The following is a 115,755-nucleotide window of genomic DNA, read 5'->3' on the forward strand; positions in this document are numbered from 1 at the left end:
CATGGTTGCATAACTGATCTTCCCTCTTGCCTACACACTTCTGTTTTCCTCAAGCCACTGTCCCTCTACAGCTGCAGATTGTTTTCTCTCTCACCCTCCCTCCTGGCTTTTCAGCTGACAGAAACATTCTCCCTCTGTTGTTCAGAGCAGGGCAAAGATATTTTATGACCCATAAGACTGGTTTCTTCCTTTTGCCCCCTTCTTCTATCTCCCAGTTCCTCTGAGTTCCTCATGGAATGGAATGAGCATTGCCTGCTCTCCCCAGCACCCATATTTTGCTGGAAGAAATGCAGGAAAGGTATCCAACCCAAATAGTATTTTCCCCTCAGGCAGGCAAGAACAGAGCGTGACGACTGATGTGTTTCATCTTAACGCAAATCCAGCCCCAGCAGATTTATGATGAAACTGTAAAAGCTGGCAATACTGGAAGGAATTACTATCATAGAAGATCTTGCAGTCAGAGGAGTTTTGGACTTGGAGAGATAAGGACGAAGAACCTCATGGGAAGACAAATTCATCCCAGTTGCACTTTTGCTTTTGCTGCTGTGAATCAAGAGTAATTTTCAGTGCAGTACCTGAAACATGAAGTACATCTGGTTTACCATCATGTAACATGAGACCGAACTTTGAATTTTTATGAACACGGAGAAACAGCTGCAGAAGTTAAAATTCACATTAATCCCCTCAGTAAAGTATTTGGCCCAAAAAGGAGTATATAAACTCACAAGCTTTGTGCATCGTTTCTCATATATGCTATTCAGGTCTGTTGCTTTTCAAGACACACGGTGCAATAGCCCATTCAGCCACGTATGTAACGTTAGACTTAACAAAAGGATACAATTTGCAAGTTACTTCAGATATTTACATCAATCACACCTGAAAGAGCAGGTGGCCCTTCAAGGCACCTGCAGTTTATTTGTCATCAAGATAACCTAGGAGGTCCAAAATGACAAATCAGGGTAGCATCGAATCACATTGGAAAGAAAAATAGGCCTTATCTGTGAAAGAGTCCTGCGTTTTCAGTTGTAACTTTCATGGTCATACTTTTCAGGCTGTCAGGGAGCCCTGAAAACAGGCTGCAAGCTGTCAGAGGCCCGAAGACAGCCTTCAGAGCAAGAGCTACTAGGATAACCTTCGCTGAAGCTATGGATGGGCTGAGGGGATGATGCAAACTGCTGAAAGTACCCTCCTTAGTGTTAGGACACTAAACACTGCCAGAAAAGCAGTTGCTGCTTGGCTCAACAAAAAAGTATTTTGTAAATGGGAGACTGGGCCCAGAAGTACAGAAACACGTCTGATTTCATTTTGAAAGAAGAGGGTGCAGAGAATTTGATTTGTAGCCTGCATCAGGCTTTAAGTTACTACATGATAAAGGCTGTTATTATATTTTCAGGGTCCAGTGGCAGCAATCTTTAACTACACTGTGCAACACTTCATTATTTAAATAAGACCATGGGGTTCAGCAGGTCTGTTTGTGTGAAGTACTATTCAGATAGAGAGCTGCAGTTTGGCTTCAGTGCTAATTGCTTCTCCTATTTCTTCATATAACGAGAGCTCCTAAACAGTTTTCCAAAGAAGCCAGTGAGAACATTGTGTGTCTGTTCCTTTTTCATCTATGAGAAAGATGAAAGATTTCATCACTGCCCTTTATGATCATTATCAAAGTCTGTACTTTAGCCCTGACACTGGCATAGTCAGATTTACTGTTTAATGTATTTTGGGCTACTTTCAGCTTTGTCTGAGTTGATAATTTGCATAGCTGCTTTGTTCTGGCCTCTCCTTCCCAGATACATACTGTGAGAACTGGTCACTGAGTGTTTTCCTGAATGCTTGGTTCAAAGAATTGGATGTTTTAGTGTTGGAAAAAAATCAAAATAGCAGCTCCAGAGGGCAAATTTATTAGGTCAGAGCTTTGAGAAGTGTTAGGTAGACCTCATGACACAAATATAGTTTTAGGCAATTGTGAACAAGCTTAATCTGGGCAATTGAGTTTGACATGAATGTGAATGAACATGACTGAAAATCACTTAGAGGCCTTAGAACAAGAAGATGAGTCAAATCTACCTCTTGAAATAGTTTTTTCATATATTTTATTGGCAATACTATAAACTTCTAGTTAATGGAGTACCAGCTGCAAAATGTCCAGATCATAGCTACAATTAGGTGAAACACACAGAAGTTTAAGTTGTTACCCAAACAACCTGTGACTCTGATATGTTTGCCAACATATTCAGGCCCACAGGCATTCCTGTAAAGCACGCAGTACTGTCACTTCTGGAGCTGGTTACCAATGTAAGGCTGGCTGTGCTACATGATTCTTCAGGGTTTGAAATGAGACCAATGAGACTAGCACAGGACGTTTCAGCAAGACTGAATCAAGATCAACGTAAAAGGACATTTTTCAAGGCACATGAAAGGAGGTGGGTACCACACTCCTATTGAAAGGCCAAGAGTGTTTAAGTAATGAACTCTTCCTTTGCACTTTGGAGGAGTAGAAAATTACACTAAACTCCCCTAGTAATGCATTACCTGAAAATAATAAAGTTACTTTAAATGAATACCAGTGTACTTTCAAAATCGTTGATAAGAGCTTTCCATCCTGGACATTCATTTGAAAATATTCACAGCTGCATACAAAAGCCTTTTAAGTCTCATCTTTATAGTCAGAGAGAAAAAGCGCACGCCGCTAGCTCTACTCAAAGGGCATTTCTGATGGACAGTTATCCGAACACGTTCCAGCTCTTTGTGAAGTTGTCTTCTGCAAAACTTGCTAAAATGTTTCTGCAGTCATGAGACCAGGCTGCAGGAAGCTAATCCTTGTCATCACCTTTGTGACTCACCTTGCAGTTTCAATTGGACGAGTTACTCCTCACATCTCCTCTTCAGAAAAATAAACCGCTGCGTTGAGTTGTTAGCGCGGAATGGCTGCCACGTTCCAGTCTGGGCAGATGTATTACAGCGGTGAGTCATCAAATTGAATGTACAGGCATGATGGCTAACATTTGCAAAGAAGCCTACGCCTTACTTAGTTTGCTGGAGTTAAATATCTAAACCATTAACATTCTGCTAAAAGCCCTCAGCAATGTACCTACTACCTGTGATGAGCTTTAGGAAATATCTGTAACTATGTTATGTGCTGCAGAAACTTCAGTTACTGAGCAATAATGCTAACTGCCACACAATTTGCAATGCAAATGTGTTTAGGAACAGGGGAAGAATCATCGTCAATATAAAATTTTGGATTGATTTCATACCAAACAATGACAATGTTCAGACTAAATGTGAAGAAATAGAAGTTTTATTCTTCTCATGTTCCGGTCCTTAAAAACTGCTTTCTCAAGTACTCTGATCCATAAAGCCATCTGGAACAGAACTGACAACTTCTGTTAGTAGTGGCTTTGTTTGTTTGGTTGTTTTCTTACAAACCAAAAACTCCAGGGAAAAAAGTTATTACTTTGAACCATACCCACACAAGCTGTCTCATTGATTTCCAGGCAGATATTTATACAAATATGTGTGTAACCAAAGTACGTAACCTAAGCAGTGGTAGAGCTGAGATGCAAATTGTCTTCCAATTGCAGACCAAATTATCCAAATGAAAACCAAATTATCTCCTATTGTATTTTCCATATTTTGTCTTCCCTCTTCAGCATTCTTATCAATTATTTCTCAATCATGGTCCCTAAATAACCTAGTGAGCAAGAAAATGAACATATTACATCAAAAGATACTGATGTAATGACCAAACGAGATAAGCATATTAAAAAAAAAAAAAAAAAAAAAAAAAGAGAGAGAGAGAGCAGGTGACAAAATAAAAAAATGAACTCTCAGTGTAAAATAAATTATTTTGGCATCAGAATTGAAAATCGCATCAGAGACAAAGAGAAATTCTTATAATAGAGGTTATTTTTCAGTTAAATTACTTACTTGTTGAACAACCGCAGTTAGATGGCTTCATATTGCTGTGTCTGTTCAGATTTCTGAAAATGTAATTCATCTTGTCCAGCCCCTCCTGTATCCCTTTAAGAACATATTTCTCCAGTGATTTCAGATCTGCAAAGCTATTTCAAATATTTCCTGCAAATAAATAAATATTTCCTGTAAGTAAACAGTTAACCTATTGCACCCAAAGTCAGACATCATGAATTTTCTTCACATTGCCCAGTACATAGGGCTCTATCTGTAACGTGCTTCACAACAAGAGCATCACATGCTCATAGTGCTTGTTTGTTGAAAAAGGTGTTTTCTGAGAGGTACTCTGAAGTACAGACTTTAGGCCTTCATATTAGGCATCAAGCATTCATAAGCTACTGCTCCATCAGACATACCAAATGGCATCTTACTACAAAATACACCTTTTGTCCATGTAAAACATGAAAAATATCAAGTAAATATAAAATAATTTAGCATTGGTAAATATGAGCAGCATATGCCTTGTTCTGCTACAACCCTAATGACTAGGTAAGGTAACATAAATGCAAGTCAGAATTTTTGTTTGTTTTTAACCCTAGAGAGCAAGATCCCAAACCCACAGAGACTACTTTTAATTGGTGAGAAGGGGGTGGTTGTTATTACAGCCACATTTGAGATTATAACACACTTTGACTTTAAAACTGAATAAGATTTCTGTTTATCTAATCCCAAAAGACTCTCTGTGGAAGATGCCAAGTCTTTTCTTTCTTTTTTTTTTCTATTTATTTTTGGCAGGGAAACTAAGAATTTAATTATATTTCATCGGAGTAAGATCTATCCTTATACTCTGAAGTTGCATGATTTCATTAAGTCACAGATTTCCTAAATCCATGTAAGCCACAAACAGCTCCATCAGCTCTCTAGTTACAAATTATCTTCACTGACACCAAAATCTATCCTGAACTGGATGAAGACTGTTTCCTGGAACTGTTTTGCTATTTTCTGTGCCATCTTTTCAAGTAGCAATGATATCCACGCTTCAGCTCTCCCAGACCCCTGAGTGAAACAAAATGTTTGAATTACTGTCTCCAGCCCCTGCTCAGTGTTTTACTAGCAGAACAGCCAACTGCTTTGGTGACTTTGGAAAAGACTGTACCATAGGATCCCTGCAGCTGTGCTGCCTCACCAGGAGAACAGAAGTAGAAAAAAGGGCACAATCAGCTTCAACGCTGATCTCACCACACGCAAACCTGGATATACACCCTGGGGTACATGTTTTGTGAGAAAGATCACAAAATAATAAAAGCATTAGGGTTGAAAAAAAAAAAAAAATCCTCTAAGATCATCTGGTCCAACTATCCCCCTACCACCAATATCACCCACTAAACCGTGTCCCTAACATGAAGTGACACTGTATCTACTGCTGCATAGATCAAGATGGACAGGAAGATTTATGAAAGAACAAATGACAGATCATTTGGCTACGAAGGTTTCCATTACCCTGCAGGCCCTCATAACTGTGATCAGAAAAGCAGTCAATATCCTTCACATAATTGATGGACATACAATAGACATAAAGAAGATAAAGATAATTGGCCTATTTTGTCATCACGGTGCCAAAAGCTTTTTACTTGTTTGTTGCTATATGAATAATTAACTGGTTTAATTTACTTTGCATTCTAGGTAAGGAAATGTAATTGAAAGATGGTGAGATAGAGGACTTAAAGCCACCAAGTGCCTTCTGGTGAAAGTGAACTTTGGCAGAAGGACACACTAAGGAAACTATTCACAGGAAGAAGCTGTACCCATCCTGTAATGCTTTGTCAGTGGTGTCAGTTCCCTTTACCCCATAAAGCAAAGCTACCCACTGTAGTGGAAGATGGTAGAGAGCATCTGCAGCAGCAACTGGCAGGAAGCATTGTAGCCTTGTGAGCAGATAAGCAGCTAATTACACCATTAACCTCCTCCCAGACCTTCTCTGTATCCATGTCAGGGACTACTAACAAGGTACACTCCCATGCTGCTTATTGAATACTAAAGAGTTTTGATTTCCTGTGTTACAGTTATACCTGCCCAAACATAAGTTTCCAGATTTAAAAATTTAAAACAGGGATTGGGGGCAGCAAATTAACACCAAGATGGGATAAGAAGCAAATTCAGAACAACCAAAAGGACAAGCTAGATGCTAATTTAAATGGACAAGATTCTGGGCTAAGTTTATATGACTTGTTTCTGTTTCCAGTTGACCATATCTCTCCTAGGCAGTCTTTCCAGATCTGTATCTGGAAGGGGAGTCTTGAAGAAAATATGAACAAAAGTAAAAAAAAAAAAAAAAAAAAAAAAAAAAAAGGATAAAAAAAATGACTAATACCAAAATCTGGATGAAATTCCCAAACAGTTGACTGAGGTAGAAATGAGAACAAAGGAATGAAGATGTTGTAAGAACACCAAGAAAAAGGTGGGTTGTGAGGGCATGAAGGAGGTTTATGGGGAAATGGGATGGATTGGCTGTATTTGAGTGGGATTGGGAAGGAGCAGGCACAATGGGCTATATTCTCAGCCTGTTTAAATTGCCACTGTTGCTGTGACTCAACAAAGCAGTACAATTTACATCAGCTGACCATCCGTCCTGATAGATACAAATTTTGGGACAGAACATATTCACCTCAAGGTCATAAACCTTCCCCACCCTGAGAAAGCAAGCAGCGTAATCAGGTTCCTGATCCTGCTGTAGCCAAGAGGAGAAGGTGCCAAACACCTGAATATCCCATATGTGAAGCACTTAATTTGGGGAGGGGGGGATAACAACAAAAACAATTTTACTGCCAAATAAAAGTGTCTCTGATGCTTTCCTATAGAGAAACAATGACATCCAGTGGTGAGTTACATTAATCACAGGGGGCTTCGTGTTAGCCCAATCTCAGGAAGGCACATCTCATACCTGTTACAGGAAAACGATCCATTGCTGTACCCCTCTTACCCATGAGCAGTGCTATTCCAGACATTGGAGGCTTTTTAAAACTTTTATTAGTGCTTTCTTTTCAGATAAGTAAAGCACCTCTGCATTTTTCTGCCAGTTGCAGTTCTGAAGCTCTGCTCTAGGTCCTCAAAGTATAATGTGTGTAAACAGTTCGAAAGAGAAACCTCTCCAGGCATTGGCAATATTATTTTCATGACCAACTGAAGGCTCACAGCAGCTTAGGCAAAACAGACGTTTGCAGTGGCAGCAGAGCAGACTACTGCCTGGCACCATCCCTCCCGTGCCCGTAGTGAGTGCCCACGTCCTGCCTCACCTAGATCACAGGCTGCCAAGCAGCTCCAGCCTGGGAAGGCAGAGGGGAAAAAGTACTTAAGGATACAACTTCTCTGTCCTGGTTTTGGCTGGGCAAAAATTTAAGTGCATCATGAGCTTTCTGAAGAGAACAAGAAGAGGGACTTAGGTAAAGTAAAAGAAGACAAACTTAGCAGCAAGATATTTTACCCAGAAATGTTCTTGGAATAAACTGTCTCGCTGCTGGTCTGAAAGGTCTGGATAAAGAGCCACTCTCCAGAACTGAGAGCATTTCTTTCCTAACTTTGTCCAGAATCCAATCCTTTTAAGCTTTATTTCTTTTTTTACTATCTAGGCATCTCAAGGGCTGACATATCTTCTGCCACAAAGCATCATTAAGAGGAGGAGGCACCAATAAACCTGTTGTATTACTCAGAGGCACACTGAAAGACCACCAGAACTTTTTGTGCATAAGGTCTCGGGATGGAAATAATTAATCTGGCAGAAGTTTCAAAAGGAGCTGGAGACTGGATTCCTAACAGGATTTTGTCAAGTAGGTACTTTCAAAAATCCCATCGGACACCCAATTTCATCGTTAAGTGCCTGAACGCAGTCCAAAGTCTGCCCCTCCTGTTTCTAAGAAAGCAGTACAAAAACCTGTGGTAGATCAGGTACCAACGAAAAGCTTAACATGCACCACCAGGACTGAAGCCTTGTTGAGTGAACAGCTTTACAAGCATATGATTAGGACTGATTCTCCACTCTAATTTACTTATAACTTTCATAAACAAGTCACACAGAGGAGACAAGGAGCCAGACAGAGGAGAGAAAACTTTGCTTAGGGTACACAAGTCTCAAAATCAGCCCTATTTCTGATAAATTGTGCTGTTTGTATCCATTGCTTGCCTACAGCCTTTAGAGATCAGGACTAAGTTAAATGGTTCACATTGCAATATTTTCCCTGTTTCATTTTCACTAACTAACCCCTTGCTCTCATATTAGGGAGCAATGTTAATTTGAGGAGTGGATTAGTTTTCACGGTATCTTTCTTAAACACCTCACTCACATACTCTCTAGCCCTTTCTCCTTCCAAGCTAAACAATTCTCACTTTTGCACTCTATCCTCAGACGTAAACCCCACCCAGCCTTCTAACCATCTCATGACATGCTTTTGGTGGACTTCCAAACCAAAGAGGTTTCCAAACTGAACCTCCAAAATGTTTGAGGTTTCCCCATCTCTGTATAGTACTTTCCAAGAGCACACTCCCATTGATTCTGGAGGCAGCCTTGAATCAAAACTAACCATAATGCAGTCAGGAACAAGTCTGGCTACTTTTTAATGAGGAAATGTGCTCTTGGGAAGTATCGTGCAGTGATGGGCAAACCTCAAACACATTGGAGGTTCTGCTCATAAACCTCTTTGATCTAGAAGTCTCACCCAATGGCAAAAAAATGATGATCATGCACGCACAGAAGCATGCCAGCCATGACACGAGAGAGCTATTATCATGGTGGGCAGGCAGCGTAGCGTAGTCCCCACTACACACCCAGGCTGCTGACTGGAGAGCAGTCCTAAGTTTCAGCAAGAAAAAGAATTTCATTACCGACAATAAAAGAAAAAATAACCCAGAAGTATGCAATTCAAGTTAACAATCGCCCCTCCCCATCCTATAAACTCCCACTGCAGTCATATCTAATAGAGCCAGTTCTAATGTTGCTCTCAAGTCTGCAGCTGCAGAGAACCCTGGCCAAGCCAGGTTCAGATAATAACATAGCCTTAATTGCTCATTGTTCCACAGTGACAGACAAATCAAGCTCTGCTGTGATGCACCACCCTTTTTTCATTAATCTAAACTAAAAGAATTGAACTCTGGAAGAGCAAAGTTTGCTTTTTGTGCATGTCATAGTTCTCCCGTTGGGACAAGCTCATCTACAACACAGTCATTATAGCCTCAGCTTCAAGGCCAGCTTTTTAGTTCAAGCTGCAGATCCTCATGCCTTCTACATCAAAGATCTCTAGTATTAGGTATGTAACCAATGCTGGAGAAACAAAGACCTGAAACTAAGAGATAGAAAACAAAACAAAGAAACAAGTGCTCTATGGGTATGTCCTGTCCTTCTGTCTGCCCCTTCTCAAAGTCCTGCATGTTAGCACAAATGATTTTCACTCATGAAGAGTGCTTTTTATCACGCTACTAACAGAACAGAGTCCTTCTGTGCTACAAATGTGAAACTTTAGGATATTACCCATCTCTAAGTCATCTGTTTGTTATACTAGACAACCGCATAGTATACCAAGCTCTGCTGACCTGTTTTCCCCTGTCTGCTTGTCCCCTTTCTTTACATCCCTGTCCCCAGACAAATGTAAGTGAAACAGATGCATCTACCTGACAGTTACAAAGCACTGTCAAAACAGGCTTTTAACAGGCAATTAAAAATTGACCCTTGTTTCTTAAGAAGTTTAAGGAAACAAAGCATCACTGTTTCATTGTTACAGACTCCGCACTACCACATTAGAAGAGAATGGTGAGAGTTCAAGATAGGGTCAAGTCCTGCACCCTCTGGAAAGGAGGGGATGGAGTCAGCCCTAAACCTGTTAGAACAATTGTAAGTGTGAGCAACCGCTGCTTTTGTGATATCCAACTGAGTAATATCTTATTTCTAATTTTAACATTCAAGAGGAACTTTTTGTTTGGCCTGGCTTGGCCGGAGAGCCATTGGCAGTAGCCTGCGGCTCGAATGCTAACATGTCAGGAATTCAGGCTGGCATCCCGCACCTCGGCGCACCGACGCGGATGTGTTGTTTCTCAGTGAACTCTCACTTCCCGTCTGCCTCCGTGTCGGCCCATACGAAGTCCACTGACCGGGAGACTTGCAGGTCAGGTCATGTGGCTCAGTTCCTGTGCTATGGAGGCTCCTGAAAACGTTTGGTTGTATTTCTTCGTGGCTCCTACTCAGGTGAAACAGAGGTCACAAGCAAGCAGAAAACTTCTCAAGCATTAGCATTTTTGTCTGATACCCTGCGTAATAAGGAAAGCTGTGCAAATAGGCTGGACAAAATAAGAAGTGAACCAAAATGAACCTTTCACTGTAAGGTCTGAAAAGATCCCATTAACGCTTTACTATCAATAATACGTAACTTCATATTTTTTCATCTCTGATATTGAGCCAGAGTGGGCACAGTGACAAAACAGAAGGAAGCTTGTGCTTCCTTTTGTCACTGTATGTTACAGATTTACCTTGGTTAACTAAATAGGGTAGCCTTAACTCAGCATCCACAGTAGCCTTGAGTGTATAGCTCTTAGTTGCTTAAGACTGAAAGGGCTGATGACAAGAGGAAGTTCTATCCTCTGTTTCAAACCTTTGAGTAACTAGGAAGCTTTCCAAAGGCAGCAACCCCTTATCTGCCCCAGTTTAAAGTTCACAGCACTTCTATGAGAGAACTCAGATAAACTTCTCTAAACTTGACCCAACCTTTCAATCCACTGACATTCAGACAAGATAACCCCAAGCACATTAGTGAGATGAGCCTGAATCAGCCCTGAAATTAGAGATGTATAAGACTGACCTAATTTCTCCATTCTTATCCCTTCTTCCTGCCTCCTGCCCAACTGTTAATCAAGTTGTTTAGTCTAATGTTTCCCAGCACTTTAATGTGTTTGGTTTAAATAAAATGCAGGGGTTTTTTCTTTTTTTTTTTTTTTTCTTTTTTTTTCTTTTTTTTTTCTTTTTTTCTTTTTTTCTTTTTTTTTCTTTTTTTATTTTTTATTTTTTAAATTATTTATATGTTCCAGTCCTCTTTTTCTAGTTGACCCAAAACTTTGTTTTCTCTCACTTTCAGATTCTCATGTTGCATTGTACGGTTCCTCTTCCCTTTTAAGCTTTTTGTATATTTGAGCTCCTTCACGCTTCTTTGTGCCATCACTTAGCCAAATTCTCAATACTTGCTTTCTTATTAATTATTCCCTCTCCCCCACCTTTTTTTTTTTTTTTTAATCTTCCTCATCTCATTATTTTTAAGGCTATTTAATCTTCACCAACTCATTCACATCTTCCACCCAACTGGAATACACACAACTGAATATGATACCTCAAATCTCACGATGGCAGTGCCATCTCAGCAGAAAGCATAATTATCTATTTAATATTTGATTTTCTGTCTGCCCATTAATCATAGGTCATGTCCAATAATACTGCTTCCCAAATTTCTCTCTGTCTGATTAAGTACTTGCATTTTCCTTTAGACATATTAGCTACATTTTTCTAAACTGAATCATGTTTGTTTTCTTCTTATTATGGTACTAATCTCTTGAGGCTTCTTTTGTACAAGTGGATGGAAAGAGCTTTTTTTTTTTTTCCTTTATTATTGCACAAGAGAGTTTTATGTCTTTGGATGTGTCATAATAAAATGGTTTTGGTAGCAGCAAACCTAATTCCTGTTGTTATTAAACCATAACACACTTCAGGACAACTTAGTCATTGTGGAATAACACTGTCTTGTGAACACCACATATACCTAGCAGGAAGTGCTGAAGTAAGATGAAGTGGGCTAGAGATAGACAGAGAGGAAAGATTTACAGTCTGAGTAAGAAATTAAATTCAGCCACACTTAATGAGTTAGTTTTTAAAAAATCACTAACAGCTAAATTTTTATGTTACCCAAAAACGTTTGTAGTCCCTTCCATTCATATAACCGAAGGACAGCAAAAGCATTGTAGGAAAATCTTGCTTCTTAATTGTCTATGTATTTTTTCTCAACAGGAAATCAGCAGATGTCCTAAAAAAAGCTTATTAGGGTACTTTATAAAGACTCTTTACTCACTGCTTGGCTTATATGTAATCAGTATACTTTCTGTATAAAGATTGGTTTTGAAGGATTCACAGCCAGTCATGGACCATTTTGGAAAAGCATTTTCTTCACATTCAAAGCTGTCCTGTCTTCCCAGCCACTCTGTCCTTGTGCCATTTAAAATAACTGCTTTCCACATCAGAGCTGGTAGGAATGGGAATGGTACGTTTCTCTTTGGGACAGTAGGGCAGCTCTCATGCACATAGCCAGTCTTGGGTATTTCCAGTCTCCCCAGTTGTTTGGGAGTTAAAATTTTGTCCATTTGAAGATACATACATATATATATACACACATACGCATATTAACATCAAGTTAGCTTTGACTACCTTCTTGAAATACTTCTAGGTCTCTGTAGCGGCTGGTCTACTGTACATTCCCAACTAGACTTGCCAAAAAACCTTCTCTGACATAGACAGTTTGAATTTCATGTGTGATTAGAGTGTAAACTGGTCAGCAAGGAGCCTAAATTGGCAGGCTCACAGCACAGAAGAGCGAGCTCCCTACAGCTTATTCACAGGACTGAAAGGTTATACTGCTCAAGTCTGTTGCAAGTCCCATATCATCTGACAAAGCTGAAAGATAAGACATGGCTGAATGACAATTCACGTGTGAAAAAGTGTTGTGGTGGTGAGTTAGCCCAGAAACATTCTCTCTCTTTCATTCAAGAGCCCTGGACAGATGCTTGACTCACATAAAAACAGCACAATTCAGCTCAGAAGCTGACATCATTTTATACCTCTTAGCATGTTGATACCCATGAATTTACATGATCTTGAGGGAGCCGCATGTATTTATGCGCCAACGAGATGTAGCTATACACAGAACCTGCTTTAAAGAGCCTTATTTTGGGAGGTACCCTTGAGAAAAATACTGCACTTTGGGAATGCTCTGCTGTTCTTCCTGCTTTGGGCAAATAATAACTTGGGAGATAGTCGGAGAAGAAACAAGCTGTCACAGTGAGAGTGGGGAGCTCAGTGCCACCAGTGTCTGCCTGGCAAAATCTGGTCAAATCCTCCCAACACAGACAGCTGAGAGGTATGGTAGTAGCAGGGGAGAGAAGCAAGTAGCAGTAGGAGTGGGAAGAATTAACTTGTCCCAGAGAAGTGCAGTCGATCAGGAGCAAACACATAAGTCAACAAATGGAGGGAGGGAACAAAGAAGAGACAAAAATACTTGCTTAACAGTTTATAGCAACAAGTCCTAGGAGAACTCTGAGTTTGCATCCCTTAGAAACAAAGCCATCAATAATGCAATCCTGGAAAAGCATCCCCACTCCAAGTCTTAAACAGTATGGATCCAGGAAATATTAAATCCATCTGCTGTGGAGAAAATGTTTTATCAACAACAAAAAACACATTTGATTTATTCTCTAGACGCTGGGCCCAGACTCAGTCACTAAGCTGTGCTATCTAATGTGGTTAGACAACTTCTAGGGAACTAACCTCTTGTTGCCATTACTCACAGTATTTGCTTTTCCCCTATTGCCTTACTCATCTGATTCCTCCCTTCTTATTATGACTCTGGTTGAGTTGATAGGTCATAATTTATACTACAGGCTGAGGCTTTCATGCTTTTGTTGGTAACTTGAGCCTGGGAAGTGAGTTATTCTTGCCTTTGCCTTGTTTCTGTCTCATTCCTTCTCCATCTGGGAGTTTACCTAGACCTAGAACATACAAACTCTATAGTACTAGTCACGAGGAGAAAGGCCGATTGGCATTCCCTCCAGTTTTACTTACACTGTACATCTTTGGGTGTCTTTGGATGATTCTTTGTCTGAATACCAGGTATTTAATAGAAGCCTACAGTGATACAGCACCTACAGCCCCATAGTGCTTTCCAAACCATAGATTTATCCTCTTAAGTCATTCTAACTAATGTTAAAACAGCATCATTATAGAAGAACACACAGTAGGCAATAACACATAGAATAACACTGGTTACTGAACTGCATGAAGACGTTCATATCACTTACTGGTAGACAAAAGGTGGTAGTTTCACCTGGTGGTGGCAATTCTTCCCCACCACCCCCACCCCATCTCATTTCAATAAGCCTCACATTCTTCGTGTTCAAAAAAAAAGTTTCCACAGAGAGAGACACTAGGGAAGCCCTACCTCAGCTGAGGATTTTCTTACTATTTCAGTTTTCCCGCACAGGCATAATTTAGTACATTCTCTGCATCTTCCACCTTTGGGATTTCAGTGTGTTCCATTACCTGTGGCAGTGTCAGAGCTGGTGGTTTCTTGCTTAGGTAACATCAAAAGAAAAGTATAAGGATTCAGTAAGGTAACAGTATGGGCTAATCGGATGGTCACTTGAGGCCCATTAAATTTCTTCTCAGGAACAGTTAAAATGTTTGGCTCACCTGCCAACTTTTCAATAACCAAAGTCTTAAAACAAACAAACAAACAAACAAACAAAAAAAAAAAAAAAAAAAAAAAAAACACCCTCTCCCTCCAGAGGAGGGAAACACATGAGAGAACGTGACATAGCCCCAGCAATATGGACAAATACAAAGCTCACCCATTAAAATACACTTTACCTGTTTCAAAAATGCCCTCGTGATCTTTCGAATTGTAGCAGTAATTCTTAATGTGCTGTTTGACAGCTGCCATGGCCTTGCCAAGGGTGGTTCCATGTCGGTGGTGAGTGAAGTGATTATTGTATCTGCAGTCAGCTAGACACTGCAGCGTGGAAATCTGGGAGATGAAAGGCACCATATAAATATACAATATTATTACTGCTGTTACTATTATTTCACTGGCCTTTTGCCTCACTTTCTGGTTGAGCAAGAGAATATGAGTATTCCTGAATGTCCCCAACCCTACATTTAGTCAAGCCTCGTCTTTAGCACTGTAGACCTGCAGATATAATTTTTTCCCATCATTTCAGTTCTCAGAGCCACAGACCATGTTTCTTTACTTGGTATTAACTTCAAAGTATTTTTCCTTTTAAAATACAAGTCAATGTTATTTGTTAAATGACTGTTTTGAACTTGAATCCAATATTTTTAGTTAAAAAAAAAAAAAAAAGTTTTGTTTTGTTTTTTAACTGGAAGGAATCCAAACTATCCACGGCTTTTATAACCCAACTTCCTTATGAGTCAGGACATTTATTGCCAGAAAAATATTATTTTAACTTTATTAGTGCTATATAGTAGTGACATCTAGTGGCTTTCATTAGTGTCATGATGAGCAAGGGAGAGACAACTGGCAAGACTTCGGGAACAGATTCAGTGCAGGTTATTATGTCATTGTTGAGAGTCAATGGAATTTGGATGAGCTCTTCTAAGATATCAACAGAGTTTGCTAAATTAGAAAAATCTAATCATGTAATGAAATTAAACTCTAAGGTCCAAGCTGAAATATTGCATTGTTTGCACCAGAGCTGCTTCCTTCACCATGAACTAAAGAAACAATGTTCTCTAAATTCTAAACCTAAGTTCGGTACAAAGCAATTTACTGGCCATGGAACCTAAATATCATGGGCAAAGCCCAGCTCCTTCTGAAAGAAGCAGGAGCTGTGCCACAATTTTCCATAAAGCAAGATCATGTCTTAAACATTATTTTTTCACAGCTGAAACTCCTTCCCAGGCCTTCAGCCAGGACACACTTGCATGCAGACTTAATTTTATGCTCAGAAATACCAAAATATACCAAAAAAAGGTTAAGATTTGGCCTTTTAGTCACAGAATTGAGTCAGTGCAGTGGCAGAGGCTGCTCACAAGGCTCATGAAGTAACATTGGCATGAGAGTTTGGTAGAAATGTAACACTTCCATTGCTGGCATGAAAGTTTATCATTAGCTTGATAGCTTCAGATTATGTTTTGTTAATTGTGGAATATCATTAATATTACAACCAGCTCCCTTTCTTCCTCAGAGGAAGCTTGCCCACAAAATTCAGTTGGACACAAAAATTGCTAGATTTTCTTTGAAGAGAAAGTGTATTATACTTGTAAAGTTTGAAGAACAATGTTCAACTGGTTTTATGGCTTTAGGTTATTAAACTTTAGTCTGATTTCAAACTCTACCGTGGATCTTCTATTTCTTCCTGTCCCTTCAGCTCAGAAAGTTTTTATCATTTAGTCAAACTTTCCATGTAGAAGGCCCGTTCAATGATGACAACAACAACAAAAAAATATATAACTGAGGAAAAGCTATTAATAATTGCTTTGTTTAGTTGTGGACTTTATCTATGTACAGGAAAGCAGATGAAATATTGAAAACCTTATTTTTTATAAGCATAATACCCTGTGCTGGCTGCAGCTTAGATAAACCATGGGATCATCGTTCCATAAGGGACAGAACTCTTGTGCTAGCTTTGCTGAGAAAGCCTGTGTTATGCAACGGTTGCGTTAAGGCTCTGCAGGTGTGTGCCTGGGTGTGTATGTGTATGCATGTGTTTTATTATGAAAGGATTTACTTTTCCATGTGCAGCAGAGACAGCACCCCAGAGGAAGTCATAGCTGGGAAGTATCTAATATAATATTTGCATTGAGTCTGCAGTTTGCATCAGTGCCAGCGTTGTTGCTCTGCTCTCCCTCCTCAGGATTATTAGGGGGGTTGTAACATTAAATATAATGACCGCCTTTGAAGTTTAGACTTAAGAACTGAGACGGTTTTTCCATGTTGGCAGTTAAGTTGCAGCCTTCTTCCACGGATGCCAGGCCAAGGAAACAAACGGTCAGCTCCACATCTGCCTGAAGCACCTCCATGGAATCAACCCACTGCTTTCACCGTGGATGAAGTCTCCATCCCAGATTTCACTTGCTGCTTGGCCACACTTCCATCGTGCTCGTAGAGTCAAGGTCAGACTGAGGAGCATCCTACGGTGCTCCTCAGCAACCCCCCATCAGGACAACCCCAGGGCCACGGCTGCAGGAACCGGACTGCCGCTGCCCACAAGGCAGCATTCCCCACATGCTGGAAAGTGGTGAGTCAGAGCAGCGGCTTGAGGGAGACTTCAAATACTTCATCAGGTCTGGCAGAAATATTTATACACCTGCATTTTCAAATATGCTCTACTTTCTCACTTTATAAATACAGGGGATCCAGTTGAACACTTGGCCTAACAGAGCCAACATGCCCTTTTTATTTGATGAGCCAGCTGTTTTTCTGGCCTGTTCGTATAAACATATTTGTGTGTTGATTTTGCAGTTCATTGGGAAAAAGAAACAGATGACAGGTCATATGTGCATTTTTGTTATGTATATAACTACCACCTAGAAAATTCCCTTCAGTCCATTTACTTGTTTACTCTGCATGAAGGGAAGCAGCACATAAAACACTTCAGAGAAGGCATGGAAGGTGGACCATTAATGCTTTTTCTATGAACAGCCAAAGTCAGTCAGTTCATACAGGTGAGATGTTGGAGGAGGTCCATTTACAGATCAGCATAGGCTGCAATATCATGGGGTACCAGTCCACACCTAGGACAACTGCTTTAGCCTGGACAGTAAGCTCATGTTCACAGATTCATTCCTTTGGTTTTGGCTTCCACATCTGCATTTCCATGTGTGGACTGGTGCTGGCATTGAAGGTTCACATTGGGATTTTCAAGGATCTGAGATAGTCCCTTGTGGCAGTAGGACACAACAGCTGGCTGCTTTCTAGGTTGCTTCAACTGTCTCCTTCTACATGGGTAAATGAGACAAAAACCTACCCACCCATCTCTGGCAATGCACATGGGTAGACAAAATACATGGGCTTGTGTGCCTCCCTGCATGGAGGCTCATCGGGAGCTAATGCAATATGACAATCTCAACCAGCTCATGAAATTATAACAGGATGTCAAGGAATTTATTGCCAAGTCTGAAAAAGAAAAAACATTTCAATATCCTATTATGGTCTCTCCCCAGTCCTACAACCTGCTGAGAACTAGGCTTTAAAATGCTGTACTAGTCAATCCCTGTGAACTTTGACTTCTATTTGGAGGCATTGTTGCTTTTTATTATTATTTTTTTTATTCAGCTATAAATAAGTTGAATTATGGGCCTTTTTGAGGGGGATGTGCATCTGGAACATTACATGGAAAACCTCAGGTTAATGCTCTGACAGTTTGTCTAGGCAGTAAAAGGTAATTGCATGTAACACCACAAAAGTTGTGCAATCCCCCACATAAGGAACTTCGCTTCACACAAATCATTGGAATTAGACAAGGGATAGGATATGCTCCCTGGAAGTGCCAGATTTCATCTTGCCAGTTTTATTCTCTAACCTTACCTTAAGAATGCATTTATAATTTAATGTTTTGCTCTATTTCTGCGTGTCTTTGGAGCCAAACTGGAGAAGCTAAAGCACTATAAAATGGTTTGTCCAGGTAAACATTCACATTTCACCAGCCGCTTAAAATAGTCACAACATATTTTCACATCTATCTTCCCCCTCCATTTCATGAGGAACTCCATGCTTTGTGCAGCAGATTAAATTTTAAAGATCTTATTTTCTGTGCATGATTTTATTATCTGATTTCACAGCCAAGCCAAAAGGGAGAAGACAAGTTAACAAAGAAAGCCCATTTCCCCAAAAGAAAGGCTTCTAATCTTGATAACATCAGATGTAACAACAGCAATGGATGTGTGTAAACAAACATGATAAAGCACTGGAGAAGACTAGCCAAAACAATATTGGTAAGTTATCATATTTCATTTTAAGTAAAAATAATGCTTTCTGCTTCCTTTGGAATTTTACAAAACATTTTGTTTCCATGCAAGATTTTGAAACAAACATTTCAAAGCTCCCAAGGGGACATGCTGCAAGGACAGGACACCTATCTAACATACCTGAAGTCATGTGCTCATTACAAGTAAGTAAAGGGTTTCTCACTAGGGATGAGGGAGACATGCCCTGTCTATGTAAATGCTAGGAATTCCTTACAAGCATGATAAGCAAATAGGGACTTTTTCGTTCTCTTTGTCAGAAAGACAACCCCAGTTGGACTGGCACCAAAAATACGCGAGGAGAACAACCTACTTAATCAACAGTTGAGCCAGGTGGCTGAATATATGTGAGAGAAATGATTTCCAAATTGTGTGCCAAGCTCATGTTCTCTGCAGTGGGGCCCCATTTTATGCTGGGAAAGAGTTAGGACTCTGAACCGCAGTGTCATGGGATGCTTTGGGCAGAGAATCGACTGCTGTTGGCTGGAGGTGCTGAGAGACAGTGCTGATCTTGCTGTAGCTCTGAAAATAGATCTGCACCTGTTATTAGCGTCAGCATTGCCATCAAAATCCCATCCAAGGGTGTAAATAACTTACAAATAAGAGAGATTTTGAAAATAGACTCCACTCTTCTTCCCTATCAAGGAAACAACCCAGACAAGCAGTCCAAATCTTTCTGACTACTTAAAAGTCAAGACAGAGCCTTACAAGCGCTAGAAAGAAGGAAGCCTAAAACAAACCCCCGCACAATTAAGAACTGTGCAATGAAAGTGTGCAACAAAATACCCCAGATTTGATTTAAAATGTGATCAAAAGTCAAAGTATTGACTTGAACATACCTGAAGAAATACCAGGCCAACTAAATGAACTTGCATGTGCCGGCTTCTCTGCTCCTCTATTTCCTCGCTCTACCTTGCACGTTGGTTCCAGGCTTGCCAAAGCAAAGTGTCTCTTACTGTCTTCCTATTGTACCTGCTGCCGAGGACCACTGTTGCAGTTGCATGGGGCTTTTATTCTGTGAATGACCACGTAAGATGGTAATAGAAAATACCATAACTAAAAATTTCAACACTAACTAATCATTTTTAAGATATGTATTCCGGGGTATGACTTGAATGCTTGAAACTCGGTAGCTGGATTGCAAAGTGGTTCTGCAACACCTCCAAATTCATCTTCACACAGTTTCAAAACCTCATACCACGTTTTTCCAAAATCTTTTCCTATTAGTTTAAAATGGGGACAAAAAAATGTCTACTACAGGAGGCAGAGGATCTTTACCCTCAGAGAAAGTTGGAGGATATACATTTGGAAGAGGTTCTTTTTGGAGGTGCTCACAAACTAGTTATAAGCAATAGATTCAGTGATGCAGGTTAGAGAGCTGTGTAATGAACAGGTATGCACATAAGCAATAAAAATTGATTATACAGGGAATATAAACCCAAAGAGAGCAATAGCAACTTCAGTTGTCAATGTCTTTCCTAGTTTTACTTAGCCATAGGCTTGAGGTCACTGCACCACATGCTTTAAATCTTTTTTCATATTGTATGTACAAGAACCACTTCAGTTCACACTAATCTCCACCTTGTACCCAAATTTTCCTGCTTGACAAGCCAGTTTGCTTTCTCCAAGCTCATCCAAAGTAGAGCATGCACCAGCCTGCAAGTGACCTGGACAAGCAGAGGGTCTCAGCTGAGAAGAGTTCTCATGCTGTCACCCCAGGTAACAACACACATTTCCAAATGGTAGGGGTTTATTTTTGGGAATCTGGCTGAATTTGTGCTGACCTCTCCTCAAATTGGAAAATTAAGGCCGCTGATTTGGCACAGGTGACAGTGATGGAGATTACCTCAGAATAAGCTAAAATAAGGCTGAGGGCCGTGTCCCCAGTTACCTTCAACTGATGGCCTTGCTGGTCATATGAATGCTGACGCTCTTCTCATACCACACCGCAGTGCTGGCTGAGCAAAAAGGACACACGTCCAGTCCACTAAGTTCTTCCACACACAAAAAAATTGATTTTCCTTAAAAAGGAATATCATCTGGAAGACTGCTCTATCACTGCAGTAACTGAGAAGGAGCATGGCCCAGCATATTTGGATTGTGTCACATGGGACAAGTTTAAAAACTCAGCAATGGGCTCTGGAATTGCCAAAATGTCACAGAGGTAGTGGAAGAAGTAAAAGTCTCGCCAGCTCTTGCATGAATGTGTGTTGGCTCTAGCATTCATGCTGGACGTCTTTATGTGGCAACTTGAATTTCCTTATTTCATTGCTCTTGTTTCAGTTATCCGGTCATGGAGTGAAAAAGCAAAACAAAACAAAAGCACCCAATGCACATGATTAATCACTCACTCTGCATAACTCACAGTAAATAGCCAAAGGCTAGTCACGGCAAATAATTCACCAGCACTCTGCAAGCTGAAATACATTTGTATGGAGCGTTCAGCCAGTTCTGACTAGCAGCCTCTTAGAAATGGGCGCTTGCAGGAAACTCACCAACAGAAAATATATATATATATATTATTTATTACTGGCATCTTTGTCTGTTCTCTTATTTGCCTAATACAGCAGAAGGTGGTGAGGGTGAAGCAGAATGTACAAATAAATCATGATATGCTCACCAGAAAACCAGTTGGGTACAAGGGACACATTCAACCTGCAAAGATGCTCAAGTTTATTGACTTGTGGGGTTCAGACCTCTGAGCAACTACAAGTGGGGCACAATTTTCAAAAGCTTTCCTTAAAGCCAGCCCTTGTACACTGCTCAGATTTTGAAAAGCATGTGAGAGCAAACACAGAACCGTTTTGAAAATCCAGCTATCCAACTTGGTCCCTAAATGAGGGCTGAACTGTTGGAAATCACCATTCAAAGCTAAAATCCTGGCTTCGGCCTTGCTATTGTCTCATAGTGGTCATCAGACGCAGGAGAAAAATGAAACCTTGAGGGTGAAAGATCTTATCCAAGATCATCAGTAGAAAGGTCCTGTTTTCTAAATGGGCTTCCCTCCCAGTATACCCCAAGTGGCACATGGCCTGAAACACAGATGGATCAGCACCAGCACATATACAGCTGTAAATAGATCATACATAATGGTGTTTCATTTTGTATTCCCAGCTTGCCAACAGATATTAGGCCATGTGTCTGGTCGTGAGAGAGAGAACTTAAGCCCTGCAATAATAGCTACAAAATTTTCCTTTGTATACACGGCTGTGGAAGAAGGGCCCCTAAGCAAGATCAAGGACCTGTTGTGGCTGAATGAAATGATTCATGTAAAGTCGTGAACAAGCAGATGAGTATCTGAGCTGAACCAGAACCAACATCTCCAAGAGAGGGGAGGCTACCCACAGCCCATACTCACTCTTGCTGCTCAGAAACTCTGCCCCTGCTCCAGCTCTTCCTCATGATTGGCAAGCTTACCTCACCCTCCAATTGCCATCTGAATTTCTGTTATGACAGAGTTTACAGCTAACAAAGCCAGGCTTTCTCCTGTGAAAAGTTACCAGTGAACACACAGAACCCCAAAACACTATTGCTGACACAAGTCAGATTTCAGGTTAACAGCAGAGAATAAACAAAAAGACGCAGAAAAGATAAAAGGATAAGGACACTCTGCTCCAAGTCTGCTCTGCTGCCTCAAGCACTCTTCAAGAAAATGAGCTGTTTTAAGGTTTATTACCAAATACAACCTCTGTATTTTCTTTGCCTCTTGCATCCATGCAAAGAAACTACGCACCCCAAAAGAACCACAACAAACAAGCAAACCAAACAGTTCAGGCAAGTTTTTGTTGTACTTGCTCGATGGTGTTTGCCATGGTGACAAAACGTCACTGAGCAGCCCAGTGCACTTCATTCACATGTTTACGTCCTGAGGTTGTGTTGAATGGGACCCCATCACATCTAAAGCACAACACCTCTAGTGCAAAATGCTTGGAGGCTTTCTATTTTTCCCAGGAATTACACACAGTATGAATAAGCAGGAGAAGCAGTATAGAAGAGGCAAGCCCAGTACAAGAAAGAAGTTCATATTTAAGGACTCAAAACTGCAAATAGCCATATTTTGGGACTGCATCCATCCTAGCAAATACACTGAGAGCAACATTCAAATGGGCATCTAGTCTATTTTTTTGCCCAGTAATGGGACCCAGAGATTTTCTGCTACAGAAATAATTCCCCTGCTCCCTCTGTCCTGGAACACCTGTCTGCTCACCAACATCTTCCAAAGTAAGCTCATGCAAAAACATGGAAAAACTGATCAAGCACATTATGAGGAGGGAATGTGAGCAAGCACATGCTCACACATAACATAACATTAGCTCAGGTACCTGGTAACCCCGTGCCTATGACAGTCCATTGCAGCAAACCAGACCCTGCAAATATGGCTTTGAAGGAAAGGTGAATTCATTCTCCAGTGCCGCTATTTGCCTTGCTGGTCATGCAGGGCTAATTTTGGTATTCTTTCATTGCTGCTCTTGCCCTGAATATATGATTTTTTTCTCAACTCTGTTCCAATTTTCTTTCCTAACCCTGTCAAGACAACCAGCGCAGGCATTTATGGCCTTTCCGTTCTCTGAAATGTGATCTTTAGCAAAGCAAAGTTTGACCTCTCTTGCCTTTCAGGCCAGTGTAGCTCTCTCTTAAGACATCACTAGCAGTGGGCACACAGTAGCTTTTTCACAGAGCAGTAAGGATGCTGCTGAATGAAAAGAAAACATTTTTGCAAGGCGAACAATGCAGCCCTCACCCCCCAAACCTGAGCCTTTACCACTTTTCCAGATGGATTGCTAGGTGTGACCCAAAATGAGAGCTGGGAGGAAGTGAGGACCAGCGCATCTCCAGCAAGCAAGGGACTCAAACTGCAGCTCAGGGTCTCTCACACAGCCTTCTTTTTTTTTTCTCCTCCCCCAAAAGAAATAAATACACGGGTACCTCAGTACCAGCATTTGCCCTGGCACTCTGCTTAACCACATGCTTGCCTAGAAAATCCCACAGGAACACAACTACTTCCATACTGATCCTTTTCCAAGCCCTGCTCATAATTGAACTCTCTAGCATAAGATCATCATCTCCTAAGGTCCTTTCCCAGTCTTTCCTACTCCAGCAACAATCCCCACAGCTTTGGTAAATATGAAATAGCACAGCTAAACTAGCTACTTGGCAGCTGCATGCTGCTGTCCCTTGCTCCTTGAGCTGGTTCGTATTTCCACCAAGTCTTTCCCATACTTGGGAAGATGCTGAGCAGCACACTGCCCTGTCTTCTCCAGTTCTCTCCCAGACCCAGACAATTTGTTCTTCCTCAGCTTTACTAGAAAATTTAAAAGATTTTGTTGTGTGTTGAGGATGGGATCAGGAAGCACATCTGTGTGTCAGCATCTCCTTCCTCACAGTGCCTGCCTAGACTCTCCTGACCACTTCTAATTTGTGCTTGGGCATTTCATTGGTGAATTTGTGAAGTTTTGTTGGGTTTTGACACCAGCAGTATGAAGAAACAAACCTAAATGAATACAACATGGGGGTATACAGAGAGTGCATCAGCTTTGTTGTAAATGCAGAACTGAAATAGCCAATAACTCCAATAACTCTAAGATGGCCGTGTCCAAAGGAAAGCCTTGCTGTACACAAGGCTCGCACAGAGGTAAAAGCAGTGCACTGATCTGGCCATGGACTTCCAACAAGATGTAAACTGCCTTTTCTCCTCCGGGCTACAGCTCCTTAGCAATGGACAGGTACAGTACCTCCTCTCTTGCATCCTTTTTTGGCCTCACCTGTTTAGAAAAATGTGGTCTTTCAGGTGAGCATATACAACATTTGTTCCATTTTTCTAGATACCACAAATCAATTCTTCCTCGGGTAAAAGATTTGAGTCCACAGCTTTGCTCAGACAGATCAGAAAACTCAAGCTAAAAGGCTGGAATGAACTCACCGACTGAAGCTGTGTAAACCAGCATGTCAAGACAGCAGGAAGTCTTGGGAGGGTGGTAAAATTATTTTTTCCCCAAGCAAAACATTTTTATTAATTTGATAACCACCAGCATTTCATTTTGACATCAACTAGGATTCCAATCTAGATAATGGGAAATGGCAGCTTTCTGTTAAAAGCCGAGGGATCTTTTTTTATTATTATTTTTTACATATAACAACGTTCAAATAGTTTGGAAGTATTTGCTCCATCTCTGATGGAGAGTTTCACCTATAAGCAGCATACACTGGTATGTGTTTTTAAAAATATTTCCATATGCTAAAGGAATGCAAATGGTTGCCAAAGAAAGTGGCTGTTACAGCAGCAGGCTAGAGCTGTTTTTAAAGGAAAAACTGCTGCAGAAACGAGGTATCCACAGAGGTGCACTAAAGCAACACTAACTGCAGTGACCTTGAGATGACCTAGACCTCCTCATATTACAAAAATGAAAAGGGAGTTAGAAAATCTGAGGCCAATTAGACGCTTTTTTTTCCTGGAGACATGATGAAATTTCCTGAAACAAAAACTTTAGCAAATTCTATAAAATACTTCTAGCTTTGGTGGAAAAATAAATTATTGCCTTTTTATCTCCTCATTCCTGAGGCACAGAACTGGCCCACTTCTGTTTGTGCAGATGGATTGGAGGGAAAACACCCAGAGAAGGGCCAAGTGGTGAGATTCTTGGCACGAGCAACTAAGTGTGAAGTTATTCTCAGGGCTGCCTATTTGTTATTGCAGCAGGAATCATTAAGATTATATGGAAAGATATTGTCTGGGAAAAAGTGTGAAGTAAGGATTATGTGTCCTGAAACGCAATTAGTGAGCAAAGCATTGTCTGTCCTGGACAGGACCTCTCTGGAGCAGCAACGGGGAGGCAGCAGCACGCAGGTGGCTCCCAGGACACGCAGATTTACTCCTCAAGCACATCCACGGAGCAGGCCTAGAAGCAGGAGCCATTGCTGCTCTGAAGAAGGTTGTCTCTTCACTGCCCTCCAGTGCTTCATATTCGTTTGTACCCATCTCAGTGGATGCTCACTGATAAAATGCTGTTTCCAGGGAGTTCAAGGCCCGGTGTTTTGTGGGAAGAAACTACTGTTAGATGTTCTCAGGGAAAGGCACAACTCTGCCTGGCCTGCGCAGGCTGCTGCCTGCAGTGCCTGGACACCAAGGCAATGGCCACATGGCTGGGAAGAGACCTCCCTTCGAGCAGAGGCATGCTTTGGGCTCACAGCTGAAGTCAGTTCAACTGCTCAGAGGGCATCTCCTCCCCAGGGAGGCGGATTGGCAGGGCCAGGAGTGCTGGTTCAACTCCACGCAGCCCAGAGCACAAGCTCTGATGCAGAGTTCAAGGACAACACTGTCAGATCTGTCACCACGCCCCAGCACCAGCATCCCTGCTAACACCACCAAGGCTGGAGCAGCTTTCTCCACCCTTCCCTTTCTAAGCACAACAGCTCATTCGCTGAGGAAAAAATAGCCCTCAACAGCACAGTGTGGGTCTTGCACCTTGCTGACCAGAGGGGCCACAAAAAGGGACAGGAACACTCCTTGCATGGTTTTCATGCCAAGAAGCACCAGTTTGGGAATTAGTGAGTACAAATGGGCCTTGGCAGATCTCATCTAGACCACACAGCAAGGCCATGCCCATCTACACCTGCACCACACTGCACAACTGAGGGTCCACATGCAAAAACAGTCATTTTGTGTCCCACCCAAATGGGAAGTAGAGGTTTGGAGTAACAGCACCCTGGCCACTTCCCGACATCTCTCTTCCTCAGTCAGTGCGATCTCGTTCAAGAGGGAAATGTTTGTGTTTCAGTCCAAATGCTGGTGGTTTGGACTTTTCCTTTCACAGCTTGAGTCTCGTGGCATTTGCTGTAAACTGTGACAGGGGGTTGCATGCTAGCCAGGAGCATGTGTGGAAATAAACGGATGCCTACAAGCACTGGGACAGGACCAGCAGAATGTCTTTGCGTATCACTTGCCAAACCAGTTTGGGGGATTTGGAGTCAATGGTGCGTAGGGCTAATACTCCAAATGTCTTTTCTCAATCAACTCCCCCATGCCACCTCTAAGGAGCCACTGAACCACAAGCATACTGCAGAGGGAATGGTGCAGACATGCAAAACTAATTAGAGACATCATGTTTGGACCTGCAAGATCATTGGGTTCATCTGCTGGTGAGAAGCTTCATCGTGCTGATACCAGAAACCCCACAAACAGGAACATGCATTCCTCTGACGCGAGAGGACTTCCTTGCCAGAAGGGCTGCTTCAGGGTCAGAGCAGCAACTATTGGTAGGAAAAATGATGCAGGTATAGAGGGTGGTCAAACTCCAAACCTTTCCAGATGCAGCTGCAACTAAATACTATTCCCACAGTGATGGAGGTGCTCAGATGAAGCAGTATTAGCTAATTATTAAAGACGACAAAAAGCAGCCCTTTTTAATGCCTAATCAGGTCCATCCAAATACGTTCTGCAGAGATGCATAAAATCCATCGAAAGTTCTGTGGGATCTCTCTTTGGCTCAATTGTAATTTTGACTTGTTAAATTACTATTTAGAATATTTTTTTTTTTTTAAATGGAAACGTTCTACGGACTAAATAGCAGTAGGACTTCCATAGCAGTGCTCTTTCCTGGTTTGTATGCCATTAACAACTAACTTGCATCCAGTTTCAGTAACAAAGAGCATAGCACAAACAGTTGTAAAGGATCCAGGGAAAAGCTGGAGCTAGGAAAAATCAATGAATGCTCCAAGGCCACTCCACTGCAAAGCAGTGGCTGTAGGAACACGAGGTCCAATGCTACCCAGGGCCGCAATAAAACCTGCCACTGACACAAAGCACAGCAGTTCCCTCAGCAGCCCGGGCCTGGATCACAAGAAAACCCCATCAGGCTGCAACAGAGTAACCAAAATGCACCTTTAGCCTTCCCAAGGGATGAGTCAGTGGGGTTTTAAACTTCACTGATGATTGAAGCCTGTTTCAACAGCGCTCGGAGCCACACAGCTTGCGTCTGGCACGTGGAGGGCTGAGCTCCTGCAGGCTAGGCCTAGCCCAGCCCTTTTAGAGGAAGCACTGTTGGAGGTGGGGAGAAGAGGATCCTCACCAGACATTCTTTGCGTTACACCTGGAGTAGTGACCGCAACACCCCCCTGCTCCTGGTGCTGGGCATCCCGCGGCTCTTGGGGCAGTGCAGGGGAGACCCGCGGCCTGCACGGCCGTGCCCTACCCACCCCGCCACCAGTGACGCCGTGTGGCTTCACTCAGGCTGGAAGCTTTCGGCTGTCAGAAATCCATAGTCCAGACCGCTACAGACCTTAAAAATAAGGACGAGCGCCTTGATCTTGATCCAATGGGATGTTGTGGTTGGTGCTGTAAAAATACAGATGCTGAGGGCATGAATCTGGACTCACTCTCCTGGAGAAGTGCTGAGAACTCAATCCCGTAACGTGCTTTCCGCATCAAACAGAGCTCCCATGGGAAACGCAGCCTCTCTCAGGACTAGGCTGGAAGGTGCACGAAGGCACTGGCTCCACTGATTCCAGGATTTCCTTCCAGATAAAGGATTTAAATTCCAAAACCTCTTTTCAGCTTTTTTTTTTTTTTTTTAAATACACGATGATTTCACCAACTGTATTAGAGAAACATTTCCCAGAAGTGCCTGCATAACCTTAGCAACTGATTAATTACAAAGATATTAAAAAACAATTAGAGGGAAAAAAAAAAAAAAAAAAAAAAAAAAAAAAGACTATTTTGAATTCTTATTATTTTGTGACCTTTTTCCCCCTATTACTCTTCACCTGCAGGAAACAAGTGAGCATGGCTGGTGGTACAGGAAAGCCCAGGCAGTGACCACTGGAGCATCTTCCAGTGGATGCAGGTAAAATGAGACCCAGACCAACATCATGTGGCACACACGAAGCCTTACCTGAAGAAGGCAAAAAAACATCCCAGAAAATCACAGGGGCAGCTTGATAGGGAGTAACTGCTGCAAGGTTTCACTCTGCTAAGAGCTAAAGACAGAGAACAAGCCGTGTGGCTGCTTGCCACAGCACTCCCCAAAGAAATTGCGTAACAACACTAACAGCCATGTGGGACTTCTAAAACAGTCTGTTCTGTCATTTAAAAAAGCACAAGTGTTCACAGCAGCTTCTTTCCCACTTCTTTTGAGCATCAGCTTGCTTATTTGAAAGACAAATAAGTACACATGCCCGTGAAACCCTAAGGAAACTCAATTACTCTAGCCCCCCTTTTTTTTTTTCCTTCTTTTTTAAGTCATGAACACATCCTTCAAAAACATTCCCGTTTGCAAGTTGTAATACACTGGCACAAAGGACTGTTCAGATTCCCAAACTGCAGCAGCCACATCTTCTTACCACTGCAAGCCCAGGGAAGGCAGCTGTCAGTCACGGCTGGGACCTGCAAATCTCCTGCTACTGTTCAAAATAGAACTGCTCAGAGCCCACCAAAACCTTCAGGCTGAGTAGTCCCCACTGGAGACCTCGGTCTTGGACTGACCACCATATTACAACCATAACTGAAAAAAATCCAGGGCACTTGGTTGAGAGCATTATTATAGCAGCACCTCAAGTGCCACAGCTAAATGCTTGCTTTCCAGAGACGCCCTAGAGAAGTTTATCAAATTAAAACAAAGAATCTAAGGCAAAAGAGCACAAATAACTGAACAGAAAGAAGGTAAATCTCATGTCAGGAGGAGAGAGAACCCTGAAAAACAAGTGACGTAGAATGTCAGAGTGGTAAACAAACCAATGCAGCCCTGCAAAGACAAAGACAATACTTCACGGGCTTGAACTTCTTCTAGTCTCTCTCCTCCAAAGCACTTGTGTTACTGCCCCCAGCACAGGTTAAAACACCAGGAGCCACGTCTGTTCCTGCTGACAGCTCCCACAGGGACGCTGCCCACCACACCGTGTGCTCGGGGCAGCCCCAGCAGCTGGCCTGGCTGCCCAGGGCTTTGTCCACAGTAGATCAGCAGCACACAGCACAGGGCTGGGACACGCTGCAGCCAGGCACAATGCTCCTCCTCCTTGTTCAGCAAATTTGGTTCTAAGCAAGACTTCAGCATTATCCCCAGCTCAGGGATAATCCTGTATCCCCAGCACTGAATTCCCACCCTACTGCACCCCCAGCTGTGCAAAGCAGAGGTATGGGATAACCGTGCTGCTGCTCAGCCTCTCTTGCTGGGATGTGCCACTGGCTCCATCTGATGCTCTGCATCAGGTCAGAGGATTTGCTGGAGGGATGCATCAGCTCCCGAGCAGCCTTTGCTACCAGCACGGCTCTGTGGGCACCCTGTGATCTCCTCCAACCAAAACTGCAAGCACCACCTCTACACCCATTGCCCTCCCAACCCATCTGGCAAAGCTAAAGCCCCAGGTCTCCAGCCCGGCTGCTCCCCAATGTGGAAGTCTGTCTCAGTGGAAGACATACAGGAAAAAAAAGTGAACTTCTTTTTTGAGTATGTGTTTGGAAACTAAAAAATAAAACCTTCAAAGGATTGCTTCAAAGGAAAAAAGGAGGAAAAGAAAATAGAAGATTTTAGACTGTGGAAAAAAAGTAGTCAAGAGATACAAACGCATCTCACTTTATTTGCATTGGGCCGTGCCAAGGAAAAGATGAAAATGCAATTCTTTAAATTGTTCAGACGAGGAAAGCTGTTTCTACTTCAGACTGAGACCTGTCTGCAGAATTAAAAAAAAAAAAAAAAAAAAAAAAGGGCCACCCAGTCAGGGCTGATTTACCACACTGGCTAGCAGGAGGCTTGGGTGCAGCTTTTGGCACTTGGCAGCAGGGCGGCCTCGTGTGCGCTCCCAGAGGAAGGGGAGCCGCTCACTTCAGTCATCCCTGCACCGACACGTTTTGCACGAGCGTGCTGGAGCTGAGCAGCGTCCGCCTGTGCGGCAGATCCATAAACACATGGTGGGAACATTTCGCAGCTTGTTCTCCGCGTCCAGAGGTGAAACATCTCCCAGGAGCAGGAGCTCGCTCCCATCCATCTTCTTCCTCCTGCTGGCACACGCACTCACTGCTATTTGTGGAGCCTTTCCAGCAAGTACCTAGAATAAACCTCCAAAAATATACATCCCTCGCGCTTCTCCAGAAGGGAAGATTGCTGTTTCCTATCCTCCTGGAGGCTTTTGCCTTGTGGAAGTAGCTGTTGGCATTGCAGCTGCTTCCTGTGGACAGGGTAAAGGCAGAGCCACCAGCACCCACCTCTTCTGCCCAGGTGAGGTGGTGGGTGCCACGCACGGGGATCCACCACTCCGTACTGTGGCCACTATAGCGGCAGAGCCACGCTGCTGTCCCCAGCAGGCCATGGAAGAGTTTGGCCAGGTAATTTTGCTGTTTGAAGGGGTGAGAGGGATGTGGTAAGGAGGTAGCACTTGGCTGGTAGCAAAGGCATGGCGTAGGCACAGGCAGCGACAAAAGGGACAGGCGCTTGGAAAAGAGGCAGGAAACATCCCACTTGCTGTGCAGACAGGAAAAAGGGCAGGGTAAGGGGCTCCTGGATGCAATTAACAGCCCCGTGCAGCTGCTGGAAGCACCCACATTTGGGAACCAGCTAAAATCATCACCAGACACAGATCTGGATTGCAGGTCCCAGTCCACTGTAGCCTCCCAAGCCCTCAGTGCACATCATTTCACACAGACACAGAATTTCTAGGTTGGAAGAGACCTCAAGATCATCGAGTCCAACCTCTGACCTAACGCTAGCAGTCCCCACTAAACCATATCCCTAAGCTCTACATCTAAACGTCTTTTAAAGACTTCCAGGGATGGTGACTCCACTGGCTTCCCTGGGCAGCCTGTTCCAATGCCTCACAACCCTTTCAGTAAAGAAGTTCTTCCTAACATCTAACCTAAAACTCCCCTGGCGCAACTTAAACCCATTCCCCCTCGTCCTGTCACCAGGCACGTGGGAGAACAGGCCAACCCCCACCTCGCTACAGCCTCCTTGAGGTACCTAAAAAGAGCGATAAGGTCACCCCTGAGCCTCCTCTTCCCCAGGCTGAACAAGCCCAGCTCCCTCAGCCGCTCCTCGTAGGACTTGTTCTCCAGGCCCCTCACCAGCTTCGTCGCCCTTCTCTACACCCGCTCAAGCACCTCCATGTCCTTCTTGTAGCGAGGGGCCCAAAACTGGACACAGTACTCGAGGTGCGGCCTCACCAGAGCTGAGTACAGGGGGACGATCACCTCCCTAGCCCTGCTGGCCACACTGCTTCTGATACAAGCCAGGATGCCGTTGGCCTTCTTGGCCACCTGAGCACACTGCTGGCTCATATTCAGCCGACTATCCACCATCACTCCCAGGTCCTTCTCTGCCTGGCAGCTCTCCAACCACTCATCTCCCAGCCTGTAGCTCTGCTTGGGGTTATTGCGCCCCAGGTGCAGGACCCGGCACTTGGCCTTGTTGAACTTCATGCAGTTGACCTCAGCCCATCGGTGCAGCCTATCCAGATCCTCCTGCAGAGCTTTCCTACCCTCAAGCAGATTGACACACGCACCTAATTTGTGCCAGTGCTCAGCTCCAGCCTTCCCCTTGCCACCCCAAAGCTGCTTCAGGTCCACCTTAGCGGTCACATCCACGTCCTGCCTGTTGTGAAGGGGTTGGGGTGAAACAAAGCCTCACCCCCAGCAGCTCCGGGCTGTGGGCCTCTCCCTCCCCAGCACCACCCCTTGCCATAGCACCTCAGCAATGGTTTCCGTCTGATGCCCAGAACAATTCTGAAAGCTTCCCTCAAATAACACACAAGGAACAGATCTAAGATTCCCCTCTAGGAGCTGGGCCACGTTGAACCGCAGTTTTTGGAGGTCAAACACCGCCAGCCCTCGCTGCGCTCCCTGCTGGGATTTCAGCACCTCAGCCTCCTGCTCTTTGCAAGGTTTGGCATTACTCATTTTAATCTCTCATCTGCCGCTTGCTGTTCTCTGCGAAGAAGAATGGCACGTCCAACCCTTCTCACGGGGGTGTAAGCTCATTTCCGAGCTTGCAGCCAGAAGAGCCTCCTGCACGAACCCAGCAGCTCCCCAGGAGGGAGTTTCCCAGCCCCTTCCCTCAGACAAACTTACCTGTGTCCCTCCCGGGCCCCGAGCTGCCGGTGGACATTTGCACAGGAGACCAAGAGGTGCTGTGAAACCTGAAAAGCCTTCAGGTCAGCCTCCAGCTTGGAACCTGCCTCACCCGAGCAGCAAGGAGGACGCGAGCACCCAATGCTCAGCTCCTGCTCTCCCTTCCCTAAATCCAGAGCCAGTCGGGGTGACCCCCTGCATCCCCCTGCCACCTCTCCTGGGCTCTGCCTGTGCACCCGAGCGACTGCCTGGACACAAGCAAACCCCTGGGCTCTGAAAGCTGCAGCTCCTCAACCCAGAGGGCTTAAAGCAGTGAAACTCTGAATGTGAGAACTCAAAAATAGGAACAAGTGAGAAAAGTTCCCCTCTGCACACTAAAGGAAATCTGCTCTAAGCTGACCAGGATCATTTTGCTCTTACTTCCAGTCCAGGGAGCAAGCAGTCTCATCCCTGCTGTCATCCCTGCTCCCCAAAACTGCAGAGGGATAAGATCTGGTAATTCTTTTGACCTAGGAAGGTTTTGTAATGCTTCCCGCACACGTCTGCATGCTTAGCTGTACAACTTTGGGAAGAAATGCAAAAAAAAAAAAAAAAAAAAAAAAAAAAAAACATTCCAGGTGCTTCCTTAATTCAGTCCATGAAATGATAGATCCTTCCAAAAGGGTTATTTGTAAGAGGGCAAGCACTTCCAGGGTCACCTTGCTGCTGATAATTGGCACTGAGACGATGTGAAATATCTTGAGAAGGGAGAAAAGAGACCCCCCAGAGACGGTGGGCCACGCTGAACACCACCTGGTCCCATCGCTCAGCCAGGCTGTGAGCAGGGCTCCAGGCAGCTTGTGGGACAGCAAGGTGCAGAGCTTGGCAGTTAACCTGAAGGCAATCCTTAGCTTTAACAGGATTTTTAAGAAAACCTTTGGTTAGCAGAACTTCCTTACGACAGCTGAGGACAAGGTCATACCTGTGGTAAGCAGGCAGCGTAAGGAGCTATTCATCCATGCACATCCCATAGGATCCTTTCCGGAGGCACGTGCTGTTTACCCTCCAGCTTACACGCCAGGAACTGGAGAGGCTTCAGGACAGGCTTGTTACAGCCACCCCCAGCCCCTTTTCCTTCCCTGAGCCTGGCCAAAAACTCCCAGCTCCAGGCTAGCAGAGGTTTGGTGCCTGCCCAGTATTTTCTGCGGGACGGTGCAGGGCAGCCTCCACCCCTGAGCCAGCAAAGAGCAAGCACCTGAAACTTGTTAGCTGTAATTGCTGCCATCCCGCATAGGGGATGACCCACGGCAGGAGAGCTGGCACAATCAGGCTGTGCAGAAATACGACCACAGTCATGCAGGACAGGAAAGCAAGGTGTTCCTTTGCATCCAAGTGCTCTCCGCACACGCTGTTCCCTTCCAGTTATTCTATCTGTGCAAGTTTTCCCCCTGGGTAACCACCACCCTCCTTCCCCAAGTCCAGGCAGCGCTGCTCACGCTCCCCACTTGGATCTTCTGCATCTCACAGCTGCTCAGAAAAAAAAAAAGAAAAAAAAAAAAAAAAAAAAAAAGCGCTTCTGGAAATGGTGAGAAGCAGAGGTAAATGAAGAGCAGACATCTGTGAAGGAAAAAAAAAAAAAAAAAAAACACACTGCAGCAGTTTTTTGAGTCAGCAAAGTCAAGCAGAAAACTCAGGCCTGGAGTGCTCAGCTCTGTACCTGCCAAGGAGAAAGCTCTGGGCTGGCCAGTTTATAGTATCAGGCCCAAACATCTCCTGCTCAGCCCCAAAACACATCTCGCTGCTCGCTCTCCCACCACGTTCTTGAAGCAGGCTTTCCACTGATTAATTTGACTGAAGTGCATTTGTACCCAATGGAGCACATCAACATGGTTCTGACCTTGAAAGCCAGCCCAGGCTGAGCTGGATCTCTAATAGGAGCCTTTTCTGCAGGCAGTGAGTTTGTTGTGGAGCTGCTATCTCACAGTGACAACGAAGGAAAAGCCCAGGGCGACCTTCCTGCAGGCACCGACGTGCAACAGCAGCCACAAGCAGCCACCTCATGGCAGCGGGGGGTTACCAGAACAGGGGATCCGCTGACAACTCTTGCCATAAAGCCACAACAGCACAGCCTGCTGAAGCCTTTCTTCAGATGGCACTTTTAAAAGACTCACACAAGTTATTTGTCGTTACCTGTCAGGCACTTGCCTCTCCAATCCTCTTCACAAAAGCTCACGGTTTGCTGAATCAAGCAAACCCACTGCTGCTCAGAAGAAACTAAGCACAAATTAGGACACAGCTGGCTCACTTACAGGGTAAGCACACAGCTGCCCCCACAAACACAGGGCACTGACGGACGTTACACACACACCCCCATTGCCTCACTTCTGAGCACAAACCTCTCCATCACCTGGTTGCAGCCAGCAGCAGCCCAGGGTCCCTCATCCCCTGGGAGCATCGGGTCACAGCAGCGAAACCATCTGCTGGTGTAACGCGATCAGACAACGAGCAGGGTAAAACCCAATTCTCCTGCATATTTAACAGCCACGGCTCCCTCAGACCTTGAAATCTGAGAGCACTCAACAGCCTCTTCTTAACCGTGCCCAGATGGTCCCCAGTTCGCCCCACTCACCTGGTGCTCGCGGGCTGGTTGGCAGCAGCACAGCTGCATCATGCCCAGCAGCGCACCACACCCAGCTTTGGGCAAGAGGGAAAAGTCAAAAGGGGGCCCCAAAAACTCTGGGAGGATGTGTGAGCACCCAGCAGAGGAGCCTCAACTTCTCTACAAAGCTCTCCAGTGGGAATTAATGGAGACTGTTAAGAATATTAAGAATACAACTTGAAGGAAAAATAAAAATCTGAAGCCCACCCAGGTGAGATGGATTTTAAGTTTGATCTCAAAGTTTCTACTCCAGATTTTCACATGGCTCTTATGGATAACGATATTCAGAAAGACATTCACAAGGGCTTTAAATAGTTCAATGAGGCTTCACTTTTTACAATGCCCTTCTAGCAGAAAAATACATGAAGATTTCTCTTGCTTTCCTCTCAATGAAGTGCAGCTAATCTGAACAAAAGTGAAGTTTCTTTGAAATTATCCAGTGTCAGATTAGGCCAAGGAGAATAAAAGTAATCTACAGAGAGGAATTTTGAGTACTGAATTTGCTAATGCTTAGCCAGAACTTGCTTCATATTCTTAGCAGTGTTTATAATACCTTTAAAAACATTTCAGGTGAGCACATCCAACCTACACCTTAACAAAAACACTTCCCACAGCAGATCACTGGTGAGCCCCATGGGAGGCACACGAAGTCAACCCAGTTGCCAAAGATGCCCAAAGGAAGATCCCGGCCAGAGCCCTCACGCTAACGGGACGAGGCAGCGCCACAAGATCTGCACAAATCATTCTGGTCGGCCTGCTCGGAACTGAACTGTCAGCACTCATTAACCAAGCAGCAGCAGCAGCGATGATTTCTCAAATTCTTTAAAAGCAAAGCTTGCTCACAAATAAAACTGACAGAACATCAGGGGACAGAAGTAATACCAAAAACGTGTCGCCTTTTTGTTACTGATGTGATGCCACAGAACATATCCAACGATTTTTGTATTGTGGTTGTCTAACAGAAGACCTTTGAAGGACTTATGCACCCTCACTACACATTAGCAAAACAAAACCCAAGAAAAGCAGTTTTTCTTAAGACACAGCTATCATCAGAAGACCCTTTATGTGCACAGGGCTCAGGGCACGAATTGCTTTAGTAGCCCAGGAAATGGGTAATACTTTAAAAAAGTCTATCTGCATCCTTGATAAAATAATTCTTGTGATGTCTCTGCTGATGCACGGACCAGAAGTGCTGCAGAGCAAAGCAGAGAAGTTTCTCCAAGATGGGTGAACTAGCTCAGTGCAGTTTTTCACCGCGTCCATGTTAACTAATGCATGATACCAACATTTAGTTAGATGACGTTATTGATCCATTTATTTGACAAATTAAGTTCAAACTTTTTTTTATTAAGCACATTCCACGGTACAAAGCTTTAGATCATGAACGATATCTGTACAATTTAACAGTTTCAATAAGCTGTTCATACACCAACTTTCCAAACAGATAATTGGCAAACATAATTACAAGTTAGAATTAGACTATCCCAGTGCTTTGAAACATTAATATAGCAGTAATGTACAGTTGCTCATTTATGTTAGCAAAACAAAGTCCAGAGTGCAGCCAGGATCACTACCATTAATCCCAGGAGTCAAGTTCCTTGGGTGCCAATCACAAAAGTCCACTGCTATGTTACACAAAGCACAAAGAAGTTTAGACCGCATGTTCAAATACCATTATCTCCCAAGGAAAAACAGGAATTTAAGTCTTACACATGCATTTAAAAAAGGACTCCATTTTTCAGAAACAAATAACTTTTTCTTCAGGGCTGCGACAGATTTTTCTCTTTAAACAGTTTAATATTAAAGCTATTAGATGAGAAGGGTAAAGTAAGACACTTTCACAAACTACTGTCAAGCTTACCAAAAAGTGATCTTATGGACGCTTAGGAGCGCGTTTTTAACCTTCTGTACTTCATCACATTCGGTCATCTTGATGAAATAAATATCGTTGTAGTAACACGTAAATGGGAGTTAAGTTTAACTTAAACACTGATCCCAACACCTCTCTCAATGTGAAGGGTGAAGAGGAAAAAACCTTGAGTTGCACTTCTGTAACGTTTCAGTAATGTCTTGATGGATGCTTTCTCTGAACTTGTCTGACACAGAAATGCTGCACCTAACCATAGCTGTTCTGCTGGTAAGCTCAGGATCGATCCCTCGGCAATCTGACATCCCTCAGCCTTTCTGATTGTAAAAGGGAAAAATTCAAACCCAAGAAAGTGCTGCCAGAGGACAAAAATACACGACATACAATGATCAAAGGAATGACAATACATTTCTGTGCCAACACACATCTTCCCCAGGAAAACAGGTGTATTTCACACTGAGTTTGACTGAAGCATTAAAGAAAAGCCACCAACAGGCGTAGTCACACATGGCTAATGGAGATAAAATACTCAAATTCGCATTTGTCCATGTCTTACTCTGACATAAGAAAAATGCAGTAGCGTTTATACGACCACATAAATTAGAGGGGAGACTATGACAATGTGAGAAACTACCGAGGTTTCCAAATTAAAGCATGCTAACAAAGAGAAACCATGACCAGGACATTGCAATATGGTTACAGCTGATAGCCACAGGTAAGAGAACTAGCATGGTAATCAGAACATTGACCTGAAGGGACCTCCACTCCACCGTAAGGAAGCGTCACAAATCAAACATAAATAAATTTAACTTTGGCCCATGGCACCTTCTCCATTGAGCAGACCAACTAATGCTAAAGAAGGACATCAGCAGGCCGTCGTGAGACCCTACTGGTGTTAAAAGAAAGACATCCGTAAATACTGCGGCACAAAATTAAGATACAGAACATAAATTAAACATTTTTTAATTTTTAAAAAGTTTAGAAATTACATTTTAAAATATGTAGTTCCCATTAAAAAAAAAATCCTAATGAATACTGAAAACCTCCTTTTGCAGAGAAAATTTCTAGGTAACTCATATTAACCCCTACAGTGCCAGTAGTTAGAACATCCTGCTGCCAAGTGCTACCACATTTTGTATTAGTGTGTAGTGTCAGGAAATCCTGACTCCTAGCACCTGGAGGTTACACGGTTATGTACATTATATCTACATGCTTATACAGTATTTGAAATGAGGCAAGCACACATGGAAAGGTTTTACTATACCAAACATTAGGAAGCATAGGACGGCTGTAGTACAGAGCACAGTTAAAAGGAAACGACAGTGCTATACAACTAGTTTAGATAACCTAGCCTGAATTACAGGTAATTTTTAATTTAAAAGAAATTATTGGTGCAGAAACAAGTAAACTGTAATCCAAAAATATTACTGAGCAATTCAGAAATATTTCTAAGAGTCCAACGTACACTCCTATCAAACAAAACAGGCTCTGAATCTGTCATGAGATTAAAGTCTAAAGGACAATGGTGACTTTGAAAGCAAAGCTCTGTACATTCTGGGTATGTGTTTGGCACCCAAATTTCATTGGAGAATGTTTTTTTCTTTAAAGTCAGACAAAAGTGCAAAGCAATATAAATTAGGCCAAGTCCTTTCTTGACTTCTGATTTATTTCTGAAAAACAAGCCATCTGAGTTCAGGTTCTACGGACAATTTACACGTGAAGCTTTGGATTTCTCATTGCAGGGAAGGATAGGCTTCTGAAATTCATCTACTCCAAGTCAGTGAATTTGTAGTAAATTCAAAGACGACCACTGAGCAGGAAAGATTAAGAAATTTAGATATAGATTTGTGCTGCTTTGCATCTACACAGCATCTAGAACCAATTCTGACTTTAGATGTCGATCAACATCTTCAGGCATGTAGTAGCCAAAATCCAGTAGTTCAAGACTGTGAAACCCTGAAAAAGACAAAAGACAAGCTGAAGTGGCAGAACACAAGTGTCCAAAAGCAACATTTGGAGACATCTGGAGAAGGTTAGGCACATACCACCACTCGTACACCAGGCTGAAACTACAGGAACAAAACACCTGCAGGGAGCACACCACTTACCGTGACACGTTCAGGGGGCCTTTACATAGCTCATTGTGCTACAAATACTTCCCTCAACGACAGACCCCTCCCCGGGACACTGCCCTCCTAACTGAATTTAGAGCACATTCTGCAAAGAGCAGGATTCTCAACAGCCCACGTCCTTGAGTGGGAGGTCCCTTCAGGTTGGCACTGTTCTCACGGGTGGGCCAGCCGCTAACCGTGCTCAGTGCCCCCACCTCACTGAAACTGCAGCCTCCAGCAGCTGGACTGCCTTCTCCTCCATGCTGCAGGGGAGCACGGTTTGCACTGATACAAATTTCAGCTCTTCCCGTGTACAGGATTTTAAAACAACAAAGTCAAGTAGTTTTACGTTTTGCTTACGTTGTCGAGTCATGTGATTCTTACAAGCCTGGAGACCGAATTCGTAGCTAATTAAATCCGAACTTAATTCTACTTGCTACTTTCCCAAAATCACTTTTGTGGACTACGGCAAGTAACCCTGCTCTGGTACAGAAATTCTCATGAAAAGTTAAAACATCTTTAGGCACTTCCCCCTTGACTTCCCTTCCCCCTAGCCTACAGCCTAGTGCTTAATATAAGAATATTAGACTATCATATGGTAACAATTTTTATCATGTTACAATAAACAACAGGAATTCAACAGAAAGCAATAAAACTCTTGCAGCCAACTGCCAGGACTGTCAAAAATGATCCGCTTTGAAGAGGCATAACATTGCAAGCCTTGTAAAAAAAAAAAAAAAAAAAAAAAAAAAGCAAGGGCACAGGGCTGTTTCAAAATTCAGAAGACTATAATGTTTGAAAGAGTATAAAACTGTTTCATTAAATGTCATAATGAAATATTAGCTGTTTGACCATAATTGTATGTAGATTTATGTTTTGTGGATTCTGAATTCAGACAAACCTGTCATAAAGTGACATCAGAGCATCTCTCCTGTATAGGAAACAATTATTAAGGGACCATCGTTACCAACACCGACAGTTCCCAGGATATGGAGGCCTGCATGTTTCCAGTTCTGCATCATGGGACAAGTCAGACATAAGCCGTTCAAAACTGTCAAGTGTGCAGAATTTGAAGGGAAGAGCACACTGCCAAGGGTTCTTCATATTTCATCGACAAATCTCCATGACAGTGGATCTTATGGGCCACATATGGCAAGAAAGAAAGAACACCAGCATATTGCTGTTCAAACAAATTGAAATGCATTTTATTCAGCTCCTCATTTCTTTTGAGCTTAAGACACACCATGTATAGCTTTTCCATGAATCAAAGCTAATAAGAGAAACCTGCCAAATGCACTGTGCTTCCTGTACAAAAGAATTCGCCAATCTCCACCTTACAAGCAAACAGAAGAAGGCACTAGAGAATGGACTGGAAGACGGATCAAGTTTGTGCCCAAAACTATTGTCACCTTCTCACACGGACTATTCTGTATGCATGAGAATGCGTGCAAAAATATTCTGAAAGAAAAGGCTTTCCACAGAGAGGGAAAACCAACTTCAACAAGCCCTGGAGTTCGCACACAGAAGTTCATCTAGGTAGTGACCCAGGTGGCACAGAAGGCAATGGCAGCATCCCTGTCTTAGACTAGGACAAAGTCCCTCTGGACATGACCATCAGTGACAGCATCAAGCTTTCCACAAGTGTGCCACCCTGGACTGAACGCAGTTCTGAAGTGGAAGTGACAGATAAGCAGCGCTGGAGGACCTGCCTGTTTGGGTGGTTTCAGGATTTATCTCCCAGGAAAATGCATCTTTTAGCCACTTCCCCACCTGACACAAAAGGTAAGTTTAGCACAGTACCTTATGCAGATTTCAGTTGGCCTTCCACTGCACGCAGAATAAAGAAATTTTTATTCTTTTTATAAAGAATAGTGAGTTTTTATTAGACTACCCTTGCAGCAGTGCTCTTGATGTCAAAATTTCTTTGGAGCTCTTAAATGAACTGTTCGGTATGTTTTATTCAATACTGTAATAACTTCGGACACTAAAAACTATGCTCAGATTTTGAGTGTTTCACTTAGAAAGGGAGCATAAGGACATACGCATGAAACAGTGTAGGGAATACAACTGATTCCCTAACACTCGAACAGGGCAGAATTCAAGTTTGTATGAGCAACAAGAGCTGATTTAACTGTTCTTCACTCAAGATCTAAGAGAGCTGGATATACACATTTCCTTTGATTTTAAGGAAAATGAAGCAGTCAACACTTTCCTGAGGAATCCTTACAGGTGAAAGGAAAGTAACTTTTAAGAACCTGCATCCCGAAGAAGACTGAAGTCTTCACAAGGCAAGGTACTTCCTAGCCCAAAGATCCTACAGAAGGAATGGAAAAATCTGAGGAACTCATTGCCACAGCAGGAATAAACACAGATAGATAATGAAAATCCACGCTAACACGAAGACAGGGAAAGCTTTTCCCACAATGTTTAAGCCAACTACTAATTACATACTTCAAATAAAATAAATCCTTCCTGTTGAGGCAACATTACTCCTAATTCCTGTCTCTGCGGTGTATCCACTTCCTTGGAAGCATCCAGGATCAGCACAGGCAAAGACGGGGCACTGGAGAAAGGGGCAACTGCTCTGCTTTAGTAAGGCAATTTGTGTGCTTCCAAGCCCCAGCATTCACAGCTATTTATAGCACAAAGTGCAGTTGTTGGCAGCAATGTAGATGACATAAGGAAAAGAATCCACTGTTCTAACAAACAGATCTACAGCAGAGCTTTTACCCACCGTGCTTGGAGAACTAAAGCATGCTGAATTGCAGAAAAACGGAAACAAAATAGGTTAAGTCCACGGGCATCGTTTTTGACAGCTTTGAGTTGCCACGTTGCCTAGCGCATCCTTTTTAGTTCCGAAAGCTTTCCCTGTCACGTGTGCATATCACAGAACTGCTTGTATCTGATGAGCACTTGTCCAAAGATCATACACATTTTCAGTTTGCTAGAGACACGTTACAGTGCTTGTTACAAAGATTTCAGCAGGGAAGAGGATGCTTCGAAAACACTAAATGACCCTGATTTCAGTGGGTACTCGGAATGCCTGTGCAGTATACCAAGTTTCCCCTCTATCTCCAAGAACACTGTGAATGCATAATAGCTTTCCATGTTTTACCTTAAGCGCACAGCTATCAACAGGAGAGATTATAGAAGGCATGGAGCTAAGATACCATGACGTGACAAGTTCTATAAGCTGAAGCAAGACCACAGGCTAGATAACACAAGTGGCATAAGGGCATAATAAAGGCATAATTTATTTTCTTAAGGAAAACAGCAGCTTGTTGTTTTGAGTAGGCCAACATGCAGATGGTGTGATAATTTTATGAATATGTTACATGTGAAAAGACAAAGACTTACCTTCTGAGGGTAGTAAAGTGCAGACTGTTATCTGGAGATGTAAGTGTATGTTCTAGATGGAGAGCGAGTCTCATTCTGGGCACTGGGTGGCACATTTAAGAAATCCCAAATCAGAATCGTATCGTCATGAGAACTACTAATGATCTGAAATTCATCAAACTGGAGTCTAAAGACACGTCCTGAATGTTCCTGTGAGTAACATGAAATCAGTTAGCAGGCCAAGAAGAGGATAACATTTCATTACACTTGTACTCACACATGTATCTGGACACAGAATGGGGTATTAAAATTCTTGTGCACTGGTTAAGAAGCCCTTCATTTATAATTGCACTTGAGTTTAGGAAAAGCAGATTTCATACTTAAGCTTTTTTTCAGCAAAACACACAGCTTTCAAATCAAATGCTTGTAAAAACCCTGCATCTCCCCTAGAGGGGCCAGCTGTAGATGCTGAGGTTATTAAAGACAAAAGCAGCCTATCAATCAAGAAGCAGCAATTTACAAGGTTGGCTGGCACTGACACTCTACCAGGGCTCCTTCTCTTACATCAGACCTTGCATTCAACACTGCTGCTAACCCAATTTCTGCATAGCCCTACCACACCACATCACAGCTTCATCTAGGACACGTCGCTGAAAGGATCATTATGGCTCACTTACTAGTAAAGACAGACCGTGTCCAACTGCTGCCATATAAAAATGAGGTGGAGGGGTACATGCTCCATCAGCTCTTTCAAAAAAGCTCAAAATGACACTAAGAGGCCCAGAAAAGGTTCTCCTCTTTGACCTGTGTACCCATTTTTAAATCAATTTAAAAGGATTACACGACCTTTAATAGAGAACTAAGCGGAGCTGTCAAATTCATCTCCAAACTATAATCTGAGCTACAGTATGCTCACTGAAGGGAAAGAACCAACTTGTTACTGAAAAACTAAACGTACTGCATTCACAGGGAATACAAGAATGGTTAAATCTCCTCTCCATGCAAAGACTACTGAAAGGAGGAAAAATTAGAAGCATTTCTAGCAATGTAAGCTCTTCTGCAGGTGTTGGAAAGGCCAAGCACAAGCTAAATATTCCAGTTACCATCACATACTTTGGGTCGCTACTAGCTTGGACAATGTCAAACTGACTCCTGAAGTAAAATTTCATGCACATTTCAGTGAAAAGAACAATGAAGTCACTACCCCAATATCTATATTTAAGTCTATCATAAATCAAAACCTTTATTAAAAGGAAAAATACAGCTTAAGCAACAGCCTTAACTCTGGTAGTCCCCTGATACGATTACAGTTCCTGTGGCAAGCCTTTCAACTCATCCCCCTTTCTCTTAATACATCTCTTCCTTCCAAGCTGTTTGGGAAAGGCTCACAGAATTCCTCCCCCCACCCTCTCCCTTAATAAGGGGAAATTCAAAGCCACCATTACAATGACATTAGGGAACCATACCAATAACTAGAATGATCCGACACACTGTCAGGATGATTTATTTTTGGAGTATTTGAGAAAGTAAAACTAGAAAACCTTAACTTTTTCATTTAAGCTTTGATCCAAGTAATTCAGAATATCGTGATAAATACATTTTTCTTTATTCTTAGCATAAGAAACAGACTAGGCTTTACAGAGTACATCCTGAGTTTCTCACCTATCCCACTACAAGGGAATAACACACCTCTCACTCTCAAATAAGAGATTTCAGATAACTCCAAATTAATTAATTTTACATACCACTAATGTACGCAAGCATAATGTACTTGCTGGGGCACGAGGGTCAAGAGCAGCTTGCAAGTCCCAAACTTTAATTTTGCTATAAAGTAAAATAAGAAGGTTATAATCATGTTTTCAAGTATAAACATAGAAAAAACATCTAAAAGCAATGATAAGAACTCCAGATTTTCCCTTCAGCTAATTTATCAACATCAAGCAAAATGTTCTCATTTATTAAATACTACTGCTGAATCTCACAAAACACAAATAAGGTTTGTACTTTTTAGCAGCAAATACAACGATGCCTTTGTGATGGACCAAGTGGGTTGTTTACATTAAAGACAAATTAACTATTTTTATATACACAACCCATTTCAGAACTGCAGAGCAAGTCAAAAGCCCACAGCACTACTGATGAATTGCAAAGATCCAACAGGAATTAGGCTGAGACTGCCAACCCCAGTGGCACAACAAACACAAATAAAAGGCTAGAGACAAACAGTTCAAGAATTGTTTTTAACAGATGTACTGTTCACTTGAAGTACAAATTGGACAGAGAAAGAACTGGAGAATTTGGACACAGATGTAAGTTGGCCTGAATCTAATCAGCAGTGAAAACACTTCTGTCTTGCAAGAAGTGCTCATGGTGGGGACTCCTACCTTCAACTTACCAGAAAGAGCAACTGAAGAGTTCTGAGAGCCCTACAAGGTATGTTTACTCCTTCAATAAAGATTTTGTCTTAAAATAAACTAACAGAAAGAAGAAAAAAAAGAACACCTAAAGTACTCTGAGTGCATGGACCGGGCAAGGAGCAATTCCTGAGAGAAGAGACAAAAGAATGCATACTTTTTTAGACTAGTGGTCACTTCGGCCAAATAAAAGTTTGTTTTCTGTGAAAAGTCAAACTTGAGTGATAAAACAATTTTGGTGTGCACAGAAGAGTGCCAGAAAAGCAGTTTGTCTACTTAAAACTGCAGCCTGCTGTGCTGAAATGCTTGAGGTGAAGCCACTCAGTTAAATATTGATCCATCACTCAAGTCAGAAGAGAACCCTTATTTTGCACACAAGACCCGGAGGCTTTCAGAAGATGCTTTGTTAAAGCAAAACCTTTTGAAATTGCTTTCAAAAACGTACCCATCATAGGCTCCACTAACAATTCTCTTGTTGTCGAACCTGATGCATCGAACCAGTTCTTCGTGGCCTTCTAACACTCTTAAACAGGCACCACATTCAATGTCCCATAGCCTTAAGAAAACAGAAGAAAAAGTGAGTGCTTCGGGTTCAGTATCGCTCCTTAGGACTTACATGCAGCAATTTAAGCATGCTATCAAATGGTTTTCTGGGGAAAATATCATAATTTGCTAAAAAAAGAAAAAAAAAAAGGCAGCTGGTAGAACTAGATGTCCCTTTCATGCAATTCAGAGAGAAATTTGTGTTGCAGCTGGAGTGTATCAAAAATAACCTACTCATTCAAAATTACATGCAATTAATTTTTATATTGACATGATTTAGTGGGTGATATTGGCAGGGGAGGGGACAACATGACAGTTGGACCAGATGATCTTGGAGGTCTTCTCCAACCTTAATGGTTCTATTATTCTAAGTGTTGCATACTTGCTAAATAATTTTAGGAAATCATAATACTTTTTTTCTATTCTGCATAAATCACTGGTTACTAGAGGTTCCGAAAGTAACTAAGAGAACCAGTGACCAATATCTTGCTCATCTCTCCAATCAGGAAACAAGATGACGAACTACAGGAATAGACAGTTTTGCTTACCTTTGTCTGAACCTCACAGTCTCACTTTTTCATGAGGATGTGATATGTTTACTCTCTCACTGAATTAAGTATCAGTTACACATCATCTGCCCTAACGGCCAGCCCTACCAAAGATGCTTTTGCACAGGTAGGGCAGCAGCAAAGGTGGTGGTGGTGAGGAATCCTGTTATCACGTACAAACATGCTCTGTTACACATGGAGAACAGCTTGTTGGCACCTACCTAATGGTATTGTCAGAAGATCCACTGACAACTAGTCGATCCCTGTACTGCAGGCATGCAATGCCACGCTTGTGCCCATTTAGAGTACGAACAAACTCACACGTACTTGTGCTCCAGACCTGTGAAATGTGAGACAAACATTCCTCTGAGAATTATGCTCAAAGAAAGGCTTTTTGCTTTCAACAGAAGCCGTTACGAACTCAGAAGTTTGAGGCTGACCTTTGCTGGACAGCAGAATGAAAACTTGCTTATGGGGTGTTAAAGGAAGACTGGCACTATGGGGCCTAGCAATGACAAGAGCCAGCAGCACTGCTGTCCTACTGCACATCGAGTCAATGAGAAAGATTGGGGGGTGTTAGGGGAAACAGAGGGAGGGTGATAAACAAAACATTCTGAAATGGTAGATATTGCTCCAACAATTTCGAGAACTTGACACTTGAATCACTTGGTAAGTTAGCAATCATTTCTACAAGTGGAAGTTACCCCATCCATACACAAAAATAACCCCTATTTTTTACCTAAGAAATTTCTAGCAATCTACTTCTAAGAGAAGACCAAAGCTGTAGCCTGTAAAAGTTTGGTGGCTGCTGCTTCTTTAAGATTAAATTATTTGACCAACTTTGCCCGTTGCTGGTGAAATGTAATTGAAGTTCTAATCTAAAGTATCCATGTAAATAAAGTGGCTCATTTTCCAACAGAGTGCAGCAGGATCTTTGGCAGATATTTGGGCATGAAACTGCCAAGAGCTTTTTGGCACAATCTAGGGTAGCTCTGGTTCTAGAGAGGGAATGGGGAAACGCCTTGATTATATTAATACACTTCGGGTAACTCAAATCTTCTGGTATGTAAGAGTCTTCAAATACAGCACTTTAATTCTTCAAACATGGCAAAATTTGGTTTAGCTGCTGGGAAGGTGTGGTGTGGAAAGGCAACTGCTGATAAATTTCACGTCTGGAACAGGACTGCCAATTGAAATAAAAAATACTGTTTGGAAAAAGGCACAAAATGTGCCACATTTAACAAACAAACCGATCTAAAGACTGGAGTTCAAACAGTGAGCAGGCTTTACTTTCTTGCAATTGTACAACAGAAGCCACAAAAATGTTACGAGCCTAGTTATGTGCATACAGACATTAGCAGCTAGTACAAGGAAGCAGCTAGCTGAACGGTAAAGAAAAAGGCACAGAACTTTATGAAAACCTCAGCTATTCGAGTTTAGATTGCAACACTCAAGCTTTTCTGGCTTGGTAGACATTCAGACCTAGATGAGAGCTCTGCCAACTTACTTTAATGGTCCTGTCACCTGACGCTGACACAATGTACTTGTCGTCAAAGTCTACCACGTTAACAGCAGCACGATGGCCAACTAAGACACGGCGCAGGGTGATGTCAGTAGGCGATGCCATATCCCAGACAGCAATGGATCTGTCCTTCGAGCACGTCACCATTAAGCCGTTACTGAACCTCAAATGAAGCACTGCTTCATTGTGATGAATCAGCGTGTTCAGAACTTCACCTGTATTTACATCCCAAACTCTGTAAAACAAAAGAATTTTATGCCAAATGGAGGAAGGTGACTACGTGCAGTATGTAGTGCAAACACAAAGCTCTGCAACCATCTCTAACATGGAGCTCTCCGGCTACTTAACTCCTCTTTGGAAGGGCAGGAAGACAGGAACTGGGGAAGTATCTGAGTTCACTTCTTAAGAGTCACAAGCGATAATTAACAGCAGTGAGCAGTTAAGCCAGGAAAAGCCTAAGCTGGGACCACTGGTAAGAGGAAGGGCTGCATAACAATAAGGACAACTCTACACCTCCTTCTAGTATGATTAGAACATATATGATCTATAAATTATTAAAAAAAAAAAAAAAAAAAAAAAAAAAAAAAACAGAAGAAATACTACCCAATGTGTTTTTTTCAGTTTTATGCCATTCATCCAGTTAGCACTTACCAGTAGCAACTGGAAGGTAGCACCCTCCAGGGCTACCTACTAGCTTACATCAAGCAAAAATCACTACTGATTTTACAGTAACTGAAGGCTGCTACCATCAGTTCTTAAGTTTTATAGATTGCCACTGGTAACACTGATACAAGACACCAAGAAAGACACAATGTTCTTCCAATGAACTGTACCTGAGCATATGTGTATTGGACATCATCTGACCAGTGAATTCATTGCAAGAATTTAAACCCATCAAAATCACTGTCAGATGAGCACTCCATATACACCAAGTTTCCTTCCATGAAGTCATAACTAAGCTATGTCAGGTGACATGAGAAACCCTAAAGGAGGAATCACCACATAGTTGGCCCATCAGCCATTCCACTTCACATTGAGTCCTACAGGTCACAGTCTTTCAAAATGCATAACACTAAAAAGCACGAGACAAATTTGGAAAAAAAAAGTGCTGAATGTGATGCTTTGCAAAGTGCAAATTACTTATTTTGGGGATAATTGTATCGTATTTATATTAGGGATTCTGACATTTGGAGATTATTTCAAGTGTTTCCAGTCCTAATACTCAATTTTTATTTTTATTTTTTTTTTTCAAAAACTTAACACTCACCTGACTGTAGAATCTGAAGATCCAGTTACAATGACTCTTTCATCATACTGCAGACAAAGAACTGAGCCAGTATGTCCTGTTAATACTTTCAAACATTCCAAGCTTGTCTTGTCCCAAATCTGTGGAAGATAAGAAGTATAAATGACTTATCAAGATCCAGAACATGGATTCAGGAAATTTAAGCACTGCTGCTGCTGAAAAGGGAGGAAGAAAACCAGAGAGTGCCTGTCCAAATAGAGGGTCTGTCCTGTCCTCCCTTTTAACTTGAAGTCTCTTTGATGCAAGTTTTTGACAGAACAGTGAGATAAACAATGATAATGAAAAGATAAAAGCCTGGTTTGCAAAAAGAAATGCCATGGCACTCAGGGAATATTAGCATGAAAGCAGCCTATTTGCATGAAAGCTACGTATTAGCAAGGAAGAAAGACACGGCTAAGGACAGTAGGCAGTACACCGCCTTCATTTGTGTACATGAACTCTGATATCACATCCTGAACAAGCGTTTCTCTGCTTGTTCAGAGTCAGTGCATGCATTTCTTTGTAGCCAGCAGTGTTGATTTCCTGAGTGGCAGTCTGCAAAGTTCCTAGAGCAAAACGCAGGTGAAAACTTTGCAGGGCTACAGAGGACATCCCATCTCATAAACCCTGCACAGATAAACGCTACCCCAAGAAGAGACGAGAGACATCAAGGAAACGCCAACAGCTGTCCCTCCAAAGCAGATTTACCCAGTGTTTACCTTAATGGAGTTATCTCGTAGGCCACTGATTATCTTTTCATCATCGTACTGTAAACAGTAGACACCTTTGCTGTTTTCGGAGCGGCACTGAATCCTTTGCAGATTATGTCGCCCACATCGCCAGTTCGATTCTATAGTCTGACAAGAGGGGAGATGAGCAGCAGTTAGGCACGAGGCTGCGTGCTTGAGCACGATCACTCCAAAACGCCCAGCACTGCTTCCCACTGTTACAAAGCCCACCCTTAAATTTAAAGCCTAAAGACTTAAATGTTTCCTTCCCTCCACCCACAAAAATACACAAAACAATGAATTACAACTTTATTTTCTCATGACAAGAGCTACTTGGAATTCAGTTTCCCCCTGTATTGACACCACCACCATCTGACAGCAGCAAAGACCAAACTGGGAACGTGTATGACACCATGCTCAGCATCACCAGAGCAACACAGAGGCCCACACGGACGTTGTCTGCAGAGTTCTTGTAGTGTCCCATCCCTTCCCCTACCCAGCCATTTCACCTGGTAGCTGTTTTTATGCATCCTAGGGATTTTGAGACACGAAAGCTGCTACTAAGCACCTTAAAGCCTGAAAAAAAATAAAACTAACCGGGGCTATAAAAATTAAACCATCTGAAGAATAACAAAAACAAAAACAAAACACCTTTAGTTTTTTTTTTAAATCCCCCCCAACTTAAAATTTAAGTGTAATTCTCAACATTTTTATTCTGAAATACATTTTTAAGGTAAGAGACCTGACACCTTCAGAGGAGACAAACTATTTCATAGCAGAACCAGAATATTTCCACCTTTTCTTCTGCTGTACTACTTGTGTGAAGACCAATGTTGGTTTCAAACAAATGTGAGATTTTAAGAAACATGGGATTTTGGTTAGAAAGCCTGAAACAAGCACTGTAAGAGAATCGATGCACAGAACTCTGGGACAACACCCGCAGTACGCAGCGTGGCTGGGATGCCTCCCACCTTCCAGTACAGGCACCCGAACACACCACGGATTTGACTGTTTCCCTGGCGCCACCCCAGTACTGCACAGAAACCCGGGGTGAAGCTGCTCAACTGTCAGTTTGTTTGGAAAAGCACATTTACAATCAAATCCTAACTATAAAAGCAATGCCAGGCACCTCTGCTGTTCCATGCAGTTCTCTCTCTCCTCTCCAGGATTGGAAAACAACTAAAAAGATAATTAAAGGCAAAAGTACAGTGCAAGTGTGACCTCCCAGTTCTAGGAAAACATGCCTGTTTGAGGGGAAAACAGCCTATCACTGTTTTCCATGTGTTTGCTCCTTCAATTATCTCCCTTTGTGCAACTTGGAGACAATTATACACAATCATAACACAAACCTGATGTGCCAAGGGAATTTGTCTACATTATAAGAACTAAGAGACTTCTGGAAGAGCACGCTGACAAGTTATTCATCCCTTCTCATTCTTTTCCAATTTGGTGGGAAAACTAATTAAGATAGAAAGTCATCTTTCCGTTTGGGATCAGCTTTTAGTGGCCAGCTGGTCATCAGACTGAACTGGGCTTAAGCTCTTCAGACCTGGCACTGCACTGGCTCAGCCCCGGACTTCTGCTCTGAAGGCAGCAGACTGCCGGTTGTGCTGCTCGCTCGGCGTGGGATGAAGGGTCCAAGGAGGAAGGCCTCAAGTTTTATCTGCAGATTTGTCATCTGTGCTCAGAGGGCAGAGCTGCAGCTCATTAACTCCTTTGCTGTTACAGAGCTGACAGCCTACCCTTGGAAACAGCAGCGAATTTAAGACAGCAACAGCACAAACCAATATAATTAGAAACCTGAAGGCGAGGTATTTACAAATGCAATGCTAACACCGAAGACACCGGAGACAGAGCATCACAGATGCAAGTCAGCCAATTTAAACAGCTTCAGAAACCATCTATGTTCCGACACTCAGTTCTGAGAAGTCGTCTGAGGGAGAGTTTCCCCAAAGCCCCATTCTTGGAAGGGCTGCAATTCGCACTTTTACATACCAGGCGCTGGATTACTCCAGCTGCCGAGCGCCCAAACACCATCCGAGCGCCTTCACGCCTCAGGGTCCTGTGACAGCAATTACCCATAGCTACAGAATACATTAAGTACGCCACAAATCAGTATTCTTTTTTTTTTTTTATTTAGAGGTTTTTAAAGAGAACAGCAGTCAGTAGAAGTATGCTGACCAAACATTTCAGGACACTAGCTGGCTTAGCTCTTAGGAGCACACTATAGGAAGCTCCATAATCAGCTTACCCTAAGAAAATGCTGGCCTCAAATAAAAGAAACTGAGGTATTATTTACATGTATGTGAAGGCACTGTAAAGCAGTAAGTCATATGCAGGTGCACATTTTAATTCTGCGAGTAGATGTCATTTCATTTGGACATTATATAGTGTGGCTACTGTGGGAAAATACTTGATGTTTTTTGAGAACTTGTAAAATCCCCTTACACTGCGTAAATTTTCAATGTGCTGGGAAAGTAGCCACAATACACAGAGAATATACAGCAGCATTTAAATTGGCAATAGAGTGAAAACAGATGTGTACGTATAGAGAAATAACATTATTTTAGATGACTAAATACGGCTGAGTGGGTGGGCAACCTGGAGGACCCTCTAAAAAGGAACATGTTTAATACAATACTGGCAACCACATAAAAGCTGCTCGCTATAGGAAATTTCTGGTTGTTACTGAATAGCACAGTTAGTAAAAGTTTTCATCTGCAACCTCCTTCCAGGAGATATCTTAATACGCTCTGCACACAGCGAGTAGGTACGCGTGCGTGGACAAGGGAGAGGAGGAACGCGCTGCTTTTATGGGCTGCTATAAGCAGCACGGAGTCAATGGAAGAGGCAGTTTATTTGCGCACTTCGGGTACCAAACCGAGCACTAACAGAAGCTGCATTTCCTACAGATCCTCAAAGCCTCCAAGTTCACAGCCTCTAACCGTGGGTTTCCCAGCTAGGAGGAGGATGGGGCAGAGCACAGCCCCGCAGCTCACAGGCACAGAAGCTGCTCTCGCTTCAGACGCTCAGCGGAGTAGCCAACAGGCGCTGTACACCCACACCAAAATGTGGACATACAAGGGATAAAGAACAAACGTGAAGCCAAAGCATCTGCCCCAGCAGGGGAGCCATTTGGCAGCTGCAAAAATGGGTAGCTGGATAAAAAAAGGCATTTAGAGAAAACCACGCAGAGTAGCCCAAAACGCGGAGGCATCGCCAACTCCGGGCTATGCCAAGGTAAATTCGCTGGTACGAGGATGCACACACAGTAAGAGATGCAATCCGTCTGAACTAACAGTTGGAATATTTCCTGTACCCTGGGTGTTAAGAATAATCTAAGAGCAGGTTTTTTTCCCCATTTTACAGCGTACACTGTGTTCAGTTCCTTGAGTTTTTATCCTTGTGAATGTTACTGCAGAGTGGGCTCATCTTTATCCCAAAACACAAGGAGGCTGTTCCCTCAGAACACAGCTTTCAAAATACAAGGGACAGAAAGAGGAACCCTCACATTTGTACTATAAACAGATTCTCCTCAGGCATGAGGCATTTACAAGTGCAGTTAGTCCCAAAACTCTTGTTCTTCACAGCATTTAAGGGATGATCTCGTGTCACCAGGGCGAAGAGGCCTTACTATTTCATTCCTTATGAAGTTAAGAGGGTTTGGCAGGCAAAGAAAAGGAAGGATTGGCCGTGGCACCAGGCTCCTTGCATCTTTGAGGTGTTTCCCCTTCTGGATCCTCTGAAGATGCTCCAACCATTAGGAAAGAAAAAGCACAAAATTTCTGAAGAAGAGTACTGATTCCCCAAGATCCCAGGGAGAATCTAGACTTCACTGTTGGGTTTCCAAGCTGCTGTGAGACAGGGAAGGCCAAAGAACTTCTCTGCCTCTGTAACAGCCATAAGAAGAGGGACTACGTGATGCAGACTCCCAAGAAGGCTTAAGCTGGTCTTCCAGAGCAGTCTGCAGGGCAGTGGCTGTCCTGTCCTTACCACAGCAGCCTAAGCACGAGGTTTCTGACCGCAGCAGGATGACTGCCTCACAGTAACAAAGTGTGTCAATAGCAAAGCCTCCTTCCGCAACAGTTTGTGGAGGGATAAAAACCCTGCGAGTAAACACCATTACCATCTTCCCTGTATGTTAATCACTTCCAAAAACCCCTGGTAAGAAGCAGAGTGCCAGTGTTGGGCACGGAGCTGCAGAGACAGATAAAAAAAAAACCTGAAGCAGCCCAAGAGCTGGATCAGCACCAATGACATCCCCCTGCCAAAGCAACAAGGCAGCCAAAGTACTCGCCCTGTACCCATCCCCTTCACAGAGCTCCTCCTGAGAGCTGCACAGAGCCGAGGCGATGAACCAGGTGATGTGGTCAGAGAGCTCCATGGAGCTGCCACCTCAGCAGAGGAGCTGAAGAGCCTGGCTGCAGGCACAGCACAGTTAATTACACAGGCACGAAGACATCAATGCCCACTGGCACCTGAGCCAGTAAACCTTTCTTTGGAAGCAAGCAGCAGGACATAAAACTAACATCTTGAACATGAACTGGCACGGCTGTTAGAAGAGACGAGGCCAAGAGCTGCAAACCCTTCCCTGCTGCATCCTGTGACTTGCTGTCCTACTTCACCATTATGTTTATTGTTGCCCTATTCGTTCTCTTACCCTTTTCAGTAAGAAAGCTGAAATAACGTGACTCACGATGCACTACGGGACTGAGAAGAACAGCACCAGAAGTGACTAATTTGCATTTTATTCTCGTAATGCTTTGAAGTGTCAAAGGCAGCAGCCATAAAACTGGGAGCGGCACGACACTCGGTCTCTCCGATGAGAACCGTTCAGTGCCTAAGTTGAAAATTTATATACTACTGATGCTGAAAATGCAGACACTACTGCTCACTCAAAGAATTTCCTCTATGACCAACAACTCTTCATATTTTAGAGATTATCCCCAATCAAAGCTGAATGTAAGTCTAAAAGAATGCAGAGAATTGCATGGAAGGAACTGTTGCCGTGCTACATGGGAAGATGCAATAAACAGTGACAGAGTAAACAAAGCAAGAAAGCAAACCTGAACAAAGACTCTTTAGGAAACAACGGTAGCCAGGTTTGGGTATTTACCTGAGAAGCCAAGAACAAGCCATCTTCATGAAGAGTCGCAGAAGCAAGACTAACAATTAGAGAAGCGGGGCTTGATTAACACATACCGTACTCGAGTATTTGTATTATTGTTAATTAAAGTTTGGGGTACATGTGTTTAGTACAAGCAAAACCCATTTTCACCAAAAAAAAAAAAAAAAAAAAAAAAAAAAAAAACTTCCAGTAACTGAAAAGTGGGTTTCTGGCTTGATTTATAGAAATCACAGGATACTCAGGCTATATTGTTACACTGCGAAGAACAGTCTGAAATTAAAGCAAGGCCAAAAAGCTAGGAGTGTACTACCGAGAGCCAGTCCAAGTCCAATATTACACAGGCTTTCAAATCAGTTTGGGGTAAAACATCACTTTTAGTATGAACTCCAAGACCAGAAGAAGAGCCATAAACAGTGTCGTCCAAAAATCTAAATAACTCTAGAGAAAAAAGGAATGGGAAGCTTTTCCTAGCAAGTCTTACAATTAAAGCATGATTTTCTGGCAGAATTAAAGATCCAAAAATTAAGTTCCCATCATTTACAGCTGCTCAGATAAGATCCAAATGTGAACAATACAAATTGATGAAGTGCTGCCTCTCTCTGCGTGCGACTGATCCAATGTGTATAAAGCTGCCTGTAGGTCCACCAAGTAAAACTACTCCTGAGCCTACTGCAGCTTTGCAGAACCCTTTTTAAAGCCCCATTCAAAAATGAACAGATGAAATTTATGATCCTGAGTGAGAGAAATCTGAACAGTGGAATATGCTCATTTCTTACAGAGGAAGACCTGCAGAAACTGCATAAAGGCCACTCACACAGAAGGGCCATAGGAAATCACCCTGGGAAAAAGCTGACAGCATAATTTAGAGTGTGCTCTGAGAGGCAAAATGGTGCTACACACCAGACAGCTGAGACAGATCAGGTGAAAAAAAAAAAAAAAGGCAGACAAACTGAAGTTTCAGACCTAAAGAAGAGTTCAGCGTTGGGACTGTCTTAATGCCCAGGCTGGCACCAGTACTGATTTGTTGGGAGCAGCAGGAGGGGCTGTAGAGGCAGCGAACAAGAGGCTGAAGATGTGCAGTTGTGTCCCCTCCCAGCGCTCTGCCCCACGCATCCATTACCGGAGGCTGTCGAGAGATGGGATGCAGCGTGAGAGCACCTCTGATCCGATCAGTACGGATGTTTTGTTCCCCAGGGAGGGAATAAACACCTGACCCTTGTGTTCGGAAACATCTTAAGATGTGACTCTGGAAGTAGCTGTGGAGCAGACTTCAGGGGCTGGCTGAAAAACATCTAGGTGTATATTGCTGACCAGATGCCCCCCACACACTCATGTAAGATTTCTCCAGCACTGTAATTACTGTAATCCTTAACAAACCTCTTTCCTCAGGAGTACACCGGAGCACTGACAGAGACCTCTCGCCATTAGCATTGAGGTGACAGCTTCGTTCCCTTTCCAATTTTTCCCCAAGACTTTAAAGTTTCAGTTCTAGTTCTCAAACCTCAACTTTCTCAAAATGCGGAAGAACACACGCTGTTTATTTCACTGCCTGAAACCAAGCTTCCCTGAAGCCTTCAGCAAAACCCCATTTTAACTTTCTCTTTATTAGGTGGACCTAAGCCCCCATGGAAGCAAGGCGAGGCACTTGCCATGTGCTTGAAGATAAGGGCAACGTTTATGAAATAGTCTCTGCTCATCCCAAGAAATAGATACTTGTGCTCATTCTGCAGGGAAAACTGAGTAGTTGGCCATACTTCACAAATAATATGGAAAAAATCCAGGGACTTGGGGTTCTGGAAGCGGCAGTATTGAGCTTCCCATGCTGGCACGCTGCCGATTAACACAATCCACTTCAAGCTGCTGACCTTCGCCGCCGCGCTTCGGGACTGCCCCCAGCCGCAGGACACCCCGCAGCAAAAAATTCTCTCTATAAACAAGTCTCACAAACAGATTTTTTTTTTTTTTTTTTTTTGATAAGCCCCAAATCAGGCTTTCCATTAAGAAAAAAAAAGACTCCCAAAGGAGGTTGGCAATTCAACATCTAACTTGGAGACATTTAAAATTACTGGACCACCTCTCGTGAAATGAAACCTAATTAAATATTTGGCTTCGCAGTGGAGGTGGAGAGTAGCTACTTCTTTCCAAGAACTCGTTTTCAGATCTCTAAGTGTCCTCTTATTTTCAAATCCAATGATTTCAGAAGTGACATTATGTTCCTAAATGTGCTTGGCACAAAATAAACAGATACTGGCACTAACAAACGTTCAGAGAGGCTGGGGAACCTCCCTGTGCCAAATCAGAGCCTGGGCTACCTTGCAGTTCACACCGCTTTGTGGTTGCATGGACTTTTGACCCAAAACGCAAATAGAGCCTCCAGGGAAAGAAATAAATAGCAAATTTGATCATTCCTCAATTTTCCTTCCAATTGTTAATTCGGTTTTTGGATTACTTCGCAAATTCTGTCAATCAATGAAAGAATAGAGGACGTTCCCCTTGGAGCTCATCTCTACCCACACAACCCCATTCAGCACCAGCTGCTGGAAAGGAGGAACTCAGCGCGAGAAGCAGTCCAGCAGCACTTGGTTAATCTTTGTCCTCCACGGGACACATCCCGAATGACAAGATTTTCAGGTACATCAAATAGGCTTTACTGTATTGAGAAAATAAAATCACCTCTTTCAGATACAAGATGAGTTTCTTATAGAAACACTACCATAATCATATACAATGCTAATATGGTAGCCTTGGTAGAGGGATAGAGTGTCTGCATCCTTGGCTCATCACTAGCTCCCTAAACTCTGACCCTCGGACAGAAACAGGAAGATCCTACTCCAGATCCAGGCAAATATTTGAAGAAAAAACATTTTGCTATTCAGAGATAGAAAATTCTTCATCACTGCTAAGATGAAAGTTTCGTTTAAGAGCTTCTGCACACTGCTTTGAAAGATGAAGGAAGGGGGAAAGGGATGAAACTGAGGGAAACTGTAATTTCAGGCTTAAAAAAGCAGAGGAAAAGTTAGGAAGTGCTCCAAATCCTACAGTTCAGTTTTGTTGCTATTGTTACCCACCATCTACTTTCTTAAACAATGTTAAAAGCTTCTTTTTGACAGTCCTTTAGGGAAGCAATTTGTGAAAAGTGCTTTAAAGGGTGATTTATAAGAAAAATTCTAATATTCTTTTGGAAGCAGATGAATTATCGGACCCTTGGCTATAAGCAAAAACACCAACCCCACTCCGGGTTGGAAGCCTGCGTAACAGCAGTATTTCACAAAGCCTGAAAGCAGCATTTAAGCAGGGAAAACGTTGACATGGCACAACACCCTCGTCCTCCTGCCTTCCCCCTCCAGCTGAGCCATTCTGAAGAACCAGGGGTGGGAAATAGGTTGCCTGCATGAACTGAACATGATGATCCTGGAAGAAGCCATTGGTTTTCAAGGAGAGGCTTCACCCCTCTACAAGACCAGACAAAGATGCATTTGTTTCAGAGGCAAGAGCAGACAGCTCCGGGCTCCTTTCAGCCTCACTTTTCTACAGAAGTATCCACGGGTCACCTACAGCCTTGAGGCTAGTTGACAAAGCCTGGAATTCTACCCAAAAGGACTGGCAAGCAGCAAAGACCAAAGGTTGTTCTTGGATTTACAGGCACAAGCACGCGATGGGAGGTTCAGAACAACAGGAGGTTTCCCTCGAACAGCTCTCGTTTTGCTTCTCTCTACTTGCCTCACTCAGCTGGAGATGCAAGAGTCGCCCACGTGTCCCGCTGCCCCTTAACCACGTTATGGGTAAAAGCATCAGCTAGAACCTGCAGAAGCCATTTGGAAAGCAGCTGGATGGGACGGTGGCTTGGAACGGGCACAAATGATGGCAGGAGCCTGGAGTTTCCTCTTCATACACGGCAGAAAGGAAAGGACAGCTGTTCCCACGCTCATTACTCACATTTCTATTTTTAAGTACTCGTGGCTTGCCATCCTTTACGTACACCGCGCTACAGCTCCAACTCCCTTTCAAAGCCTGACATGAGAGAACCCCTTACTCAGCATGTCCTACGTTTGTCGCATCATCCACGTGAGCGTTATATAATGGAAAATAAAAACGTAGGAGTTGAAACTCAAAGCTAGGGTTCAGAGAGTAGTGTAAGCTTGCGTTTCCTGACTTCCAAACACTGATGCGTTCTCTGCCTGTTTTGAATACATCAACACTCTTCAGGCAGTGCAGTGAAAAGTCCTCTTAATTTGAGGGTCTATTTCAACAAAATTCATTTTTTTCAAGAAACACATTCACTAGTACAGTAGATATTTAGTGGTATAACCTTTCTCCACTCCCACATTTTAACATATTTTGCTCTTAATATCAATACTAGTAATGGCAATGAGTGAAGCATGAGGATTTGTGTGTTTTTTTTCTTCCCTATTTATTTCTTACTGGCAAGAACTGTCCATTTCAGGAGTATTGTTTCTGTACACCTTATGTGGATCTGCAGCCACTAAAGAATCAAAGTATTAAAAAGACGACTGAAGTTCAAAGGTCACGAGTCCTCGTAACGTAACATCTCTAAGGAACACTCCATCTCTAATAACAGGAAGATTTCCTACACATATGTTCCACTTGTATCTAAACAAATGAGTTTCAGAACAATAATCTTAAAAATCTGGGATAGAATAATGTTGAACTCCTCCAATGATTTGTGATCTCAAAGCTCATCTTTTCACGCTGTGTTTCTTTACCAAACAATGCCAAAATTTTGCAGAACCCAAGAGAATATCATGTTAAGAGTTACCCTTAATCCCCTGGTCTTATCATCATCACCACAATATAACTGCCATTCCTTATACAAAAAAGACATCTCCCCTCAAATAATAAAATGGGTATCACTCAGCTTGCAAGCAAATGTCAAGTTTGGTCTTACTATGCCTAGGTTACTTAATACTTAAATACTTCTGTATCACTAGATGTTTATAAATTGTATAGCAATATTCAAAAATTGGATTGCATTTTGCAGCAGCTACACATTACAGATAGGTCAAGATTCACCTCGAGTACTGTGTTCAGTTTTGGGCCCCTCGCTACAAGAAGGACATCGAGGTGCTTGAGCGGGTGCAGAGAAGGGCGACGAAGCTGGTGAGGGGCCTGGAGAACAAGTCCTACGAGGAGCGGCTGAGGGAGCTGGGCTTGTTCAGCCTGGAGAAGAGGAGGCTCAGGGGCGACCTTATCACTCTCTACAGGTACCTCAAGGGAGGCTGTAGCAAGATGGGGGTTGGTCTGTTCTCCCACGTGCCTGGTGACAGGACGAGGGGGAATGGGCTAAAGTTGTGCCAGGGGAGTTTTAGGTTGGATGTTAGGAAGAACTTCTTTACTGAAAGGGTTGTTAGACACTGGAACAGGCTGCCCAGGGAAGTGGTGGAGTCACCATCCCTGGAAGTCTTTAAAAGACGTTTAGATGTAGAGCTTAGGGATATGGTTTAGTGGGGACTGCTAGCGTTAGGTCAGAGGTTGGACTCGATGATCTTGAGGTCTCTTCCAACCTAGAAATTCTGTGATTCTGTGATTAATTTTGCTTATGGAGTCCCAAGTAACACAAATTCGTATTTGCCATAGCAGAAGCACGGAATTGTTCAGGAAGGGGCCTTAAATATCACCCGGTTCCAACCCCCCACCATGGGCATGGATGCCACCCCCTAGATCAGGTTGCCCAGAGCCTCATCCAACCTGGCCTTGAGCACCTCCAGGGATGGGACATCCAGCCTGAGCCAGAGCCTCACTGCCCTCTGAGTGAGAAATTTCCTCCTAACATCTCATCTAAATCTCCCCTCTGAATTTAAAACTGTTTCCCCTTGTCCTGTCGCGAGCAAAAAGTTGCTCCCCCAAAGCAGAATGATTCCATTAGTTCACATCTGCCTTAACCATCAAAACATGTGTTTCCCCACTAATGAGTCTCAGATCAAAATTTTGTGTCTGTCACATGGTTGAAATACATTACAGTCTGTGGTACAACCTAAGAGTTCTGCAGTGTGTACACAGCACCCTGAGCAAGATTTCAATTTTCTGCTGGTAGGCAGGATACCGAGATGATCCTGATCTATCAGGACGTTTTAGAAGAGCGAGCCCAACTTTGTTATCCTTCAGTGAGATAAACAACTTTGTTTTTAAATCAAAAGATCAATCACTTCTACAATCTCCCTACCACTGGTACCCCTACTGAGTTTATTATTGTAGGGCTCATTTTTCTCATCATATCACTAGAGCCAGGAAAAAAGACTCCCATAAACTGCAGAAAAATGTATTTGTCTCAGTGACAGCTTTAGAAATAACAAGTTACCAGACCAGCTACACTTTAAGTAACTGGTGTTTACAGTGCTAACAGTGATCACTTATTGAGAACAACCACTATATTAAAACATTCAGAAATACATGGAATTGTCTTGGAGTAGTAAAGTTTCCTAAAACTGCCATTTTATTAAAATCCACAGCCCCAAGGGAATTCCAAACTATTTAGATCCCAAAAGGTCAGTGTTAACACTGAAAGCTTTGAAGTGACACATTAATGTCTGTACTGCAGTGATGAGATGATGAGGGAATTTTTCACGTTTTCTGAAGAGCCAGAGCTCACACAGCGGTAGTGATGCCAATGCACATGATTTGCTTCATTGCTCTAACATGCAACATCTTTGAGACATTAACTGTATGAAACATTATTTCTGCTGCAGATATTACGTATCAGAAAACATACCTCTATATCCTGTATTATCTTTGGGTATAAGGACCTGTAAAATGAATTTGGGGGGCCATCTGTTGGTCTGTTTTTAAACAGGTACTGATCCCTAGAAAGAACCAGAAACATTTTTCGATTTACCACAAAGAAGCCAAGCTGTAAAGGAATTCAAAATCCACATGTAACAAAAACTTATGACACATTCTCACAGAATATTTGTAATCATTTTTAGTATTGAAATTACAGCCCCTGTGACTTTACAGTCTGACAGCTGTATGTGGAAAGAAACAGGTGTTTTCCTTAGGGTTTCCCAAATTAGGGTTCTCTGCTTTGTAAGGCTTTTAAGCCAGCAGGGTGTCCTCCTCTTGCATAGCTCCTTACTCCATGACTTGCATTTTCTTAGGCACACCACTAGAGAGCACAGAAAAACAGGTTTCTAAAGCAAAACACCTCCTATCTTCAGAAACTTGTAAAGGGTAAGGACTGCATATAAACTCGTGAACTAACTCGTAAAGGATAAGGACTGCAGAGATCCTCAATTACTATACACTTACTTTTTGGCGGAGCTCATGATTAGGTAAATTCATCAAGGAGAGCACTGTAAAAGGTGAATTCAGTTATTGTCCAGGTACTTACCAACCCCTTCGTTCTGACAGTCCCTTCCATAGCGGATCTGTGCGTACCATTCTTTCAATCAATTTTTTCCATAGCATTCCCTCAGAGATGACTCTCTGCCATTCCTTACATACCAGCTCTGCTGCACAGAGTGATCTGGCATCAAGATAGGAAAGGATGTTTTCTGCTATGTGATCTAAGCCTTGCTCTACAAAGAAATAAAGGCAATCAAAACGTCAATCACTTCACAGTAAACTACTACACAAGTTTTGCAGTACATTCAGAGAAAGCTAACACGGCTTTATTTCAGGCACTGGAGCAACACGGTTATTAAATTACCATACACAGAAGCACCAGTTATGAATCAACCCCAACAGGTTAACCAAAATACCCAACTCTTCAGTCCTTTCCTGGTACAGTCTGATTGGTCCCATCTTCGCTGACCAGGAACGAGCACAAACCACAGTTCAGCACAGCAGCAGCAAGCATTCGGCTGCCTGGAGCACAGAACTGTGGATGTTTTGAGCATGTAACATGTTGGGCTTCGTGGTCCAGGCGGCAGATACTCCTCAAGATCCTTTAACTCTGTACTGCTACATGGTAAACTGTTGACTCTTTCTACTCCCTTACGCATAACACCAGATAATTCAGCTCAGCAGAAGATGGGACTCTACAGGACCAAATGCAGACATCTCCAGGAGAAGCATTAGCAGACTGAAAAAAACCAATGTTTTCTTGCACTTTTAAATACAACAGGGTCCTTGTTTTGAACTCTTTCTATGATGTACATGTGACAAATGCACTCCTCACTTTTGTTCAGATCTTGGTATGCCACAGACACCATGCCCTGTACCCTGGTTAAGGAGAAGTCAATGACAACGAATTAGACGGTAATTCCTTCACTGTACATGGTTATACTGATTCTTGGCTTACTGTCACTGGACTCCATGCTTAGAGAAATTATCACTGAATGACTTACACCATTAGCTGACTTATGCTCCTCTATAGCTAGAGAAAAATCCAAGAATAATTGTTTGTGACACAACTTGGAGTAAGTCCCACGGTAACATTCAATGCAGCATTTATTTTTCATCCAGTCACTGTGATTGCTTCCAGTGTAAGAATCCACTAAGAAACCTCAGGATCATCACCAGGAGTCAAGGAACTCTGAAATAATGGCAGGTGATGGCTCCGCTTCTGTATAGTCCAAAATAAACTCAGTGTACCTTCAAAGATTTCCAGTGTGTATAAAATAGCCAGGTATTATCTTAGCTTTAAATCTTCACCTGCTGCTCTCCCAGCCTCGGGGCACGCCACCTTTTTGGCAAAGGAGCGAGGTACAAGCTTGCTTGCTTCAGATTTCACCACGCAGGCTTCACTGGGTCAAAGGAGGAGTTTGGCCACGTGCACAACTGCACTCCTAACTGAAACACGGCTGCTCCAATGTGCACCCTCTGGCCATACGGAGGTGGCACAGAACCACCACCTACCTGCGGGTTTCTCCTGCCCTAATGGCACAGGCAGCACAATGCAGGGCCGTTGGGCAGGTAGCAATGGTTGCCCCAGCAGCCCCCAGCAAGCTGGGCAAACACTGGCATGAAGGCTGAAGATCCCAACCACCAGAAGCAGCTTCTTAGCCCCAAGGACCCTTTTACACCATGGTGGGGACAGACTGCCATACAAAATGTGCTCTGCTCCCCAGCAGTAGTACAGCTGCACCAGAACTGGGTCCTGCCCATCCATCCAGATGCACGTAAGGCAACAGGCTGAAGTGTCCCATGTCATAAATGTTACCTGGTACTTGCTGAAAAGCTGTAGGGACTTACGCTGGTGGAAGGAAAAGCACCTCCATAAAGATGATGAATCCATACGCTGCCACCTCAGATCTGTCAAGGCCCAGAACAAGTGGCACGCTGCATGCAGCTGCTTGTGGTCTTTGCTAGACCTTACCCACCCCATTGAGTGTGTTAGATTTAAAAAGTCTAATTGTAGTTGAATGAAACGCATACATGGAAATCACTTAGATAAAGTATTTGCACCAACTATAAACTAGCAAACTTCTCTTGTCCATATCCCAGCTATGGTGTCACTGGCCCCCAAAAAAACACCAGCAGGTCCGTAACATCGCCCAGAAACCTGCAGCTTTGCTTTCCCCAGAACTCCAACCAGAAATCTATCAGAATAACTTCATTTTCACATACAACTTTTGCCAGTTGGCCAACCTTAAAAAAAAAAAAAAAGTATTTGAAGCAGGAGATGACCTTTTTAATTTTCCACTCTACCTCATGATACCCTACTTTAGGCTTCAAATAGTCAAAAAAAAAAAAAAATCAAAGAAACTACTGTTGGCTTTTGTAAAGAATTAACACAGCCTGTTCATACAGTCCTCCACTACTCTGGATGTAAGCACAGCCTTTGTAAACCTGAGCAGCAACAGAAAGAGACCAGCACATGTGGCTTTAGAGCACTTGGTCGGGTCTTCTAGGTAACTCAGCTACAAAAAGGCTCTAAGAATGACACAGGCTCCTTCAAAGTAAACTGGGTTTGTACAAGTTTTTCAATGACAGTCCTAATAACAGATTCAGCTAGCTGACATATAGCAAGGTCCAAGCAACCAGCACGTTTCAAACCCAGCCACTGGTGAAGCTGCAAACCCACTCCTACCAGTCAGACAGCTCGCAGCAGCTGGGAGCTGCGCCACCTCCTCCTGCAGGTTGAGGAAACCACCAGAGCACTCACATACATTGTACGTGTGCTCTTCGGTCTGCTCCAGCCCAGGCTTGCCAGTAAATGTCAACATGAGGACTCGAAACACCCTTTTCTTGGAATATATTTCAGTTACTGTGATGGGAAAACACTGTGAAGGTTTTTCAGGGCAATAAAATCACTTCATCTCGAGGCCGTTTTCCAGAATTAAAAACATGGATCACTGGCTGTTGTGCAGATGAGCCACCTCACTGTGCAGTGGCTGGATAAAAATCAAGCAAGCAGGTCTGCTTAGTAAGCAGCTCCCCGAGGCTGAAGGTTATGGGTGTGAGTGATGAGCAAGGCACACACGTGCTTTAACAGAAGCCTATCCAGCGGTTACTTTGCACATAAACACAGAATTGTCACATTCAGGAGCACAGGATCAGCCTGTGCAGAGGTAACAACTGTCTGGTATGGCTCTAATCCCACAACAGTTACCTACTTACTCTCCCCACACCCAGCGCAGGACACCCTGAAAAGGAAGAGGCCAATTTTCTATGTGAAGCATCGTAGGTCCCCAAGCTAACGGTGCAGAGGACACAGCAATGAAGCACCGTAACAGCAAAATCCATCAGTAGAGCAGGACGCTGAGGTTTGTGTGCAAATTAAGAGTTTAGGGCTCCCATTTCACCGCACTTTTACTTTCAGTAGCCCTTATAAAACACCCATGTGTACAGCTCCCTCCTCAGGCTACCAGCGGGTGCTTCCACTGTCCCCGCAGCAGGGTGCAGGGCTAGAGGTGTTGGTGATTTGCTCACACAATGATCTGCCGGCAGTCATCAGCTACTGAGAGACCGAGAAATGCTAAGAAATTATAGAACTTAGCCAGTTCAGTTTGTCCAGTTTCAGACTACCATGTTTCAAGCTTAGTAAGTAAATTTAAAGGTGAGCGATTGCTAGGTTCAGAAGATGTTACAAGTACAGAAGTTGGCTACAGCCACATCAGCAGATCCAGTTATTTTAACACCGACATCAACACTTTCTGTAAAGCACAGGAGAAAGATGAGAGTGCTGGCTTTCAGCTCCCAGCTGCCCCAGATACAGGGATGCTGGCCTCTCTTCCACGCCAAAAACATTTCTAAGCAGCTGCAGCACGGCAGAGCAGAGCCACGCAAGGCTAGCCTTTTCAGATGACCTTAATTCCTCTTTGTTAGAAGGATAAAAAAAAAAAAAAAAAAGTCACTCCAGCTATGTCTGGAGTCCCAACAAGCCATTAGCACATGACACACTGATGACAGGCAAACGGTCCATCATCTGTACCTTTAAGGCATGAAATTCTTTACTCGGGCACCTGAAAGATTGCAGGTGGATGAACCAAAACCATGCAAGGTTCACCAAATAAACTAGCCGGACAGCCAAGGGAAGGGCTGTCCCTAGCACATGCACTTTGCTCAAACCAGGGCTATTTATCTCTGGGCATCACAAAGGTGGGAGAGCAGGATCTGTGTCGAACACACCCCTAGCTACTGGATGCTTTTCCAATCCTGCAGTGTAATCCAACGTGTAATTTCATCTGACTGGCATAACTCAGTAAAAAAAAAAAATACGCATGCGTATGAACATTCTTTGGGGAATTTAATGGTCATTTGCTAAAAACATTTAAGCAAACCATACCTCCAGACTTCTTCCAACTATATACTTAAGAAGAAAGTTATGGGACAAAGCATCCAGCTAGCAATCTCTGAAGTGAAAAGATCATAAACATGCCAGATGCAAAGACACAATTCCCAAGGGAGCCAATGACAGATCAACGTGAGATGTTCAGGGGATGCCCACACGCAGTAACGGTACCATAAAGGTTTATCAGTTACTGCCATCTCCTGGCAGCAAGCTAAACAATTACCCCTCCAAACCAGGAAGAGCTCCAAGGAGCTGTAAAGGTACCTACCAGTCACCAACCCAGTAACAAAGCTGCACTGCAAAGCATCCTCTGAGCTCCACAGATGCATGCTTCCCCTGGCTCCTACTCTAACACACCTTGGTCACCTTTCAGAAAACACCGACCAGGTCTAGATCTGCTTGGGAGTGGAAGTGAGATGCCCATCGGTTAGCAAGGCAGCTTCACTTGTTTCTCAACAGCAGGCAAGTGTTCTAGAATCAAGCATAAATACTGCAGGAGTTGCACCTGCAGCATACAGCACATTCCTGTGTCAGAAATCCACATTTCCCATTTGCAATCCCTTTGTGTGAGAATTCATGTCATTTAGGCAGTTTCAGAAGAGTTTGATTTAGATTGTTATTCCGAAATGACAAGAGGATCTGGATCACAGACATGACAGCAGACAGCAAACACCATGGCTTGCTTTCCACCCTAACACCTTTCAGTGTGAGGCAAATACAAGCTTGCAGCCCATGGCTTTGTGATTCCCTGTTTAGAAATAAATGTGATGTCCGAGTAATATGGTGTGTGTATTCATCAGCTTATTGAGTCCAGTTGCTTTCAGTTTTCTTCTCCTCGTGAAACGTCGTTTTCTCAAAAAGATGGTTCTCCAGATTAAAGGCAGTTGTGCAGAGCTGATTAAGAAAAGTGACAGATGACAAAGCAGAAGTCTTGTACAGTCGTTCAGTCTTCAAACAGCTGCATTTGGAAGGGCAGTAATGGTCCTTCAAAAAACAGTTGCAAAAACTTAGATCCAAACCCACCCAAGCTGCAAGTCCAGACATGCAATCAAACGAAGCAGACAGGAGCATCCTCATCAAGTAGTGAAAAATGACTTTTACCACACTACTTTCAGTTGTGGAGCTCTCTAGCAGTCAGTAACATCAGGCATTATGACGGCACGCTGGAGAAGCTGCCCAGCAGGGTGAATGACCAACAGTTTCTCCAAAACCCGAGTCTTTCTTGGAGGGACCATACGCTGTCCTTTATTTGCTGTCCACAGACATCACGAAGCACAGGAGAAGAGCTGGTGAATCTGTGAGGAGGTGCCGGAGCCGCTAATCCCACCTGCGGGCAGAGACACAGCAGGTGCCAGCAGACAGCCGGGCCCAGGCCCCTCTTCCAACATCAGGGAGCGCTGCGGCAGGGGGCACTCGGCTGTCCTGGGCGGCTTTACACAGTGCACAACCCAGAAGAATGAGGCCAAGACCTTCTCAAAATTCAATTTAATAAAGATTGTTTCACTGCAACACACCAAGCATTTAGAGACAGGGCTGGAACGTGGTTTCTGAGGAGAGTAAGTTGCCAAATAAACCTAAAATACGTGACAAGTCTTCTTTCCTGAGACGACTCTTGTTTTTACAGGTTAGGAACGCTGTTGAGAAGATTCAGGCCTGGCTGCCCCTCAGCAAATGGATGCTTCATGGAACAGCGAGGCCTCGAGTCTGGAGAGCCTAAAAGCGAGTGACACGTGCTTGGCCTGTTTGGGCTCGCTTTACAAACCCAAAACTTTGCAGTGTTGTGTGTGGTGCAAGCCTAGTACTGGGTACTCATTTTCCATTGAGCTAAACTAAGGTTTATTAAAAGCTAGCAGCTACCACAGCTTCTAACAGTGATAATGTATCTACAGACCCGTACCGACCCGTGGCTGTGCACTCTGAACACACACACACACACACGCACACACACCCACCCTGCATTATGAAGCCCATATTTCATCGAGATTTAAGGATCAACAGCAAATTACTGGGTAGAAACCCTCCATTAACAGATTCATAATTCTTACAATTGTGTATGACACTGCTAAGAGTTAAAATAGGTTTTGAAATGTCAGAAACAGGCATTTTCTGCTGTTAAAATACAGCAGTATTCTCCTCTATGGATATGCAGAGCCTTGAAAGCTGCACACTGAGCACAAACATCAGTGCTGCACCACCAAGCCCACCCTTACAAGTTTTAGTACTTGGAAAGATGTACACTGCTCACATCAAAACCACATCAACTGAAATACTTATCCCGAGGAGCAGCAGGAACTGGTTCAATGCGCTGCTGCTTCGATGGGCCTACTGTGATTACTTCAGACAAGATTCAGTTTAAGACACATTACAGTCTGAAGTGGCTACAATAACTATTTTACATTAAAACTAAATATTCACCAACTTTTAAAAACCATTTCTGAAACAGGTACTAAAACCTGTAAATTTTCATTAGCAAAATGCACCCAGCATTTATTGGTACCCTTATCAAACAAAGGAAAACATTCCTCCCAACTCTTCTGCCTCTTCCAGAGCTTTTGCAGTTTTACAGAAAATGGTGAAAAATTACAGCTGTTGCTGATTATAGGTACCAGATGAAGGTTTGGTTGAATTTCAATAATAAATTAAAACAATTAAAAGCCACGGGGATTTCAAAGCTCAATGTGTAAATATCACTTTGTATGAAAATGAAACCCAAATGTGGGATGTCAACTCTATAAAACTGACTAACATCAGATCCTAAGCAGTCACTTAGATCATACAACTGCACAGATTTTTATTATTTTAGAGACATTTCAGAAGAGTCCTGGCAGGGTTTGCCTTGCCTGATACAACGTGCGGTTCTCCTACAGCTGTAACACACACAACGTGTGAGAGGGGCTCGTTCCTAATCGTGGGTGACAAGGTTGTGCTCGAGGGTCAACCTGTTTAAGGAAAGGGCACAATTTGGATGAGCCCATGCAAGGAATATTAAGATTAACATGTTAAATATAACTAAAAGACTCGAGAGCACAGTGGTTATTCTTGCAATTACACTGCCCGTTACGCCCCGCTGCGGGGAGCGGTGGTGGCAGACCCAGAGAATCAACAAATGCAGGCTTCTGAGTGACCTGGAGCCCATAAAGGCAGATCAACAGTATCTGCAGGGGCTGATGCTTGTGATTAGCAGTAAAGGAAGGAGCCCAACCACAGCCCAGCTTGTAAGGAGCGAGCCTGCAGACTAAACATTGTGCCACAGCTTGCAGCAAAGCGTACCCAAATTATCACTTTTTCCACTGAAGCAAAGGGAAGCCAGATACCACAGACATTTTCCATTTATCTTGTGTTCTCACAGGTGTAAAAGTCAGCGGGGACAGCAGCATGCAAGAACTATTTCAGTTTAAAACAGGAATTTGATTTCTTTAAGACAAGTGGAGCTACCTTTTAAAACGTAGTACCTCATTTATGTTTGATGTGATGCTAGCCTAACATGGGACTGGCTTCATTTCAACCACACCAGATTAAGTTCTTGGGTAATTTTATCCAGAGACACCACGTGTTCAAACCCAGTTTTCCTTGTGCCTGATGTTAAGCAAAGAATTATCCGTCTCCCTACTTCTGCTTTCACCAAAACTCACACGCCCTGCTGCACCTCAAGAAGTAATGAATGGAGACCAGCAATGCAGAGCTTGCATTTAGATACTAAGGACAAAAGTGCGTAGTTATTCTCTGCACACACATTTCAGGCATGAAAATCTGGTGCCTGCACACACAGCAGCTCCCTGCTCAGCAATTGGAGCACAGAAGTTATGAAACCTTTGCTCCTATCAGGCATTTGGGGCAAGTGGATTTTCTACCACGTGTAACTTTGAGAAACAGCAGCCATCAAGTGTCACGAGGAAATCTTGGGGGCTTTGTGATCTCCTGGGTGCAATTCAGTAAGTTTAAAAAGTTATTTTTGCAGAGTGTCATAGGTAGTGCTAAGCATAAGCAAAATGAAACATGGAACATTTGATGGGGGGAAAGCTTTGAAAAAAGAAAGTTGTCTCCATGGGATAACAAAAAACCCAACCATCTCCCTCCAAAACTGCTGAAGAGCTGTCCCTGGAAAAAGGAGAGGTTCAAAGATCAAAAATATTCCTTTGTTTGTAAGAAAGAAGGAATCTGTAGTCAAGAACTGAGTTTAGAATCACAACAAAGTCACTTTAAGCCCAATAGGAGATTTACAGTTGAAAAAATTAAGTCACTTGTTTCTCCAGAGATACCCAGACATGGCTGAAAGGTGATAAAGCATACAAATTAAGCAGGAAAACAGGTTAAGAAGTTTTTGTGGGCTTTTGTTTTTTTTTGTGTGTGTGGTTTTTTTTTTTTGCCAGTTATTCATGCTTAGGTCATCTTCAATCAAGAGAGAATTACTGCTGGACACCAGGTCTACCCTTGAGTACACGTGTCCCAGCTGTGGAGGACACCATAAAAGCCACTTGGGGCACACACATGTACAGTAGAATCCAACACACCTTACACAAATCTGTACAGTTTTATTATATACATGTTGTTGTATTTTTTTTCACTTTCCTAAAGCAGAACCTCTTCAGCGTTACGCGAAGCACAACCTGCAAAATTGACTCATAATTATTGCTCAGCTGCGGCAGGTGTCCAGCTGAGTTCAGACAGCTTTTTGCAACGAGCTGCTGTGTGCACTGAATATGCTGCTGAATATTATGGAAAATATTTGTTGTCTTAATCCAGAAATGGATGCAACTAAATTTCAGCTGGCTAAAGGGCAATTAATGAAGTTCTATAATCAACCTTTTCAGAAAAAGGCATCTGTTCAAGCAGGAAAGGTGGCTTCTGTAATCCACGTCGTAACCAAGCAACTTAAAATTTTTATGTTTTGATACTCGGGTAAGAGACATTTGAACCTGTTACAAAATTTCCGTATCATTTCTTTCCATGTACAGACCGGTATTTAATACATAAGGCAACCAACTACCAAAATAGCTTGTTGCTTAAAACAAAAGTGACTGGGTGGTTGTAACATCACCCAAAGAAGGGCACAGCAGGCCATCCCCACAGCCAGGAAAACCTTCCAGTAACTAGGGAGAAGTAGCAGCTTTAAAACATTACCCTTAAAAAAAAGTTGATTATAAGAAATGAGAAAAGTTCCCAGTATTTACATCTTCAAAATAATTAAAATTGTAAACAAATATGTATTTGTTATATATATAAATGCAATAAAAATAACTGTCACCTTATGAATCTCCCAAAGATTTCTTAGGAATACCAATCTAATACAAAAGAACTGAGCAACTCCACGATACCTACTCTGAGGTGTAAAATAAAGGCAAACAAAACAACATTACAGTTGAAGCTCATACTTGCACATGGTGGCCATGATGGTACGTTTCACTTTATTTTAAGTTACATCTCAGATATTCCCCTAAAGAAATCAACATTCAATATGAAGAGAGAAGCAAGCTGGAAGAAGCATCCATGCTACCTATATCTACATCTCTCCCTTCAAAATGAGGAACATGGTTTTATGTGTGTGGCTGGATAAGCTAAATCTCCTATGAAATAACTTCTTTGAGATAGAGATGTGGGGGATAAGGCTGCTTCCTTCCTTTCATAGCCTCTATTCATGCAGTAAAGCTTTTTTTTTTTTTTTTTTTTTAAATAAAACAGTGACATGGAATCTCACATGTGCTCTGTGTCCTAACCTCTATTCCTCGTTCCCCTACTTCACCCCTCCAACTCCTACTTCACCCCTCCAACTACTGTGAATTTCATTTCAATCATACTTGACAGATAAGCCAAAATCCCATCACCACCTACAAACGCTGAACTCCTCAATTTTCTGTTTTATATAGCAGTACTACAGAGGACAGAAGCCCACAGCATCCAAGCTAAGACAACCGCAATATTAAAAACCAACACTGCAGCGTTCTGTCATCAGACACCAGAAAAGACCACACACAAGACTACCAAAGCACACCAGTGGCTAGAAAAAAGCTTCAAAGTTCGCATGGGACCAGCCTCTGAAAGGACCTTGCCTGTCCCTGTGCTCAAATTACCAGCTTCCAGTCCTTTTCCATTTCTATCACCACCTCATCCACTCTGCTCACTGCTGTGGCCCGGCATTCCTGGGATAACACCCACAGACCACTGACTGCAGGAGTGAATCTGCGCTATTCTACTGCATGTGGCAAACAGAACATTTTGTCCACTTATTTGATGCTTACTTCCCACTCTGAGAACAACGTCAACACGTTTACATTCCAAAGAGTGATTTTGAATTATTTTCCCTATCAGAAGAAATCCAAGGATGCAGCAATCAATTCCTTTTAGAAGATAATGGAAAATACACACCTTTCCAGGAGACTAAAAACATAAGATGCTACATGTCTAGTTATTACTGCTCCATATTTCTTGAAGAAATGAACATTTTAGGCATAAGAACATATTTTACAGTCAAGTTATTGATGAAGGTTTACACTGATCTGTGGCAGAAGAGGTTCTGAGCAACTGAAGAAAGGAAAGGACTACACATTAAAAGTCCACAATCGTTTTTGCTTGAGTTGTTAACAAGATCAGACATACTACATTCATTTATCTAAGCAGGCAGCTTTTCATTCAAGATTTGGGAAACTCAGGACGAAACTACAACGATATAAAGACTTCTCAAATGAAAACCACTTCTGTAGTATTTCGCACACCTAGGGGGGTCACATGAAAGCAAGCTAGACCAGAGCTTCCATGCACACTCTACAACAGTTCAGATCCAATTTAAACACAAATGGTTCTTCAGGATATGCTACTCAAACTCCTTTTACACGGAACAACACTGGCATCCAGTGGCCAATTCAATTAATCACAGAAGTGAATGACTTCAGCTGCCCTCCTGCACTTCTTTTGACTAGGAGTCATCACATCCTTTAGAGGAGACAATCTAAGTCTGGAGAACATTCAGAAAAGTTTGCAAACGCCCCAAGTATTAGAAAAGTGTACATATAAATGCACTTCTTGTGAAACGGATGTTAATTACCTGGTAACGCAGTGATGAAGTCCCGTTGTAACATGGGCTTCAAGTAAGAGTTAATATGTCCATGCTGATAGTGACACATTCGTGAAATAAGGTGTTCCACAAATTCAACTTGATCTGATTCAGACCACTGGTCAAAATATTTAATACACAAGTCTTTTTCCTTTTCGTAATTTCCTTCTGATGGTCTTTTTCTCGAGACAATCACAGATGAAGTTCCATTACTTATCTGTTTTTAGAAGAGAAATACAAATACGTAAATATGAGTAAGAATAGGAACAGCTTTATAAGAACTCTCTCCAGGAAGAAAATGGGAGAGAGGACACAAAGAGATACTCAACAAAACTGAGCTTTAAAACATCATTAAAGATACGAGCTATGCCTTATACATCTCATCTTTCAGACATAAAGCCCAACAAAAGGCCCTTGCCCATAATTAGAAATTATTCACTATGCTGAAAGACTTGAATTCTCTTACCTCTTACCATTTTAACAGCAAGGAACGTAATTCGTTTTAGAACAACCTTTCCCAGACTAAACCAGTGGTTTCTACTGCACATGGCAGTTGGCTTCAGCTGCACATTGCAGTTTGCCTCCAGAGATGATTTACACAGGCAGTTACAGCACCACGCATGCAGATACACACGAAGGCTGGCTATCACTTCCCTAATACGAAAAAAATCAGGACCCCCATACTGGTGTTGCACTGTTTGCCCACAAACAAAGCCCAAGAATTACATGATGTCAAGCAGCAATGCTTGTTTCGTTTTTGAAAAACAGCTCATGTCAATGTTTGGGACAACCACATAAAATATAATTAAAATCCTTGGAGCTTGAGCTACAAATAAGGATGTTACAGAAGAACACCCCAGGATTTGCTACTTTATCAGCAAAAAGAATCAAACATTCAAGCCAAGCTCTTCTAATCCCTTCACGAGACCAAAAGGGCTCCTGGTGAAGGATCACCAGCTCTCCTAAATATTGCAAAGCAAATTGTTTTTTTCCTCCTTGCTATGTGAAGGTGTTGAACTCTTCCTTTTCAATGACGGTCACCTGCTCTAAAGGCTGAGCCACGTTCACAAGTCTCCTTTGAAGCAGGATCACGTGTTTGATTTTCAAGGTCAGCACAAACCACAAAATCTAAGAAGATCTAGTCATTTCTCAAGTATTATTCATTGGTGTCATCCTTCGCTTGAATACTGAGCTAATTTTAGGATGATAGAGTCAACTACATATAAGGATGATTATGCATCTGCAGCCAAGCATTTGGAAATTTCTCAAAAGCAGGAACATGGAAAAACATGCCAACTCTCCTCCTATGCACGAGCCAGACGTACCTGCCATAGGGTATTTTTCTTTGGAGACTCATCTTCATTCTGATCCTCCATTACTGACGTGTTCTAGAAAAAAATGGAATTACTATTTTAATTTTCTGTTTTCCATACTACAGCAATTCCTCGCTGTACAAGCACTATAAAAAAGCAAAGCAATTGGACAGGTAAAATTCATTTTCCCAGTGAATGGAATTATCAAAGATTCCTGGCCACAAAACCTGCGCATTGTAAAAAAAAAAATTCCCCATTTAACTGACACATTTATCAAATTCATTTACTGTCAAGATAATTCCCCAACCCCTCTCGAATTTCCTCTGACAGGTTTTCATGCAGCCTTTCAACACTTTTCTCAGTGGGAAATAAATTCACTTGCATCCTACTCAGGCCAAAGTAATTAAACATGTCAAAGCAATCGACTAGCATTTTCTGCCAAAGCAAAAAATTGCATACATCTAGCTGAAAATAATAACAAAAAAAAATCGCTATATGCTGCTTACATGCAACAGAGCATGAATTCTCTCCAGACCTAGCTCAGTGCACGGGGAAGATGGCTCACAGAGCGTTATCTGCAGCCTGGGGTCAGTTTGTGCCCTGGGAGCCCAGCAGCCACCACCCTCCTTCACCCATTCCCCAACATCCCCACCGCCCCTCCTCACCCTCCTCATCTTCCCTTCTGCTCCAGAGGAATGGAGGCGACCATTTCCAGAAACACTCATACAGAAGTGTTTCTTTTAGGCATCTCTTCACCTTTGCAAGACCTTGTCTTTTACTCTTACCACCTGCTCCCTCACACAGCACCCCAGTAGCCCCCACCTGGGCGATTGCTCTCACCCAGCTCCCACCAGTCACCGCTCCCAGACAGCGGCTAACTGGCAGGTGGCTATCATGAAAACCCCAGTGTCATAAAGCAGTGCCTGTATTTTTTTTCAGTCCTCCTTCCCCCTCTATCAGCTGTCCCAGCAGAAAGAGGAACACCACACGCAAGTAAAACACGCAATGAAATAAATCTCACATCTCCTTCTCTGATAGTGAGAAGAGAGTCTCTCCATCACCAATAATGGGTCGGCTCCTTAACAACTACATTCCCAATTCACAACACTGTGTCACATCAAAAATATGTTTGTCACCTCATCTCCTCCTCTTTCTCTTATTAGGAACACACCAAAAATCAGCAAACTTGAGAAGAATTAACAGCATTATTCCTTGGACAAGCCTCGCTCCACCGCTTGACTGCGGTTTCTAAGGTTTGCCTTGAGCCCTTCTCTGCCTTGCAGTGAGGTACGAGAAGCACGCGTCACGCAGACGAGACCTCATTAGGAGAACTACGTCCCCTGGGTGATGGGAAAGCTGTGGCCCACCTGGCTCCGACACACAGCAGGGCCAAATACACGGCTGGTGGGAAACCCAATGCTGGTTGTTGATACTCTCATTGAGAGTATCTCAATCTCATTGAGAGTATCAACCCTTAACACTTCCCATTAACACACGTGGCCTGGGGCTGTGCATCCAGCAGAAATCCCACAGGACACCAACCGATCCTTCCTTTGGTAGGTCACGGTGAGGCACTGCTCTTGTGTTCTGCTGCTTCTCCATGGGGAAACATCTCAGAGCTCACTTAGCTTTTTGTGGGATGGAGCCTAAGAAGAGCATCCTTGATGCGAGGCCTTTCCTTCTGGGAGCACGCAACAAAGCTAGAGCAGAGCTTATAGTGAGAATGAACGATGGCCAGGTGGATGCTGTCCTGTTGCCTGGAAGAAGCAATCAGACAACTCTAATCTGCCTTGTCCATCCCCAGCACTCGTCAGAAGAAGAATTTCAAAATCCCTACCAGCTGGTGGCACGGGTCCTCGCTTGGCAAGGCCTCCAGCTCTGAGGCAAGAGGGAGGCAGGCATGGGCAAGCCCAGCTCCCATTACCCTGCTCCCTGCTCCCTACCCCTCGACACACAGCCACCATGCCGCCGCCTCCTCAGCCTCCCTGAGCAGCTGTAAGGCGGCTTTGATGCTGACTGCACCCCATTCCCCTCCCTGCTGCCCCACAGCATCGAGAGCAGTGCAAACAGCGAGCTCCCAGCCCAGGGCTGCCCTGTGCTCATGGGCTCAGACAAACGGGCAGGTCCCCATGACCATAAGAGCCTCTCCCAGTGGAAGCTCAGCTTCTAAATACTGTCAATTAAGCCTGCTTCTAAGTTCATTTTTCTTCCCCAGAAATTCTTGTTAAGTTACTCATAGCTCTTGCAAAAGTAGAATGATATTTCAAGCCAGCTGTCATTCCTTAATTAGTCAGCCTGGAATAAGCACTCTCCATCCATCCCCTACCAGGAAAGGCGGCAGCAGCAATGTGCTATCAGCGGGTCTCAGCACAGAAATGTTGCTCCTGCCCCATGGTTGTACTCGGCTGAATGAAGGTACACCAAGAGCAGCCCGTCTCCATTTTCACCAACAGCAAAGCCAGCAATGGGAGGCAGGTTCAGGAATTACTCCGCAAGCTGCCGCATTTTAACAGCCCGTTTCCTGAAGACGTGCTGCCTGTGGGCTTCCTCCAGCTCTGCAAGAATTTCGGCCTTCCTTGAGCCTTCCTGCTCCACAAACACCTCACGTCCTTGGGATTTCCACCTTTCTGTGAGATGCAGGTGGACACGGCCAGCAGGTTCACAAGTTACGTGGGGAGAAAGAGGGACGGAGGAGCAGCAGGTACACCAAGCTCGTTTCCTCAGGAGGACTGATTCCGCCAAGCTTCCGAAGTCAGAACGATCACATATTACAAAACTTCCTAAATCAGTGTCAACTGAGATCCTGAGATACCTGTCAGCAGCTCAAACCCTGCCGCCTTTCCAGGTTGCCAGCTCCGCAGACGTACGGCTGCACGGTGCTAGGTGCACAAGTGCCGAAGTTGTGCTGTAGGCAAACAGCACCCAGCCTGCAAGGAGCTCTCACCCATGAAATACAGGAAAAAAGCCGCACCTTGTGTGTTCTGCAGAAATTTAACCGGCCTGCACTGCCTGCCCAGATTTCTGCCAGATTTGGGTTAGCTACAGGCAGCTGGAGCTTGGGTTCGCTCCTGGAGATGGGAGTGCCTTCAGACACCTAATTGACTCCGGAGAGCAGCAGCACGGCGCAGCTTTGTTCTTTAACCCAGTTTTAGTTCTGGTATCGACAGAGCAATTACTGAAGTGATGGCAGTAATCCTGGGAACTGGGACAAGACACAATTAGCCGGAGTAGTACCCAGCAAGGCAGATAACACTGCTAAGACTCTTCAGCAAGAAAACCTTGCCTACCAAAGGATGGACTCGCAGCTTTGGACAAACAAGACAGGAGCTGGGCTACACTGAAAAAGGAAAAGCTGCCTTCAAGTGTTATGTTTTCAGCCACGAGGAAATGGAAAGTGATAGAGAGACTGCAAGAAGTTTCATTCCCCACCCCCAGGTTACACCAGTTTTTATAATCTGAGCTCAAGTCTAAACTAAGTCTTTAAAGATCTCATTGTTTACCAAGTTACCCCTCACTGGAAAAGATAATCAGGAACCAGCAGTTAAAAATCACAAGATGACCAAAGCTGATCAAAACAGCTCCAGCTAACCAGGCTCTGATTTCCTTTAGCAAATCGTGCCTACAGCTGACTTTACAGAAGCTGAAGAAACGTAAGAGGTACATACTTGGGTATCTGGAAGCACAGGAGGTCCAGCTGGCGGCTGCAGGCTCAGGCTGCCTGCTGAAACCAGCTCTGCCAGCAGCAGGGCTGCGCTGCCGAAGGTACTAATTACACAGCTCCCAGAGGAGGAGAGGAATCCACCGTCCGCTCTGGCAACTGGACCACGCCGGGGAGGGGATTAGGCAGAAAAGCAGGGAACCAGCTTTACCATCTGAACGCAACGAGTATGTGCCTCTCGTGGCTTCTTGCTTTTAATATAGCCAGAGATCCCCAAATGGTCTAAAGTGCTTTAAAGGCACGCAAGTCCCTCCTTGGGAAGTCATGGTCACTATTTCCTAATCCAGGGACCTGTTAAACAGCGGTTGTTAACAACGTCTTGGTCCTTGGTCAGGGATAGGAACATTTTTTCTTCTTTTAACTACTGAGAGGCTCTCGGTAAAACATCCTGTAGCACAGACACAAACAGAGCCGGGGAACCGCTAATCTAAACCACACAAAATGTGAACCAGTATCAAGGACAAAATCTCTTTCTTATCACATCCCTGCAAATCTGCAGATACTCTTCTGCAGAGAAATGCACAAACGCTGCGGTGGCTCCAAATTGCAGGTCAGAAATAGGTGGCCATGGAAAAAAAGAGTTTATACAAACAACTGCAAGGACTCGTAACCTCAAAAAATTCCCTGCAAACAGAGCCATGGGCTATATAGGGAGAAAGGATGAAAAAAGATTCCTGTATTCATGAAGTTAGCATAAAATTTTAGGGGCAGTTACTCAAATTGGGGCAACAAAGATGCTAGGTTCAAAGAGGAGAGGGCACCAGCACCAGGGTACCCCAGCTACAGGTTTAACCTCGATGAGGGCTTCCGCACCACGTTTCTCTGCTAAGTCTGTAACAGGACAGAAATATAAATTTATTACTTTTAATTTAGTGAGATAATCAAGCCATACCTTTATGAAAATAGCCCCTTAAGAAAAAAAAAAGTAGAAAACGCAGCTCTTGTCCAAATAACTTCCCAAATCACGTTTCTGATGGTAGAGAAAACTCTCAATCCGCTGGCCACCATCACCATAAAGCACTTCAAAGACAAAGCTCTAAGGTTCGTGGAGTTCAACTTGAAGGGTTTTGACTGAATTGAAAGTTAATTCTGCTGATTATGGTCATATCTATATTCGGCATCTGCATTAACAATTGCTTGTTTCAGCTTAAATTAAAGTGTTTACATAAGCATCGGGTATCTGCAGAAATCGAGCTCAGCACCCTCCAGCTCTTACCTAGCTAGCTGCTCTCCCAGTTGCCAGGTTTATTTTAGCATCGTTATTGCTAGAAGTCCAACCAAAAATATACTGGAAATACTAAGAGAGTCTACCAAGACCTAACAGCTGAAGGCAAAATTAGCAGAAAACCCTCGGCTTGCAAATAAAGCGCCGGTTTTACTTAGCCTCTGACTAACCACCAGAACGCGTGCAGGAAGATTCGGTACCAGAGATACTTCAAACACAAACTGGATAACCATCTAAAAACAAACACTAGCTTGACCACGGCTTGCAGGACGACATTTTTAACAGATACCTGATGCTTTTACATAGCCACCTTCACACCTCCCGGGGGCCTCAGTTTTTGGAAGTGCTGCCCTGGTCTGGAAGAGCCCCCAGTAACCACCAGCTCCTGTCTCTGCCCAGAAAATCTCAAATCATTATTCAATTAAATGCTCTAGAACAGTTATTTTGCAGGCTTGAAAGGAGAGAAACAGGTATTAAATACTACATGTGTCAAGCAGGTTATCCCGTTTGATCATGAATGCTCTTTTGACTGGCAATTGGCACCGCTGCTTAACTCTGGTTCTAAAGCAGCAGCCTTTTTGCCTTCCCTCTGCAAAGTTAATCTGTTCATCGTCAGAAAATGTAGAACTCTTAACATTTAGCACCTCCAGCCTAACATGAAGTTAACCTCAGAAGTCAACGTGGGCCGTGTTCACCAAGGACTAAGCTACATCATTTGTTTTTAAAACTAAATTCCATTGAGACAAGCAGAAGTTCAGGATAACTATTCGGATCCAACCCCACAAAACACTACACAAGGGCTCTGGGGCGATCCCCAAACTCCTGGGGATGCCGTGTCCTTCCCATGGGCAGGCAGCGGGGTCTGGAGCTGTCCCACAGAGCTGCTCATCTGGCAACTCGCACCCCAACCCGCAAGGCACAACCGCTGAAGAAGTGCAAAGGCAAAGCACTGCGCTGCCTCCTAAGACTTCAGGAAGAGTATAATACAGGTCGTCATAAAGATTAATATAAAAACGTGGTTTACTGATTGAATTAGCAGGCAGTTTAGGTTGTAACAAGAAGAAAGCTGCTCCTCTTGTTCAAATTACCAGCTGTTTTCCAGCGTGTGTGCATTTTCACTCAGGGAATGGATCCTACAAGAAAAAGCAAAATTACTGCATTCCCGAGAGACGCGCAGGGTTTGCAGCAGCAGGTGGAAGTTCTACAATTAGACAGGGAGGATGCTTTTGATCTGGCAGACAATTAAGTTGTCCATCCCCAGCTTTTTTATTTAAATATGAAATAGGTTTGTACTTCTTAGGGAGGGCTTACCTCAGCAGGGACCGCAGGGCCGTGTCTGAACCACTCCTTGCACAACCGCTCCCAACGCACCCTGCGCTCCTCGACTGCTGGGTGTCAGGACTCAGTGACCAAAACCTGCCCGTACCCATCCCGCCCCAACGTGCTGGACTTACAGGGACAAGGAGCAGGGACCTGGGGGATTCAGTGATGGGATCAGGCAGCCCTCACCACACTGAGTGCCCAGCCACAAGGCCGCAAAGCTCGTGCGGGGCACGAGCCCTTCTCTGTGGGCAAAGGTGCTGAGCCCTCAGCAAGTGTAAATGTCCATCGAGCAGTTTCACACAGAATCAGTGTACTAAAAGAATAGAAAATGGTAATGGAAATGGAAATCCTCACCTGCTGGATTAAGCTATGCAGCTCTAGACCATGAATACTCCAAAAGAAATTCCTCTGCGCATACTCATTTGAACGGTGAAACGTTCACTTCAGAGCTATTAGAAATAGGGCTGTGACTAACTAGCTGTACAAAGGTACACATGCTAGGGGCAAGACACGGATTTCTTTTCTCCTTTTGCCTCCTCTTTTTTCATTTTGAAGTCATCTCAGCTAGAACACAATGACTGGTTTTGCCCTAACAACATTGCTCACGGCTCATCCAATTCACTCTTCCCCCCAGACCACCACCAAGCTCTAGAACTGGAGCCCGCTGCACTTCGAATCCTACTGCAGCACCAAGCCAGTTTTCCTTCCACACGGTTAGGACTCCAGGGAAACTTTGCCTCGTGTCATCTCTAAAGGAACTTGCTCGAACTCCCGAAGAAATGCAACACATTTTCTGCAGCACGGGCACTAGTCCCACACTACGCGTTTATTCAGACCACTCGCATCTACACAACTGACCCAAACCAACTGTGGTTTGTTAGGCATTTAGGAGGATTAGATAAGCCAAACTTACTCTTTTTGTATAATCAAGCAGTAAGTAGCATTTACTATCTGAGAAACCATCTCGATACTTGCGGAAGAGCCCCCTAGCTTTTATGCCCTAAGTAAAGCTGTTATTTCCTATTAAAAACAACAAAACCATCACAAATGGAAACTTGACAAGAGAACGCTGGCTTCAGCCCATCCTGCCTTTTCTCCCTTCCAGAGCAGAAGCGAAGAACCCCCCAAGATCCACTCATCTGTACCCATGGCCCAAGCTGTAGAAGGGGAACACAGCATTTAGGAGCCTGCTTGAACAAGCCCACCAGAGCCTGGGAAGGGCTGTGCTGGGCACTCTGTCCCCGCAGCACACCGCTTCCCCAGGAGCACCACAAGCTAAGTACGGAGCTCAGGGCCAGCCCCCAGCCCCTACAAACCAGGTCTGAGAGCGCATCAGCACCATGTGCACATCCCTGGGCAGGGGAGACCAAGCCCCAGCCGCCCTGCTCCACACTGCACCCATGGGTGAACACGGCAGAGCACACAGCCCACCATGCCCTAACACAACTGCCCCTATTCAAAGTTTTTTCAGATTAATGGTAGGATGAGGAGCATCTCGGAGCACATTTCAGATGAAGCTGGCAATGGGGGCATCATTAGCTGGTTTCAGATTCATCGAAAATAAACTAGCCTCTGTTAAGATTAAATATATTTGTAACTTGGCTGCCCAGTGCAAAGTTAAAATACTTCTGGGGTTATTCCTAGATTCCCAGAGGGAATTTAGGCTCAGATTTCTGCTGCTGGTTCCATGTGAAAGCAGCTCTGTCCAAATTTAGTTACCTCACCGCGCCAGGCAGCAGACGAAGATGACTCCCGGCACGAAGGTGCCTGAGCTGCAGGACCAAGAACTGGACGTTAAGGGGCATCGGGAAGAACCTAGCTGGTTACAAAGATGCAGATCAATAAAGATCAAAAAAAAATAATTCTTAAAGACCCGATCCATTCTTCTCCCATGCCCAGCACCACTGAATACAGGCACCGGTTGGTGCTCATAGCCTTTTCTGTCCCTAAGATCTGGAGAAGCTCTCTGCGAGCTGTCAGCCCTCAATGAAAACGAGCTGGAAGGAGGCAGATGAGCCGTGGACGCTCGCTGCCAGCTCACAGAAAGCAGCGAGTGACACACGGAGCTGAAGAGTAGTTTAAAAACAGGCAACTCCAAACCACTGCAAGTCCCCAGCATCAAATTCACTCTCATCGGAAGAACTTCAACCACATTTTGAAGTGGTTTCAATCTTATTTTTTTTGTATAAGTTTACTGAAATACACTGAGGAGCCTGAAACAATACCATGACAGAACACACAGCCTCAGCACCCTCAGTTGTCTTTTGCAAATCGAAGGGTGGGAGGAAACCAATTCGCACACAGTAACTATAGAAAAAGAAGCCACCAAAATTAACTATGCAATAAGAAGTCCATTTGTTTCCTCCAAAGATGTATGGCAGTGAATCTCAGATTTGGCAACTAATGAAGCAATACTCAATCCATGAAATCCTAATCACTAAGCGTTTGAAACACCATTTTTTTGCTTATTCCCCATTTCAGTGTGTTTTTGTAATCACACGTAATACAAGCAACCGAAAGCCTTGAGAAAACCTTCTATTAAGAACAGGCCGCAGACTAACTCCAGCTAAAGAAAGAAGCCTTCAAGTAATAAAGGAGATTAAAAAAAGAATACTCAAATTATTTTTTTTGCAAGTATCCACTCAGCCTTGCCTGGGGTTAGCCAGACACCCTACATTCAAGTGATGATTTTATCTAGGTATTAAAAGGAATGTGCAATTGCCTAATTTAGGTTTCACATGATTTACATAATGGATGCGTAATGCTCCTGACCTCTGAAGGCCAGCGCCACTTCTCCCTGCAACTGCAAGGCACAGTTCATTAAGAGAAAAGGCCGATCACTGAGCCAGAAAAGGGTTTGAGAGCGGGGAGGAGAGTTGCCTAACGTCTCAGGTTCCCCTTTTGGGAGGATTATTTTTAATCCATCACATCAGTGATTCACTTCACTTTACAGCACACCCTGCAAGGTGAGCTGTTGCAACGGGCAGCAGCCCCAAGCGGCAGCGCCACCGCCGAAACCAGCACGTTGTGCAACGAAGCCTGGGAGGCAACGCTGTGACCGCTGGGCCAGCACGCATCTCCTTACTTGCTGAAGACATTCGGGTTCGATGGCACCTCTGTAGGAAAACTGCTTGGTGCCTCTTTTACTTCTGAGCAAAAAGAGAGCACCATCCAACGTGCCAGCTATGGATTTCACCTCCTGGTTTGGAACCCAGAAGGGCTTTTGCTTCCAGCTCGCCGCACTGAAGGATAACGTTGGGGTTAACATGGCTTATGGAGAATTTAACAGATACTTCAGGTTAACATAAAGTGTCTCTACAGGCATTTACGAGCACCAGGCATCCTGCATTTTTGCTATTTAGACACTGAATTTGAAGGCATTTGGCCCAGTCCTCACTTTTTCTCCCCAAACACACACTTGTATACATGCTCAAGACTTTCAGACCACATTTGCTCTATCAAACTGAGCCTAAGTGTCCAGAACTGTACCTGGATTACTGTAAGATTATAGTGAATATTTTTTGGTGTTATGTCTTGAATAAATCCTCTAGCTCAAATATCTTCAAAAGCTTAACAGACAGTACTGTGATTTTCCAAAGCGAGTCCCTGCGTGCATTCAAGTTCTGCAGTCAGGCGCACTACTCTAAAGATACCTTCACTAAACCCTTGCTCAAGTGATTTTTCAAACTGGACATTTAACTACGAGCTACAGAATATCATATAAGGAGAGGATTTTAAAGCCCACTGTTATTTGTTAGTTGTTTTTTAAATACTTAGATCTTTTAACATATGTTATATTTACCTCCTCACTGAATGCTGGCCCTAGCACATTTGGTGCCGTGGTAGCCACCATTTATCAGTTACAACAAGCAGGTTTCTTGACAAGAGTTTTTCAATTGCAAGTCTCTAGCGTCAAGTGTCCACAGACACAAAGGATGTTTGCATCCATATACTTGAAGTCTATTAAAAAAAAAAAAAAAGAGTGGAAGAGATGCCAAAAAAAAAAAAAAAAAAGGCTTATTCAATAAGTGTAGTTCAGACCATTCCTGGTGAAATTATTAAGCCAGGTTTTGGCTTAATAATTGTATCAAAGTATGGGTCGACTTGAAGTACGTTAAAAGCATTTAAGAATTCAAAAGGAAAGTGTTCAGCTTCAACAGGTAAAAATCCCTAATTGCCAGCCCAATGCCATCGAACAGAGTTTGGTACTTACAAAGTTAGTGAAAAAGTGGGATTAAAACCACCGGTATTTCTCTAGAGCAAGAGAGTCGACAAAAACTTTTGAAGTTTTTGTTAAAACCACCCTGTCCAAAGCAGCAAGAGACCATTCTGGGCCACAAAGTTGTGCCTTCTCAGAGTGGAGGCCTGCAACCAAGACTACTCTGCCACAGAAATATTATGCAAAGCAGTACAAGGTTTTGGTTTTAGTTCCTTCTTTCTCTGCTACACCACATCTTCCGTACCTGCCAGCTGGGTATTTGCGAGATTTGCTCCGTCCTGTTATGGGGTTTGTAGACAGCCATCAAATCCATGACTTTGACAGCTCCTTTGATTTATTTAGATGCTATTGCCAATTTAAAGAATCATAAAACCCACACCACGCATGCGAAAACTCTCCTGTGCCAAGCCTTGAAGACCTCCAGACCAGATTGTGAGACAAAAATGAAGGAGACCCAGAGAATCCTGATGTCCTGCCTGCTAACACAGAAAGAACGAATGAATGTCCTTACAATGACCAGTCTCACCAAGACCAGTACTACGTCGACCTGTAAAATCATTGCTAACGCTGTGTCAAGCGTGCGGCTCAGTTCTCCACGAGCAAGGGATGTGATCCTCCTGCCCGTGACGCCTCCGACAAGAAGTCTGCCAGTGTTGCATGAAGTTCCTGCATGAATTCAATTGCCACCTTAGCAAGAAATATTTGCATGTTTTGCCCTGTTTCCTTGAAAATTCTTTGAAGTGCGACAGAGCAAATATCTCCCAGGAAGAGGACTGCATCAAAGGTACCTGGAACTGTCTGCCTTGAGTTTCCTCTTCCCCCTCTCAAGAAAGATTTCGCTCTCTCCCAGCGTAAGCACGGCATTATTAGAAGGCGGGTTGAAGAGCAAGGCAGTTTACTTAGCAAATTTCTTTGCACCATAACAGGGGCAGACAGCAAAAACACCCACGTCCTTTCCAAAGGAGGCTGAGAAAGCCTGCACACGGAGGTGGGTTAACTCCAGCCCTGCGCTCCACGATGCGGTCCTTCTGCAGATGCAACGTAAGAGGTATCAGGAATAACAGCTCTGGCCCACTCCTTGTGAAGTGTATCAGGCTTACTGTGACTGTGTTAGCTTTTCTGAGGAGTATAAATTTATGCTAGAAATGATGCTTATCTGTCGCAGAGATAAGCTGTGGCTCGGGATTTGCTGAAGCAAGGTCTAGCATCTTGTGTTGATGCATGAATCCATGGCTGAGAAACGTGCTTGCCTCTTTAGGGACACATCCTTCCCAGGCTGAGAAGATCGGGATCTCCAAACAGTACAACAGAGAAATACCAGCAAAAGGTAGGTTAGGAAGTAAGTAAGAGCTGGATCTCTAAGCTCACATGATTTTCCCTACATTTACATTTCCCTACATTTACAGGTCTCTTGTGCAGCTTGGTCTCTTGACTGCAGCTTACTGAGCGCAAAAGGGAATTGAAGAATTCCCACTTGCTTCTGATCTCCATCAGTTTTCTATCATAAAAATTATGGATTAAGATGACCAATTTTGGAACACTGACAGCTCCTGTAAAGAAACCAAAGATGAGAAAAGTGCCCACCAATTAAAGAGCCATAGGTAAAGTAACTCCAAAAGCTGTTTAGAAAGCAACATGGGCTCCTGAAGGACTCGCTCTGCTGTCCAAGCAAGCCTGAGGCTCACAGATCCTTAGCACGCTCTAAAAAGGGCTGAAAAGAATAAAAATGCCCTCTTTTGTATTCGGAAGAAAGCAAACAAGGCAGGGGAGATGCGGGACCCCAGCTGACAGATCCCCGGTCTGTACGCCAGCCCTGTGACACCAGGAGACGCTGTGCCTCCCTCAGGGAGGCCGCACAGGACGAGCTCTGGTTCGTAGCTCCACACCAGGTCACCGGCTAATGCTTACGGTGATCTGGCAAGTAACCACTCTTCTGCTTGAAAATACACACCAAGAGGTGACCCAATAAAGAGAAGGTCTCTCTGAGCCCCCGTGGAAACGTAGGCTTCCTCAGCAAGTAGTCATAAAACCGGAGCACTCAGATGCACAAGGAATGACTGAGAAGTGCTTATCCCAACGCTTTCCTTCAGAGAGTAAACCTCTCCTCACACCCCCCATCTCTGCCTTTTACACAGACTTATCCCGTTGGGAAGACCACGCCTGGAGCCCCAGGCTCAATTTTGGGGACCCCATACCAGAGCAGCCGGGCCGGGCACCGCAGTGGGCACAAGGCAATGCCACTCTCTGCAAAACCCCTGCAGGGGCAGCACACGCAGCTAACAGCAAACAGAGCCCAGCCCTCAGGGCCTGTAACAGATACCAAGAACTGGAAAAAAAAAAAAAAAAAAACATTGTGAGAAACTGCTGAAGACAACCCAGATTGATACCAGTATTTAGAGGTAGAGTAACGGGGAGAAAAACGCATGGTTTTACACCAGACCTCACAACTCAGGGCACCTCACTGCACAGAAAGGCACAGAGCTGCCGTCTGCAGCCACTTCTACACGCACAGCACGTGGTTTTACAGCTTTCTGTCTCAGAGAGGTCTGTTCTGCACAGAGGGACAGGCACGAGTATTCCAGATAGAGGAGGGAACTCTCTGTTCCTTAAAAAACAACAAAAAAAAATCTCTTGTTTAATGGACCTGTTGGCCTGCTTCCAAAAGGGAATGGTAACAGTCCCACTGTTTTGAGGCAAAATACCAGAAAACCTGTCAACGAAGTATTTGTAATGGATTTTGAACCTAACAGACGAAGGAAAGCAGTTGTCTGGCTGTTCCAGCTCCCTGTAACAGCTGCGTGGAATAACAACATTTTCAGAAGGATGCAGGCTCCGCACTGCCCGGCTGCTCAGCACTTCCCAATTTGGGATTTCATTTGGAAAAAGTTTGAGTAGAACACATCTACTGCACTCAGCGGGATTTTGGGAACTAGGTACTATGAAAAAACCAGCACAGCTCTAAAAAAGATGCTGAAGTTCTCACAACAATAAATGAGAACTTAGTTTTCAAATACAATTTCTTGCAGTTACACTCTCCATTTTTGTACTGCTGCCTTATCTGAAGAGAAACGTCAACCAACAGAAATTCAGAATTAGTAAAGAATAACAAACAGAAGCTTCAGCGAGCTAATGCTGAATTGCATCCGATCAATAAATTAAACCCCCTTTGTGCCCTAGCTCAGCTGTGATGGCACAGAGATGCCTTACTGCTAAAAAATAATTTCCTTTGCAGGGAATGCTATTGTGAAATAAATGTTAAAACCTAGTGCTCCACAGCTCCACTTGCAAATTCTAAACAGTAATAAATTATGAATTGGCCACTTCAAAAGCCTCTTAAGACCACGTTTTTGTGAAGCCAGCTTCCAGTTATGGCGAGTAAATCAATACACTCCCATCTTCATCTATAAGTAGGGACAACGCTGGCAAGAACTCAGCCAATGTCACCTTCCTACTGCTCGCCCACCGTCAGGACACACGCTGGGAGGAGGAAAATGCAAAGGGGAACATCGCAGCTGGGCACGGCGCTGCGCACAGGGCCAGGAGGGGCAGGCACAGCTCAGAAGGCTCTCACAGGCCCTGGTGAGCGCTGGAAGCCCATCACTCCTGTAGCACACTCCTGTGCGCTCTCTTAATGCTTCCACCTACGTACACCTCGCGGGAACATTCCTGGAGGTCTTTAAAAGACGTTTAGATGTAGAGCTTAGTGATATGGTTTAGTGGAGGACTTGGTAGTGGTAGGTCAGAGGTTGGACTAGGGGATCTTGGAGGTTTCTTCCAGCCTAGGTAATTCTGTGGTTCTGTAACATAAAGGGAAGAGCAGGACAGTGCATCCTGAAGGCTTAACAATTTACTAACAATAAATGAAAAGGTGTAGAAAAAACACACTGGGGGCTCTGAGTAAATAAGAGAAGCAGGAGGAGTCTGAGCTCAGCTACAGAAGAGATATACTACGGTCACTTCAAAAAGCAAGAAAAGAGGCGTCACCAGATAGAAGGAGAAAGCAGTTTGTTGAGCAGCATTTGGTTACTAGATAAATTTTGTTCCATCCATCTACTAATTTATTCCCCAAGCCCGATTTCATCACATCCTACATTATGCAACAACTCAAAGAGAGCCATTTGAGCACTTATCTCCTCTCGCCTTATGATCAGCCTTCAGTTCAGGCTGGGGATGTTTACTTACAGAGCTGGGAGCACCGGGCGCCTCTCTGCGTGACAGCGCTGCCGGGGCTGCCTCCCGCATTAGCGTGGCAAAGCGTTCTCAAGGCCGCTCAAAGCTTCACAAGGATGAAGCTACGGGAGGCCATGGATGCCCAGGGTTGCATTACACAACTGCTACCAGAACCAGTTCCTCTAAACAGGAGTTACCAACACCTAAATGAGGGAGCGGGATGCTTTAATCACCCGCTCAATTCCATATCAAAGAAAGGATGAGAACAGCAGCTGTGTGAATCCGACTGCGTTCATAATGCTAAGCTCCTGCTACAAAAACAATATTAAAGATAATTAAGTAGTTAAAAACAAGCCCTCGGAATCTACAGTAATTTCAACCATTATTAACTGGCGTTTAATAGATGCTTTTTAATACAACAATAACAAGTGACAGTAAGTGTCAAGGACTATTTCCAAACAATATTCATTATGCTGAAAGTAAGGATGAGAGCAAACTTCAATACCACAATAGGTATTCTTTTTTATTTAATGATGTCTCTCTCTCCATTCACTAACAGCAAGCAGAGGGGGAAAACGTGTCCAGAAAACTAGAAACAAAGCAGGTATTTCACTGCATGAGAGAGGCAGAGAATACAAAATACGACTGTATCCTGGGGGCTCTATCTTTGGGGCCCCCAGCACAAGGATGTGGGGCAGTCTGAGCGGGTCCAGAGGAGACCACAAAGGTGATCAGAGGCTGGAGCAGCTCTGCTGTGAAAGAAGGAGGAGAGAGCTGGGGCTGTTCGGCCTGGAGAAGGCTTCAGGGAGACCTCAGTGTGGCTTTTCGGAACTTAAAGCGGGCTTCTAAAAAAGATGGAGATTGACCTTTTGCTCCGTCAGGTATTGACAGGACACAGAGGAATGGTTTTAAACTAAGAGAGGGGAGATTTAGATGAGAGGTTAGGAGGCAATTGTTCACTCAGAGGTGGTGAGGCACAGCCACAGGCTGCCCGGGGATGGATGCCCCATCCCTGCAGGTGCTCAAGGCCAGGTTGGACAAGGCCCTGAGCAACCTGATCTGGGGGGTGGTATCCCTGCCCACGGCAGGGGGTTGGCACTTTGAGGTCCCTCCCAGCCCAAGCCATTCTATTCTGTGAAGCTAACTGTAAGGAATTGTAACGCTGCCACCCAACCCACTGGCACCAGGGGATTTCTGCTCAAATGTCACAGCAGAATTTCAGAAGAGCCCAGTTGGTTTTCATTACTGCTAACAGCACTGTGAAAAGGCCAGGGTAAACCTCAGCTCTGCTGCCTTCTGCCACACCAAGCATGCTCGGAGGCTCCATGGGCAAGGGCTGAGACTGGGCACAGCACCCCAGAGACGTTCTGCAGGGGCTCCAGCATTTGGGCGAGGGCTCCTTCCTGCTCTGGTCAGCACTAACTGCTCTCCACACACAACACATACAGACAGCTGATACAACACCCAAATAACTCCTTCCTCTCGCTGAAAGGCTTCTCTATTTCCCTCCTTCAGCTTGCTCAGCAGCATCACTCGATCTGAATGACCGCACGCCTCCTGCTCCACGCGCCCTACCTGCTTCCAAACGGGGGCTCACAGCTTAAGAAACAACAAAGGGCAAGTCACGGTGCCCAAATAAAAAATGGGGAAAGACAGCTGGTGCCACTTTCACTTCCAAGTTCCCCTTGGGACATCACTGAGTCACGCGCCTGAAAGGAGAACTTTTTTCTTAAAATATCTCTCACAGATGCTTCTAAGAGATTCAAGAACTCTTGCTCCTGGTTGCAGTTCTACACGCAAAACAAAAATCAAACTTCTCCACACGCACCCAAGACCTTTATTTCGGAACACAATTCAAACCCAAACCCTGCCTTCCCTCTCCGTCTCTAGGCACAGGGCCTGGCCAGCAGGAAGGCACGAGGGGAACGGGCCGGGCACACAACACGGCCACTCTCCATGCACCCGGCCAGCCTCAAAGCAATCCCACCAGCCTCAACAACGCCCTTACACTTGCTGGGATGCAATTTAGTACCAGAATTTGTCAGCACACAGAGCAGGAGGCCTGCACAAACTGTCTGTGTCTGATGACTGGCAGCACAGCCCACAGGTCCACAACAACTCCCGCACACAACACGCGTTTGCCAAGTGACACGTCCTGACCTGACGGCTTCGTTAGCCGCGGTTTCTAATGATGCCACGGCTCCAACACAGCTAGGAGGAAGCGACAAACTGGGAAGGGCTGGAAAGGCTTCGGGGCCCCCCAGCACCACCTCAGCTCCAAGCACCCGCTGCACAGCTCTGAGATGCTCTTTGGCCATGGGCAAGTCAGGTACCACAAGAAAAGAGAAATTCCCATTGCTGAAAGTTTTATTTTACTTTTCCAACAGGAGGGTGAGTGTTGAGGAGAAGGGAAAGAGAACAGAAAGGTCTCACACTAGAGCTAGCTTGCAAATATTCCCAAACCTCCGTGACTCACACGGTCGTGCCTGGTGATACCCACGATTTGCCCGTGATGCAGCACTGATTTCTGTAAGGTTCTATTACCTGCCCAAACATTTATCTTGGACATTTTTTTTCCCTGCAAAATAGTATTTCCAATTTGAAAACAAAGCAGTCAAACAGAAAACGGTTGTATTTTAACAGAAAATCTGAAACTTCCATTTGAAATGTAAATTTGCCAGAACATTTTGCATGCAAGAGGAGAGGTTTTTAAACACACAGTTAATCTCTAAGGCAAGACATTCGTGTTATCCAGTGTCTGAACTTAAATGTGCTGGCTGCAAACAGAACTCAATTTGCTTACAAGAAATTGCTTTGTGAATGAAAACTTAACCATTCGTTTTGTACACATGAGAGACTGAACCCACTGAGTAATGCTATTGTGTTCTAAAAGATACTAATATTTAATAATAATTATGTTCTGCTAAAAACTTTACATTCAGCAACACTCCAGGAAGTGCCACGGAGTAACCATACCACTGGTATCCAAATCTCCTTTTCATTACTTATCTTTTTCAATCCCTCCCCCACCTGTAAAGAAACACAAGCAAATCCCCCATCTATACACTATGCAGGCCTAGCTGTAACATTTTACTAGAAGCAGAGCAGAGCTTGATTTAGTGACCCCCACCCCTTGCTCTTCCCTTCTGAGCAGTTACGGGGCTGAGTTAGTTACTCTGTTAACCAACAGGCTCCCCCCGACTCCGCGCTAACTACTCCGTGGTCAGGCATGCGCAATGACTAACCGTAAGGCTGTAACCAGCATCATACTTGGTGGAAAGTAAAAAGCTTACCCTTTCTAAATCAAATCACACAAATATCACAGGCTATGCAGTTCATTGCAATTTAAGAGAAATGGCAAAGCTCATTGCATTTTTTTTTTTAAATTAAACAAGAAAGCAAAACATAGCAGGCAACATGCACAACTATGCTACTTATATCACAACTTGAGTAAACAGGCAATCAAACACAAAAGCTCTCCCCCTCCCGCAGAGATCCTACTGTACAGAAAGCCCGCTTAAGGTGCACTCCTACAATGCAGTTAAGTAGAAGGTTTCAGCAAAGGATGCACAAAAAACATTTAGCAGACTTAACAGTTTGATTAAACAGAGTCCTGAGAGTTTAACAATGTTCAACAGCATACGCATAACATTTACAACAAGAAAGAAGAAAGGCACCTGGAGACATCTGACACTGGGCATGCTCTGCAGGCATCTCAGTGCGCACATGCTCTCTACCAGGTTGGAGCAGCCTAGCCACAAAGACCTTGGCACAGAACACTGCAGGGTGACAAAAAGGAAGGAAGAGAAGAAGCAGTTAGATGCCACAACAAATCACTCAAGGCAGGCAACTCATTAGTACGTTAACGTGGGTACTTATCTACGGCATTTCTACATTCAGCACGAGGTTAGTGGCCAAGGGTAAAATAACGACTGAAGATCCTTTGCAGAAAGCGAGCCGTCCCTCTGCCTTACCAAGGATAACGAGCTCATTTCCCTCGTCCCTCTGCCCTACCAAGGATAACGAGCTCATTTCCCTCGTTTGCAGCCTGCAGGCTTCAGTGCAGGGTGGCAGTGACAACCCCATAGCAGGATGGGAGGTGCGGCAGCACGGGGCCAGAAGCCCAACGATGTGGGTTAAGGGCAGGGGCAAGTCCCCAGAGCATGGTCCTGGGGATTTGGGGGAATTAAGGCTCAGCACCCCACCCCGTCTCATCTTTCCCAAACAATTTGTGCTCATTTGTTCTGACGGCAGAGCCTACGTTAACTCCTGAGGTCACGGTCCATGTATCGGGGCACTGACCCAACCTAAGCGTGTGCTTTAGAAGAGGAAGGCCACCTGGCTAGCTTTGGGCTGCAAGACCAAGTTCTGCTTCCTTAAGACATAGCGTCCTGCTGCTTTAGTGGGTTATGGGGGTGTTATCAGTTACACGTATCCTGTAAGCCAAATTATGCCCTACCACCGTTAATCACTCATACCACCACCCGAGCCCGAAGGAACCAGGCTTCACGACCCGACTCCACGCTGCTGACACTACAAGCGAGGAAAAGTTTGGAAGTGTTTCACTGCTTAAGCTGGAGAAGTTCACTGCAGACAGACCCTGCAGCCCTTTTACAGCTCAGTGATGTTATTCCACAGTTCCTTTTAAGGGTACAATAGTAACTGCACAACCACCAGAGAAAGCTAGAGAAAAGGATTCAATTACCATCACAAAGCCAGCTCCAAAATTTGGCTCTCAGCATTTTTCATGTGGGCTTCCAATTTAGTTGTGAGAAAGCCCAAATCATCACAAGCCAATCCCACAGGTCACAGCTGAAGCAGAATACCCCAGGTGAAGACCTGGGGAGACCCTTGTTGTGCCAGCAGGGAGGGGCAGGAGGGAACCCAGAGCAACTGAGGAATTGATTTCAATTTATTTCAACCTTTATTTCAATTTTTGTTTCATATCTAATGACTAAAACACAAGGAAGTGTAAGACTTCAGTCCCTGTGCTTAAGAGAAATTAAAGCAAAAACAAGACAAGAATGATTCCAGCAGGTAAAAATAAAATTATTAATGCTATATTGCAAGGTCTTTTCCTTCAATATCAAAATAGGCGAGTTTGAGATTATTAAAAGATTCTTTAAAGCTTAAAGAAACAGGAGTTCTCTGTTAGCTACCAATCAACCCAGTAGGTCAGAATCTTAATCTCAATTTCAAGAAGATGGTCAAAAAAAGATTGTGTTTAAAGACAGGGGATGTGCTGTTCAAATCTATTATGATATTGAAGATGTCGGACCTTATTCAGACCTTACAGTTCTACCTGAAAAGCGTACACAGGCACAGAAAGCTTCCTTTCTGCCCCGTGTCATCATTGGATCCTATTTGGCACAGTTTCTCGATGGTGTTTCAACAACACTGACCCATCAATGCTCAGTGCACTTATTAAAGCCTAAAGAAATTTTTGAGTTTTCAAATACAGAGGCCCAGTAAAAACGTTAATTCTGCTCACGTCACTTAGAAGTCACTGATCACGACTCAAAACAGTGTTCTCCCCTAACACCTCCACGTCCAATGCACAGAACCACGTGTGATCAACCTACACGTGCAGACTTGCCAGGTCCCATCAGCCCTCCAGTGGACTTCAGGAGCCCACAAATCACAAGCTAAAAATCGCTGGTTTAGGCCATCAGCCTGTGCTGGCCTTTAGCAATTACTTTCGCTAAGCAAGCTGAATATTAAGAACTTAAGAGAAATGTGGGTAACTCGAGAATCACTTTTTAATTTAGTTCATAACACATTAGACAAGGAGGCCACTTCCATGCCAAGCGTAAGCCACACAAAAACCTCTCCACGGCATTACGAAACCCTAAATAAAAGGATTTCTAAAAACCACTGGACACTTAACTGCAGCAATGCTATTGCACAATCCTACAAATTAAATATTGCATTCTACTTCACACTAAACCAGGAATGTGCAAATATTTGTGTGCCTCACTGACATGTTATTTCTTGACCCTGTCTGCGTATGAGCTGCTGGTTATAAATAAAACCACAGCAGCGTATTAAGGCTTCTAATTTGTGAATAACAAGGACCTGAACTTATACCCTCGCTTTCCACTCGCCTTTCATCAGGATCCCAGGGAGCTGCAGCTCAATTCAATAAAAACTGGGAAAGGGAACAGGAGAAGTACATAAAACTCACTGCAGAGAGTACTGGTCCTAGAGATGGTGGTGCCGGTCCCCAGTGCACTGCAGACAAAAATAGCTAGGTCATCCAGGACAAAAAAGGCAAAAATAAAAAAAAGACCAAACTTTAGGAAGTCAGCTCCTGCTCCACAGATCTCTGTGGCTGAGGCCAGAAGTATGGAATATCTTACTGAAAGGGCTTTTTGTTTGTTTTTAAAAAAAAGTTGCGATACTGAATGAATTTCATGTCAGTGCATAAAGCACGTGGGTGTTTTCCCTGGCTGGTGGGCCTCACATTCAGTGCACATTTACACCAGCACCAGTCGCGCTGGCAGACAAAACCATGGAGGTTAAGATAAAGCCAAACCTCAAGTTTTAAAGCTAATTCTAACTGCAGAGTTTTAGGTGACATATCAAGGCTGCTGTGCTCCTCTGAAGGCAATACTCAGAGGGGAGCAACAAATGGATGCAAGAGGGGCTCTCCAGAGTCACAGCAAGGAGCAAATGATGCTGAAACAATAAATGCAGAGAGAAACCATTGTTCTGCCCTTCTGGATACCTTATGTTTATGTTCAAAAAAATTAATACCTTAATGCTTTGGTAGGCCAGCCTCAGGAACGACCTTTCAAGATTTAGGTTTCAATCTTAAGTCACAAATTGAAAAAAAAAAGTATGCAAAGATTTGAATTTGCATTCCACGCAAAATTTTAAATCTTTAACAGTTAAAAAAAAGGAATATGCTTTTAAGTCTTTCAGGTTAGATGCTAAGAACTTGTTATATGAATAGTAAAGCATGCAGCAATGTTCTGATAAATCAAATTTGGAGGTAATAACTTCTTAGGATAAAGGTTAAAGAATTGAGCAGCCCCTGAACAATGTAAAGTTTCTGTTCGCTTGGGACTTTGCACAGGTGCAGAGCAGCGTTGTGTTAAAGACCTGTAAAATGTCCAGAAACCTTTGGTTTCAGTGCATTTAAAATTAGAACTCACATCCAAACAGAAACATTCACAATTTTATACCAAGTTGGCTCAAGAAATGCATATGGACTAGAGCCTGTGCTCCTGGTGGAGCTAACACACACTTTATGACCAGTGATGGAAACGCTGCGGTGTCACAGTTCAGAAAGCATCAGCACCACGAGGCCTTCTCAGTAGAACTTTCATAAAGTATCATAGCTCTGACCTCAAGCATTTCCACCAAAACTACATCCATTTCCTTTATATAAAATAATTTATGGATTCAAAATGTGTCGTGGGACATTTACAGATTTTGAGATTCTGTTCTTAAGGTTAAAATATCCTTGCTTTTGAAAAGGTTTCTAGACAGTTGAAAAGAGAATGGGGAAGGGAGGTACTTTTGAATTTTGAAGAGAAATACAGAAAAACAAATGAATTGTCTAATAAACTGCATTTTTCAAGAAGCATTGCTAACCATATGCATTCACTCCCTCTGCCACTGCTTTCTTTCTTACACAGTTTATTACACGATCAAAATTGAGCACAAGTACCTAACAAATCATTCAAGTTCCCAAATTCCAAAGTGCTTTTCCCAACTTCCTTGTGAAAACAAAGCAGCTCCTCAGGAAGTTTAGCTCGTGTTCTGCATTTCTTGGAAGTCCTTTCCAACCTTAACAGTTCTACTCTATGATTTCCATAGAGCTATGAATAGATTCAGCCTGGCAGAGTCAGGTACAACCAAAAACCTTCAGCCTTCGCTCTGAACTCCTCACGCTTTTAGTTGTCAGAAACTCATGGGCAACTCTACGTTTGTAATGGGCGTGTGGTTTACTTTGATGTAGGCCCGGACCAACAGAACTGATGCTTTTTTATTTCCATTAGCCCTCTCGATTGATATCACGGGGTAACCGCTGATACTTAAAATGTTCTGTGCCTGCAAGTGACGCAGCCACTGCTAGCTCAGATGAAGTGCTGCACAGAGGGGCAGGCCCACAAGTGCTGCTCGACTTGCAGACAGCCAGGACGTTTTATGCAAGTTTTAGGCTCCCAAGTTAAATTTAGTATCAAGCCCAGATTTCTCAAAAATCTGCATTAAGCTAAATAAAAAAAAATATAAAGCAGTAACGCTGTTCAAAGGCCTTCAGCATTATTTTACACTCAGCAAGGAACAGTTGCCAACTACGCAGCAAGCCCCGGCCCCTTGTGCTAGCTGGGACACCCTCTAGCTCTTACCTGCTGTCGGTACCTTACGCAATTCATTCAAACCATCTGTGAGCAGAACAGTGCTGCAACAACTAGGTATCGGAACAAGTGCTCTGAGTATTGCAAGACATAGAGAATGAAGAGTGTCAAAGTATACTTGTCATTGTGAATATCTGATCGGAAACAAAGTGTGGGGGCATGCACGTAACACGAATAAGCATGTTCCACAAGCGACAGCCTGGCTTGGCACGGTACCACATTCACTGCGCTGCACATTTTGGCACGCTTGGTACCTTTGCTGAGGTACTCTGAAACGAAACAACTGGGATGAGACCAATAGCAGTACTTCATACTCTTTTTCATTTCAAAACCAAGATGTCCCTTGAGAGATGGGTGTGCTCACATGCTCCATACAAGCTGGAAGTGGTGGCATCGCATCACTACCTTTTCCACAGACAAAATGCAATCTCACGTCCAGACTTGAGTGTCTGATTTGGAAGGCTGTCCGAGTACCATTCTTACAATGCATTTCCAAAATGCAAGGAGTTTCTCTCACATGTTCTGCTTTAAGAACAGCTGCATTCTCAGGTCAAGAAAGTTGTCCTTGTACAAAAGATTGAGCTTGCTCTTGGGTTTCTTTCTGTGCTTTGGAGAACTAGGGAAGTTAAAAAGGAGTTTCTTGAAAATAAGTATCGGAGCAGTAAGCTCATCTTCTCTTGTAAAATGCTTTTGATTTTTCCTTTATTGTTAGTAGATCATTCAAAAAATAGGAAACCAATAGCTGAGTCACTCTTGCATTAGAAAAATCTATTCAGAAAAACGATTGCCATTCACATTGCTCAGTGGTACAACCTCCCAATTGTCATTCAAGTTCTGCACGTAAGCTTCTTGCATTTGGAGGAAAACACTAAGTGAGAAATTAGGAAATATAAAGCAAGGCAAATGAGGAGAAATTTATCTGATAAATTATTTTCCATTACCACGCAGTTCTTCTAATAGGGCAATGAATTCACAGAAGCGTGATCAATAATGCAGTCCCGCTCTGCTCCTGAAGATCAAAGTATGCGTTTGCTACAACAAAATGAACGCTACAAAAGGAACACGGATTCAGTGGAGAAGAGATTAAGTGCTTTCTTTGCATATAACAACAACCTTACTCCGTTATAATTTATTCATCAGAATAAGACTCGTGAGATGCAGTACCTTGTTTTCAGGAGGACACAGAAGACTACAGAGAAAACCCTCATACATTTACATTGTAGTCACTCTTCATTGTTAACTGAAAGCAGTCTAAATTTTCCAAAACACACAGTTTTTAGGTTAAGCTTTGCTTCCTTCATACAGTGACACCCCAATTCCAACAATTGCAAAACTTCTGACTTACAGTATTCCTTGCTGCACTAGCACATCCTACATTATATAAAAAAGCCATTTTGAAAGAAAACTGGCTTTCTTACTCTCTTATGCAGGAGGAACAGAGGTGCTACAGACATCTACAGACAGCACTACACCTGCTAATAGTAAATCATAACTGGAAAAAGACCTAGCACTGCCAACTGAAATAGTAGAAACTTTAAAGTAAGTTGAATACTCACGAAACTGTAGATGAAGCTTGCCTAAAACTGTACGAGCTGGCTCAGACTCTTCCTGAATTCAGTTTTCAAGGACAGGGACTAACACAATCTAACAAAAACATTAACCTGATCTAAAAACACAGCCTGGACAAGGCAGCGTGCAGTTTAACTTGCCTAGTTTAAATAAGTATGAATTCCAGGCTTAGTACATAGTAAAATGGTAGATTTGCATTCGGTGTCTGTATTTTAAATGTTGCAGAGGGGCATTTAAACAGCCTTTGAAAGCCAGGTTACATTTTACTTTTAAAAAAACAAGATCCAGAACCCAGACAAGAACTGAGCCTCCAACCTGCACATGCTTCCACGCAGGTTCAGCTGAGCCTTTGGCAGAACTGTTCCGGGTTTCCAACAGCTAAGCACTTCATACAACATTAAATATCCTAACGCTGGGGATCTTAATCAGCAGGAGCACGCAATTACACTTCCCCTTTCACCCACCCCCAGTGTATTTAAATTATTTCCTTGTTTCAGTTTTCATCATTAAAGATGTCGAGATCACTTCTGTCTCCCCGTTCCCTCAGTTCAGAGGAGGGCACGCCCCAAGGGGAAATGCTCCATGGGAAGATTTTATTTCACCGGGTGAAACTGGTCAGCACACGGGACAAACTCAGTTTGATATTAGAACAGACTGCAGGAAATGTGGCAGACTAAGGTTAACAAGCGTTTTCCTTTGATTTTCCCTCAGACTTTTTTTTTTTTTTTTTTTTTTTTTTTTAAGAATTGTACTAGAAAAGCGTGCCCAAGTCTTGTCCACCCTAACCAAATAAAATTCAAGTACTCAGAAAACCAGGCCAGGAAACAACAGTATCCTGTGCACAAATAATTTGTTATAGATGTATTCATCAATTAAATGCAAAGCTAATTTCTGCACAAAATACCACACCAGCAAAACAAACGCGCAGCTAACGCAGTCCGTGATATCAACAGCACCTACAAGAGTTTCTTCTACAGTATGTTAAATACCAAGGCCTTCACATTTGTTTTAATGGCTGTCTACAAGAGAGCACTCAAGCAGCTTAGCGTTATGGCTATTAACATCAGAAGGAATCGAGGCGTACCTGCTTCCTACTAACTTTAGCAATAAGTGGCCGGGTTCATGGAAGTGCTACCTTGGAGTACAGCTGGGCGTTAGGAGGGGTGAATCACACTCACACCAGGTGTTCAAGGCACTTCACTTTTTGCTCTCTCAGCCAGGGATCTGGGAGCCAAACGCCTCCCAGACTCATCCTTACGATATCATCTGGTAGCCTTTTAGTCACGTCAAAGTCTCGGTAAGGGGACTCCAAATACGAGCACGCTCCCCTGCTCTGAAACAAACCTGCTGCAGCTCTGAGGCACCTCCCTGAAACCCTGCCTTAGGGCTGGCTCAGCGCTGCTCTCAACCACCACCACCAGGACTTGCAGTTGAGACCTCGTTAAGGATTTACCAGGCTGACTCCATGCGCTGCCCACAACACCATCTCAAGCGGCACGTCCACGGGGTAAAGCTACTGGGATTCGTAACACAAACAGCTGGAGCGAGTTCCCTAAAGCTCTCATGAGAAAACAGGGCCAGAAATCAGAGCAGATAGCTACTACTCTCTGAACTCCACTGAGAAGTTCAACAAAGCCATTGATAAGGCTGCTTTCTCCCTTCAGAAGCGAGATTTGTCAGCTGTTTGCTCAGTGTCCCTTTATCTGCAGATACTGCTCCCTAGCTCTGCAGGTCCTAGGGCCGTCCTGCAGGGCAGACCTGCACTTCCCTACTGAGGTGTGTGTTCACTGGCTGGGCCTTCTCTTACTCTAAACTCGCCTCAGCAGCTACCTGGGTGAGCTCTAGTATGTAAGGGACATGAAGCAGTTAAAGCAGGATACTGAATTTGCGGACAAACTCATCTAAGCAGAAGCAGCAAGAGATAGTACAGGGTGACTTCTTACCTGAAACTTTGTTTCTGGGCTTCAGATCCACCAATCCAGAATGAAAGGGGATTCGAATGGGTTTTCCTTCTCAGACTTGTCTGTTAAAAGAGAGCAGCCAATCATCTTCAGCTTGGTGCACCTACTGCTTTCGTGAACGAAATCCCCATCACGTACTGCTAGCGCTGTTAGACGAGCAGCCTACACACCCTGCCGGTCCGCAACGACTGCGTTAGTGGGGTCATCGGATTGGTGGATCTAAGACAGAGAAACGGGCTCACGGACCAGAAATCGCTCTGTCCCGCACCCTGCGTCAACCCATCCCAAAACAAGGGTGTTGGGCAGCAGCTCGCTTGGCCAAGATTAAGGAAGACGAGAAGAAACTACAGGGCAAACAGCAGAGCAAACGCTAAAGCTTCGTCCTCCGCTCCAAGGACCGCTAGAGTGGCAGCACACAGCTTTGCGAAGCACCTCCACTTCTCCTCACTGCCATCCACGTGCTCTAGAGCACATCACTGCCCTGATTCTCTGCCTTTTTCCAGACCCAGAGTGATCTGACTTCCCTTATGTACCAGCTGCGCAAAGATGGAGCCTTCAAGACACGACCTGAAGGCGAGCACTGACTTCAGGAGCTCCTCAGCATCGCTGCGGCTCTGCAGCAGGTCCTGCACCCAGGAGCAAGGTGAGGCACGCTCCCCCTGAGCGAGGTAAGGGAAAGCTGCCCCTCACTAAGCGAGATGGCGAAGGGGCTTCAGCCAGCACTTCAGCAGCGTGCTCAGAGTCAAGAACGACGGATGTGAAGTGGCTTTGGCTGCAACACCTACGAGAAGGAAGCCAGCAGAAGCGCACACTGTGCCCGTGCCAGAACTAAGAGCAAAAGCCTATCCAAAAGTGAGGAGGCTGCGAGCCTCCCAGCCACATCTCCTAACGGCTTGGGCCAGACCTACAGAAGGACCTCCCCTATCAGGGACAGCACTCCCTAGAACACTGCTGCAGTATCCAGAGAAGGACAGGTCAACACCGCCTCTCCCACCTTCCCTCTCCTCTCCAGTCCCTCCAGAGAACTGAACCAAGCGTTCCTCGGCCTCCACAACAGTGCCCTGTGCCTCGAGACAGGAGCTGCAAGGAGAAGGATGGAGAAGAGTTATGGGCACGGCTGTCCAGAGCTCCCCGAAGAAAGGAGCATCTTCACCGAGGGTGACTGGTAAGGTAACAGCTACAGGGCAACATTTCAAGGGCAGAGCAGGGCTGTAAGTCTGACACCGTGCCCAATCTATGAATTTTAAGGCTGCCAAGTAAAGCGCTAAGATGTCAAGGCATATGACTCAGAATTTAAGAGCATAATATAGCTCAGTAACAAGACAGCTATCAAAATTATATAAATGTGCTGATTTGCTAAGTCAACGGAGCCAGCAGGATGGTAGAAGGAGAGGCAGGGAGTGTGACAGCACTGGTCTGATTTTTCTCTTGGAAGCAGCGGAGCGATGGAGACAGCCCCGCTATCACGTTTCCCTGGCTAGTCCTTCGCTGCCCAGATAGAACTGCTTCAAAGATTCTCTCTCAAACACAAGCTGTAATTGTAACTTCAGTTTTGCAAACAGATTCCGAACGTAGATTTCCACAAAGCTGCGTGTATTTTTGTCCGAGACCCTGCAATTGGCATGACTTGACAGAAGATTTGAACAGAGCGGCATTGTGCAAGCCGCTCTGACGTAGCCACACGTCCCAGAAGGGCACACGATGCGAGTCGTCACCATTTGGGGGCCAAAATTCCCTACGCAACGACTCGCAGCAACCGGAAACTTACAGCGCGGCCACGCAGCTCCTAAGGCTGAACATACAGCTGCCTGTCTGCCCCAACTCTTCTCAGTGCTGCACGGCTAAAAGTTGACCCCAAAAGGTTTGTACTGGTTCACACTGAAGGCACGTCGGTCCCTGTTCCTGGCAGGGGGCAGGTACCTACCTACATCTTAGAGATTTCTGTCTGCATGTGTAGGAAAGCGGGCCTGGGAAGCAGAATTGTTCTTCAGTTCCCTACAGAAATTTCAGTTTTGCAGGGTACAAGCAGAGGGATGCAACTCCTGGGGGATGTGGATAAACCGAGCAATGAAGAAACACCACGCCTCCAAACGCTCCCGTTGTTAATTTCGCCTGTATGAGAAGCAAAGTAAGTTTCCAAAAAGTCAGCACTTTTTTTGTTATTAAAGCACAAAAGGCACTGCATTATTTTTGCATTATCTGGTCTCAGTCACGCACCGCTCATAGTGGGAAATGTGTGAAAGTAATAGAGGAAAATGGAGTAGGCTGTCAGATGTCACACCACGGAGCTCAGAAATACGCCAAGAAACTGGGGAAGGAAGGGATTTTCCAGAAAAAGTGGATTTTCTGTGAACACCGAAGCATTATCAATACCATGGAAATCAAACTGCGAAATCAGATTACATAACGAACAGCGGCATTAGTGCGAAGAAATCATCCCGAGAAGACAGCTGGAATGTAAGTATTGTTATTAATCAGCATTAGTTTAACCAACCCGGCACAGATTCTCCTTTCCCTTCAATTTATTTTCTGCCTTGCAACGACAACAAGAACGCGACTTGCCACCGAGCAGCCCTCTCGCAGCCACGGTCTCTTATTTTCTCCCACACATCGTTTGTCTCCCCTTGGCACGTTTGCCACAAGCCCCATTTCGTTCCGCGCCGCTGCACGAGCACCCCGAGCAGCGCAGGAAGCTGAAACTGAAAACGCAAAAGCCAAACGGTGACCTCTAAACTCCACGGCAATAAAACGTAACACATCAAAAACACACAACGTGCTGATTGAACAAGTGGCGGAGGCGGTTCAGAAAACACAGACGAAACCAAAACGTCCGGCCAGCCTTCGGCGGACACCGCCAGGCCTCCCTACGGCACAGCCTGCAAGAAGCCGGCCCGGTTTGGTGTGCCGGGGTGCTGGGGCAATGCTCACCGCTCACCCACATTTTTAGCAACATGAACGCCTCGAAGGGACGCAGTCGGCGCGGTCTGGGAGGCACAAACGGCGCGGGTGCGTTTTTATGGCTTTTTGCAGGAGCGCCCCAACAGCCCGTCCGTCAGAGGGGCACTGCAGCGCACCACGAGGTGCCACCCCCTCCCCGGTGGCAGCCAGGCACCGCGTTTCTGAGCCTAATTCAGGGCCCGCAGGCAGCACGGCACCTTCCCAGTACCCAAGGAGCCCAGAGGCTCTGCAGTTACCCGCGCTTTTTGGGCAACGAGGTCACTTCACCTGCCGCTCCGCGTTTGCTCGCTGCTGTTACAAAGGCTGGCAGATTTAGTAACGCTGGATAATTTAACTGAATCGAGGGAAAAATCTCCTTCTCAAATGAGATTTAGCGAGCCCTCGGTGAAACACAAGCATTTGGTTTCCCAAAAAAACTGCAGATTTCCCTTACTGAGGGCTAGGAGAGATTTCAGATCAGAGCTTTCCCTACAAGGGGAACACGTGCAGTTCTCCTTCATCTGGGCAAACCGACGGCTGCCGCCGTACAAATCCCTGCTTCAGATGAGTTTATTTTTAATTTGCAACCTCTGTTCCGCATCCCTGTGTTCGCCGCATCCCCTCTTCCCTTCGCCAGCCCGCTGCCCCCCTCAGCCCATTGTTTTATCTAACCCTTCCCCAAAGATACAGCTTTCCACACTTCTTTGTCTACTTCCCTCATTTCATCATCACTCTGCTGGCTCTGAATTCAGTTGCCTAGCTCTAATTCATTTTCTTAAGCTCTTCCTTCCCATTTTCTGCACCGCTGCCAAAGTCACAGCAATCTACTCGCTTTATATATTCCTCCTTCCTCTTACAGGCACTCTGAAGCGCGGCTGTCACTCTGATGGCCTCTGCAGCAGCACAGCCCTTAAATCCGCTGCCCCGAAGGCTCCTCCGTGCCCTCCAAGCAGCCTCCTCACCAGCCACCGCCTCCCGAGACACCCGCTCGAGCCATTTCCCTTTCCCCCCCCCAGTATGAAACAGTTTGACACGCTTTTCACTGCACGCTTTAAGGCCTGGCATGCAGCTCGCAACGCTGCTCGTTTAGCTAATGAAGATTAAAAAAAGCCAGCTGCAAGGCACGCTCTGCTAGCCCAGCGGAGAAAGCACAGCCAGCAGCTCGTGCGACGTTTGTGAACCTGCGCAGGAGCTGCCCGTCTGCCCCCAGCCTGACGAAGATGTGAGCGGTGACATTTGAGCCACAACAGTACCGCCTTTGTTCCGGATGCAAATCCCATCACTGCCCAGTCCATCTGGATCTCTATCGCCACTGAAGTCAACTCTTTGAAGGATTCCTCTGAGAGGAATCAGAAAAACTTAACCAAGTGCAACTGTCTGCTTGGCTTGTGCCGACTGAGACAGGGGGGCACGCTCCTACCAAGACACGTGCAGCAGGCGTCTTTCAGCCTCCAAGCAGAACGCTGCCATTTGTTTTGCCCTGAACAACTGCACAGAGTTTGGGGCACAGCCTCGGCCAGCTGCAGTAACCCTCGGAGCTGCAGGCACCAGTGGCACGGCCCGGGCCAAGCGGCTGCTGGCACAGCGCTCCTGGGCACAGCGCTTCGCTCCGGGACATCACCTGCGGAACGTGAGGGCCGGCAGCTCCCGTGCAAGCTCCGCCAGGAGAAACCAAAAGGCTTTTGGCGAGATACTCGATTGTAGTTCTTCATTTATTATTTACTGAGGCACTTCAACGCCGCTGGACACTTAGGAGACACTCTAGCCAACAAAGGCAAAACCCTTTCCGCATGCGTAGCGTTAAGGCACGGCTGGCAGACGCTGCTCACGAGCCTGGCAGGGCGCTTCCCAGGCAGGGCCTTCCCACAGCGCTGGGCTGAATTCAATCTGCCAACGCTGCAGCAGAGGGATCTGTGCTCGGGGAGCATCAAGGACACGGCAGGCAGGCAGCTGCTAACGGGCTCGGTGAGCGGGCGGATTCACACCCGCTGCCTCCCCGAGGTGCCGGTGGGCACAGGAGGCTGGGAGCTGGGCTGTCACGCTCGGGATGCGCACGGTTCCACCCCTGTCTGTGTAACTTTTTAACCTGTATGAAAAAATGTATTTTTCATACCTCTGAACTCTTCTACAACCACATCAAGGCGAACTAAGAGGCTCATTATCCCCTGCTTTGAAAGCCTGCTGGTAAAACAAAGGCACGGTTAGGTGAAGCTCTCTGAGAACACGGGGACACGAGGCTCTTATCGAGCGCTCGAGACAAACGCGTACCGGGGGGGTTGAACAGCACAGATTTCCTAAACTGCTCTGAACTTATAGGTAAAAAAAGGTGTTCCACAAACCGGCATTGGTACCTCACCTTCAGCAAGGATAAAGGTTGATGCTTCAGAAGAGCAAAAAGGTCAGCGTTACCTAATTCCACAGAGAAAAATCACAACCAGCGGAAGAAAGAGCCCTTCCAGCAGCGTGGCTAGCCCCCATCTGGTCTGGATTACCTCCTCCCTCCTCCTTTCCTAACGGTTTGCCCACTCGCACAGAGCAGTAAGCCCAGACGGCGCAGTGCTCAGGTGCCTCAGCAGAGCACCTGCCCGCCTGACCCCGGCCCTCCCGAAGTCACAAGTCAGCCCTGGTGGCCCCAAGCCTCCTGAACTCGTGGGCACAGGCAGCGGGGACCTCCCTGGGGAGGCCGATACCATCTACAAATGAAATGCCCTAACTAAATCACGGGCTCACCACCACTGGGAAGGCTGGACAGCGTGATTTACAGAGCCAGAACCACATATCGCCAGCCTTAAGCTGCCCTAGGAGGAGAGCGACTGCGGCACGCCAGCGAGAACCTCGCACGGCAAATGGAAGTTGTCACTCTAAAACCTTAAAATATTTCTCTTAGATTCCAGCTTTAAAAATAGACCGGCATTATTTCCATGAGTGATTTTTCTTTAAATAAATGCAAATGATCCATCCAGCGCAGGAATGGTTGAGGGCTGGAACACCCTGTTCTGAAACTTTTGGGCCATTCACATGTTGACTCGCTCCCTCCTGTTTCTCAGCCACTCAGAGCTGCACTGTACTCGTCCCTCCGAGCCCCTGCACCACACATTTGCACCTCTGTGACTCGGGGCTCATCCCTGGCCTCGGAGGGCAGTGACCAAGCACCAAAACACAACCTCCTGTGGCAGAGAGGCACAAAAAGCCTTGCCTGTAGTGAGCAGCACCCACATCTTCTTCCTGGCGATGCCATCCTCTAACAGGAGTGCATCCCGTTAGGGCTTACCCATTAGGATCATCCCTGCCTTTGGGATATTCCCTGCTGCCCTTCACAGCTGACAGAGGAGCCTGCACCAAACACTGAGATCCCTGTGAGCTCTGTCGCTATCGCCTCTCCTCCTGCCCTGCTGCCCTACAGACACGGTGCAGAGCATCTCATCTGCTGCAGCACGCGGGCACCCAGCCTTCGGGCCACGTCTCTGGTTCCAAACAGCTTCCAGGGACTCGAGGGAAGCTGGTGCACTTAAACACAAGTGGTTCTAGGCAAGCCCTCACTAAGGCTGAAATGAAATTCAACCATCACCTACATTTTGCAAATATTGTCTGCTGTGGGGAACTACAGAATTAACTGCTCATCCTACTAAAATTTGACAATTAATGCGTTTTGAAAAAGAGAAAAATATGTTTCTTCAAGTTTCTTCTACATAATAAAGATCTTAATACCCAGTGAGCATTCGCCTTTACAGCAGCGCATCTCCTAGATGCAGCTGTAAATGGGGGATGCCACCACCAGCAGCGCTCAGAAGTTGTGTTTGCTTCTGCCAGCTTGGCCAAACCCAGACAAGGCTGGTAAAAAGGCTCACAACAGAGACGAGCAGGAAAGCCGAGGGAGGCGAATGTACCTCCCGGCCCTGAACGCCACCTGAGCACCTCCTGCTGCCAATGGGGCAGGCAGGAGAAAAACTGCTGGAAAACTCAGTGCTCACGGTGGAAATTCAGAGGGGAAATTCAGCCTCGTCCTGCGGCAGCCACCTGCCCCGCTGTGGGGGGACCGCTGCGGGTGCCACCAGGGCTTCGGTGGTGCAGCTTTCACTGCTGGCTGCGGGCTCGGGATTCGTGCCCCCGCAGCACAGGTGACACCGGAGAAAGTCCCCACATCGCGGGCCAGGCGCCTGAGCAGGACGGGGGGCGTCCCCACCGAGCCCAGCGCACCGGGGAGCGCCTCAGCTCCGGCTCCTGCCCCTCGGCCCCCACTGCGGCACCGCCCGGGGCTGCGGGCGTGAGGGCGAACGGCGCCCGGCGGCACAACGGGGCCGGCCCCGAGAGCCCCGGCCCAGCCCCGAGAGCCCCGGCCCAGCCCCGTTCCCCCCCAGCGGCCCCGTCCCGGTGCCGGCCGCTTTCGCTTCCCGCCGCGCTCCGCCCGCAGCGCCCCCCCCCCACGCCGCTTCTTGTGGCCTTCTCCCCCTGCCCGTGCCCTTTTTTATTATTATTTTATTTTTTCGGTTAGTTCTGGCTTTCATTTTTTTTTTTAATCTCCTTTTTTTTTTTTTTTTTGCCCCACTCCCATCCCCGCGCACACCCCGGAGCCCCCCCCCAACCCCCTCCTCCTCCTCCCGCGGAGCCCCCTCAGGGCCCAGCCGGGGGCAGCGCGGGAGGGACCCGGGGGGGGATGAGGGGAGGTGAAGGGGGGGGTGGGGGGGGGGGTTGCGGCGGGCCCGGTGCCGGCCGCGCGGCGGGGGGCACTCACCATCAGCTCGATGGTCTTGTCCTCGATCACCGAGTCGGGCTCCATGGCGGCGGGCGGGCAGCGCGGCCCGGCCCAGCCCCGCTCCGCTCCGCGCCCCCGGCCCCGCCCGCCCCGGCCCCGGCCCCGGCCCCGGCCCCGCGCCCGCCGCCAGGCCCCGGCCAGGCCCCGCCGCCGCCGCCGCCGCCGCCGCCGCCCCCCCCGCCGCGCGCACGCACGCACGCACACGCAGGCGCAGACGCGCACACGCACGCAACGTCACCGCGTCACCGCCACCGGCCGCTCCGCCCCCTCTGGTCGCCGCCTACGGGCTCGGCTCCCCGCAGACCACAAGTCCCGGCGGCCCCCGCGGCGCCGCGCTCTCATTGGCTGCGGGCGGCGGGCTCGCGGCGCGGGGCGAGGGGGGGGGTGCCTCAGGGGCTGTGAGGGGCAGCGGGAGGCGGGCGGGACCCGGCACCGACCCCAATCCCAATCCCAGTTCCAGTTCCAGTCCCAATCCCAGTCTCAACCTCAAGGAAAGGTGGCCACGGTGCCACTCTGGAGGGGCTTGAGGTTGCAGCACAGCGCTCCCTTGGTTTAAATACAGCTTTTTTATTATTATTTTTATTTAAACGACCCTTTTCCCTCCACACACTGAGTACACTAGTGTGGTATTTCGTAGAAGTAACAAAATATTAAACAGCACAGGTTTATTTCCAGCATTAATAAAACAGCCCCCATGAAAAACACTACAGACAAACCCCTCTAATAGGGCACTTCAGCATGCAGAGTGCGGTGCTAACGTCACAGCACCACTTAATTAATAATACTTTATTTAAAACTTTAAATAGATACCATTAAATAAATAAAGTTTCATGTCAGGTATCCAGTCCTGCCCAGCCACCTGCCCCAGACCCATCTCACCACCATGTCCCGTTTTTGCTGGGCTTGCCACCAGCCCGCTGCCTGCAACGCGCTGAGCAGCCCTGCTGTGGGGATGCCTACACGGCGTTACTTGCCTCGCTGACTGGCAGCGGGCACAGCGTCTGCAAATTTAGCAGATGGCCCTTGCCAGAGGAACCTTTCAGTCTAGGTTAGATGAAGATAAAAACGCAAACAAAGCTTGGGAAGAAGACACAGCACTTGCAGGGGAAGCTCAGATAACGCAGCGGTGTTTCCATCTAGCCAATGCAGCCCTTAGCACTGAGCAGCTTTTTCAGCAGCCAGACCTTTAGGGTTTGTGTCCCGAGCTTCAGCTGGGGCTCGCTGACACCATGCAGTCCCCCCAGGGCAGCCCCACTGACCCGCAGCATGTGCAGGATCCGCAGGAACAAAACTCTTTGGGCTACCAAGGTCACACAGGCTGCAAGCTGATGACACAGCAGGGACCGAATGCATTCGTCGGCACTGAAAATTGGAAAGAAAATTGTCATAAACAGCAATGTGCTATAACAGCACAACACTTGCAGTTCCATGCTTGTGATGGAAATGAACTCAGTAGCTTTCATCCAAAGCCCTTTTTTTTGTTGTTGTTGTTACCTGTTTAAATCTCAGCCAAACGGTTAAAAAAGGGAGTAGGAACAAGTGGAATGACACAAAGTCCTTTGTTATGGATAACACAGCTGCTTTATGGTATATCAGCAGAAATGTACTTTATTCATAACAAAAGTTAGACTGAATACTTGTCACGTAGCCCAAGCCCCTTTCATAGAATTTGAACACCTAAACCGAGCCCAGCAGGCCTCCCTCCCCACCAGCCTGCTGCCATTCACTGTCCTAGGGACACAAGTGAGACTTTGATGTGCCCCCAGAGCTGCCACATTTACAGACAGAGCCAACACCAAACACACAGCCACGGTTGCACGCTGTCCCCCACATCCCTCTCACAAGCAGCAAGGCCCAGCCTCGCGCACCGCTGCTTGCACCAGCTCGGGCTGTGCATGTACACACCGACCCTGAAAACCATCCCTGGGCTCCTCCTGTCTGACCTGCACACCAACAGCTGGGCTGAATTCTTTCCACCTTTGCATCATGCCCTATAACTAAGGACTCCCAAGTCAAATCACACCCTAGTGTTCATGCTGCGTGACAAAACCCACCTCAGTTTTGCTGGCTCTAATAACACCTTTGCTCTGGAGATCAAACAAGCCAGCAGATATTTGTCTGTGACAAAGCAAAAAATCAGCATGTCTAATTCTAAATATACGCAGGGAAGAGTTTCGCTGACTGGGACAACACCATGTCATAGGGCTGCTGCTGCACGCTCGGGATAGTTTGCTGGAAGTAGAAAGTACTGCCCAAGACATATGAAATGAAACAGGCAAAAAAGGCAAAAAATCCTCCGTTTATTTGAAGAGAAGGTAAATCCCAGCCTGACAATCTGAATGTCAACGTGGTTAACGTGTGATTAATGCACCTCACAACAACAGGCATTACAGAAGTATGCAGGGGACTCTGGAGCTGCGGCACAAGCTGTCGTGTGGGGCTCGAGCAAAGCACCGTGACTGGCTCCTAATCACTGACAAAAAGTAACTGCCGTGACACGGAAGAAGAGCATTGAAAATAATTAAGCAAAGCATTATAAAAATTAGATTTCTGGCTTTAGTGCTGAACACCTGGAAAGGCAAGGCCAGCTGACATACAGGCTCCTATCTGTAAATTAAAATTGTTTCCGAGCCACTTGTGACTCCTGAGGGGAGCTCGTCAAAACGGAGGGACTCATCAAAGGCAAAGTCTAATTAGGCGGATGAAGAACAAGGGTTTTACTAATTTAATCTGAGATACAAAAATATTCTGCCGAAACACTTGATTTTGGTAAAGTCAAGCACCTTGTTCCAGTTGCTTCGGTGCTTTGAGGAACACATCTCCGGGCATGAATTCTGGTTAATCTGATGCCATACCAACAACCCCTGGGTGCAGGGACACGTCTCTGCTTGCTGACAGACCCGTGCCACACGCCTGCACGTCAGCGAAGCAGATCTCTGCCTCCGTGACCGTATGGAGGCCACGCAGGGGCAGTCCCAGCCGAGCAGAACGTGCCCTGCCAGCCTTCCCATGCGGATGAGGGGAAGTGGGAAAGCCCCAGAGCCCAGGAACTGGAGGCTGCTCCGTGCAGCACGGCAGGACGAGGAGCTTTGGCTAGGGCAGGGAGCCCACAGAGCCTGGTTTGGGGTTTGGCAGGTCCTGGTCAGCCGTGGCGTCAGCTAAGGTGAGAGGAAGGTGGTTTGGAGGGGAAGAAAGGGAAACCTCAGCAAGTTAAACAAGAGGCTCAGAGCGGCAGAGCTGTGTGATGGGATTTTCCACGGATCCCCCAGGAGCGAGGTGCTCGTGCCTTCCTGCAGCTCAGCAGGTCTTGGTTTCCTGACACCAGGCACCTCCTGCCACCCCCAGCCAACACACTCTGCTCACTGAAACCTCGACCTTGTGATCCCACGACGGGCTGTTTGGCTGCTGGACAGAGAGCAGTGGCTACTCCGTGGTGCACAGTTCAGACACAACTGCTCCTGCTGGAAGAATAATCACTTAACTCAGAGCTGGTATGAGCATGACATAAACAAACATCCTCGTTAGGGCAGGGACAAATGCACTTGAAGTAGGAAAATGTTTATTCTTCCTCCAAATAAACATTTTCTATCCAAAATGGGATGACACCAGATTTGATGATTTATTTTAGTTTTTTCTAAACATCTGGAATGAAACGAGCGGATTCATAACAACTCCTCCATCAGCCCGATCACTGAAGCAGTAAATGTGGTCAGTGCAGAGCTCCAGGATGCAGGATGCCTGCAGCAGGACCCCCCGGGACGGGAGCAGCAGAGGCTGCGTGGCGCAGGGCTGCTTGTCACAAGGCCGAGGGCACGAGGCTGTGGTAACGGGTGGCAGCGCTGCCTTGTGGCATGGGGACTCCCCAGGCACCCCCTGCTCGGGACGCACGCTCAGCACCCCGCCTTCTCTTTCCTGTGGCTTTGTTCATTCAATAAAGATGTGGAGATTACGAACTGGGAAAGGAAAAGGAGAAGCAGGTGTGGGAAGTGAGACAGCGTCCAGCTGCGGTGCCCGGATTTTGTGACTCACGCCCGAGGTTCGCCTCCTCCAGCTCCTCTCGAGCAGCCCGGGGGTTGTGCTGGCGCCACACGACAGCTCCCAGCCCTGCCTGTACAGCAGGATGTGGCTGTGTCGCCCACAGCTGAGGGAGCCACGAGATCCCGTCCCAAAGCCTGGTTCAGTGCCTGAACTCACGCAAACCAGAGGGCCGCCCCTATTTTAACCCCTGCCCTGAGTCGGGCGGGGAAGGGGGCTGTGACCCCAGCTTTTCCCAGCCCAGCTGCTCCCGACCCTGCAGCGCTCACGGATGCCCTGGGGTGACGGAAATGCTGCCCGCAGCTCGGGTGGTCCACTACAGGACAAAAGCAAGCGCTCTTCTCACCACTTCCTGACTTGGATGCCTGCAATCTATTTGTTTTTCTATCCTCTGCAGATACGCTGTCGAGTAATTCCAGCCATGTCTTTATTTTCTGGTGATGCCTTAGGCATGTTCTGAATGTTTCAGACATGAAAACGTCCTTCCACCTTGTTCTGCACAGAGAGAACAAACCCCTGAAGAGCGCCACTCGGACACGAGGCAGCCACTGCTCTGCCATTTCCCGATGTCTCGCCTGTGCTTCCAGGTGGGGCAAAAGGGTTTCTCCTCTCCCTGCCTGGCACAGCACCCTCTGGTTTGGGTCACTTCGTGATTAGAAAACAGAACCAGACCTTGCTTGCTGAAGAGCAGCCCGATGGCACCGATAGCGAGCAGGCTGCAGTGCAGCCCTGCAGCAGGGTAAGGACGGCATCGCCGTCACCAGCAGCTGACCACAGCTCCGTGCACGCCAGCCTAAGGACTTGCCTGGGCCTTGGCTTGCTCGAGCTTGGTTTGAACTCCGACATCTTGCCCAGTGCTCAGCCAAATCCCCCTCGCTGCTAGCAGAGCTCTGCAGCCACCAGGCGAGGAAAGGCACCCAGCTCCAGCCTGGGGTTGTGCCATTACACAGCTGCTGCCCTCAAGAGTAAGGACATGCAAGGGGAAAGGGCTTGGGGCGAGGTGACCTGTGAGGTCCCCTCCAAGCCGAGCCATTCTGTGAAGGTGCAGCACCGGTGAGCGCTCAGCATCCAGCTCAATTTACAAACCATCAGCAAGAAAGAAGCGTCGGGAAGCGTCGCTGAAGTCTCAGTGTAAGAGCCGGGCAGCAGCTCCCACTGCAAAGCGCGAAGCGTTCGCTCTCCGTCCTGCGCAGGAGGGGACGTGTGGGAGCTGGTGCCCTGCCAGCCACACGACAACCCCGGTAATTGACTGGGAAAAGACACGGACGTGCTTCACGCTGCAGCAGCATTCCTCAGCCCCAGCAGCCCAATTCTGTCCCACAGCCAACCAGGGCTGCCTTTGGGAAACCCACCGAGCAGAAGGAACGCAAAGCAGTGAAGACCCCACATCTCTCTGCATCCAGAAACCAAAAGAGTAGCAGCTTTTTGCACAGAGGCTGAGGAGCAGCAGTCCTTTCTGAGCCCTGGGTGTAACTTTACCGACAGCTCCCTGATTTCCTTTCCAGCCTGTGCTGGAAGTCTTTGCACCCTCCAGTGGGCTCAGGAGAGCTGCACAGACCTTCCTCACCCCTGGGGAGCACGAAGGACACAGGAGGAAAGCGTTTAAGATTCATTCAGCCTCAGGTGCACACAAAATCCATCCCGGCATAATCAAATAGGAAGCTTACGAGGAGATGAGACATGGTCGTGGCGAAACAGGGAGGGGAAAAGCATTGAGGAAAAGTCACAGCACGTTACTATGACCAAGCAGCAGTGACGACAAAGCCCAGGTGCAAAACCCGGCACAGGAGGGTGGTGCGTGCTGCTGGCGGCCCGCTGCAACCTGCGGTGCAGGTCTGAAACCTCCTCCTGTCCCGTCCCACCCCATGCAGGTATGCTCCTGGCTCCCAAATGACACCTGGGCAACGGCAGACTGAGTGCAGCTTACGGCAAGCCTTGCAACGCCTCTTGACACCCTCATTTCACACGGAAAGTCCCCGCGTGTTATCAGGTCTGCAGAGCGCTGGAAGCATCCTCTCAGCTGGCCGCCTGCCCCGGTCCTGGCGCAGTGAGTCAACGCGAGCTTCCTCAGCCCGGGGTGGAAGTGGAGATCTTTCCTAATGACAGCAGCCACGCTCAGCTGCCTGCCTGTCCCCATGGCAGGGTGCTGCAGCCACCTCCAGACACTGCCGGGTGAGCTGAGCGCTCGGCAAGCCTCGCGGATGTCAGATAAGAAAAGTATGTAAATAAAAAAGTCTGTAAACAGAGAGCATCTCTAAGCAAACTTCTCCCTTCTTGCTTTCTCCAGGTCAGACGTTACACAAAGAAGAAAATGAGATCAGTGACATCAGCGCCAATGGGGATACGGGCACGGGGTGAGCACAAGGACATCGTGGGGACAGCCCTGGAGGAGTGCTGGGCCACGCAGCTGAGCCTTGGTGCTGCGAGCCCGGTGAGCCAAACCCCCGGGGTGTGTTTCTCCTGAAGGATGGCATCCCTGCCTTGACTCTTTGCCACTTTGTTCCTCTCTATTTTCCATTCCCCTCACTAGAAGGATTTTTTTTTTTCCCACACGTTTAGCACGTGGAT

General features: G+C 45.0%; 1 protein-coding gene across 5 annotated transcripts; it reads right to left on the bottom strand.

The window, feature by feature from the left end:
* Window positions 1-38,253: 38,253 nt before the first annotated feature.
* Window positions 38,254-109,216, bottom strand: FBXW11 (F-box and WD repeat domain containing 11). Of its 5 annotated transcripts, XM_032196735.1 has the most exons (16): window positions 109,132-109,195; window positions 101,445-101,524; window positions 98,874-98,981; window positions 93,244-93,345; window positions 74,924-74,986; window positions 73,590-73,815; window positions 62,204-62,390; window positions 61,586-61,676; window positions 49,722-49,859; window positions 48,985-49,103; window positions 47,703-47,952; window positions 46,417-46,535; window positions 45,550-45,660; window positions 44,436-44,514; window positions 42,712-42,900; window positions 38,254-39,199 (listed from the first exon to the last, which is right to left on the bottom strand). In XM_032196735.1, the coding sequence occupies exons 4-15, from the start codon at window positions 93,292-93,294 to the stop codon at window positions 42,739-42,741; spliced, it is 1,596 nt and encodes a 531-aa protein (XP_032052626.1). In that variant the 5' UTR covers window positions 93,295-93,345; window positions 98,874-98,981; window positions 101,445-101,524; window positions 109,132-109,195; the 3' UTR covers window positions 38,254-39,199; window positions 42,712-42,738. The 5 variants fall into 5 exon arrangements, with proteins under 5 accessions (XP_032052626.1, XP_032052629.1, XP_032052623.1 ...); XM_032196738.1 differs by lacking the exon at window positions 93,244-93,345; XM_032196732.1 differs by lacking the exons at window positions 98,874-98,981; window positions 101,445-101,524 and having other exon boundaries at window positions 109,132-109,216.
* Between the last annotated feature and the right edge of the window lie 6,539 nt (window positions 109,217-115,755).

The sequence above is a fragment of the Aythya fuligula genome, chromosome 14, assembly GCF_009819795.1.
Source record: "Aythya fuligula isolate bAytFul2 chromosome 14, bAytFul2.pri, whole genome shotgun sequence".
In the NCBI taxonomy this organism is placed as follows: Eukaryota; Metazoa; Chordata; class Aves; order Anseriformes; family Anatidae; genus Aythya; species Aythya fuligula.

Excerpts from the sequence above, each read along its gene's own strand:
- FBXW11 (XM_032196732.1), bottom strand. The coding sequence starts at position 109,176 with ATGGAGCCCGACTCGGTGATCGAGGACAAGACCATCGAGCTGATG. Across the intron at positions 46,536-47,702 it reads CAGGTGACAGGACCATTAAA|GTCTGGAGCACAAGTACGTG; the intron begins GTAAGTTGGCAG and ends CACATTTCACAG. Across the intron at positions 44,515-45,549 it reads GTTAGTGGAGCCTATGATGG|CAAAATTAAAGTTTGGGACT; the intron begins GTACGTTTTTGA and ends TTTACTTTATAG.